Source organism: Dasypus novemcinctus, chromosome 18 (genome assembly GCF_030445035.2).
Source record: "Dasypus novemcinctus isolate mDasNov1 chromosome 18, mDasNov1.1.hap2, whole genome shotgun sequence".
Lineage (NCBI taxonomy): Eukaryota > Metazoa > Chordata > Mammalia > Cingulata > Dasypodidae > Dasypus > Dasypus novemcinctus.
In genome coordinates, this window is record NC_080690.1 from 50,846,067 (window position 1) to 50,980,916 (window position 134,850).

Sequence of the window (134,850 nt, forward strand, 5' to 3'; positions counted from 1 at the left end):
TTGCTTTTTGCCTGTGATTTTTTCTCTTCTTTGTTTCCTTTTTGTTTGTTTGTTTGTTTTTCCTCCTTAGTTTCTTTATTTCTTTTCTTTCTTTCATTTTCCCCCTCCGTTGCTTTTCTCTCATTCCACCTTCTCTTGTTTGGTCATTTTTTTTTCTCCTTCCTCTTATCTTTCCAGTCTTTCATTTTACTCTATTTACTTTTCCTGTTTCATTTTTTAAATTCCACCTTTTAAATTCTTATTCCTTTGTATTTTTTATAACTTTTTACTCTTACTACTTTTTTTCTGGCTCTTTTATGGTTCCTTTTCTATCTTTTTTATCATTACTATTATTCTTTTCCTCTTTTTCGCTCTTTCCCTTACTATGGTCTTAATATTTTTTCAAGGGAACACAGACAACCACAAGGATATAGCATAAGTGGAACCAAGTGTCAAAGAGGAAACTTAACACAAAGCAAAACAAAACCCTAGAGTAGAAAGAGAAGCTAACCATCTGAATAAGCCCATCAAGATAAACATATACCTAGACACCAATAAAAAATTACAACCCATACTAAGAAACAGTAAGACATGGCCCAGTCTAATGAACAAACTAAAAAACCAGAGATGCAGAATGTGGAACATCTAATCAAGGATGTCCAAACAGGGAAGCGGACTTGGCCCAGTGGTTAGGGCATCCGTCTACCACATGGGAGGTCCATGGTTCAAACCCCGGGCCTCCTTGATCCGTGTGGAGCTGGCCCATGCACAGTGCTGATGCGTGCAAGGAGTGCCCTGCCATGCAGGGTTGTCCCCCACGTAGGGGAGCCCCACGCACAAGGAGTGCGCCCCGAAAGGAGAGCCACCCAGTGTGAAAGAAAGTGCAGCCTGCCCAAGAATGGCGCCGCACACACGGAGAGTTGACACAACAAGATGACACAACAAAAAGAAACACAGATTCCTGTGCCGCTGACAACAACCAAAGCGAACAAAGAAGAAGATGCTGCAAATAGACACAGAGAACAGACAACTGGGGTGGGGGGGGGAAGGGGAGAGAAATAAATAAATAAATAAATAAATAAATAAATAAATAAATAAATAAATAAATCTTAAAAAAAAAAAAGGATGTCCAAACAAATATCATGAATCAACTTAAGGAAGTGAAGGAAGAGATGAAAGATATTAAGAAGACACTGGGGGAACATACTGAAGAAATCCTAAACATACATAAAAAGATAATGGATCTGATGGTGATGAGTGGCACAATACAAGAAATTAAAAATATGCTGGAAGCACATAAGAGCATATTTGAACAGGCAGAAGAAAGAATTAGTGACGTCAAACATAGTATATCTGAAATCAGACAGATAGATAAAAAGAGAGAAAAAATTCAGCAGGGACCCAGGGAGTTGAATGACAACACAACATACACAAACATATGCATTATAGGCATCCCAAAGAGAGAAGAGAAGGTAAAGGAGGCAGAAGGTGTGTTGGAAGAAATAATAGCTGAAAATTTCCCAACTCTTTCAAGGGACATGGATGCATATGTCCAGGAAGTGCAGCACACTCCAAACAGTATAAATCCTAACAGGCCTTCCCCAAGACATGTATTTATCAACTTGTGAAACACTCAAGACAAAGAGAGAATATTGAAAGCAGCAAGAGAAAAGAGATCCATCATATACAAGGGATAAAATTAAATGCTGATTTCTCATTTGAAACCATGGAGGCAAGAAGGCAGTGGTATGAAATAGTTAAGGTGCTAAAAGGAAAAAATTGTCAACCAAGAATTCTGTACCCAGAAAAACTGTCATTTAAAAATGAGGGAGAGTTCAAAATATTCACAGATAAACAGAAATTAAGAGAGTTTGTCAACAAGAAACCTACCCTTCAGGAAATACTAAGGGGAGTTCTACAGGTTGAAAAGAAAAGAAAAAAACAGGAAAGAGAGGGTTAGAGGATAGTGTAGGAAGGAAAATTATTAGTAGGAATAACTAAAGATAAAAAAGAAAATTGAAAACAAAATATGACATATATAAATCTAAAGAAAAAATTACTAATGTAAGTACTACCCTGTCAGTAATTACATTGAATGTTAATGGATTCAATTCTCCAATCAAAAGACACAGATTGACAGAATGGATAAGAAAATATGACCCATCTATTTGCAGTCTACAAGAAACTCATCTTAGACCCACAGATGCAAGGAGGTTGCAAGTGAATCATTGGAAAGCGATTTTACAGGCAAACAATAGTCAAAAAAGTGTGGGAGTAGCTATACTAATATGAGACAAAATAGATTTTAAATGCAAAACCATTGTAAGATACAAAGAAGGACACACTATATTAATAAAAAGGGTAATCCATCAAGAAGAAAGAACAATCATAAACATTGATGCACCTAATGAGAGTACTCCAAAACACATGAGGCAAACATTGGAAAAACTAAATGGAGAAATAGATGCTCTACAATTACAGTGGGGGACATTAATACACCATTATCATCATTAGACAGAACATCTAGTCAGAGGGTCAATAAAGAAAGCGACCTAGAATAATACATTAGAGGATCTAGACCTAACAGACATATACAGAACATTACACCCATATACAGCAGAATATACATTCTTCTCACATGCACATGGATCATTCTCCAGGATAGGCCACATGCTAAGTTGCAGAAAAACTCTCAAGTAGTTCAGAAACATTGAAATTATATGAAGTAATTTCTCTGACCACAATGGAATAAAGCTGGAAATTAATAAGGGGCAGAGAAACAGAAGAAGCACAAATATATAGAAGTTAATAACACACTCTTAGACAATCAGAGGGACAAGGAGGAACTTGCTAAAGAAACCAGCAACTATCGTGAAATGAATGAAAATGAGAACAGAACATATCAAAACCTGTGGGATGCAGCAAAAGCAGTGCTGAGAGGGAAATTTACAGCCATAAATACCTATACATAAAAAAGAAGGAAGAGCTAAAATGAAAGACCTAACTACATACCTGGAGGAACTAGAAAAATAACAGCAAACTAATCCCAAAGCAAGCAGAAAGAAGGAAATAAATATTAGAGCAGAGCTAAATGAACTTGAGAATTTTAAAAAAACTTTTTAAAAAATTAAGACGAAAAGCTGGTTCTTTGAGAAGATTAATAAAATTCACAAACCCTTGGCTAGGCTGACAAAGAAAAAAAGAGAGAAGATGCAAATACAGAAAATAAAAACAAACAAGGGAAGGAATATCACCACTGATGCCACAGAAATAAAGAGTATAATAAGAGGATACTTACTGTATGCCAAAAGATGGATAACTTAGATGAAATAGACAAATTTCTAGAAACACACAAGCAGGCTACATTGATGAAAGAAGAAACTGATGAACTTAACAGACCAATCACAAGTAACAAGATTTAATTACTCATCAAAAATCTCCCAACTGAGAAGAACCCAGGACCAGAGGATTTCACAGGTGACTTCTACAAATCATTCCAGAAACAACTAACACCAATCTTGTTGAAACACTTTAAAAAAATATAAGTGAAGGGAACATTGCCTAACTCATTCTATGATGCCAACATCACCCTAAAACCAAAGCCACATAAAGACTCAACAAGAGAAGAAAACTACAGACCAATCTCTCTAATGAACCTAGGTGCTAAAGTCCTCAACAAAATATTTGCTAACTGTATTCAACAACACATCAAACAAATTATACACCATGACCAAGTGGGCTTCATCCCTGGTATGCAAGGATGGTTCAACATAAGAAAATCAATCAATTTAATACACCACATTAACAGATCAAAAGGAAAAAAATCACATAATCACTTCTATTGATGCAGAAAAAGCATTTGACAAAATACAGTATCCCTTCTTGATAAAAACACTTCAAAAGATAGGAATAGAAGGAAACTTCCTCAACATGATAAAGGGTGTGTATGAAAAATCTACAGCTAACATCATATTCAATGGTGAAATGCTATAAGGCTTTCCCTCCAAGATCTGGAACAAGACAAGGATGCCCACTGTCACTGGTCTTATTTAACACTGTATTAGAAGTACTTGCTAAGAATTTAGGCAACAAAAAGATATAAAAGGCCTTCAAATTGAAAAGGAAGATGTAAAACTTTCACTATTTGCAGATGACATGATCTTATACAGAGAAAGTCCTGAGAAATCTACAACAAAGCCTCTAGAGCTAAGAAACAAGTTCAATAAAGTGGCAGAATTTAAGATCAATACCCCAAAACTGGTAGCATTTCTGTATACCAATAATGAGCAATCTGAGGAGGAAATCTTTTAAAAATCCATTTACAATAGGAACTAAAAGAATCAAATAGCTAGGAAAAAACTTAACTAAAAATGTAAAGAACTTGTACACAGAAACCTATGTAACATTGTTAAAGGAAATCAAAGACCTAAATAAATGGAAGAATATTCCTTGTTCATGGTTTGGAAGACTAAACATCATTAAGATGTCTGTCCTACCCAAATTGACTTACAGATTTAATGCAATCCCAATAAAAATTTACAACAGCATTTTTTAACTGAGTTGGAAAAGCTAATTATAAAATTTATTGGGAAGGGCAAGAGGCCCCAAATAGCCAGAACATATTGAAAAAGAAAAATGAATTTGGAGGAATCATGCTACCTGACTTTAAAGCATACTACAAAGCTACAGTAGTCACAACTGTATGGTATGGCATAAGGATAGACATATTGACCAATGGAACTAAATTGAGAATTCTGATATAGATCCTCGTATTTATGATCAACTGATATTCAACAAGCCCACCAAGCCCACTCAACTGGGACAGACTAGCCTCTTCAACATAAAGTGCTTGGAGAAACAGATATCCATATCCAAAAGAATGAAAGAGGATCACCATCTCACACCCTATACAAAAATTAACTCAAGATGGCTCAAAGACCTAAATATAAGAGCCAACACCATAAAGCTCCTAGAAGTTAATGTAGGGAAGCATCTGTGAGATCTTGTGGTAGGAAATGTTTCATAAACTTTACACCCAAGCTCAAGCAATGAAAGAAAAAATAGATGAATGGGACCTACTCAATTTTTAAAAACTTTTGCACTTCAAAGGAGTTTGCCAAGAAAGTGAAAAGTCACGCTACTCAATGGGAGAAAATATTTGGAAACATTCATCCAATAAGAGCCTAATATTCAGCATATATTTTCAAAATCCTACATCTCAAAAATAAAAAGACAAATAACCCATTTTTAAAATGGGCAAGAGATTTGAATAGATACTTCTCCAAAGAAGAAATACAAATGGCTAAAAAGCACATGAAAAGATCCTCAACATCACTAGTTATTAGGGAAATGCAAATCAAAACTATAATGAGATATCATACCTAGAAGACTGGCAGTTATTAAAAAAGAAAGAATTACAAGTGTTGGAAAGGATATGGAGGAAAAGGAACACTCATCCAATGTTGGTGCAAATGTAGAATGGTACAGCCATTATGGAGGACAGTTTGGCGGTTCCTCAGGAAGGTAATTATAAAACTGTCATATGATCCAGCAATCCCACTGCTGAGTATATACCCAGAAGAACTGAAAGCAGGGACATGAACAGATATATTCACACCAATATTCATAGTGGTATTACTCACTATTGCCAAAAGTTGGAAGCAATCCAAGTGTCCATCAACAGATGAATGGATAAGCAAAATGTGGTATTTACATACACAGGAATATTATTCAGAGTAAGAAGGAATGTAGTATTAACACATGGGACAACATGGATGAATCTTGATGACCTTATGTTGAGTGAAGTTAGCCAGTCACTGGTGGACAAATATTACATGACATCACTGATATGACTTAAGCAAATTGAGACCCACAGAGTCTGTAAGATAGGTTATCAGGAGACAGGGAGCAGAGTGTGATGAGTCAATGCTCAATATGAGCAAAACCTATGATAAGGTAAAAAAGGGTGGTTGGGCAGTGGATGGCAATGATAGTGATGCCATGACGTGATTGGCTGGAATGTGAGGGGGAGCAGGGTGGGAGGCTGGGGTTGGACTATCTATGGATCTTGAAGGAGGGATTGAGGAAGGAACAGGTGAATTTAGGGGATTCGTAGGTCTGTGGTTCAAACTACAATAGTGGGAATGTTCTTTTGGCAAATATGGCAGGGGACAGTTACTGGTGCAGGGTGTTGGGAGCGGTGGGATATGCGGGATAGGGCACACCTGGGAAGCCTTCTGTGGAATATGAACATGTTCATTTTGTCATAGTGCATTATCTCGGTGGGTAGAGACCCATAAAATAAACAAGAAAATATTAAACTCCCATCTTTAGGAGTCCTGCTATGTTCTCAATTAGAGGGGCAAGAATCTCTTGGGAACATAGGCAGTGCCAACATGTCAAGCCCTCAATACTATTGCATGTAACTATGAACCTTATTCTTCAAAAATTGAAACTCAGTGTTTATCATAGGTTCAGAAGGGAGAGGGAGGGAAGAAGAAAATAGATGGAATATAGTGCATTTTTTGGGCATTAGAATTGTTCTGCATGATCTTGCAATGATGGATCCAGGCCATTTTTAATTTTGTGAAAACCTATATAAATGTATGGTGCAAAATGTAAAACCATAATGTAAACCACTGACCATGGTTAGTAGTGATGCTTCAATATTTGTACATCAACTGTAACAAATGTACCATACTCACGTAAGATGTTATTAAAAGGAGAGAGTGGGAGGGGTTGCGTATATGGAAATACCGTGTATTTTCTATGTGACTTTTCTGTAACCTAAAGCTTCTTTGAAAATAAAGCAAAGAAAAAAATAAAAAGACATTGGGGAAATATACAGAAGAAATTGTCAATGTACACAAAAGATAATAGATCTTATGGTGATGAAAGCCACAATGAAAAAGATTTATATATATATATATATTTTTTTTTAATTAGTTTTCATTTTATTTTCTTATTATTTTTATTTATTTATTTTTGCCTTTTTAGGGGAGAGGTTTTGTATTGCAGAAGAGTCACAACTGTGGCAGGGGAGGATCTCTGGTGCAGGATGTCAGTGATGGGGAAATGTTTGGGGAGGGATCCACCTGGGGCATGCCTCTATGACATATGAATATGTTCAAGTGGTCATGGGGTGTTATCTTAGTGGGTGGAAACCCACACAATAACAGAACAAATATTGAATTCCCATCTTGGGAAGTCCTGCTACATTCTCTCATAGAGTGGCAAGAATATCCTGAGTACATGGGCAGTGCCTAGCAAATAAGGACAGATTATTACACAAGGCCTTTAATATTGATGGTTGTACTTAATGAACCTTGTTCTTGTGAAATTGAAACTTAGTCTAATATTATATATTGCCTAAGAGTTACTTCCTGAAATCCTCCTTGTTGGTCAAATGTGGCCTCTCTTTAGGCCAAACTCAGCATATAAACTTACCACCTCCCCTCACCCCCAGCATGGGACATGACTCCCAGGGATGAACCTCCCTGGAACCAAGGGATTATTACCAAGCCCAACTAGCGATGCATTTGGAAAAAGACTTTGACCAAAAGGGGGAAATATTAAATACAAAGGAGTTGTTTCTTTTGTGTGTGTGTGTGATACTGGGCCCAAGGATTGAAGCTGGAACCTTGTATATGGGAAACCAGTGCTCAACTGAGCCACATCAGCTCCCCTGAGTTGGTTTTTTCATTTGTTTGTTTGCTGTTTGGGTTTTTTGTTTGTGTGTTTTGTTGTTGTTGTTGTTGTTGTTGTTTTTTAATTTTTTAATATTTATTTATTATTATTATTATTTTTTAATTACATTAAAAAAAATATATGAGGTCCCATTCAACCCCACCGCCCCCGCCCCCCACTCCCCCCACAGCAACACTCTCTCCCATCATCGTGATACATCCATTGCACCTGGTAAGTTCATCTCTGAACATCACTGCACCCCATAGTCAATGGTCCACATCATAGCCCAGACTCTCTCACGTTCCATCCAGTGGGCCCTGGGGGGATCTACAGTGTCCCGTAATTGTCCGTGAAGCACTATCCAGGACAACTCCACGTCCCGAAAACGCCTCCACATCTCATCTCTTCCTCCCGTTCCCCACACCCAGCAGCCCCCATGGCTACCGTTCCCACACCCATTCCACATTTTCTCTGTGGACATTGGATTGGTTGTGTCCATTGCACACCTATGTCAAGTGAGGGCTTAGATTCCACATGGGTACTGGATGCACTCTTCCTGCTTCTAGTTGTAGACACTCTAGGCTCCATGTTGTGGTGGTTGACCTTCTTCAACTCCATGTTAGCTGAGTGGAGTAAGTCCAATAAGTCAAAGTGTAGGAGCTGAAGTCTGTTGAGGCTCTGGGCCTGGGTGTCATATTATTGTTTGTGTGTTTTTAAGGAGGCACTGAAAACCAAACCCAGGACTTCCCGTGTGGGAAGCTGGTGTTCAACTGCTTGAACCACATCTGCTCCCACAAATGAGTTTTTTATGGCTAAGAGATTTCAAAGTGAATTATGAGGTCATTCCAGAGGTTATGCTTATGCATGTCTCAGCAGGATCTCACTGACTGCCGCAGTTAACAGTGCCTCAAACAGGAGGGCTCCTGAGGGCTCTAGAGACATCTAGACATTATAGGCAGGGCAATCTCAGGAATTCAGGACCCTGTTAGTGGGACTTACTTGGAATATATGCTCCCCAATATAACAGAGTTGGACTCATTTATAATTTCCCAACACATGGCTCTTCTGCACCTTTGATTTGAACCTATGATTAGCACTATACTCATCAAATATATGTCCCAGAAGCTTAAACCTTAGGTCTGTTATATGCCAGTTGAGTCCTGAATCTCAGCAGAGTTGCAATACCCACTCTCCAGTTCACTGGACTTACCCAGGACAACTAAAAAAAGGATGATGATGGACAACACCCATGCCAAAATACAAAGAGTATCTGCCACTACAAGCAAGACAACTCCATCCATCTGCCCCCATGGGATCTAAGCCCCTTCTCAATTAGAAACAGAGTGGGCATCACCATCCCAAAATCCTCAAGTTTGAGGAATGAACAAACACAAGGGAAGAATGCAAATAAGTACTAAAGTAGACATTATTATTCTAGCAATTAAAGAACTTTTATCATTGATATAAAGGCAGTGGCCACCAGAGGTTCTGAGGGGAGAGAGAGGGAAGAATAGATGTAACATGGGGCATTTTGGAGACATTGGAATTGTCCTGCATGACATTGCAATGACGGATACAGGCCATTATACATTTTGTCAAAACCTATAATATTGTGTGGTGCAAAGTGTAAAATAAACTATAATGTAAACTATAAACCATGGTTAGTAGCAATGCTTCAATAAGTGTTCATCAACTGTAACAAAAAAAAGTACCACACTAATAATGAAAGATGCTGTTAATGTAGAAAAGTATGGGAGGAGGAGGGGTGGGATATATGGGAATCCCTTATATTTTCGATGTAATTTATGTAATCTAAAGCTTCTTTCAAAATAAAACAAAACAAAATAAAATAAGAACAAATTTAAATGAGGCCCAAACTAGGTGGTTTTATGAGAGAGTCCTTTCTGCTTTAAATATTCATATATCCTCACAAATATTTTCTATTAGGTTTTTTATTTTGATAACATATGCATAACATAAACTTTCCCACTTTAACCACTTCCATGTGTACAATTCATTGAAATCAATCACATCCCCAATATGGTGCCATCATTACCACCACCCGTTACCAAAACTTTTCCATCACCCCAAAAAGAAACCCAATATATGTTAGGCAGTAACTCTCTAGCCCCACCCCTAGCCTCTGTTAACCTATAATCTACCTTCTGTCTCTATGAATTTGCTTATTCTAGTTATTTCAAATAAGAGAAATCATATAATATTTGTCCTTTTGCATCTGGCTTATTTCACTTAACATGTGTCTTCAAGGTTCCAGGCCCCTTTGTTGAAAATAAATTGGCCAGAGACGTGGGTTTATTTCTGGACTCTCAGTTTTATTCCAGTGACCTATCTGTCTGTCCTTGTGCCAACACCATACTGTTTTAGTACTGTGGCTTTGTAGTAAATTTTTGAAATTGGGAAGTATGAATCCTCCAACTTTGTTCTTCTTTTTCAGGATGCTTCTGGCTATCTGGGATCCCTTGCCATTCCATATGAATTTGATGACTGCAAAAAAGGCTGCTGTAATTTTGTTCAGAATTTGTTGAATCTGTAGATCACTTTGGGTAGCAATGCCATTTAACAATATTAAGTCTTCCAATCCATGAACTCGGATTGGATGTTTCAGTGTGGATGTTTAAGAGTTTCTAGTAGTTTTGTGATTTGTGCTTTTAAACCTTTAAATATTTGATCCATTGGGACCATATTTTGATTTAAGAAATGAGGTGACGATCCCTATCCTTGCCAGTCCAAGATTTTTCATTTCTTCGTGAGGGTGGGACTCAAGTACCATCCCAAACAGTACTGCATCTTCCTGACCCAAGACTGATTTTTGTGAATGGAAGTCACACCTGCCATCACAACACCCATTCCACTGACTTCCACAAAAGGTCTCAATTGTAACACCCCCAAAATCGATGTAAAGACTCCAGACTCCCATTTTGGGGTCTCCCCAAGGCAAATAATTGCCTGTTTAAAAAAACACAGTTACTGTTCAAAAACCTTATATTCAAAACACACGGATTCCTGCCTGAGTTACTTTAAGGAGCTAAACATCCCCCTACACACATACACACACACACACCTGCACGCATAAACGCACACAAACACACACGCATACATTCCACTGTCTCCACTCCAAAGACCGCAGGTGAAAGGTGTGTGTGTATGCGTGTGTCCCACAAGGTAGTTCACACAGCCACAGCCGCCCACCCCAACAGCCCTGCTCCAACATCCTCCGAAGAAAGGTCCCTTGTGTGCGTGAGTGGGGCAGGAGTGTCAGGGCGTTTACACCCTCTACCCCTCGCCCGCCCCCGTTTCCGTCCCAACCTTGGAGGAAAGGCCCTTCAGTGCCTCGAAGTTTGCTTTAACTTAACTACTTAATGGCAGAGTGACTTTTAGAGAGTCTCTTCGCCTTTCTCCCCCACTCCCCCACCTTTTAAAAATCCATTTTAAGTGTGCAATTCAATGGAATGCTTTTTAATAAATTTAGGTTTTAGAACTTTTCCATCATCCCGCTTAGACTTATTGGAGCCGGGGTTCCTCATCCGTACGTGGAGATGGTATGAGCCTAGCACATGATAAGCACCAATAAATGTTACCTATTATCATTACGCTTGTTGCTGCTGAAGACAAATTTTTAGATTATCAGGCCGCGTGCACACAAGCAGAGTGGCCGACCCCGGGATGAGGACGTGCGGGGGCCCATGCGCGCGGCGGGAGTATCTCCGCAGGCTCTGCGGTGCTTTTTTGCTCACCGCGGCTGGACACCATCCCGCCGACCCCCTGCGATCGGGCAATCGGGCCTCTCCCGGGCTCCCTGGCTGCTACCGGCGACGCAGCTCGGGGCTGGATTGGTGACGCCTGGGCGCTGCGGGCGCCTGCGCAGAGGCGAGGGCCGTACTCGCGCGTAGGGTCCACAGGAGTTCCCTCCGAGTGGGCTCCAGAGCGGCTGCGGCTGTTCTAGCCCGGACGACCTCGCCATGGCGGAAGAGGAGCTAGAGGCGCTGAGGAAGCAGAGGCTGGCGGAGCTGCAGGCGAAGCATGGGGTGAGCACGCCCGCCGAGTCCGTCCCCTGCGGGGCGCCGCCCTCGAGGGCGCGGCCCTAGGCGGAGGCTCTCGGCGCCGTGGTCGTCGCTTGCCGAAGGGCCGGGGGCTGCGCCGCTGCCCATGGGGCGGCGAGGCCGTCCTCCGCCCTTTCTGCCGTCGCGAGGGGGCTCGGGAGGCCAAGAGGTGGGTGCCGGCCACGTGCGGCGCCGGGTACGGTTGTCCCAGGGCCTGTCCCCGGAAGGGGTAGGGGGTTTGCTTCTTCCAGGGTCGTCCTCGCCTGGGTGGGGCATTGAAATGTGGTCCTTCACGAGCTGGTGTCCGAAGCGGAATGACCAGCCTTCGCGTTTCTTCGACCCTTAGCTTTTGGATCTAGCCTGCTTCTACTACTATTCCAGCCGACGGGCAAAGCGGATTTTTTTTTCTATAAATCAGTTGTTCTGACCCAAGTGGTCAAACATTTTTCGCGGGTCGGTTTTGTGCTCGCTGCTTGAGGGTACCTCGGGGAACAGACCAGTATCCTCCCTTGTCTAGGGGAGGAACTAGACCCTAAGCACAAATCACATCTGTAAGATGCTCAAATTAGTCACTTGCTATATAGAAAGGGAGAATAATCTATCAAGGGTGAAGGGGAACGGTCTCGAGGGAAGGGCCATTTAAATCATGCCAGTTCCTATACCGAGGTATCTTTTATTTTCCAGAAATTATTCTTACCACGTAAAATATGGTATCATAATACAGGGGTGTCCCTCCCTAATGGCTGGCTGTATCCTAAAACACTACTACTAATTTGTGACTTGAGAAGCTTATCAAAATATTTTAGTAGGTGCAAGCTATCACATTGACCATCTACCACTGTATGATCCTATTCTGATTCAGAAAAAGTTTTTTTCCTGTGAAATTATTTTATCTTGCAGGATCCTAGTGATGCAGCACAACAGGAAGCAAAGCACAGGTATGGACTGGAGCTCTGAACTTTTTGAAGGTTGATTTCACCAAATGGTCTTTTTCCTTTAGTTAAATAGGTGTGTCTTTAGTTTTTCCTGGCACAGGATTTTCCATAAATCATCATCATCAGGGTGTCTTCTTTATTAGTTAATTAAATTAATAAGAATGGAGCCTCAGCACACACTACATTGTATTGCAATTACTTGTTGATGTTTGTATCTCTTCTAAACTGTGATTACTCTTTTATTGAGCATAATAATATACTATCGTATAGGGATGTTGTGAGGATTACATGAGTACAGTGTCTCACTTAGGAAGTGCTCAATAAATATTAACTGTTAAACTATTCTTTTCTGTTTTGTCCCAGCACATGGCCAAGCATCTCACACATGGCAGCTTTTTGAATGACTATCCGATTACCCCATCATGATACCTTTTTAGCACATTCATTCGGCAGATACTTATTGAGCACTTGCTCTGGATCAGACACTGTGCTGGATCTACAGAAATAGGCAAGGCAGAGAAGGTCTCAGCCCTCATGTGATTTAACAGTAGTGAGAGAATACCAATGGTAAGCCCTTGGGATAAAGTGCTAAATACCATAAAGAAAGTAAAAAACTACATGGACTTCATTGATTCTGAGATGTACATTTTTTCATTTTTTTCATCTTTTAATGTCTTGAAATTGAGATACATCTCTCCCTCAATCTTGTTCTGAATTCTTCCAGGACTGACTTTGGCTTCTGTCATCATTTGTGGACATTTCTAACCTGAGACCTTTTTTTTTTTTTCAATTTTTTTTTTTTAAATCCCGCCCCCCCCCCCCCAGTTGTCTGCCCTCTGTCCATTCTCTGTATGTTCTTCTGCGACCCCTTCTATCCTTATCAGCGGCACTGGGAATCTGTGTTTCTTTTTGTTGCGTCATCTTGCTGTGTCAGCTCTCCGTGTATGCAGCGCCATTCTTAAGCAGCCTGCACTTTCGCGCTGGGCGGCTCTCCTTATGGGGCACACTCCTTGCACGTGGGGCTTCCCTACACGGGGGACACCCCTGTGTGGCACGTCACTCCTTGCGCGCATCAGCACTGCACATGGGCCAGCTCCACACCGGTCAAGGAGGCCTGGGGTTTGAACCGCGGACCTCCCATGTGGTAGGCAGACACCCTAACCATTGGGCCAAGTCCGCTTGCCTGAGACCTCTTTAAATTATCTGATCAAGGTTCCCTCTCTTGCCACCCTAGTAGTGTGAATTCACACAGCAAACGTAGAAGACTCAAGCTTGTAGTCCACATTCTCAGAGGAACTTTTTTCTTCTTTTTCTCCTCCTCCGGGGCCAAGGTTGATGCACGCTGACTCTTTCCTTGGTGTCCCTTTCAAATTGGCAGGTTTATTTCCTGTTTTCCTTGTATTGAGAATGCGGTCTTTATCTCCTGAGATACCTCATCTAGAGTCCTTTTCCTTTGCAGATACATGAAATTATAGTGCATTTTACAGTCAGTGGCATCTTAGAATCTGGGAAATACAGTAATAGTAGTTCATGGCAGGAAGTACTCAGGAGAAAGAAGGAAATGGCCTAGGGAAGTGGTCTTCAAGCCATGTTTGAGGAGCCCAAGGGCCCCTCAGAGACCATTAGTGAGCACACCCAGCCCCAGCTCTGCCTCTAATTCAGCCAAAGCAGCCCAGCTTTTTGTCTGTCTTGTGTATGACATTTCTTGCAAGACTAAATTTGAGGGGAAAGAAAAGTTTGAAAACCACTGTCCTACAAGCATGAACTCCTTCTTGCTTTTCTTGGATAAGTAGGTACAAGGATAGTTGTCGAATAATTTCACTCCTTCTCCCCCACTCCACCCCAAATATATACTAATAGGACTGAGATTCTTGAAACAGGAGATTTGCTTCTAACTTGCCATAGTATTTATGTCTCTTTAACATAGCTTTCCTGGGTTGCAGCTTCTTCATATCTAATTATACGACTAATCTCTTGTTCACTCTAATCGCCTGAAATCCTACTACAAAGTTCCAGGTACTTAGTGTTAGTAATGGTGGTTAACTGAATTTTGAAAATTTTATGTTTTCCCTTCCAACCTGGTTGGCTAACACTCCTGTAATATAAAACTGATCTTCTGAAGGCATTTTCTACATTGATGTAGCTGCTATTACCTGCACAGCACCTACCGTACTGCAGCCTGTATGTGTAGTTAGTTGTGGGTTTTTTTGTTGTTGCTGTTGTTTTTGTATGTTCAATAGGGACACTGACAGCTTAGTTCTAATTTATTTTGCTTTTTCTTATAGGGAGGCAGAAATGAGAAACAGTATACTAGCCCAAGTTCTGGATCAGTCAGCCCGGGCCAGGTGTAAGCATCTTTGGTTTCCTTTTGGGATCAGTTGGATGGGGAGATAATACATGGAATTATTTCTGTCTCTTGATTAAGTATTTATTTAACCTAAAAACATTTTAAATAGTTTATTTGTAAGAAGTATAAAGATTATCAGCCTAGAGAAACATAATATTTTTTAAAAGTTATAGCTAATTATTATTATTCTAGGAATGGAAGAACTTGTAATATTGATATAAAGGCAGTGGCCACTAGATTCTGAGGGGAAGAAGAGGAAAGAATATGTATAACATGGGGCATTTGGGGGACATTGCAATGAAGGATACAAGTCATTAAACACTTTGTCAAAGCCTATAAAATTGTACAGTGCAAAGTGTAAACCATAATGTAAACTATAGACCATGGTTAGTAGCAATACTTTAATATGTGTTTATCAGTATTAACAAATGTACCACACTAGTGAAAGATGTTGTTAATGGGGAAAAGCATGGGAAGGGGAGGGAGTGGAGTATATGGGAATCCCTATATTTTCAACGTAACTTATAATCTAAAGCTTCTTTAAAAATAATATTTTAAAAATTAATTTTTAAAAAAGTTACAGCTCAGTTCTCTCTTACGGAAGAGATGTTCTCTAAGTGCATACTGGGTAAAAGTTGTAAGAAACAGTTAACTCCCAAATTAAGTCAATCACAAAATATGGCTGGTTGTTGATATGGGTAGATAGAGCTTGGGGATTTACTGTGTTTGAAATTTTTCATAATAAAACCCAAAAAGAAAATCATGAATAAAAATAAAATGAGTCAATCAATATTAACTGGTATCTTCTGTATTATATCTTGGAGCCCAGTTTGAATTTAGAAGAGGCAGCATTAGATAAATCACCACCATTAAATACCTTTAGCAAAAGGTTTTGGTACTTTAAGTTTGATTAATTATCAGATGAGCTGCAAAGTGTGTTTTATTTACATGGGACTATTCGTTGAAATCAGGGTTGGTATAGTAAATACTAATGTTAATATTAAAGATGGACCAGACTATTTTAATATGCATAGGAATTAATAATTATCTTCAAAGAGCAGCTGTTTATTTTTACAAGAAACAAAAAGTCAAGGGGCTTAGATTCTGAGGGCCCAAATTTAATCTTGGCTCTACCAGTACCTCTGTGTGATAAGACTGACATGACTGAACTTCGGTTTCCTCATTTTTGAGAGGGGCAACCCTACCTACTTGTCTGGTCATGAGACTTAAAACAACATAATGGATTTGAAGGGCTTTGGAAATGTCAGTGCATAGTTTTAAGATATAAATACAAGTGCATTTAGTTTTGACACTTTTTGTATTTTTCATTTTAGTAAGTAATTTAGCACTCGTGAAGCCTGAAAAAACTAAAGCAGTAGAGAATTACCTTATACAGATGGCAAGATATGGACAACTAAGTGGGAAGGTAAGCTTGGACTGCTTTGAGGTAACTTCACCCTTTGTTACCTACTTTATCAAAGCTTGTCTTCAAAAGGACAATCTCATCTTCATCTGGTGACAGAGTTCTTGTTGATTATTTCTACGGAGAAATTTTTAAAGGAAAGAATAGTTGTACAACCATAAATCCTAAAAGATAACTATAACAAACTGCCCTTCTGACATCCTCTGCTTCAAAGTCACCTGGCTTAATTGCTTCTGCCCTGGAAACAAGGTTTGCCTATAATACCAATTAAAATACTGCCAAAGGTAGACTTGTTTTACAAATACGGAGGTACTAAACTTCCTTTGTCATTATGTGTGCTGCTGTATCGACTTGATGGGTATATTCTGGCAAGCCTGACCTTCCTTTTAAGACCAGAGCCTCTCCTGCACTGAGAAGCCCTCTGCTGCTGTCACAGCCTGTGGGTTCATTCGCCCTTCGCCTCCTTTCCCTGAGAACCACTGGCAATGTGGAAGGGACAGTGACTGGCTAGTGTTTCTATGAGCATGACTATCTCCCTCAAGGAGGTGTTTAAAGTTTCTTAAGGACAAAGGCATTGTGTCTATGGCCCTTATGCTGAAAACAGTGTCTGGTGTAGTTGGTTTTAATTGTTTCTTAGTGGTGATAACGGTATTTAAATACCTTTCACTTTGAATTTTTCTGAGGGAGCTATATGATGGATACTTGTCTCCTCTCCACAAATGAGGAACAACAAAGCAAATTTTATTTGGAACTAAACTGTAGTTAAAACCAGCAGTTTCAACCTCCTGTCCCACCACTCCTTTTCTGTTGACTTCTGCTCCCACATCCCAGAAAGACAACATGATTAAATCATTGAGATAAATTCTTTGTTTAAAAAGGTACTCTTTTTTTCTATCTGGTTACCCAGGTATCAGAACAAGGTTTAATAGAAATACTTGAAAAAGTAAGCCAACAAACAGAAAAGAAAACAACAGTTAAAGTAAGTTTTCCAAAATGCATATGACTTGTATAGAAAAATTGGTATTTTAAAGGTTAGGTACTGAATATGCATCTGCCATATCATATCAAAACATGTCCTGGCCCATAGTTGTTTTCATTTCATAACACATGGAAGTTTGGGGAGAAAGGCTGAATATATTGAGGGGTTCTTAACATTAGAAAATATCCCCATCCCTCACTCCCTTAGATCATAAGTTGTTTTAAAGACACAAAAATGTCTTGCTAAAGTAGGTAGAAAGTTTTCTTCTCAAAATCTGAGGTATAATTTATTAAACATGTTATGACACTCTTCTGATTTCCCCCCTAGTTCAACAGAAGAAAAGTAATGGACTCTGATGAAGATGATGATTATTGAAATAAAAATGTTTAGAGACTGAAATCTATTGGAACAATTCTAGGACAGATAATGCCTTGCAGAAGATAAGATCTGATTAAATGTTCACTTTGTTTATTGTCTATATGCCTTTAAAAAAATAAACTCGTTTTGCAAAATTAAATAATTTGGGCAAAGCTGTTTTTGTGCCAAGTTGAATGACAAGAAGATCTGCATTTTGAATTTTCCCTTTCCTACCAAAAGTTTTTAAACATGTGTAGCAACATGAATATATCCTTTGCAATTGTGAAATTAGGATTAGGTAGGGAAAATGGCCTTAGCAAAAACAGAAGCTACTAAAGCACTCATCAGTGAGAAGAAAATAACAGCAACAGCAGCCAGCAACATTTTGAGAATTAAAGCCTTGGATTTAAGCTTAATAAACTTTAACTCCTGAGCACATCCAGTATTTCTGAGACAGGATCTGAAAGTAGTAAGCTGTTTCTCTTCTTGCACATAGTCTGAAATCCTGCCATTTAATGTAAAAAAAAAAAAATTTCCTACATTTGGCTTTATTTATAATACGCTTTTGGAAAGCACTGAGATTGAATTATCTAACAAATAACATCCCCTGGCAAAACAACCTAACTGGAGTGATACTTCCATTGGAAAAAAATTATCAAAATAATTAGCACATTCTGGTAATAATACATCAATAAAATAAACATATTTGTGAGAGAAATGACTTCTAAGGATTAATATCCAGTTGAGACAGTTCAGCAGTTAAACTTTAGGTATAAATATTCTAGGCTCTTCACCAATAAAGTTGCAGGTGATAAGCCAAAATGGCACCTCATATTGTACTTCTAGATTATGAAAGATTTTTAACTTTGCTCATAAATCTGAATCAAAAACATAACTGCCAGTGGAGCTATTTGGTATAACCTTTTAAGCACCTTATTAGTCTTAACAGTCCTAGTCCAGGAAGGAAGTAAACTTTTGTTTAGTAAGATGAATAGGATTAGTAGCAGAAAATGTCTTTTACAATCCTCCCAGTCTATGCTTTAGCAAGCATACTGCTAATAGATGTTTAGCTATATTTGAGACTTGAAATTTGTAACTGTAGTCAACCAAGTATTGAAATGTGTCTGACGTTCCTGAATGAGGAAAGGAATTAGTAGAACCATGAAGAACATCAGAATTTTTTTCAAGGAACAGAATTATAAATAGCCAGTAGTAAAATTTGGTCAGGTATTTTTTCTAGGGAAAAAAGGTACATTTTTGCTTTAGGCCTCATTTACATAAAAATGGTGGAGGAAAACGACAATTTTCAGCAAGTTTTGGTACATGCTCTCTTGCATAGTAACCCCTGCCCTAATGTCAACTACTGATGTGAATTTGTTTAAACATTGCCAGATTCCTTTAAACTTAAGAGACTTATGTGGTTCTGTATACAAGCATAGAGGATCCTTCTTAAAAGCAATAAGGGGGAAGTTTTGTCTGGGGAGTGGAAGCAGAGAAAAACAGGTGTTTTTAAAAATAATTGAGATAATCACTTAAGATGGCTTACATTACTGATTACTAAAATAGCTCAAAAGAGTAAACTTTTGCCCTAAGACTAAAAGATCCATTCACAGCACTTATATCTCCAGACAGTGGGCACACCAAGCTGGAAGCTTTGACCCTGGCTCTGAGATCTCGAGTGAATCAGCCCCTTTCTTTCTCGGAACCTATTTCCTCATTTGACAATTACATTAGTTCTGTTAGAAATAAGGTAGGGGTATATGAGGAGCCAGTGTAGCTCAGGGGTTCAGCACCGGCTTCCCACATAAAAAGTCCCGGGTTCAATCCCCGGCCCCAGTACCTCCAAAAAAAATAAAGAGGGTTGTACACAAAAAGTTTTCAAAATTAGGGAAATGGACTTGGCTCAGTGGTTAGGGCGTCCGTCTACCACATGGGAGGTCCGCGGTTCAAACCCCAGGCCTCCTTGACCCGTGTGGAGCTGGCCCATGCGCAGTGCTGATGCGCGCAAGGAGTGCCGTGCCACGCAAGGGTGTCCCCCGCGTAGGGGAGCCCCACGCACAAGGAGTGCGCCCATGAGGAGAGCCGCCCAGCGTGAAAAGAAAGTGCAGCCTGCCCAGGAATGGCGCCGCCCACACTTCCCGTGCCACTGATGACAACAGAAGCAGACAAAGAAACAAGATGCAGCAAATAGACACCGAGAACAGACAACCAACCGGGGGAGGGGGGAAAATTAAATAAATAAATCTTAAAAAAAAAAAAAGTTTTCAAAATTATAGTGTACCACCCCAAAAATTAGGTGGTATCGAATGTATTTGCAGTTTGAAATGGCTATGCCGAAAAACTATAGGATATATAAAGTTGTCTAATTAGGGCAGTATAGAACCACAGCAATTTGTCAATAAGGTTGTCTTATTCAAAAGTGGGGAGAAGAAAAATAGAACAAAGAAATTGGCAAAGCAACAATGCCTATTTCCTGTTTGGACTAGGAAGCTGTCATATTCATTTTTGTCTTTCTGATTTTAAAAGAAAGAAAACACTTCTGGGGACTTCAGGCAGTGGTGATGAAGTTGGCAATAGGTGGACTCTGATCAAGTTTACATGTTTCAATTACACATCTGTAACTGAAAATAAAAATGTACATCTATCCAGTGAAGAAACATTTTTCCACATGCAAAGAACATGTTTATAGCAGAGAGGTTGAGAAACAATCTCCATAGCAAAACAAAAAACTAAAAATGCGTATCATGGCACTCTCAAGAATCAAAGTTTACTGTTTCTTTTCCATCATTTGGCACATATCAAGGCACATTAGAATTAGAAATCATAAATTACTTTATAGAAAAATAACGAGCCCCTCCCTTCTATACATAGACAAGTATTTCCAAGAACATGCATAAAACCTTTTTCCTATTACAAAGTTATTTGAAAATGTACTCAAGGAAAACCCAAGTTTGTTGCTCTAGACCAGTTAACATAAAAAAATAACAGTATAATCTATAGAAATTTATAAAAAGGAATAAATGGTGATAAAGTCTAACTTAAAGTAATTTTAACCTGGTTTGTGCTGTTATTTTAAAATTTGAATCAAAAGACTAACAAAGATGTGCCAAATCTACCCACTACTTCAGTAACCATCCTTCAGGAATGACATTTACGAGAGGTTCTTAGCAGAAAGGGCTTCTAGACACACTGCTACAGGTAACATGGGTGCAATGACAAAAAATATCTACTTAGGTTGTTGGAAGAAAAATTATACCCAACTTTTCCCATATAAATGGATAATACATGTCTAATAAGTTCATTTCACCAAAGTGAACATCAAAGTGGCATTTAACCATCTTTGGGTTCTTGTGTTGTTTTGCAAAGGAACAATTTTCCAGGATCCAAGATGAGACTTTTCAGCCTGGCTGGCCTCCACAGTCCCATGAAATTTAGGATTGCTTCTCTTCAGCTTATCCCAGATGGAGGAATTCTTTTAGCTTGCGGTTTGCTGATTTATACAAATCACAGAGGTTTAGCACCTTTAAGGAGGTCAGAATCTGGTGATAAAATCTCACTGAACCAAGGAATTCTATACTTAAAAAGAAATGTGCACCCCGGACTTAAGGATCTGGACACTGTTGGAACTTTTGGCATTCTTTTTCAAGTGCATTTGTTAGCTTTGAAAAAGAAAGCAGTGATCATTTTTTTGTTGCACTCTTTCCCTTAGCCACTGTCCTAGAGAAAAGCTTTCAGGAACTTTCTGCTGATGACTTATTCTCTCAAGCCAGTTATTTGAAGGTACGTTTAGTTCTAAGCTGTATTCATGCTTGGCATCTTCTTGTTGAGTACTTACTTCTTGGCAGCAAATCGAACAATTTATTACTGTTAAGACTGGGGAATATTCGACTCTTGGGGAGTGGTTAGGTTGCCAGGAGTCTCCAGGCCCTTGGCTCCAAGGGCCTCGTTTACTGTGTGTCTGCGGAGCAGTCGCCTGTTCCCAGGAACAGTTTGTTTCAGTGCCGGCCTTTCGGGCTGAGCGCTGCTTCCTTCGTCAGCAGTGTGAGATCTGCTCTGGTCTTGCAGGTTATTCTGCTTTACTGTGCCCCTCTGCCTCCTTGACTAAAGAAAAGGTACAGTTCAAACAGTTTATGTTTGTACAGTACTTTAGCCACAATAGTAAGTACCTTTAAGCAGCGTGCTGAGTGAGTACTTTTCAGGCATAATTTCAATCCTAACATCTCTGGTGATAATTATATTTGTGGACTACATGTGTCAAACACATAGTAAATGTTTTCCATGTTTTCACATTGAATCTTTACAACTCTAAAAAGTATTTAGTAATATTGTTACCGTCATTTTACAGCTAAGGAAACAGGATTAGCAAATTAAGCAATCTGCCTATAATCCCACATAGCTACAAGGGAAAAAAGCTAGCACTTGATTGAATCCAGGCAGATTGCAGTTTGTGGCTTTCCCTCTAAGCAGGACTTCTAATAGCAAAGCCATGGAAGAGGGTTAAATATGAAATCAAAAGTAGACATGTTAACAAGTATCACTTTAATTCTCTAAAAGATTTAGAACTTTTGTGTATTTGTTACAACAAGCCTATGCCACACTTGCTAATAAATTCTATTTCTCATTCTCAAAAGTTCTATATTGGCAAACTGCAATAAGAAAAGTCATGTTTCTGAGAAGAGTCATCTTATAGTACTAGTTATTCAAGTAGCTGCTTATAATTGAGTGATTAAATAGTGCTGTAGGAAGATGGCCACATTCAGAATTGTTTATATGAGCAACTTTTTCCCTATCTGGGGAAATTTTTTATCCATCTATATGTAAACTGGTTTCCTACTACATTACTGATTGAAATATTAATAAATTTGCTTAGTGACAGTTTAGATATTTCATCTACTAATGCATACCATAAATCCCAATTTCCCATGGATACAACCATTTTCCACTTTTCTCATTCCCTTTTTCAGCTCAAAAATGTACTTTTAAATATAACAATAAATGAAGTCTGTACTCTTGACCATATCATTTAAGAATACTAGTTTTAATTGTTAATTCTTACACTGAGGGAAAAATGAAATGATGACTATCAAGAAGAAATGGTGTTACCATGCTTACTTTGGGAAAAGTCAGGTTTTAAAGGGTATCATTATAAGCTAGTGTTTAATACCTCACCTGATGCAAAGAGTCTTCAGTAAAATTAGGGACACTTCTATCTCTCGTCATAATCTCCCTGGAAGGCCTTCCCCTGAAATCCGAAATAAAGTTGGGATATTAGTGTGAAATGTTCTGGCAGGCCACAAGGTGGCAGCATTTGATGACTGCAGATTTCTCTAGACCCACTAAAGCTGCACAGTTGTGAGTCAACTGTTGTGAGTCAACTGTAAATAGGTCAAAAATACAGACATCAACTCAAGTTTTATACTCACTTAAAATGACCAAATGAGTGGACAAAATAAAACTGTCGTGTAAAAGGTTCATCTGGGAGATCATACATTTTTGAGTTCCCTGCAGATAGAAGGATAAACATCTGAATATTTCAGAACAGGTGAATAATTTTTTAAAAATTAGAGTACATTTTTAAAAACTAGAGCATGAATGCAATCTTTTCATTTTCTTAGCTTCAAAAACTAGCACTGAATTTGCTTAACTATATTAGCAGATACCTACTTACTACTGAGTGAATGCCTGCAAATCAGATAAGATAAATCCTTAATACACTGATGATCCCCACCAATCATGAGACAGTCACAGGATTATCCAGATATGTGAGTGGGTTTGTTCACATTATTACATTGCAAATCCACATTGTAATTAAAAACAACAACAACAGTAGAACACGGACTCTTCTAAAACTGTAACTGTAAAAAGAAGACTTAATCCTACCTCTGGATGACAACCGCTGCTCTTATTGCTATCAACTTCTGTACACTTGCAGCTTTTTTAAAAAACATCTTTAAAAGCAGCATTTACTCCAGTCATCCCCCTTCCCTCCAAAAAAAAATTGCTCAGAAAAACACCTGGCTTTGGAAATGAGGCATAAAGAAACTGCCAGAGGTGTCCCTCCCTCTTCAGTCAGTAAGTAGATGCCTGAACCTTCAACAGTGCTGAGAGTTTCTATATTATTTCCTCAGGAAGCACCATTACAATCAATTAGAAAACCAGAATCAGAAAAAGGTTACCTCTTGTCTGACATATTAGCACATAACCCACCCCAGGCACATGTATAATTACATTCTTTGTTTACAATTTACAATTGAATGAAAACCAGCAACTATCTGTTAATTTACAAATAAACCTAAGTTGAGAATTATAGAAAGAATGTAAGTTCTTACATTTTTTCCTGATCTTAACATTAATGTACTCCGTGTGGTCTGTTTCACCAATATCATCTAATGTGGCAACACAACTTGGTACGACCTGAAGTAATTCCATTATTTTTGAATTCTACAAGTTGAAAGGGAAAAGGTAACAGCTATTTTTAAAAAGTTTCTTAGCAGGTTGCTTATTTCAATCTATATACATCAATATATAGGTGTGGCTGGGCAGGAGAGCTTGGAAGCGTCTATAGACAAAACAGACGTAAAGCCGAGTGGTAAAGAGCAGCCCTGCTATCTAACTGCTCTGTGCAGCGTGGATGACAGTAACAGGGCCTGTTAAGGTATGGGTATTGTGAGGCCTGAGTGAGTTATAGCAAATAAAATACTTAAAACAGGGCTTTTATTGAGTGCTAAGGCACACAGTAAGTTCTCAAAGTCATTCGTAAGCATCATCATTTGAGAAAGTACTAAATTGCAAGTTTAAAATATTTCAATTCTGTTAAGAAATGTCACTGAAAATTGAAAATTAATATAATAAGCCTATGAATAAGTTGGACTTAGGGTGACCTTAACATGTCAAATGTGTCATTTCAACCTTATATGTCCCAAGTAGAAAATCGGATAAAAACAGGAACAGAGAAGAGCTACTTTCTTCACTGCAAACTTCTACAGCACTAGAGCATGATAAATTAGTAATCACAATTCTCTTTACAGAACTTGAGAAGCATTAAATCCACAAACTAAACAAATGTTCTCCCTCTTGCTGCCAAGGCATCAGATGTATTCACACTACAGGGATGGTGAAACCAAACAATGTCTTCACTTGCTAATTCCTATGAGACCGAACTCCCATCCCTCAAGTACTCGAGTGGTGTGTGAAAGGGGTGTCAGGCCAGGGCGCCTTCACTCAGGCCTTTGAGAGCTACCCCAACGGAATGAGTCCTGGCGCCCTGAGCAGGCCACCCCGGATTAGGTGGCCAAGGACCAGATTCCTGGCCACCCTGCCAACTCGGCCCAGTGCAGAAAATTCAGACCTGACTTAGGCACCAGGAATCAAAGGGAGCTGCAAGGGAGCCCTCTCCTCTCACCTGTTCTGCACAGTCTATGGCTTTGCACTGCCTCTTGTTCAAGACATGAACTGATGCCCCGTGAAGCAGAAGCAGCTCGACCACAAAGACGTGCTTCTCTATCACAGCCTCGTGCAGCGCCGTGTTGCCCTTATTGTTGGAAACATTGACAGCGGCCCCATGCTGGAAAGAAACACCACAATCACGAGAGATCCCCAGCAGCGTGAAGGGCAGGATCTCACTGTGGGTGAGAGGTGGTCACTAGAAAATGCCTTCAACATTTTTTCAAGTCTGAAAATTTTTAGAATAAAATGTTGGGGGTAGAAGAAATACTGGGAAAAATGATGTACAAATACTTTCCTTACCACATTTATCATCATAGAAAAAATAAAACTTATCTAAATGTACAGAGCAGAAATGGTTAGAAAACAAACTAGGGTACATCCACAGTTATGTGACCATTAAAAATCAAGATTTTAATAAACACTTTTCTGTGTTAAATGAAAAAAAGCAAGACAGAAAACAATACTGATCTAAACTATACACATTTTTTAAAAGTCCACTAAAATAAGCTCTGAGTAGGCGGGTTCTGGGCAAGATGTTTTTTTCCCCTGCTTTATTATATTTTTCTCTTCTACAATTAACACGTATAACCTTTATCACAAGAAGAAAAAGAATAGCAGTGACCTAGAAGGTAACAATGCAATGCTCCTGTCCATGCTAAATGAGGCAAGAGCCACACCTTCACCAAAAGCGCGTCTGAGACTCGTCCCTCTGCATCCCTGACTCGGCACAGACCCTGAGACCGTTTCAGGCAGAAGTGTGGGGGCAAAGCTCCTCCCCCCAGAGAACTGTGACTGATGGGAGGCCTGCTGGCAGCCAAGGCGACAATGGCCGAGGTGACTCTCCTAGAGTAATCCAGAGCACATAGCAGCGCGACCTGCAGCAGGGCATGGAATGCCCCGCACTTCTCCCAGGCAGCGCCTGCGCTCTGAGGAGCCCTACCTGGAGCAGCAGAGCAGCAATTTCATGGTGGCCGCTGGAACAGGCGTAGATGAGGGGAGTATTCCCACTTAGATCCTTTTTGTTGGGTTTTGCATTAAAATCTAATAGATACTTCACCACCTAGCCCAGAGAAGAAAAATGTGTAGCCTTAATTAAAATGTGCAGGGAAAAATCCTCTAATTTGATATTCTTTAGACTTTTCCCCTAATTTTATTTAGAAGGCTCCTCAGATACACATCTCACCCTCGAGAGAAAAGAGACCAACTCAAGGGGGGTAACATTAGCTGGGGACCTACCATGAGTGGGCAGTGCACTAGGCAATGGATTTCGTATGTGGTCTTTTTGTCCACTCTTAGGAGAGAAGGAATTATTACTCCAATTTTACAGATTAGGAAACTTATGCTGGAAGCACTATGCCAGGTGCTATGGGAGAAATGAAACACCTGAAATACGGTCCCTGTCTTTTAAAAGCTTGCAGGAAAATTGGAAAAGGAAAAGGAAAAATAAAAAAAAGAGAGATAATTTTCAAAAAATAAAACAGGACTTTAAACAAGGCAGTGAACAAGCAAAAAAAAAAAAAAAGTCAAGTCTTCCCACAGGTGCCCCTTCGACCCCTCCTAGAGGGTGGTACTAAACTGGCACGAGCAAGGGCTATGGGAATGTACAGATGGTCAGGGGACCGTGGGTGGAGCCCTCGATGGCCAGCACCCAGCACCAGGGACAGCTGTTGCTGGGGTCAGAGCCGGAGCACCAGCCTCGAAGCCACCTAGACTAGCTGGGGATGGAGAAGAGCCCCATAGAGCTGTGTGCCTCTGCCAAGTGGTTCTGCCATGTATGATCCGGATAATGGGAAGGAAATTGACCAGACCTCCAAGCTAGCCACCAAACCCACGGTTCTACAGTACTCCCGCTAAGTGATATTTTAACCAAAACCAAGCACCCGACTACACTCTGCCCAGGAGACAAAACCCGTACCTGGAAGTGGCCCTTCTGGCAAGCCAGGTGCAGCGGGACGGCTTGGTTTGCGTTTCTGGCCCCTGCACTGGCGCCGTGCTTCAGTAGGAGAGGAATGAGGTCGGCTCGACCGTGCAGCGCAGCAACATGTAGTGGGGAGGAGCCATCCTGGCTGGTCACGTTCACTCCAAGCCCACTGGCTGGGATCTTGGCCAGCCTCTAGGAAGTGCAGAAGATGGCAAGGGAAATGTCCTTACTGTTTAAGCACATCAGGCTGAGGGCACCGAAGCCATCTGAACCCCATATCCCTTGTGCAGAACATGGGACCACAACTGGATCGAGAATCAGATTACCCACTGGTGAATTCTTACAGCTTTAGGAGGAAGGTATGATATGGCAGAAGATTGACTTCCTTGATCAACATTTAGAATTCCATTTTTAATAAAGCAAGTCCCCTAAAATGATATCCTATTATGCTAACTGAATGGGGAAAGGGAAGACTGTTCAACCAACGGTGCTGGAACAAGTGGGCATCTATATATTTTTTAAATGGCACATCAACTCATCCCACACTAAATACATTAATCAAAATGCATCAGTGACCTAATCAAAAAAGGTATAACTATGAAACTTCTAGAAGGAAATATAATATTGGAGTAAACACATGTTTCTTAGAAAACATACAAAAGCACAAACCACAAAGGCAAAAACTGATAAACTGGACTTAATGAAAATTTAAAATGTCTGCTCTTTGAAAGACACAGTTAAGAAAATGAAAAAAGCAGCCATAAAATCAGAGAAGTATTTCAATATGTTTTTAAAACCAAACTGAAACTCTTTTACAACTCAGTAATAAGATAGTCACATTTAAAAAAAAAAAAAAGATTTAAACAGACTTGTCAGAAAAGACGGACAGGTAGATTGTACATAAGCACATAAAAAGATGCTCAACATCACTGTGATCAGAGAAATGAAAATCAAAACCAGAAATGGCCATACCAAAGGGACAGAAAACAGATGAATGGTTGCCAAGTGCTGGGGAATTAGGAGAAGGGATTTAATACAAAGGGGTAGGCAGGAATATTTTTGAGTAATGGAGGTATTTTTCTATCTTGACTGTGGTGGTGGTTACATGACTATGCAATTGTCAAAACTCATCAAACTGGGCACCAAATTAAAAGGTAAATTTATATATTTTTAGAGAAGTGTGGATTTACAGAAAAATCATGCATAAAATACAGGATTCCCATATACTACTGTATTATTAACACCTTGCATTGGTGTGGTATATTTGTTACAATTGATGAAAGTACATTTTTATACTTGTACTATTTTTTTTTTTTAAGATTTTATTTATTTCTCTCCCCTTCCACCCCCCCCCAGCCCCCGCCCCCGCCCCAGTTGTCTGTTCTCTGTGTCCATTTGCTGCGTGTTCTTCTTTTGATCCACTTCTGTTGTTGTCAGCAGCACGGGAATCTGTGTTTCTTTTTGTTGCATCATCTTGTTGTATCAGCTCTCCATGTGTGTGGCACCATTCCTGGGCAGGCTGCACTTTATTTCGCACTAGGTGGCTCTCCTTACGGGGCACACTCCTTGTGCGTGCGGCTCCCCTATACGGGGACACCCCTGCGTGGCACGGCACTCCTTGCACGCATCAGCACTGTGCGTGGGTCAGTTCCACACGGATCAAGGAGGCCCGGGGTTTGAACCGCAGACCTCCCATGTGGTAGACGGACACCCTATCCACTGACTGGGCCGAGTCCGCTTCCCTGCATGATTTAACTTAGAGTTCACTGTGCTCTAGAGTTCCTTATATTTTTCCTTTTCTTTTTAAAATTTTTATTCTAGTAACGTATATACAGCCTAATATTTCCCCTAAAAGGTGAATTTTACTGCAAGTATTATATTTCAAAAAAAACACAAACCCACAAAAACAAAAAACAAATAAAGAAGAAAGAAAAACACACAATGAAATAACACTGCACAATAACTGGAATGGCTAAAATTTGAAAGTCAAAATTCCAAGTGGTGACAAGGATATGGAACAAGTAAAACTCTCATATGCTGCTGGTGGGAACATAAAATGGTACAAACACTTTGAAAAACTAGCAGTTTCTGTATAAAGCTAAATCAATACTTAGTGTATAAACAAGGAGTTACATCCTTGGTATTTACCCAAGAAAATGTACTCATACAAAGACTTGTACACAAATGATCACAGTAGCTTTGTCCACAAAGCCAAAAACTGGAAACTAACTCAAAGGTCCAGTAATATGTGAATGAATGATGTGTCTACACTATGAAAAACTAGTCAGCAATAAAATGCACAAGCTACTGATGTAAACAGAGATCTTCAAAACATGCTGAGTGAAAGCCAGAAACAAAAGAATATGTACTGGATTATTCCATTTACATAAAATTCTAGAAAATGTAAACTAATCTATAATGACAGAAAGCTGATCACTGGTTGCCCAGGAGAGGGGCTGGAAGGAGGCATGGACAACAGTGGTTTACACATCTGTCAAAACTAACCAAAACAGGAACAGAAGTGGCTCAAATGGTTGAGTGCCTGCTTCCCACATGGGAGGTTCCAGGTTTGGTTCCCGATGCCTCCTAAAAACAAAACAAAACAAAAAAACAGACAGCAAGCAAACAAATGAAAAAACCAACTTAGGGGAGCTGATGTGGCTCAGTGGTCCCAGGTTCAATACCCAGCCCCAGGACCTAAAACAAAAAACAAAACGAAAAAAAACCACAAAAAACACAAGCACAGTTGACAGTGTGTTAATTATACATCAATAAACTTATTTTAAAAAACTAATCTCTAGACACACCACTGGGCCTGAAGAGAATGGGCTGAGTGTGGGGGAGTGCTCATTTAATTGGGATAAATGGCCAAGAAGCATTTAGTTTTTGTGTCTTTTCAAGAAATTATAAAAATGTAAAAGTTAGGTGCTTTAAAGAGATCAGGGAGCATAAGACTTTATCCAATAAATTCAACAGATATTTTAATATGTAATTTAATTTTTTGTTACAACCAGTGAATGGTGAGGTAGACAAGTAAAGAGAGTAGGAATCAACAAAAAGATCAAAAACAGATGCACAGGAACCATCTCTAGCCGAGCAGTCACTGACTTGCCTTGGGGGCCTCTGCTACTTCACAGCATGCTCCTCTGAGACATCATTTGCCTTTGGCATCTCTATTTTCCTAGCAGCCCACCTAGGGATAAGCATTTTTTGGACTACAGGCATCCACCAGCACTGGGACAGAACAAGAGTTGCACATTCCCAATGTAAATATTACTCTTGCAGCTGAAAGGCTACATGTGAATGCAAAACGTAGTCAATTTCCATACCCTTGGATTAGAGTAAGCCATGGTGAACCTTTTTAAACTAAGGTACTACCAGAGTATATTAAGTTACAAGACTACTAATAAAAGTTGTTCACAATTCCTATAATTAATAGATTTTAATAAATATACTGATTTGAATAAAAAATAAATAAAATGTTTTATTTTAAAAATAATGTGGTAACATCTTGCAATACAAAGAAAGCCCGTGTTTTGTATTGTCAAATTAATTCTTAGTGTGGTATATGCCCATCTCTAATTAGCTAACAAATTAGTTATACTTTTACCTATTATTATTACAATTATTAACCGCCACATGAAATATCCCCCAATTTTTAGATTAGAAAACTGAGGCATGGAGATATAATTTGCCCAAGGTTCCAGAGCTAACAAGTGGTAAGGATGGAATGTAACCCAGACAAACAGTTCAGCTCCAGGCAAGTGTCCCCCATTGTGGAACACTAGGAAATTTTTCTATAGATAATGGGTCAGAGATTACTAATCTGTATAGTATGGTGCCATTTTGGTAAAAAAAGTGGATAAACAGATTAGATTAAAATTTTTAAATTATGCATATTTAATAGCCTAATATATAATATATAATAAATTTGTACATAGAAGAACATTTTTGTTTGTCTCTAGAAAACATCTATACATACATATGCCAGTTAACATGTATGTATAGTGTTTGTAAACAAACACTTTCTTCTTCAAGAAAGAGTCACCTGGAGTGACTTCCCAACCTGCAGTGCTTGGGGCAGCTCTGAGCACCTCAGAAATGGCCATCACAGACCACTGAGCGGATGCAGAAGACTGTCAGTGCCAGTACATCAGAGTAATGCCCTTATGACCAAAAATAAGTATCTAAAAAACCATTACCTTCATCACCCACTTCTATCATTAAATTTGGGCTCCAGCTATTTCCTATCATCAAATCAGAAGAACTTAAAAACAATGTATAAAAAGAATTATATGCCCTGACCAAATCTCACACCTTGTATAAAATTAACTAAAATGGATCACAGACTTAACTGTATAACGTACAGCTATAAAACTTTTAGTAGTAAGAAACATATGAGATATCTTCAGAATCTAGGGCTAGGCAGAGTCCTTAGACCTATACCAAAAGCACAATCCATCAAAGGAAAAACTGATAAAATGGACTTCATCAAAATTTTGAACTTCTGCTCCTAGAAAGCCCATATGAGGAGGATGAAAAGAAAGCCACAGACTGAAAGAAAATATTTGCAATAATACTTGTTGGAAAAGTCTAAGAACTAGTATCTAGAATATATAAAGAACTCTCAAAACTCAAAAGTAAAGAAACAAATCAGAAAATGGAAAAAGATGAACAGATATTTCACTGAAGAGTATATACAAAGAAGCATGTGAAAAGATAATATCATGCAATTAGGGAATTGCAAATTGAAACAAAGAGATAGCACTATACAACTATTAGAATGGCTTTTTTTTTTTTTTAATCACAATACCAAATGCTCAGAAGTATGTGGAGCAAGAGGAACTTTTACACATTGGTGATGGAAATGCAAAATGGTATGGCCACTTTGGAAGGCAGTGTGGCACTTGCTTACAAAGCTAAACATAATCTTAGTTAACATATTCCAGCAATCATGCTCGTGGGTATTTATCCAAATGAGATGAAAACCTATGTCCACACAAATACATGCACACAATTATTTACAGCAGCTATATCCATAATTCATAATTGCCCAAAACTGGAAGCTATTAAGATATCCTTCAAAGGTAAGTGACTAAACAAACTGTGGTACATACATACAATGGAATATTATTCAGCAATAAAAAGAAATGCACTATCAAGCTACACACAAACACACACACACAAACATGGAGAAACCTGAAGCACAGATTGCAAAGTGAAAGAAACCAGTCTAGGGGGGAGGAGGCAAGATGGCGGCTGAGTGAACTTCCCGGTTACTAGCTCCTGGAGGGAATCGGCTGGGAGGCTTCGGAGACTCTTTGGGACCGGGCTGTTTCGGGACTTTTCCTGGTCCCAAGGTGTTTGGACATCGATTTGGAGGGAAGGTAACAGAGAGGATCCATCTGTGAAATATACACTGAGATCCCAGCTACGTGTGGGGGATTCCCTCCTTGGGTAGGCAGAGCCAAGGCAGCTAGCACCGGGCCGAGCCCCGGCGGGCGGCGGCCAGGGAAGCCGAGCCCAGCCGGGCCCAGCCGAGCCCAGCCGAGCTGCGGCGGGCGAGGGAGCCGAGCCCAGACGAGCTTGGCCGAGCCCAGCCGCGCCGCGCCAGGCGGGAGAGCCGAGCCGAGCTGCGCCGCGGCGGGCGGGAAAGCCGAGCCCAGCCGAGCCGCGACGGGCAGGGGAGCCGAGCCCAGCCGAGCCTAGCCAAGCCCAGCCGAGCCGCGGAGGGCGGGGGACCGGAGCCCAGCTGAGCCCAGCCGAGCCCAGCCGAGCCTGGCAGCGGGGTTTCTGTTCTTTGTTTTTTGTTTTTTTTTTGTTTTTTTTAAATTTTATTTTATTTTTTGTTGTTGTTTTTTAATCCTCTCTTTCCTGTCCCCATTATTCTTCTTATACTATTTTATCTTACAGTACAATAGGTCCTACAGGAAATACCTCACATTTGCTGGGTTTCCTCACCCTCCACTGCCTCATTTCTCTGTGAATAGATTTAACCTATCTACACTATCCCCTTTCCCCTACAACTTGATATCCTCCACCATCTTCTATCTCTCCTATATTCCATCTCCCTTTCTTTGATCCACAAACTGTCTAACTCTTAATTTCTAATACCTTTGTTTAGTTTTCCATCTGGTATTCGTCCCTGAAACTATTACCTTTCTTTTCTCTTTCCCTCTCTCACGAAAACAATAGCCTCTTAGTACGTACCACATTCCTCCCATATTCAGTCGTCTACCTCATTATAGGTACTTTCCTACTACTATAACTCTACACAATTTACATGATCTAACCTCCATCCTCCCAGAACTCATATTGTTGCTTTGTTAACATATATCACCAATACTACTTCACACTTTTTCCTCCCTTACACAATTGCCTTTCCCCAGCACTAATACTTTCCTTTAAAGTGAGCTTAACTAGCAATAAGAAATTGGAATAAGAAGAACAAAGTGACAAAGAGAAGATATAACACTTACGCAAAAACAACAGCTAATTAATCTTCAAGACTAGACAAAGAAGCTAAGGAACTGATTAAACCCATCAAGAAAAAATGTTGAAAAGACAGCAACAAAAATCTACAAACCAAACCAGTAATCAGGAAAACATGGCTGAATCCAATCAGGAAGGGGGGCAGGACTTCGCACAAGCAATGAAAGATCTCAGAACATTTATCACCGACAAATTTGATGAAGTAATGAAAGAGGTTAACAGCATGAAGACAACAATTGGAGGGGAAATTGCAGACATGCGCAAAAAAATAACAGATATGATGGAAATGAACACCACAATTCAAGAAATAAAAAATACACTTGTAGCAAATATCAGCAGACTAGAAGAGGCAGAGCAGAGAATTAGTGATGTGGAAGACAGTGCATTGGAAATCAAACAGATAGTAGAAGTGGTCAATAAAAAGGTAGGAAAAATCCAGATAGGACTTAGGGACCTGAATGATAACGCAAAACGCTCAAACATACGTATTATAGGCATTCCAGAAGGAGAAGAGAAGGGAAAGGGGTCAGAAGGACTGTTGCAGGAAATAATGAATGAAAACTTCCCAAATCTACTGAAAGAGACAGATGTACAAATCCAAGAAGCACAGCGCACTCCACTGGTCATAAACCCCAACAGGTCCACCCCAAGACATATACTTGTCAAATTATCCAATGCTCAAGACAAAGAAAAAATTCTAAAAGCAGCAAGAGAAAAGAAAACCATCACATACAAGGGAAACTCCATAAGATTAAGTGCTGATTTCTCATCTGAAACGATGGAGGCAAGAAGACAGTGGTATGATATAGTCAAGGTACTAAAGGAAAAAAATTTCCAACCAAGAATACTCTATCCAGCTAAACTAGCATTCAAAAATGATGCAGAGTTCAAAATATTCACAGATAAACAGAAACTGAAAGAGTATATCAACAAGAAACCTCCCCTTCAAGAAATTCTTAAGGGAGTTCTGTAGGAAGAAAGGAAAAAACAGGACAGTCAGAGATGGAGGAGAGTGTAAAAGCAACAAGAAAGACAAAGATAGAAGGGGAAAATAAAATAATACAAACAAAATATAACAAACACAAATCCAACCAAAATATGGCTACCATAAATAACTCTCTACACATAATAACACTGAATGTCAACGGACTAAACTCACCTATCAAAAGATTCAGACTGGGACACTGGATAAGGAAATACGACCCATCTATATGCTGCCTACAAGAGACACATCTTAGACCCAGAGACTCACGGAGGTTGAAAGTGAATGGCTGGAAAACAATCATACAAGCAAACAACAACCAAAAAAAGGCAGGAGTAGCTATATTAATATCAGACAAAATAGACTTTAAATGCGAAACAATTGTGAGAGACAAAGAAGGATACTATATTTTAGTGAAAGGGACAATCTGTCAAGAAGATTGAACAATCATAAATATTTATGCTCCTAACAAGGGCGCCTCTAAATATGTGAGGCAAACGCTGGAAAAACTAAGTGAAAGAATAGATGCATCTACAATTATAGTGGGGGATTTTAATACACCACTATCAACTCTGGACAGAACATCTCAAAAGAGAATCACTAAAGAAACAAAACATTTGAACAGTATATTAGAAGAGCTGGATCTAATAGACATATATAGATCATTACACCCAAACACAGCAGGATATACGTTTTTCTCAAGCGCACATGGAACATTCTCCAAGACTGACCATATGCTAGGCCACAAAGAAAGGCTTAATGAATTCAGAAAGATCGAAATCATACAAAACAATATCTCTGACCACAGTGGAGTGAAGCTGGAAATTTGCAAGGGACAGAGACCCAGACTCCACACGACAATTTGGAAATTAAACAGCACACTCTTAGAAAAACAGTGGGTCAAAGAGGAAATCTCAAAAGAAATCAATGACTACCTTGAAACAAATGATAATGATAACACAACATACCAAAATTTATGGGATGCAGCAAAAGCGGTACTGAGAGGGAAATTTATAGCCATAAATTCATATATCAAAAAAGAAGAGCAAAAATTGGAGAACTAACTGCACTTTTGACGGAATTAGAAAAACAACAACAAAGTAACCCAACAGGAAGAAGAAGGAAGGAAATAACAAAGATAAGAGCAGAACTAAATGAAATAGAAAATAAGAAAGCACTTGAAAAAATAAACAAGACCAAGAGCTGGTTTTTTGAGAAGATCAACAAAATTGACAAACCTTTAGCGAGACTAACAAAGAAAAAAAGAGAAAAGATGCAAATACACAAAAAAAGAAATGAGAAAGGTGATATCACCACTGACCCCACAGAAATAAAGACTATCATAAGAGGATACTTTGAAAAACTATATTCCAACAAAAATGACAATTTAGAGGAAATGGACAAATTCCTAGAAACTCATAAGCAGCCCATACTGACGAAAGAAGAAATTGATGATCTTAACAAACCAATCACAAGCAAAGAGATAGAATCAGTCATTAAAAATCTCCCAACTAAGAAGAGCCCAGGGCCAGACGGCTTCACAGGTGAATTCTACAAAACATTCCGGAAAGAACTAACACCAATCCTGTTGAAACTATTCCAAAAAATCGAAACAGAAGGAACACTGCCTAATTCCTTCTATGATGCCAACATTACCCTAGTACCAAAGCCAAACAAAGACACCACAAGAAAGGAAAATTGCAGACCAATTTCTCTAATGAACCTAGACGCAAAAATACTTAACAAAATACTTGCTAATTGTATTCAACAACACATTAAACGAATTATACACCATGACCAAGTGGGATTTATTCCAGGTATGCAAGGATGGTTCAACATAAGAAAATCAATCAATGTAGTAGACCATATAAACAGATTGAGAGAAAAAAACCACATGATTATATCTATAGATGCAGAAAAGGCATTTGACAAAATACAGCACCCCTTCCTGATAAAAACACTCCAAAAGATCAGAATACAAGGAAACTTTCTGAACATGATAAAGAGTATATATGAAAAACCGAAAGCCAACATTGTTTACAATGGCAAAATCCTGAAATCCTTCCCTCTAAATTCAGGAACAAGACAAGGATGCCCATTGTCTCCGCTCCTATTTAACATTGTCTTGGAAGTACTTGTTCGAGCACTGAGACAAGAACCAGATATAAAAGGCATTCAGATTGGAAGGGAAGAAGTCAAAATTTCATTATTTGCAGATGACATGATCCTATATATAGAAAACCCTGAGAGATCTACAACAAAGCTCCTAGAACTCATAAATGAGTTTAGCAAAGTCGCAGGTTATAAGATCAATGCGCAAAATTCAGTAGCATTTCTGTACACCAATAATGAGCAAGATCAGGAGGAAATCAAGAAACAAATACCATTCACAATAGTAAATAAAAAAATCAAATACTTAGGAATAAATTTAAAGAGGTAAAAAACTTATACATCGAGAACTATACAAGATTGTTCAAGGAAATCAAAGAAGACCTAAATAAATGGAAGAATATTCCCTGTTCATGGATAGGAAGACGGAATATTATTAAGATGTCTATCCTACCAAAACTGATCTACACATTCAATGCAATCCCAATAAAAATCAACACAGCATTCTTTAAGGAACTAGAAAAACTAACTATGAAATTTATTTGGAATAGAAAGAGACCCCGAATAGACAAAGACATATTGAAAAAGAAAAACGAAATAGGAGGAATCACACTTCCTGACTTCAAAACATACTACAAAGCTACAGTAGTGAAAACAGCATGGTACTGGCATAAGGAGAGACACACAGACCAATGGAATCGAATTGAAAGTTCAGATATAGAACCTCATGTATATAGCCATATAATATTCGATAAAGCCACCAAACCCTCTCAACTGGGAGAGAATGGCCTATTCAACAAATGGTGCCTGGAGAACTGGATAGCCATATGTAGAAGAATGAAAGAGGATTACCATCTCACACCTTATACAAATTTCAACTCAAGATGGATCAAAGACCTAAATATAAGAGCCAAGACCATAAAGACCTTAGAAAGCAGTGTAGGGAAACATCTACAGGACCTTGTAATAGGAAATGGCTTCATGAATATCACACCAAAAGCACGAGCAGCGAAAGAACAAATAGATAAATGGGACTACCTCAGAATTAAAGCCTTCTGCACCTCAAAGGAGTTTGTCAAGAAAGTAAAAAGGTAACCCACACAATGGGAGAAAATATTTGGCAACCATATATCTGATAAGAGACTTATAACTTGCATATATAAAGAACTCATATATCTTGAAAACAAAAAGATAAACAACCCATTTAAAAAATGGGAAAAAGACTTAAACAGACACTTCTCCAAAGAAGAAATACAAATGGCTAAAAAGCACATGAAAAAATGCTCCAAATCTCTAGCTATCAGGGAAATGCAAATCAAAACCACAATGAGATACCATCTTATTCCCATAAGATTGGCAGCCATGAAAAAAACAGTAGAATACAAATGCTGGAGAGGATGTGAAGAAAGGGGAACACTCATCCATTGCTGGTGGGAATGCAGAAGGATCCAACCATTCTGGAGGACAGTTTGGCGGTTTCTCAAAAAATTATCCATAGATTTGCCATAAGACCCAGCAATACCACTGCTGGGTATATACCCATCAGATCTGAAAACAAGGACACAAACCGATATATGTACACCAATGTTCATAGCAGCATTGTTCACCATCGCCAAAAGTTGGAATCAATCCAAAAGTCCATCAACAGATGAGTGGATCAAGAAAATGTGGTATATACACACAATGGAATACTACTCAGCTGTAAGAACCAATACACTACAATCGCACGTGATAACATGGATGAACCTTGAGAATCTTATGTTGAGTGAAGCAACCCAGGCATTGAAGGACAAATACTATATGACCTCAATGATATGAAATAAGTTAACTGCCTCAGAGAGCTAGAGTCTGGAAAAGTGGCTTACAGGAAATCGGGGGGTGGAGGAAGGATGTGAGTTAATGTCTGCAGGGGTGGAATCTGTGATGAGCTGGCGCTAAGTATGAGCACAAAGAAGGGACAAAATGGGGGCAAGGGGTTACCTTCGGGTGGGGTTTTCTGGGTTTGAGGGGGGCTGGGGATGGGAAGAGGGGTAATATTGTCCAAGAAATAGGTGGGAGGGAGGGGCAACATATGAATATGGGAGAGTGTCAGAAGTTCGTTGAGAACTAAATGTTGAGTAAAACTTATCAAAGTATAAGTAGGAGGGTTACCTGGTTAGGACGCTCAGGGGGTATGGTCTGATGCGTGACGGACTCCGGAGGGAATAGCTGAAGGCTCATTTTGCCAAGGTGGGTTCTACCATTGGGTGGGGTGGACCCATATCCTGGGGAAGACTAATGCCGTCGAATAGAGAGAACTGTATCTCTCGTGAGAAAGGACGGCTCCCAGGGTATTAGATTGGCAGGCGTTGTGGGCCCTAAGGGGAGGGGAAAATGGATGTGGAATGGATGGAACAAAGGTAAATAAGGGGGCAAAAGAGGAGTTATGTGAGAGTACACGAGGATGAATATAAAACAGCTAATATTACACCAAAAACATATAGGGGACAACAGACTAATAATGAAAACCATAAGACAAAACATAGGATAACTAACAAATTTAGAAAACTGTACAGCCTAAAATATGGACCACATAGTAAGCACAAATGTCACCTTGTTTGAAAACTATAGTGTTGGAATCTGTACATCAGTTTCAGGAAATATGATATGAATAAGTTAAAAGATTATTGCTGTGCAAGGGAAAAGGTTTTATGGTGGATCTGGGGAAATACTGTATATTGTATATATGAATTTCAGTGATCTAAGACTCTTCTGAAGCTGACATTATGTTGGGATTCACTTTACAGGAAGTTTTGGATCACAGAGTGGTTCAACAATGGCAGCGTAGGAATACTGATATGGGATATTATTGACAGGATATATATGGTTGACAGGGAGTTATACAGGGCATATGCCCAGGGTATATGGTAATGTCTATATATACTCATAGTGGAAACAAAAACAACAGCTGGGGGGTACTGGGCTCCTGGCCGGGGGGTCACTGTTGTGGGCCCTGGGAGAGCAGCGGCAATCCTCCAGGTGCAACGGCAAGAACCAGGAAGGAAGGAGGGCCCAACAGTGGGCTCTTGATACTAATGGCTACACTTTTGAGCCTATGCACCTGCAATAAGAACAAGGCCTAGAGTAGCATTGTGCCTGGGGGTTTCCTCCTGACAGCCTGCATGTTACTCAAATGTGGCCACTCTCACAGCCAAACTCAGCGTGTAGATGCGATGCATTCCCCCCAGTGTGGGACATGACACCCGGGGATGAGCCTCCCTGGCACCGAGGGATCACTACCACATACCAGCTGAAGAAGCAACTAGAAAATGACCTTGAATTAAAGATTCAATGCGGAACAGCAGAATATACCTGTCTACATATAATAACATGACTTCAGGAAGCTGTTTGACCTACTGTAAGGGGGAAATGGAAAGGAGAAATGAGATAAGGCTGTGAGTCTCTAAAAAAGAGTCTGGAGGTTGTCAGAAGGAACACCCCTATGTACAACTGAACAGAGTCTAAGAGACAGATAAGGTAGATACAACCCCAGGTATTGGTTCTTTTGAGGGATAAAGAGACCCACGGGTTCTATGGTCATGGCAGAAGGGGTTCACTGCCATGACAGATAGCCCTTCTTTGGACCTGGTGTTTCTGCGTGATGGAATTGGACTCAGAGGGGATCTCTTTTCACAAGACTTGCATGCTACTTTATTGGAATTGTAGTTGGTGCTGGGTTTAAGATATATGTAGGGGATTTGAATCTCTGGACTGATAATATGACACCCAGGCCCAGAGCCTCAACAGACTTCAGCTCCTACACTTTGATTTATTGGACTTACTCCACTCAGCTAACATGGAGTTGAAGAAGGTCAACCACCACAACATGGAGCCTAGAGTGTCTACAACTGGAAGCGGGAGGAGTGCATCCAGTACCCATATGGAATCTAAGCCCTCACTTGACATAGATGTGCAATGGACACAACCAATCCAATGTCCACAGAGAAAATGTGGAATGGGTGTGGGAACGGTAGCCATGGTGGCTGCTGGGTGTGGGGAACGGGAGGAAGAGATGAGATGTGGAGGCGTTTTCGGGACGTGGAGTTGTCCTGGATAGTGCTTCACGGACAATTATGGGACATTATAGATCCCCCCAGGGCCCACTGGATGGAACGTGAGAGAGTCTGGGCTATGATGTGGACCATTGACTATGGGGTGCAGTGATGCTCAGAGATGAACTTACCAGGTGCAATGGATGTGTCATGATGATGGGAGAGAGTGTTGCTGTGGGGGGAGTGGGGGGCGGGGGCGGTGGGGTTGAACGGGACCTCATATTTTTCATAATGTAATTTAAAAAAAAATAATAATAATTAAAAATAAAAATAAAAAAAAATTAAAAAAATAAAAAATAAAAATAAAAATAAAAAATAAAATAAAAAAGAAACCAGTCTAAAAACACTACATACTTGGGAAGCAGACATGGCTCAACAGGTAGAGCTTCCACCTACCATATAGGAGGTCCAGGGTTCAATACCCAGGGCCTCCTGGCCTGTGTGGTGAGCTGGCCAATGTGGAATGCTGCCACACACAAGGGGTATCACCCCAGGGCTGCCGCCTGCATAAAAAGTGGCCCCCTTTCAAGGAGAGCAGCCCCACACAGGAAGACAGACCACACAGGAGTTGTGCAGCCCATACAGAGAGCTGATACAGCAAGATTACACAACAAAAAAGAGACACAGAGAAGAGATAATATGAGACACAGTAAACCAGGGAGCTGAGGTGGAGCAAGAGAATGATCACCTCTCTCCCACTCCAGAAGGTTCCATGGGTTCCCAGAGCTGCCTAATGAGAATACAACAGACACAGAAGAACACACAGTGAATGGACACAGAGCAGACAATGGGGGTGGGGGTGGGGGATAAGAAAAATAAAAAATAATTTTAAAAACACTACATACTGTATGATTCCAAGTATATGACATTCTGAAATAGGCAAAATTATAGAGACAGTGTGGCAGCTTGGTATTGTTTATGAATTCCAAAAATAGATACTGGACTGTGTTTGCAAACTGGTCTGTTCCTCTGGGTATATTAGATTGTATTAGACTCAGAGGTTTCACTTTTACTTTATTAAATCAAGATTAGAGCTTTTATTTTTTTTTTTTATTTTTTTTTTTTTTTAAAGATTTATTTATTTATTTAATTTCCCCCCCTCCCCTGGTTGTCTGTTCTTGGTGTCTATTTGCTGCGTCTTGTTTCTTTGTCCGCTTCTGTTGTCGTCAGCGGCACGGGAAGTGTGGGCGGCGCCATTCCTGGGCAGGCTGCTCTTTCTTTTCAAGCTGGGCGGCTTTCCTCACGGGCGCACTCCTTGCGCGTGGGGCTCCCCCACGCGGGGGACACCCTTGCGTGGCACGGCACTCCTTGCGCGCATCAGCACTGCGCATGGCCAGCTCCACACGGGTCAAGGAGGCCCGGGGTTTGAACCGCGGACCTCCCATATGGTAGACGGACGCCCTAACCACTGGGCCAAAGTCCGTTTCCCTAGAGCTTTTATTTGACCACATCATAAGAGTGACTTGGTTTGAGTTCCCACCTACAGCTAGCCTACAGGTGTAGACTAAATAAATGGAGGCTCAATCAAGGACATGGACGTAGACACACAGAGAAGACACACAGAGGATCCTGCAGCCCCGGGAAGAGAGATGAGCCTGATGGCCTACAGGTGAAAACAGAGCAGCTGAGCCCAGAAAGAAATGAGCCCCGGGAAGATGAGCCCTATGCCAGCCTACAGCTGAGATCGGAAGAAGCTGGAAGCACGGAGCCTTAGGAGGAAGAGGAAGGCTGAACCCTCGCAGAGACCGGTAGCCATCTTGCTCCAAAACATGGCAACAGATTTTGGTGAGGGAAGTAACTTATGCTTTATGGCCTTGTGACTGTAAGCTTCTATACCAAATAAATACCCTTCATAAAAACCAACAGATTTCTGGTACTTTGCATCAGCACCCCTTTGGCTGACTCATTCAGAGAGTAAAAAAATCACTGGTCATCAGGGATTAAGGGAAAAGGGAAGGGATGAATAGGTGGGGCACAGGACATTTTTAGGACAGTGATACTATTCTGTATGATACACTATAATGGTGGATACATGACATTATACATTTATCAAAACCCAAAGATCATAGGACATAGAGTGAATCCTAGTGTAAACTATGGACATTGGTTATAACGTACCGGGAAGCAGACTTGGCCCAGTGGATAGGGCGTTGGTCTATCACATGGGAGGTTTGCAGTTCAAACCCCGGGCCTCCTTGACTGGTGTGGAGCTGGCCCATGTGCAGTGCTGAGGCACGTGCCATGCAGGGGTGTCCCCTGCATAGGGAAGCCCCACGCACAAGGAGTGCGCCCCGTAAGGAGAGCCGCCGAAAGAAAGTGCAGCCTGCCCAGGAATGGTGCCGCCCACACGGAGAGCTGACACAGCAAGATGACGCAACAACAGAAAAAAGAAACACAGATTCCCATGCCACTGACAACAACAGAAGCAGAAAAAAAGAAGAATACATGGCAAATGGACACAGAGAACAGACAACTGGGTGTGTGGGGGGGAATAAATTTAAAAAAAATAAATCTATAAGGTACCAATATTGTTCATCAATTCTAACAAATGTACCACAAGAGTTAATAATAGAGGAAACTATGTGCAGGGTAGTGGGGGGTATATGGGAACTCTCTGTATTTTCTGTGCAACTTTTCTGTGAACCCAAAACTGCTCTAAAAAATAAAGTCTATTTTTTAAAAATAGTGACAACACCAACCACTAGTGAGGATGCTGAGAAATAGATTGCTCATACATTGCTAGGAGAGGTGTAAAATGGTGAAACCACTCTGGAAAACAGTTTGGAAGTTTCTTGTAAACTAAACATGCAATTACCATAAGATACAGCAATTGCACTCTTGGACATTTATCCTTAAGAAATGGAAACATATGTTCTTACAAAAATCTGTTCACAGATGTTCACTGTGGTTTTATTCAGAATATCTCCAAACCACAAACCACCTCACATGTCCTTCAACAGGTGAATGGTTAAACTGTGGTATATCCATACCAAAGAAGACTACTTAGCAATACAAAGGAACTACTGATTACATGCAACAACCTGGAATCATGCCAGGTGAACAAAGTCAATCCCAAAAGGTTATATACTGTATGGTTACATTTATATAACATTTTTGAAATGGCAAAATTACAGAAAGATAACAGATAAGTGATAGCCATGAGTTAGGGAGACAAGGACATGGTTATTATAAAAGGGCAATGAGAGTGATTCTTAATTTTAGTGGTGATATAACTGTTCTGTATCTTGAATGTGGTGATGGATACACAAACCTCACATGATGAAACTGTATACAACTAAATATACACACACACAAAATGAGTACAAGTAAAGCTGGGGAAATATGACTTAGATATATGGATTATACCAATATCAACATCTGGTTGTGATACTATACTACAGTTGTGCAAGATGAAGCCACTGGAGGAAGCGGGACAAAGGGTGCAAGGGCTCTCCCTGTACTTGGAGGGAGGTCCTCTTGCAGAGGAGCGCATCCTTGGGTGGGTCTATTCATAAGCTCCTGCCAGGTAACGTGGAGCCCAGACAGCGGCCAAGGAGCACGACAGCCTGCCCATTCAGAGAGCAAGCAGGCCAAGCCTGATCTCTCACTAGAGGTAGCTTCTGCCACCCTGAGCTAGTGCCTCCCCCCATATCTCAGGGGATGCCTACTACTGGCCACTCAGTAATTATCTGGCTGAGAAGCAGAGAACTTTCCTAAGGGGAAAGAAAAGAATTTGCTCTCTCTCCCTGACCCCAACAGAAGCAGAGCCAAACCTTTTGAGCTGGAGCACATTTTGGACACTGGCACAAGGGATGACAGAATTCAAGATCCACTGTGCTGACAACATCCTCCACTTCATCCAGGTCCTCCTCTGTCCACTCCAAAAGGTAACGTACCTGGTGACCGTAAGGAGAAATCGGAACTTGAAGCACAGCCTCAGCTCCTTTATAAGTACAGTATCTTACAAACATACATACACACACACACACACATACACAAGTCAGGACCTACACGTCCTCAACCACCAAAATCATTTGTAAATGACTTCTGCTCCTTCATGAAGAGCCCAGGGTGCACCTGTGCCCAAGCCTTTCTAAAGTCTTTTATTTTTTTAAAAAAGGTTTATTTATTTAGTTCTCCCCACTCCCTCACTGTATCTGTTCGTTGTGTGCTCCTCTTCCTTGTAGGAGGCACCAGGAACTGAACCCGTGTGGGAGAGAGGCACCTAATCATCTAAACCCTTTTAATGCTGAGAGGTTAGGCTAACCTTTCTGCAGCTTGTTGGAGACTCTTTTCTTCTATTTTAAAAGGGGGCAGACTGATGCTGCTTCAGGATGCCTGCCCTAAAACCCTGCTCCTGAAAATACAAATACAAAAACACCTGCTCCTGGGGCACCTACTGAGTACTTTCTCCTACATTATGACTAATTGTGTGCTTTCAATCCCCAGGAAGGCAGCTCCAGACCCCTCCATGCTTACCTACATATGCAATTACCATATGACATACCAATTGCACTTTTGGACATTTATCCTAAAGAAATGAAAGCAGATGTTCTCACAGAGATCAACCACTTGTTCTAGGCAAAACAACTCAAAAGTGGTCAACAGAACTGAAATGCAGGCTGCCTCTCTCGTGCCATTGTTCTTCCCACTAGAATGCACTGGCCCAGAGGTGAGAGCGTTTATTAATAAAAGAATTTATTTACATACGTTCTAGGAAGGTGATTTTCTAGAATATTAAATTTGCAAAAAGGAAACAAGGTAAATCTACTTCAGGCCTGGCTCTGAGTATATGAAGTAGGTACACACCTGGAAGGAGTGATGAGGGCTCCAGGAAGAACCCCCACCTCCATCTCTCTTCCCCAGGTCCTGGCCACACCTGGACAATCCAGCCCTCAGTGCGTAAACACCAAAGGCCAAGACTCAGCCCCCCAGCCCCGCCTCCCGGTAGCTGTGACAGGCTAAAGGCAGCTCCTCATGAGGAGAACAGGCTGGGGGCTGTGCCCTGGAGGCGGGGGTGACTGCCACGTATGTGGGTAGAGGAGTCTGGTTGGCGACCCCAGGGCCCTGGGCAGTTTGTCTCTGTTCACCTTCTGCAGGAGTGGCCTCAGCCCCCTCCTTGCCCCCAGCAGGAAGATGAGCAGGTATTCAGGACATTTTCCACACAGACTATTCAATGGGTCACCACTGGCTCTGAAGAAGTGGTGCCTAAAGAAGCCCCGTTCTTTCCGCCAGCACGCTGGGTCTGCCTAGGGCTGCCTCAGGAACAAAGCAACAGCAACCAAACGCAGGCACCCCTTTCCCCAGGAGTAACCGCTGCCATTCTGCTGGGTAAACAGTGGCCTCTGGGCAGAGGCTGATACACGGATAACTGCATCTGGATTCTTAATATCCCGGAGGCTGTTAACAGATCCAGTGGTTTCTAACCACCACTTCAAACGCAACCATCAGTGAAAAGCACCCTTGAAACACACATCACTGTAAAGCTCCCTCATAATAGGATTTATTCGGAGCTCCTAATTCCTCCTTCTTTAAAAGTGGCTCATAGAGGCAGCCAAAGACAGGCCAGAAGAGCCTGCCGGTGGGAATCTGACGCAGGCTGTCTGTGCTGTCCAATGACCTCATTGGGAGAGAGGCCTCTCACCCGAAAGCTTCAGGCCAGAACTTTCTCCTCAGAGGTCAGCCCAGAGCAGCCCGCCCTCTCCCCCAGCATCTGCTCGTTACACCTCGCAGCCTCGCCCTCCCCCCGGCTCAGGTGGCACAGCTCTCCACTACCTCAGCAGAGGCCCCTTCTCCCACCCTGTGCTTCCTTAAAACCGGGCTTCTTGCCTTGTGCCCTGGCTGGTGCCAGACTCCAAGCACACACTCTGAGCCCCGGACAGGGGCTTTTCTGCCTGCCCAGGTCTCAGCCTCCTCCTGGGGTGAGTGGCTAGAAGGAAGGGGCCAGGCTCATTGCAGGGCCTCATGTCCACCGTCCTTATAACTTAGGGGAACACTGCCATTATCAATATTCACTAAATGTAACACCTCATTATGAGACTGAAAACAGAACCCACGCAGCTCACAACTGAATGGGCGACGAGAAAAACAGGAGTAGAGATTTTAAACTGAGAGCAAGCCATTTAAAAATGCACTTCTGAAAACTTACCATTTCTAGATCTCCATCAGCAACAGCTCTTAGAAGTTTTTCTACCTTAATAAAAGGAAAAAAGATGTTAGGAAAATTATTTTAATAATAATAAAATGCAAATAGTAAACGTAACATTCAGAAAACCTAGTAGCGTTCATTTGTCTCTTGATTTCTGGACTGTTGACATCTCACTTACTACCTAACCAACATTTTCCTAAAACTGCACAGATATCCTAGGAAGTTGATAGTGTGCACAGAATCCATTACTATGTAAGGTCTATAAAATGGTCCCTGGAGGCACATGTGCCCCCTGAGTGGTCACCACCCCTATGACTGAGAACTACACACACTCAGCTCACAGCATCCACGTGTTGGGGGAGTTTCAAGGGTGGACATGCCCTCCCAAGAAAGATTCCAGGTCTCTGTTAAGACTTTGGAGCCCGTCCCTTAGCTTTTTTTACTATGGTTGTGCCTCAAGCTAAGCTTTTTAGGCCCTCCAAGCACAGGTCACAGTTTAGGGGTAGTTGGGAAGAGGGACACTAGGCAGGTAGGGGAGGGTTCAGGGGAACAACCCAATGAGTCTTGCTACATCACAATGGTCTACTCTTCAAGTAAAGAAAGAGGTTTATCTACATGTGCTGACACTGAACAAGCTCCAACAGAAGTGAGAAGAAAAAAAAAACAAGATCTAAATCAGCTTTACAAAATGCAATGTGTGTGCATATAAACATCTACATACCTTTGTGAGAAGGAAGAATGATACACACCAAGTTGTCAACAGCAGGCACTTATGGATGGGGTGGGAGGTGAAGGACAGAGAACTCCTTAATTCATAAAATAATCTTAAATCAGACAACCAACAAGATGGCAACAGAGTAAGTTGCTCCTAGAGTCAGCTCATGCTACAGGGCAGTTACAATCACCCAGAGCTATCTAAAGCACCTGTTTGGGGGCTCCAGGAGACCAGAAGAGCTTAATACAATACATTTGAAAGAATGGAAAGAGACCACCCATCTGCCAAGGAGATTCGTAAATAAAGCACTCACCGCCACGGAGGCCAGTGACCATCCTCCACTGGCACAAAAGTTACCTTGGGAGTTATTCTGCGGCTGGAATTGGAAGCTCCATTTCCCAGAAGCAGGGGAGGAAGAGAGAGTTGGGCACCAACTTCAGCTACTGATGAGTAAATTCAGCGGGCTAAAATAATCCTAACAACACCTAAAGTTTCAATCTGTCCAAGTCGGAAAGAAGCCAGTAGCCACCATTTTAACTCTGCTCCTGGCACGAGGGGAAGCCAGGCTGACAGAAACACAGAGTCCTGGTACAAATCAGCTTCTTTCAATCCAGCTCAGATTGCAGCTGGAACCTAAGCCCCAGCCCCACCTCTGGCACGGAGGAAACTTGGGGGACCTGTGCCAGCCTCTCCAGCAAACTACAGGCCACACAGTGGAGGATGGTGATCATCCTACTTGGGTGGTGCGAGCCACTCAGGAACTATTCTGTGGCTGGAGCTGGAAGTTCCATTTCCCAAAAACAGGGGAGGAATATATCATTGGCCACCGAATTCAGCTACTGATCAGTCAATACTGCTGACTAAAGTACAACCTGAGGAACGACTAAAGTTTGAACCTGTCCAAGTAGGAAAGAGGCCGGTAGCTGCCATTTTGACTCCACCCCTGGCATGAGTGGAATATTGACTGAAAATCACAGTGCTGATAGGGACCAGCTAATTTCACCCAGATCGGCCTGCAGCCCTAGCCTAGGCTTCAGCCCCACCTCTAGGAGGGAGGAAGCTGGTGAGCCCTGCACCATCTTCTCAGAGTAACTGCAGGTACATTCAGCAGGCACAGACTGAATAGTCAGAAGTCTACTGAGGCAACTGTGGTCATTTTGGACTGGCATGGCATAAACTACTGCCCACACCTGCAGCTCTATCACTGCCCCAGGTAGGGGGAAAGGGAGGTGAAGCATCATCAGTCTCTCTGGGTAACTACAGTCTAGGCCTGCACGACTTAGATTATTATACACAGCTGTGGCTCTGTCCCTACCCCAGGCAAAGGAGAAAGTTGGGAGAAGCTTAATCAGTCCCTGGGGCAAAGAGGGTAGCTTGAGCATCCACAGCTTGCAGCACCTACTACATCCTTGGCTTCTACTATACAACCAGCAAGAGAGAAAGGGCAAGAGAGCCCTAAATTAAAGAGAGAAATTGCACCCAGAGAATAAATAATCTAGTAAACCAGATGCCAAGACACCAACAAAAAATTACAGTCCACACCAAGAAACAGGAAGATATGGCCCAGTTAAAGGAGCAAGATAAGCCTCCAAAATGACATAAAAGAGTTGAGACAACTAATCATAGATGTTCATGCAAATCTCCTTAATAAATTCAATGAGATGGCTAGAGAGATTAAGGGTATTAAGAAGACACTGGATGAGCACAAAGAAGAATCTGAAAGCATACACAGAAAAATAGCAGATCTGACAAGAATAAAAGGTGCAATAAATGAAATGAAAAATACACTAGGGGAAGCAGATTTGGCTCAATTGATAGAGCATCTGCCTACCACAGAGAAGGTCCAGGGTTCAAACCCAGGGCCTTCTGACCCATGAAGTAAGCTGGCCCATGCACAGTGCTAATGCACGCAATGAGTGTCATACCACACAGGTGTCCCCCACCTAGGAGAGCCCCGTGCACAAGGAGTGCGCCCCTCAAGGAGAGCCGCCCCATGCGATAAAAGTGCAGCCTGCCCAGGAGTGGCACCGCACACACGGAGAGCTGACGCAGTAAGATACGCAACAAAAAGAGACACAGATTCCTAATGCTGCTGACAAGAATGCAAGTGGACAAAGAAGTACACATAGTGAATGGACACAGAGAGCAGACCTCAGGGTGGAGGGGAAGGGGAAAGAAATTAAAAAAAAAAATACACTGAAATCATAAAATAGCAGATTTGAGGAGGCAGAATTGGTTAGCTTGAAGAAATGCAAATATACAAAAGAAGGGTTAAAGAAAAGAATGAAAAAATTGAACAAGTTCCCAGGGAAATAAACGAAAGCAAAAGATGTACAAATATACATGTCCCAAAGGAGAAGAGAAGGGAAAAGGGGCAGAAGGAATATTTGAAAAAAGAATGGTAGAAAATTTCCCAACCTTATTGAAGGACATAGATATCTTATGTCCAAGAAGCACAATGTACTCCCTTCCAAATAAATCAGAATAGACCAACTGCGAGACACATACTAATCAGAATGTCAAACGCTAAAGACAAAGAGAGACTTCTGAGACCAGCAAGAGAAAAGCAATACATAACATATAAAGGATACCCAATAAGATTAAGTGCCAATTTCTCATCAGAAACCATGGAGGCAAGAAGACATATTGTATGACATATTTAAGATACTACAAGAGAAAAACTTTCAGCCAAGAATGTTATATCCAGCAAGTTTGTTTTTCAAAAATGAGGGTGAATTTAGAATATTTACAGATAAACAGAAACTGAAAGAGTTTGTAACAGAGACTGGCTTTACAGGAAATACTAACGGGTGTGCTACAATCTGAAAAGATAGGAGAGAGAGGCTTTGAAGAGTCTAGAAATGAAAATTACATCATAAAAGTAACTGAAAGTGTCAAAAGAGTGGTGAAAATAAAAATATGACAGATAAAACCAAAATATTTTGGAATAAACTTAACCAATGATGTAAAGCACTTGTATTCAGATAACTACAAGTCATTGTTAAAAGAAATTTAAAGACCTAATAATTGGAAGAGCATTCCATGCTCACAGATTGGAAGGCTAAATATCATTAAGGTGTCAAATTCTATTCAAATTGATAAACAGATTCAATGCAATCCTCATAAAAATTCCACCAGCATTTTTTAAATAAATGGAAAATACAATTACCCAATTTATTTGGAAGGGGAAAGGGTCCTGAATAGCCAGAAATATCTTAAAAAGGAAAAGCGAAGCTGGAGGACTCTCACTTCCAGACTTTAAATCATTATTACCTAGCTACAGTTGCAAAAGCAGCATGGTACTGGCATAAAGACAGACACATAGAGCAATGGAACTGAACTGATGGTTCAGAAATAGATCTTCACATCTATGGTCAAGTGATTTTTGACAAACCTGTCAAACCCACCCAGCTTGGGCAAAACAGTCCACTCAACAAATCACACTGAGAGAACTGGACATCCAAAGTCAAAAGAAGGAAAAAGGACCCCTATCTTCACACTTTATACAAAAATTAACTCAAAATAGATCAAAAACCTATATATAAAAGCAAGAATCATAAAGCTTCTAGAAGAAAATGTAAGAAAATATCTAAAAACCTGGTGGTAGGTGGTGGATTCTTAAAGGAAATAAGAGGAGGACTGAGACTGACTACTGATGTTTAATGTATATAGACGTTTTAATTAACTTTACTGTAAAAGTGTGGAAATGTAGAGCTGATGGTAACACATTAGAGTGAGAAACAGCTGGTTTATAAATGGGAATGTGACTGAAAAGGGTTGTCTAGCAATGTAATGCCAACTGAAAGAAAGCTAGACAATAATCTAGGGACTGAATAACACAGTAAACCCAGGGGTGGATGAGAATTGTAGTTGATGGTAAAGATGCAAGAGTGTCCTTTGTGAGCTAGAGCAGATGTACATCACTATTGCAGGGTGGTGGTAATGTGGAGAAGCATGAGAAAAATACAACTGGAGTGACCTCTGGACTGTGGTTAACAGTAATAATACAATATTCATGCATCTATGCCAAAGATGTATTGTGTTGGTAATGGGGGAGGTATGGAAAAAGTGTGCCAAATGTACGCTATGAACCTGGCAATAGTCTGATGATATTATCTCATAACCTGTAACAAATATTCCACCACAGTGTGGTGTGTTGATAGAGGAGTGTTGTTTGGGAATTCTGCACTTGTGCATGACTGTTTTATAAGTTTACAACTTCTGTCATAGAAGTATATTTAACAAATAATAATAGGGTAGGGTTGGGGGAAAAATACACCAAATGTAAGATAAGGACTATAGTTAGTAGTAAGATTTTGATAATATTCTTTCATAATTTGTAACAAATATCTCACATCAATGCAAGGTGTTGGTGGTGGGTTGATGTATGGGATCCCTGTATGATGTTATGCATGTTTGCTTCACAAGCTTTTACTATACACTTATTGTTTATGTATGTTCATGTATGAATGATATAATAGAATAATAATAATAATAATAATAGGCTAGTTTAGTGAAAAAATACACCAAATGTAAGATACTTTGGTTAGTAGTAATATTTTGAGGATGATCCTTAATATTGGTTAAAAATGTTTCACAACAATGCAAGATATTGGTGGTAGAGTGAGGTATGAGAGCCCTGTATGATATCATGTATGTTTGTTTTGTAAGTTCACAACTGTTACTGTACAGTTATTGTTTGTATATTTATTTATGAGTGATATACTTCAATAAATTTTTTTAAATAAAAACATTTAAATACATACACTGAAAAAAAAGATCTTAAATCAGTGGACCTGGAGGTAACTTTACTTGTACTTTTCTTAAAGTATTCTTTCTCTCTCTCACCCTCCACTTGCACACACACTGTATTCACACAGCAAAGGACTGCTCAGGGAGTGGACCAGGGAGGGCAAGCAGGAGTGGACAGCAGTGTGAGTGCCATTCAAGGCCATTAGGAGGGCGTCAACCATCCTGGACGCAGAGATGTGCCTGTCCTGGTAACGGGCAGCTCCCCACAAGCCATGTGGCTCCCTGACCAGCTGCCCTAATGCCAGGGCCCCCAAGGCCTCATCTGTGCTGCCACTGGGAAGGCTCACCTCTCTGTAGTCCCTCTTGGTCTCTCCTCGTCTGGAGCTCCCAGACATGGAGGAGAAGCTGGAGGTGGAGGACGCCCGGCTGAGGGAATCCACAGAGCGCTGAGGGGACTGAGCAGGAACCTGCAGGAAGGGACATGGGCCACAAGGACACTTGAGGGCCAGGGAAAAGGCCCTTGGTCTCAAACATCCAAGCAGCACAGCACTGTTCATTTACCTCGGAAGACTTAGGCCTCTTTTCCAAGGACAGATGACTGGCTTCCAACACAGAAAGAATCTAGGAAGACAAAGGGGATGGTAAAACTGCCAAGTGAAATGGGCTGTGACAAGGTCTCATCACCCCATGGTACCCCACTGCCTGCCTGTCTCCTTGTAATGCCAACACAGCGAGGGCCGCAGACCACACAGCCTGGCCACACCATCAGACACAGACCACAGCCTGGAGCTGTGGGGCCTTATTCAAGATGACATGGAACCAAGTCTGGGAACCACCCCCTCAACCCGGCTTCCTCTTGTCCTAATGGGGAGAGGTATTCCCCCACGGATGGACTCAGAGAAGAAGAGGCCTCGGCATGGAAAGGGCCTCAAAGCTCACTTTCTGGCCTCCAGGCCTCTTTGTCCCTCCGCACAGAGGGTGGCCTTTCCACTGGCATCTGCAGGTCTCAAGCAGGAGTGGTTCAGAGCTGAGCCAAGGAGGCAGCCTGCTCTTTCCCTGTGGAAGGGGCCTATGATAGAAACTACAGAGGCAGAGGAACCTTCACCACCATCTCCCTGCCCCAGGGCCTCTCAGGCCAAGGGCAATGCTATTCAGTCCCAGTTAGCTGGGGCTGCTCCAAAGCCAAGGTCTTGTGAGTGTACAGATAACACAGTTGCCATCACCCTGGGGGGAGGAGCAGAGATTTATGCCTTCAAACCCTCTGCTACTCCCTGAATAAGACAGGAACAAACAAAAACCTCCTTAGAATAGAGTTAGAAATTATAAAAAAGGAGCTGGTAAAATAAGAGGAGGCTGAAAGCAGGGTCTGTGCAAAGGGCAGCAACTGGAGACTTGTGAGCTGCAGGTGGCTGCTATTCTGGAGGGCTGTCTGATAGCCACCCAGCCCACTCCTGCCTCTGACTGGTCATTGACGCACTGCTCTTAAAACACCCCTCCCAGCAGAGCTGCTCCTGGGAGACAAGGGCACAAAGAATTGCTCACTGCACCCACCTCTAAAAGGTAGCACTTTCTCTATAGGTTGCCAAAACTCACAGGTTCCCAGAAATCACTACCAGGAAGGGTATAAAATGAAACAGTTCAAAACTGCCTGAATTAGAATAAACTTTCTAGGAACTGAAGATAAACAGAACTCCAACACTCCAATGGGGCAGAATGCCTGCCCCATTCCTGTCTCTGCCTTTTGCATTCAGAGCCTTTGTCCCATTTTCACCCACTATAATTGCTGATAAATCAATAGCACTCAGAGGCCAGGTTAAACCATGCTGGCAGCAGCTCTTGGAATAACACTGAGAAAAAAAATACTAGTAAAACTGAAAATAATATAAATAAGACCCATCAACAACCAGGTCCCAAATGCAGCAGGGAGTGTGCAGGCCAATTCCATCCTCAGCCACAAATGCACAACCAGTCCTGCAAGGCAAAGACCTAATCTATGGACATTCATTTTTTTTTAAGTCACATGCTGCTCAGAGATGAAAAAGGCTACCTTTGAGTTTAATGCACAGTTGAGTGGTGTTTCTTTCAGTCTGTTCTGGATCTCTGTGGATGCTCCATTTTGTAGCAATGTCTCTATGATGCCCTGATAACCCCAACGTGCAGCTATGTGCAGGGGAGTGTCTCCTTTCTCGTTGCCAATATCCAGTCTGCAGGTGTGCACATCATAGTATACCAGAGCCTTCACACACTGCCAAGGAATGAAGAAATGGCACTAATAACTAACATGCCAGTGTTGGCAGTCCAGTCCTTTTCTCCATCACCAATTGTGCAGCAACAGAGTTAGACCTCCAGGGTTCCATGTTACCTAATCAGCACACATTGTTTTTTTCAAAAGAACTCAACTGCCAATCAATAAGAAATGGCTGGATAAAACTATGATGTATCGATGTGCAGAATAGAGTAACCAGCCACAGCGGGCCAAGACTGCCAGCCCTAGAAAGGCCTGCTCGTAAGGGTGGCCCTTGGCTGGCATCTGGGACTTGGATTTCGGGAGTATTCCCATAGTTGCCTAAGTGAGAAGGGTGGCTGACTATGCCCGAACTGTTTTTACAACAATGTGGTTTATGCTGAGCACCTGCTTTCCTTCTGGGAGTCGGGAGTTCTGGTACGTGCCAGGCAGAGGGTACCTAAATTCCCAATAAAAATCTCGGACATTGAGTCTCTTATAAGCTGCCCTAGTAGACAACTTTTCTCACATGTTGTCACAACTCATTGCTGGAGGAATTATGCATGTTCTATGTGACTCCATGGGCAGGGACTCTTGGAAGCTTACGCCTGGTCTCCTCTGGACTTCACCCCATGTGCCCTTTCCCTTGGCTGATTCTGCTGTGTGTCCTTTCACTGTAATAAATTAGAGCCATGAGTATGACAACATGTGGAGTCCTGTGAAGTCCTGCTAGTGAATCACTGTACCTGGGGGTATTCCTGGGGACCCTGACACAATCCATAGGATAAATTACTGTGCAGCTATTAAATAATAGGTTAGATCTATATTTATTGACCTAGAAAATTCCCATGATATAATACTAAATAAGGAAGTAAGTTGCAAAAAATGTATAGGGGGAAGCGGATGTGGCTCAAGCAGTTGGGCCCCGCCTACCACAAGGGAGGACAGGTTTGGTTTCCGGTTCCTCCTAAAGAAAACGAGAAAAGTGAACTGAAGCAATGGGCTGGCACAGTGAGCTTAGACAGCAAGGTGATGCAGTGAGATGACATGAAGAGACACAACGAGGAAACTCATTGAGACGCAAGTGGGAGCAGAGGTGGCTCAAGCCATTGGGTGCCTCCCTCCCACATGGGAGGTCCCAGGTTTGGTTCCCAGTGCCTCCTAAAAAGAAGACGAGCACACAACGAACAGACACAGAGAGCAGATAGTGAGTGTAAACAACAAAGGGGGGGTGGAGAAATAAATAAAATAAATCTTAAAAAATATATATATATAGGCTATGGTCCAATTTTTGTGCCTCAACCAGCCTAAACCCATGTACATAAAAATCTATCAGTATATCAGTATGGGAAGAAGCAGGAGCAGTGGTTAGGAAAATATAACACACAGACAGTAAAATAATCAGACAATGGAAAATATAAAAGTCCGTGATATTACTATAAAAATAGAATATGTAAAAACTGAATATTAACAAAGTTAAGAACCAGATGTTAGTTGAGATGAATGAAAATTATTTAATTTCAGAATGAGATAATAGGCAATCAAGTTTTGGATTTCTATTATTTCAATACAGCATCTGCAGCAATGCTCACCAAATGTTCTGATACTTATCAACACAAAATACTAAGTTAAAGTAATTATAAATGCTTGTTTTTCCTTGAGTGGAAAAGGTAGGAACAAATGCTTTCACGACAGCAAGAACCACTTACATCTTCGTGCCCATACGTGCAGGCCAGGTGGAGGGGAGTATTGCCATTGTTATCCTGCACTTCGGCACTGGCTTTGTAGTGCAGCAGCAGCAGCTTCCAGAGGAGAGAGGAAGAGATGAGCACCAGCTAAACAGGCAGTGCAGCCACAGAAAGTGCAGCCTTGAGTCTTATAAGGGTGAGCTCACCTGTCCCCATTTTAAATCTTATTTACTTATATCACTATTAAATGATATCGTCACTCCCATCCTTCTTAACAAACCTTTAGAGATTAAAGGAAAAAGTCTATAGCCATACCCTTTCTTCCCCCTTATTATCATGAGTTTCAAACCTAAGCCTAACAGTCTTGTCCAGGGATCCTGCTCCCCCAGAGTGGTGCCTCAGACTCGCAGCCCTGAGCGTAGGGCTATGGAAGAGCCAGTGTGGGACAGCAGAGGCCCTCTGGAGATGCGTACACAGCATGGCCAGCATAGCCGCAGAATCCGCAGGAAGAGCCATGCCCACACAAGCTGTACTCACAGCCGGGTGGATGCTCACCGTCACGCTCTGGCAGCCCTTCTGGCATGCGAGATGCAGTGGTGTCGACCCATGGTAGTCAGTGGCGTTCACCACGGCGCCTTTGGAAACGAGGAGGTCAATGAGGGAGGCCTGCCCTGTAGGACAGAGGAACATCACAACTGAGGAGGAAAGGGGAGAGGCCTACCAAGCCCTGAATATAAAACAACAACATGATTTTACCCTCAGATTACCAGGCATGAGACACGCCAGGAGATAGTTTTCTACTTGAGACTTCCAGTAAGACTCTGCAGTCTCAGAACACTTTGGGGCATCCCTCAGAGAAAACCCAACTCAAATCCACATCCCAGCAACAAAAGTTAAAGGAAAAGAGCCTTAGACATCCCAAGGAGAGTCCATGGTTCATCAAGTCATAAGATGGATTATTACACAGCCATTAAAAAACATGTTGGGGGAAGTGGATGTGGCTCAACTGATAGAGCTGCCGCCTACCATATGGGAGGACGTAGGTTGGATTCCTGGGGCTTCCTGGTGAAAAAAAAGAGAAAGCATGCCTGTGTGACAAGTCAGTGCCCACGCGAGTGCCCACATGATGAGCCGGTGAGCGCGAGTGCCTGCGTGGTGAGCTCAAGTGCCTGCGTGGTGAGCCAGCGCCCGTGCAAGTGAGTCATGCAGCAAGATGATGACGCAACCAAAGAGAGACAAGGGGAGAGTCAAGGTGAAAAGCAACAGAAACCAGGAACTGAGGTGGCGCAATTGACAGGAACCTCTCTCCACATTAGAGTCTCCAGGATTGAATCCTGGTGAATCCTAGAGGAGAGAAAATGAGAAGACAACACAGACAGCAAAAACAGCAGGGTGGGCGGAGAAGGGGGGAAAATAAATAAATAAATCTTAAAAAAAAAAAAAACATATTGGGGAAGTGGATGTGGCTCAAGTGATTGGGTTTCCATCTACCACATGGGAGATCCCTGATTTGGTTCCTGGTGCCTCTTAAAGAAGACAAACAACAAGCAAACTTTGGGCAAAAACAACGAGCAAGACAAGAGCAAACAATGGGCAGACAATGAGTGAAAACAAATGAGCAGGGAGCAGATGTGGCTCAAGCAGTTGAGCACCCACCTCCCACATGGGAGGTCCTGGGTTCAGTTCCCAGTACCTCCTAAAGAAAAAACAGACAACTAGCAGACAACAAGCAAAAACAACAAGCAAACGATGAATGTAAACAACAAACAAAACAACAAGCAGACAGACAAGGGAGCCATCTTGGGTGGGGGGACACATATTTCCAAGGAGAAATGTCTTTATGCATTGCCAAGAGACAAAGGTACAGCACAGAACAGTAGGAGCTCTACATGATCATATCTTTTATATATACCATCACAAAAGCATGCAGAAATTCCAGATGATCATAAATCAAAACGATCTCTGGAGGACAGTAAAGTGGCAGGTGATACTGGGGGAGGTGTGTTTTCTACCTTGAGTGTACACTTCAAAATACAATAAAATTTCTTAAAAGCAGGACTACCAGATTCCCACTGACAATTCTGAGACCATTCTCATAGCTCAGAGACAACAGTGAGCACTATATGCACATGCTCTTCCAGCTAGGGAGGTGACACGGTGGCCCAAGGCCTACAGAACAGTCACTGCTCTCCTCCTCCCAGGGTAGCCCTAGGGGGCTGGGCCCATGATGCAGCTGCTTCCACCAACCACCATCACACCATTCAGCCTTGCCCCTGCTGGGCCAGCCTTGGCACTATCCCTCTGCCAGCCCAAGACCACATACCACAGAGAGCAGCCACATGCAGTGGTGTATGACCCCTGTCATCCCTGGAGAATGGAGTGACAACTGAAGGGTCATTCAGCCTCCTACAAGAGAGAAGATACAGAAAATACACCATGGGAATGGCATGGCAACGCCTCTCCACGAAAAGGTTGGAACTGCCAGGGTCCTGCGACTAGAGACAGGTCACAAGATGAGGTCCAAGTTGTGTCTCTTCTACAATGGTTGGGGACCACCCAGCCCCTGCTCCATCTCCTCCAGGGGGTAACCTAAAGCATCTAGCTCCAGTGTGCCCACCCCTCTAGGTCTCTACATCCCGCAAAAAAAACCGACAAGGGTAATGGGAAACCAGAAATGCTTTGTGAGAGAAGCTGACATTCCTTCCATCCTAAAACCCATTTTCTGCACACCCTTCTGAATGCTACCCTGGCATCCAGCAGTGTGCCAATATCTTTACAACCTTTGTTCCATCTGATTCTCCAAAGAGGTAAGCAAGGAAGATGTTACTGTCCCCAATTTAGAGCTGAAAAAGCTAAGGTATAGAGAAGATAAGTTCCTTATTCACAGTTGTATGGCAAGTACATAGAAATGCTCACAGCCCAGGTCATATCTCCTTATTCCCAGTGTACCCACCCAAGAGGACCCTCTTACCCAGAGACGAGTTTCTCACAGTCATCACAGAAACACAGAGGGTGACACATCTTTTGGATGGCATCTTTATCATGGTCTTCTTGACTCAGAAGTCTTTCTACTTCTTTCTGGTTACCTGATGCAATGTGCTAAAAAGTAACATCAAAAATACTATCAGGGAAGTGGATTTGGCTCAATGGATAGAGCATTCGCCTACGAGATGGGAGGTCCAAGGTTCAAACCCAGGGCCTCCTGATCCATGCGGTAAGCTGGCCCACGTGCAGTGCTGATGCATGCAAGGAGTGCCATGCCGCGCAGGGGTATCCCCCACGTAGGGGAGCCCCACGCACAAGGAGTGAACCCCATAAGGAGAGCCACCCAGCATGAAAAAAGTGTAGCCTGTCCAGGAGTGGTGCCGCACACACAGAGAGCTGACACAGCAAGATGACACAACAAAAAGAGACACAGATTCCTGGTGCCACTGACAAGAATACAAGCAGACACAGAAGAACACACAGCGAATGGACAGAGAGAGCAGACAACTGGGGGGGAGGTCAGGGAAGGGAGGAGAAATAAATAAAAAATTAAATCTTTAAAAAAAATACTTATCAATATTGAGGAATATTTATTTTCTAAGATGCCAACTTTTTTAGAGTCCATATCTAATTATGCATGAATGACAGGAATTGCTCTCTGGAATTGGCTTCAAGATAATCTGGGTGGATAGGGAAGGTGGGAGGGGTAGAGATGAAACAAGACTGGCACTATGGTAGTTACTGCTGAAGCTGGGTGAGGGCTCAATTACTTAATTATACTACTCTACTTTTGTAAAATTTCCATAATTTAAGTTTTCATAATTAAAACAACATGACAAAAACCACAAGGCAAGAGCAGGAGGGGCCAGCACACCTCTGGGCCTCAGTGTGGACTTTATCACCTCCCTAGGAAAGGTAGCCACCAGGCAATCAGTAGGAGACCCCATCAACAAAAGGACTCACAGGGCTCTCCACAGACTCTTCCGGCCCTGTCTTCCCCAGCGTGCCACGATGACCCACCAAACCAGTGCCCGGCGCATACACATGCACACGCAGACAGCAGCCTGCTGAGAGAGGAGGGGTCCCGACCAGGCAGGGGGCTCCTGTGCAGCACCATTGTGCTGGTCCAGCAGATGCAGCACAGCATGGTGGAGAAGAGGCGGGAGACCTGCTGCTCCAACTCTAGAACCTCAGTATTCCCTTCACCGGCTCTACTTGGAGGCCACTCAGACGGCTTTCACAGAGATGCTTTCATAGATATACTAGAGGCGTGGAGCCAGTGCAGTCCTCTCTCGCCTTTGCCCAGGAAGACTTCTTGGTGTCTCACCTGGAATAAGCAGTCAATGGGAGTTGATGTCATCTGAGAAAGTAAGCTCATTCTTTGCTTAAGGAACAGTCGGTCGCCAAAGCCCTCAGATTCCTGCAGGAAAACCAAACAACCTATTTATTCCCACATCAGGTGCTTTCCATGCAGATCATTCAGAAAACAGGCCCAGAGAGCAGAACAGGACCCAGAGTGCTTCCCTCTCCCTCCCACACCTGCACCAGCCCACTGGGACAGAGCAGACCCTGGTGGGGTTGACTCTTCAGGAAGTGGCAGCTCTAACAATAGTTTCCTGCAATCACCCCCAGAAGGGAACCTGGGATTGTCCTGACGTCCTCCCCTTAAAAACATCTGTCCTAATGCCTGTGGAGCCCAATCCCCCACTGCTTTAGGCAGGGGCTAGAGCAGTAGGCCCATTTGGTAAGCTGTTCTGTATTTCCTAGTGCCAACCAGCAAGAGAGAGAGGGATCTTAATTTTTAGCATACTTATTAAAAAGAGTGGACAGGATAGCCACCAGCCCAAAGTCCATCAGGACCCTGGAGGAGTTCCTGACATGGGCAGAGATTCTCTAATCCCAGATCAGTTTGGCATTCAAGGATCCACCCCTGTTAATAAATTCAGATCTTCATAAAGGTTTACCTCGATTAAAAAATCTAAAAATTTATAGTTATTTATGAAATAATTTCCAGCAAGATACTTCGTTGGTCAATTGAACACCTGCATCTAAATTGTCTGATCACAAATTAGCTTCCCGAAAAAAGAATTTTAACAGCAAGTAAAGAGGACTTTTTCCCCAGGCCAGCTGCTGCCAGAAAAATTCACCAAATGCTGACAATATTGTAGGATATGGCTTTCCCTTTACAGTCTTCAAAGTTCTGACTTGAGAGTCCAGCCAAAGATAGAGCCAACAGCACTTCTAGGGATGGACCATTTCCAGGGTCTTCTGTCAAGGCAGGGTCCCTCATGCTAGTCCCCTAAGAGGGCCAATTCAGAAAATGAACATGAACACCTCAGAATTAAAACTATTTTTGCTCCCAGCTGCTATTACTACACTAACAACCTGCCTTATACTGGGATTTATATAGCCAAGCAGCTCATGTTGTAATATAAATATACAACATTTATATTGTATATGCTTCTACAACTGAAAAGGAAAAAAGCAACTAAAAAGATAATGACAATTAAATTCAATACATGATCCTGGACTGGATCTAATAACAGAGGAGAAAGGTTCCCAAAAGGACGTTATTGGGACATAAGGGAAAAAATGGGATATAGAATGAAAGCTTTATGTCAATGTTAAAGGTCTTGAACATGATAACTATACTTAACATGGTTACATAAGTGAATATCCTTGTTCTTAGGAAATGTACATGGAAGTATTATGTGTTCAAGGAGCATGATGCGGGAAGCGGACTTGACCCAGTGGTTAGGGCATCCATCTACCACATGGGAGGTCCATGGTTCAAACCCCGGGCCTCCTTGACCTGTGTGCAGCTGGCCCATGTGCAGTGCTGATGCGCACAATGCCACGCAAGCGTATCCCCCACGTAGGGGAGCCCCACACGCAAGGAGTGCGCCCCGTAAGCAGAGCCGCCCAGGGCGAAAGAAAGTTCAGCCTGCCCAGGAATGGTGCCGCACACATGGAGAGCTGACACAACAAGATGACACAACAAAAAGAGACACAGATTCCCATGCCGCTGACAACAACAGAAGCAGACAAAGAACACACAGCAAATAGACACAGAGAACAGACAACTGGGGCGGGGGGAGGGGAAGGGGAGAGAAATAAATAAATCTTTAGAAAAAAAAAAGGAGCATGATGCATACAACCTACACTCAAATGTTCAGAAAAGAGAGAGAGATAAATAGCTAGGAAGGTAGGTAGGTAGATACAGACAGACAGACTGATGGATACATAGATGCATAGATAGATGATACAGCAAATGTGGCCAAATGTTAAAACTGGTAGATCTGGGTATCAGGGATATGGTAGAGTTCTCTGTATGGGTTTTGTATTATTTTTGCAATTTTACTGTTAAGTATAAAATTATTTAAAAATAAAATGTTTACCAGCGGGAAAAAAAAGAGGTATGTTTTAACAGCCATCTTACAATCTGGCCAAAGGTGTTAAAGTCCTGGCCTTCTACCTGAGCACCACAGAAAGTAAGAAAGCAGGAAGCCCTCCTGTATGGGGCAACAAGGAATCAGGAGCACTTTCCAGACATGGACGCCTCCAGCTGACAAAACACCCTTGGCTCCAGGTGGCAACATCAGGCCAGGTTCCCTTGCAGGCTGACAGGACCAGGAGGGGAGCAGCTTCCTAGACCAATGAGAGGGAAAGGACTGGAAGGGCAGGGTGCGCAGCACGGGAACCACACTAGCACCATGAGGGCACCACACATTCCAGAGTCTCACAGAAGATGGCTCACACAAAGAAATCTGACTCCGCACTATGAAAACAAATGGCAATTCTAATTCTGCACACGTGTGCTTGTAGAGGCATGCAGGCACATACGTGTGTTCAGGAATTTCAGTGATTTCCCCTTAAATACAGAAACAAAGCATGGTAGAAGCAAACACCTGTTCAGCCAGTCATATCTGAGCTTGGAATGGACAGCTTCTAATTTCACCAGCAGGGGATCAAACGTCAGCAGGGGATCAAACCAGAGCCCAGCCAAAAGCAGAAATTAATTCATCAAACATCATAACGCTGTCAGGTTACACACCGAGCAAGTACAGCATTATTTCGAATTTTGTTTAAAAATAACATTGTATATACACAGAAAAAGGATATATACCAAAATGTTAAAAATCATCCCTGGCTAATGAGGTTTATAAGAGGCTACTGTTTTCACTGTAACTTTATATATTGCAAATATTATTTACAAACAAATATTAGTCATGTAATCAGAAAAAAATGTATTCTTTTGGGGGGAAAAAGACGATAGTCCAATGCTATATATAATACCATCTTAATTATGTACAATACACATGATAGGAAAAGACTGAAAAATACATTAAAATGTTAATAATTAATTCAGTACTTTTACCCAAGTGCATCTGTCTGGACAGTCCTGTATTCTTTCCCAGATGTTTTAACTTATTACTTTAGGAAATTCTGAAATCAGTAAAAAATTGAGATCACATCAATATTCAATCCTCAGGACTCTTGGTTTGTAATATAGAAATCTCTTGTGGCTTCTGTGCATACTGTCACATTTTACTGGTTAGTATGAAATGAAATAGGCCGGCCTCCTCAAGACTCACAGTCCCCCAACAGCTGAGGCCCCATTCTTGGAGAATGCCCCTACCTGCACAAACCCCCCAACGTCACCAAATGTGCAGGATACCCACAAAGAAAGGTCAAGGCAGGAGTGAGATCTTACGGGTGGTTTCATGGAGAGGCTTCCTTGCCGAATGTATTCAATTGCAGCCTCAACTGAGGTCAGGCAGTATCCCAATTCATCTTTTGCCGAGCTGCTAAATCTGAAGTTTTTGATATAACTCAAATTTGCCATCCTAACAAAAGGAGGAAAGAAGTTTTATCGTTGTGTACCACATGAGCACGGCTGCAAACACATGCTGCTGGCTTGCACGACTCATCGAATGCCTAAAGCAAGCCCGTAAGGACTCTGTCTCCAGGGAGCTAGGGCCACTGTCCCTGAGCTGACCAGTGCTAGGCCCAGCAGTGCTGACTGTGAAGCTGACCTGCACAGGAGCAGCTGAAGGGCACAACTGCACTTACAACGACTAAAAAATATTTTTCCAAACTCACCAATAAATGAAGATGCACAACACAGAGCCCTCCCAAATAATAGCTTATATTCACGTACTTCCTATGTAAGTATGAAAGAGGATATTTTCTATTTAGAGTGTGTGCAATCAGGGAAATAAAGTGAAAACACTTGTTACTTTTCCCTGTATAGTCTAATTTTCAGAAAGATGAATATTGTAAAGTAAGCTGCGGGGTCCAACAGAACTGGGGTCAGCTTCCCATGTAGCCAGTGACCAGCTGTGTGTTCCAGAACGAGAAATGTAAGCTCTCTGGGTCTCAGAGTCCCCATCTGTAAACGGACGGCTCATAGGGATTATTCACTTAAATCAAAGTGGCTCTTCCTAGAGTTACACTAAAAATTACCATGATATAATATTGTCATTTTTTATAAAGGATTTTAACAAAAAGTGTTACCAGTTAGGAATCTCTGTTTTCACAAGCAAATATAACAGGACTGACAGAAGATCATCAGCACACATGGTTTCCAAGTTGACTAAAAAGGGGAAAAAACGTGTTCAAAGACCATCATGAGACTCAAATGGACCAACAAACATATCAACTCCCCACCACCATCCAACCCACAAAACCACAATCCAGTAAGATTACAATTAGCTTTACAGCAACCTGCCTAGAGATCAGATACAGGAGGGAAAAAGAAAGCAAAGCACTTTCAGAACACGCTCAAAAGAAGGTAACTCTAAGAAGACTAGCCCTCATCACCTCCCTAGATCATTAGGGACAGTGACATCAGTGATAGTGGAAACAAAGCAAAGATGTGGCCAAAGACCCTTCCTTCCTGAGGTCATTTCTGTTTTAAGCACTGTGGAATCTGTGCCAACCTGGAGCTTGACTTTTTTTTTATTTTGAAATTTTAAGTAAATCATTACATGTTTAAAAGTTCAAACCGTGCATAACAGCAAATTATGAATGTCCCTCCCATCCCTTTCCCAGAGGCTACTCCTGCTGCTTCCTGTGTATTTTTCCATAAACAGTCCATGAATGCACCTATGGCTCGATACACCCGCTCCCCTTTCTTTAATGCTGTTGGAAGTGTGACATATATATATATACACACACACATATACTCTTGTTATTTCACTATTAAGATATATTAATGCCTTGAAGATTGCCCCCTTTCTATGCACATAAATCTGCCTCCTCCTTGGTACTTTTTCCTTGGCTTATTTTGTTTACTTTTTTCCTTAAAATTTTTATTTTGAAATAGTTTCAAGCTTATAGGACAGTTGAAAAATAATACAAAACCCATATAGAGAACTCCAACATAAGAGACCCACCAGTTTTTAACATTTTGCCACATATGCCATATCATTCTATTTATCTACCTATCTCCATCCACCCATCCACTTATCTATTTATTTTCTAAACACTTGGGAATAGGTTGTATACATTATCTCCTTGAACACATAATACTTCCTTGTACATTTCCTGAGAACAAGAATATTCACTTATGAATGTCTGGTTTACCTTTTAATGGAAAATTTCAAACATATATGAAATTAGGGAGAAGTATATGATGTAAACCATAATGACCATGTGCCAACCTTGTACCCACCACCAGACTGGCTCATTTTTAAAACTGCTGCTTCCTTGCCACTGTTTTCTTACCCAAACTGTGCCAAACCTACCCACCCATTGCCAGGCTCCCTAGCAATCAGAAGAGACTGCAGTGCACTCATACAGAAATGCACTGGCCAAACATCAGCTCCATTTGTGTGATCCTTTAAGGCAGTACTGCCCCTCCAGAAGCCTTTCAACAGGTTATACGCGTCCATTCCACTGCCAGGGCCCTCCCCAAGCACAAACCTCTCTGGCTAGGAGACTGTGTAATTAGCTGCACCACCTTTCGCAAACAAACCAGCTTCTGTTGTGGGGAAGTACATTTGTTCAGTTGACCCAGTTCTCTCTTTGCACGAGGTATGTTGAAGCTGTAAAATAATTTAGCAAGTGACAACTTAAGACCACAGGAAGACCCTTTCTTCCTTAATCTAATAATATACCTTCAAGTTATAAATTTCTTACAAGAAACCATAAGCAATGAAAAGTAAAAGTAGAAACAGAAGTATTCTGACTCAAGTCAGGGTAAAACACAACAGATTTAAATGTCCTGTTCAGGCTACCAGGTGATATAATTGCATCAGAAATTGGGAGAAGAGCCCAAGGGGAAAAAAAAGTTTAAACCTAGACATTTCAGACATTTTTGCACCTAGTGAACATAAATCAACTGCCAAGAGTCAAGGTTCCCTGACACAGGCAGGTGAGGTGTCTGCAAGCAGGACCCACCCAGGCAAGCTGTGTGCCCACCTAGAGGTGAGATGGACACAGCCCTTTAGCTAGGTACATAACCCTGTCCCCTTCAGCTCCCATCTAGCCTGCAGGTTGGCATGCAGGTGCGGGAGGTGACAGCTATGAAACGGTCATCCGTCAACATCAACCCTTTATGTTTGGTAACAAATAACTCCAATGCTCTTCAGTACTAACAAAGTCAAAGCAACAAGCTGTCACTGCTGCCAATGAGCCCTGCTTCAGGAAGAGAAGCAGCATCACAGCTCCAAAGACCCTGAGCAGGTGCAGCACAAACGCTTACCTGAACTCGGGTTTCACGCCAATATCTTTCTGCTGAAGGTCTTGAAGGCTTCTTGTGATTTTGTTAAAGGCAGCATCCTAACAACAGATTTTAACAAAGCTTCACATTTCTTAAAAAGCAAAGTACAAAGCTTCTATCTCAGAAGAAGATGATTTAGAACCTACCTCGCTTGCCTCCATGGTCCCCACATATTTAAAGATCAGATTGTAAATATCATGCTGCACATACATCTGTGAAATCAATGGGCCCCAATTCAAGGCATGGATCGGGCAACAAGGAGAGTCTCCCAGCCCCTACAGCTTTTCTCCCCTCACTGCCTTGGCCTCTTACCTCTACTGCCTGCTTCATCAGGTTCATCTGGGCCTCCTGTTTGGCAAGCATTTTCTAGAGGATGAGAAAAGTACCATTAAAGTACCTGGCTTTGCATGTGAGCAAACTGCAAATTCTCTCTTTGGAGTGCCCTGCTACTCACCAGGTGAGAGTCCCTCAGCAGCTGCTGGAGGCACTTGGTATAGAGAGCATTCACCGAGTCCTGTGCAACACAGACCAGAGAGAGGCAGGTCACCTTCACAATAAGAGGCCCTAACACCAAAATGAGAACATGGAATGCATCCTGGCATGAGGGGAACACTTCACAAACTTTAACTCCTGGATGGTAAGCTTAAAGCAACAATGCAAGTTTATCAAATTAAGTTCATGATTTTTCCTCAACTTTCTTTTAGAGAGTAGGAACACATTCCTCTTGGGGTTAGCAAAGATAATCATAATATTTATCTTTATACTCTCCATGATGCTCTAGTTTTCTACAGTGGCTTTTATCACTTTGATAATTAGAAAAAAAAAAATTAAATAAAACTTCCAACAGTGGAGAAAGCACCCAACAAAGTTTTAGAGTAAACAGAGAGGGCTCCTGGTGCCCTGAGACAGGGAAAAACGCAGCTACTGACTATGTGATGACGAAGGCTCTTTCTTTCACATTCTCTGAATGTTCGGTGGAAAGAGGCAATGTTCTTGTCAAATTTCTCTGTGTGTCTTCCCAAAAATTCTCTCACATCCTCAATGGTTTTCAGGGAAAAGGGATCTGAGGGTGTTGAAGGCTCTTCTGAAAAAGAAGCAGAGCATCAGGCTGACTGAAAATTTTTAAAAGTTTACTGTTTCCTGATGAGGGAAGTACATCCTTTGCCCTGCTTGCATAGGCTCTGGGGTCCCACCTTCTAGGGGAGGAGGGGGTAAATGTCCTCATTTCAAAATACTGCCCAAGAGTGGCCCAGTCAGAGGACCAAGCCAGTGTCCAGAGAGCCTGGACTCTGGAGCAAAACTGTGAACATGACCTCTGAGGCTGAGATGTAGGAGCCCAGATTCCTGGCAATAAGGCTTACCAAAGAGCCTCAGGGGTATTTAGCACATCAATGACTATCTCAGTTTTCTGGGGTGACCAAAGAATTTTTATTCATTAAAAAAGGCACAACAGTGGAGCTGGGTGGTTGATGCTCTAAGAACAACCCTAAAGCTGAGGCCCAGAGACAAAGCCAGGACTACAACCATGTACACCTCCAAGGGGTGCACCCACATCATGGTCCATCTCAGGTACCCAAGGGCTGCATGAGTGGTGCCTCCTGGATTCGTACAGCATCCAGCTTTTGCAACCCTATGCAATAGCCCCAACCCACATCCCTTTTGGTCAAGCTGACTTTTTAAGTTCTAGGGGGAATTATTCAAAACAGGCACTGAAAAGTGGGCTCTTGAATGTTTTATGGGATGTTTAACCTTGTAACAACTACATCTGGGGGAATTCAACAAAAAATTTTTGAAAGGGATTTTCTCCCAAAATACCTGAACTTTCTCTCTTTTCCAAAGGATGGGCTATACACAATATGCTGAAACTTTCTTCTTTTTCATTGTAGAAAGTTTCTTCGAAGAGAATGGGCACTGAGAGAAGACAGGCAAAACCGGCTCCTAATTTAATCCTGTTTCCTTGGATAAAGACATCCTAGAACAAGAAAGCCGTCACTCCGTCAGTAGTAGCCTGTCACTCCTCTTTGCCCAGCCCCCAACCACTCAACCAGATCCTGTCCCGCCTCCACTGCTATGTGGGTTTGTGGGGGCACAAACACTCTTCCATTTTACTCTTTTTGATCCTAAAGTGTTTTCTTTCCTCTTTGTTCACCTTTTGTTCGTCTTCTGTTCTCTATGTAGCAGTGGCTACATAGTAATCTGGCCCTTGTTAAATGATGTAAGAGAAAGCATTATTGCTCCTTGGAGTAGAGGAAAAAGTAAAAACGTTCTCCTATCTGAATAAGAGATCAAAATGATCCTGCATTGCAAAGTGGATGAGGCTTGCTCAGTCCTTTTCACTCAGATATAGCCACAGTGGGTGCCCAGAGCAGAGCAGCCTTGATAAGCCTGATTCCTTCCGCTCTCTTTGCAAATTTAGATACCCAAAAAAGAACAAATAAACTAGCAAGCCATAGACAGTCGTGGCAAGCAGATCTAGAGCAGGAAGAGAGCCGATGTGCCTACCGAGCCAGGCTGGTGCCCTGGGCCCACACTTGGGTAACCCCACACTTCCCTCACCCCTCGCTGCAATGCCAGGAGCTGCTGAGTCCCTGGGGCAAGCCACAACATCAGTACCAGTGACAAGGGTAGTGCGGCCTCGCTCTCCTGTTGGTAGGGAGGGGGATAGGCCAGCTCTGATTAGGAATGAAACATTACCTTCTCAGAACCTTCCTGTCTCCATTTTCCTAGAGATGGCATTCCCCAAAGTTAACATGAACATGATGAGATAAACTGACATCATGTGCCACCTGACATGACAGGCTGAGAAAGATAAAACACCCATTCTGTGACATTCCTACCCAAATGCATAACTATAATCTAATCATGGGGAAACATCACACAGACCTGCTGAGAGTCTTACTATAAAACAAGACAAAAATTTCAATGTCTCAAAAGATGAAATATTCAAGATACATTCCAGATTAAAGGAAACTAAAAAGACTAACAACCAAATACATTGTGTGATCATGGATCTAAAAAGGAAAAAAAATTGCTATAAAAGAAGATTATTACTGTAATTAGCAATATGTCTATAAGGACTATTTGCCGGGTAGCAGCATTCCATCAGTGTTAAATTTCCTGAATGAAATGTACACTGTAGTTACATAAGAGAATGCCTATTCTTGGGAAATACACACAGAATTATTCGAGGGTAAAGTAACACAATGTCTGCAACTTACTCTTAAAAGGATCAGAAATACCAATAAAGTATGTGTATATAGAGAGAGTGATAAAACAAATGTGGCAAAGATATTAATAGCTGGCCAATCTTGGGGAAGTGTATATGGGAGTTCTTAATACTTTATCACAACTTTCTGTAGGTGTGAAATTATTTCAAAATGAAAAGTATTTCAAAATTCAAAATTCATCCCATATATCCAATTTGTGGCCTAAAAAAACTGACTAGCTTTCAAGGGCACTGTTATAAAATAAGTTACTCTGCCATGGGCATCACTGAGGAGGACATTCCTGTGACTCACTGTGAAGCCTGAGAAGCCCCACAGTGAAATGAATACCTTGCCATTGAAGGTCTGAAAATGTTCTTCCACTGGTATCAAGATGTAGGACTCAAACTGACAAGTAGACTGAATATTGCTTGACAGGCTTCCTTTGCAGGGTACTAAGACCTGAAAAAAACAATTACGGAGAACACTAGAGAGAGGTGTCGTGGACAACTTCAGCAAGACAGGATATATTCAGACACTCCAGCTGGAAGTGCCTGGGGTTGCCTGCCAAAATGGCAGGAGGCACCTCCAGCCGGGTCAAGGTGGTGGTGCTGTGATGGAGGCTGACGTTCCCCACCCCCAGCCAGCTGGAGGGTGGCACAAGTCCCTTTCCATCTGCAGGCGCAGAGACGGGTGGACTGTTCCCACCCTCGCTGGGCCCTCCCCACTGCTAACCCCAGGCACCAGTTACAAGTGTGACTCCAGATGAAGAGGGCATAGTCTGGAAACGAAAGAAAAGTGAAATGAAAAACTGACAATTTCACCATCCAAAAGCTAAACACTTGACACTGCACACTGTTTCCTTCCAATCTTTCTTGATCCTTTTTTTCTTTCATCTACTTATGCTCAGTTTGGCAAAGTAGTAGTGAAAACCATAGAAATGCAGTTTCCTATCATGGGCTGACCCTCCCCCTGGAGATGCCTCTGATCCCCAGGCTCTCTGGGGCTGTCTCAATCTAAAATATAGACCTGGGTTCTGGCCACATTGTGGGCACCACGTCTCAGGCGGATCGCTGCTTGGCCCAGAAGTCACAGCTTAAGAGGAACTGCTCTGACTCAAGTGTACCCAAAAGGAAAACAACCAAGCAGGCGAAGACCTGCAGAGCCCCGTCTCCCAAAGCTGCCCAGTACAGAGCTCGGGCAGATGGCCGGTCTCCCCTCTTGGTTTCACATGCCCAGGCCGTGCTCTCGGCATGGGGCCACCCCTCTCTATGTCAGCCCCTGCATGTGTAAGGTGGGGAGGTGAGAGGGCCCTGGGACAGTGGGGAGGATGAAGATCACACTAAGTGGGGCACTCAGCCCTGTGCCGGGCACTGTGCATGTCATGACTGGAGATGGTCCTCTTCCTCCTGATCTCACCAAATTCGGACAGCACTCCACAGGTCCCTGTGGTTTATGTAAAGGTACACAGAGAGCCAAGGGCTGTCATGGGAAGAGGAACAAAAGCTCTCTGCCTTGGCCATGTTCACTCCAGCGCTATATGACCACCAGTTAGGACAAGTGACAGCTGATTCCAGCAAATGTAAGAAACTGCCTCTTCCAAACCTAAGAGCTAATGATTTCAAAGGATAATATTACAAATTAAGTGTCTGAAATCAGTAATGCTTCCTTCAGATGCAATTCTTCCCATTCTTGAAATGCCTTGAAATCAGCATTGTCAGAGGTTGAACTATTTCTCAAAATCTCTGTATCCATGAATGGGTTAATATACAAATTCTCTAATGTACAACAGGGTTTTGGTTGCAGGAGGAAGAGGAAATGTTTTATAAGGAAGAACAGTCCTACCTGTCTCCAAAGCTGAACTTTCAGCTCCCCTAATTCATGGATTTTTCAACTTTATTGCAAAAATATTCAAATATTCAGGAAAGTGGAATAATGATGCAGTGACTACCCATATACCCACAACCAAGCTTAACAACCGTTAACAGTTTGTCATATTCTTGCATTCTTCAAATATAAGAGGAGAGGTTTGTTAAACAATGTCATCTTAAGCAACCTTCTGTAATACTGAGCAAGGACTACCTTTTGTGGAGCAGTACTATGTGCTGGGCACTGTGCCAAGGGTTTATATAACTAATACCTTGGTAAATGTCTCTGCAGAGTGTTTTCACACTATACCCATTTTACAGGTAAAGAACCTGAGGTTCTGAGGTGTTAAGCAACTGTCCTGGGGTTACAGAGCCAGTCAGTGGCAGAGCTATGATTAGAATCCCAGCTGCCTTCTGACTACTGTTCTCTCCTGCCCTCTGGAGGCCAGCACCCAGAAGCAGGGCCCAGGGTCTGGAAACAGATTCCAGGGTCTGGAAGCAGGGCCCAGTTCCTGGATGGAAAGCCCAGGGCTGGACGTAGAGACCAGTACCAAGAAGAAGCAGCTAGCACCTGGAAGCAGAGCCCAGAGCCTAGAAGAAAAGCCCAGTGACTGCAGGGAGAACCCAGTCCCTGGAAGAGGAGTCTAGGGCCTGGAAGCAGGGCCCAACACCTGGAGGGAGAGCCCAGGGATGGAAGCAGAGCCCAAAGTCTGGAAGAAAGGTCCAGAGCTTGGAAGAAAAGCCCAGAGCCCAGAAGCCCAGCCCAGTGCATGGGAGGATGGCACAGTGCCTGGAAGCTACAGGACACAGAGTGTGGTGCCAGGGACCATGAGGAAACATTGTTTCCAACAGGAATAAAGTATTTGGGTCAGTATAAATGGGGGAATTCCTAAGGCCATTAGTGCATGCCCAAGACAAGAGGCATGTGTGGAAAAGACCAGGGAGGACCTGATGGCTTTGGCCTTGGACTAATCTCTAAACTCATTATTAGGATGGCTAAATGCTGAAGGAGAGCACTCAGGACATCTGCAATGCCTGGGAAAGGTGTTCCTCAACATGATAAAGGGCAGTTTGAGATTATTTACGAATTCCAAAAAGAGAAAGATTATATTTGTAAACTGTGTCTGTTTCTCTGGGTGTGATACCCTTTGACTGTATTAAATTCAAAGGTTTCAAGTTTACTTAATAAATTCGATTTAGGACATTTGATTTGAACATGTCAGTAAGGCATGACTCAAGGTTGAGTCTCCACCCTCTTGGTGAGCCTATATAAATGGACACTCACTCAAGAAGACACACAGGGAGAGAGAGAGCTCCAAAGACACAGCAGGGGCAAGAACTTTGATCCTGCAGCCCTGGGAAAAGAGATGAGCCATTTGCCTGATAGTTTGCAGCTGAGCAGCTGAGAAAGCCCAGAAAGAAATAAGCCCTATGCCAGCCTGTAGCTGAGAGAGAAGGCTGAACTCCTGCAGAGATCAGCAACCATCCTGCTTCAACATATGGCAACTGACACTGGTAAGAAAGGAACATTGAGGTGGACTCTTAATAGGACCTTGTAACTGTAAGCTTTTACCCCCAAATAAATTCCCTTTATAAAAGCCAACAGATTTCTGGTACTTTGCATCAGCACCCCTTTGGGTGACTAATACAGGCATATATGAAAAACCCACAGCTAACATCATACTCAATGGTGGAAAACTGAAAGCTGTTTCTCTAAGATCTGGAACAAGGCAAATATATCCACTGTTACCACTCTTACTCAACATTGTACTGTAAATTCTAGCCAGAGCAACTAGGCAGGATAAAGAAATAAAAATCATCCGAACTGGAAAGGAAGAAGTAAAACTTTCACTATTTGCAGATTACATGATCTTATATATACAAAGTCCTGAAAAATCAACAACAATGCTATTAGAGCTAACGAACAAAGTCAGTAAAGTAGTGGTATACAAGATCAACACAGAAAAATCAGTAACTTTATATATACTAGTAATGAGCAATCTGAGGAGGAAATCAAGAAAACAATTCCATTTCTATAGCAATGAAAAGAATAAAATATCTAGGAATAAATTTAACCAAGGATGTAAAGGACTTACACAGGAAACAACAAAGCATTGTTAAAAGAAAGCAAAGAAGAACTAAATAAAAGGAAGGCAAGCCTTTCATGCTACTTTACTGGAATTGTAGTTGGTGCTGGGGCTTAAGATATCTCTAGGGGATTTGAATCTCTGGACTGACAATATGATAGGCAGGCCCTGAGCCTCAACAGACTTCAGCTCCTACACTCTGATTTATTGGACTTATCCCACTCAGCTAACAAGGAGTTGCCTACAACTGAAAGCAGGAGGATGGCATCTAATATCCATGTGGAATCTAAACCCCCTCTTGACATAGATGTGGAATGGACACAACCAAGCCAAGGTCCACAGGAAGGAGGAATACAGTAAGGATCAGAGAGGACTTAATGATACCCTATTCATAAACTGTTGTGGTTAATAATCAAGAAAATGTGGCATTAGTGTGGAAAAAGTGGCCATGGTGGCTGCTGGGTGTGGGGAATGGGAGGAAGAAATGAGATGTAGAGGCATTCTCGGGACTTGGAGTTGTCCTGGGTGGTGCTGCAGGGACAATTGCCGGACATAGTATGTCCTCCCATGGCCCACTGGGTGGAACGTGGGAGAGTGTGGGCTATGGTGTGGAACACGGGACATGGGGTGCAACGATGCCCAGAGATGTACTCACCAGATGCAATGGATGTGTCATGATGATGGGGGAGTGTTACTGTGGGGGGAGTGGTGGGGTGGGGGTAATGGGGGTGAATGGGGACCTCATATTTTTTTTAATGTAATATCTTTTTAAAAATGAATAAATTGAGTAGAATTTGAGAAAAAAAATAAAAATAAAAATAAAATAAAATTTTAAATAAATAAATAAATAAAAGGAAGGATATTCCGTATTTATGAACTGGGAGAATAAATATCATTAAGATGTCAATTCTACACAAAATGATTTACAAATTTGATGTGATCTCTACAAAATTCCAACAGACTACTCTGCAGAAATGAAAGAGCCAATTATCAAATTTACTTGGAAGGCTGAGGGACCCTGAATAGATGAAACCATCTTGAAAAAGAAGAACAGTGAAGCAGATCTGGCTCAAGCACCTGAGTTCCCGCCTACCACAAGGGAGGTCCCAGGTTTGTTTCCTGTTGCTTCCTGAAGAAGACAAGCAAGACAGCAAGCCGATGCGATGGGTAGGCACAGCAAGCTGATGTAACAAGATGATGCAACAAGAGACAAGGAAAACATAATGAGAGACTCAATAAAGCAGGGAGTAGAGATGGCTCAAGTGATTAAGTGCCTCCCTCCCACATCAGAGGTCCTGGGATCAGTTCCCAGTGCCTCCTAAAAAGAAGACCAGCATACAACAGATACAACAACAGATACAACAAGTGCAAACATGGAGGGAATGGGGAGAGATAAATAAAATATGTCTTAAAAAAAAAAAAAAAAGAACAACAAAGTTGGAGGATTCACACTTCCTGACTTTAAAGCATATTACAAAGCAATAGTGGTCAAATCAGCACGGTACTGATATATGGATCGCTATCTTGATCAATGGAATCGAACTGAGAGATCAGAAATAGACTCACATGGCTATAGCCAATTGATTTTTTTCCAATTTTTTAAATTATTATTTTTCTTTTTGTTTGGCCAATTGATTTTTATATTATTTTATTTATTTCCTTTTTTTTTTTTTTTTTTTAGGTACCAGGGATTGAACCTGGGACCTTGCATTCGGGAGACAGACACTTAACCACTGAGCTACATCCACTCCCACCAACTGATTTTTGATAAGGCTGCCAAGTTCACTCAATTGGCAATAGTCTCTTCAACAAATGGTGCTGAGAGAACTGGATATCCATATCCGAAAGAATGATCTCACACCATATAAAAAAATTAACTCAAAATGGATCAAAGACCTAAACATAAGAACCAGGACTATGAAACTCCAAGAAGAAAATTTAGGAAAGCATCTTCAGAATCTTATGTTAGGCAATGGTTTCTTAGACTTTAGACCCAAAGCACAAGCAATGCAATTAAAAATAGGTAAGTGGAATCTCCTCAAAATTAAAAACTTTTTATTTTCTTCCCCTCCCCCTTCCCCTCCTCTGCCCTGCTGGTTTTGCTGTCTGTGTCCATTCGCTGTGTGAACTTTGTATTTATTTTTCTTTTTGTCTTCTCTTCTCGTCTTTCTCTTCTAGGATTCCACGTCTGATGTGAAGAGAGGTTCCCAGTCAGACGCCTCCCTTCTGCACTTCACCTTGACCTCTCCCTTCGTCCCTCTTTTGTTATGTCATCATCTTGCTGTGTGACTCACTTTCGTGGGCACTGACTCACCGTATGGGCACTCAGTTTACTGCAAGGGCACTCAGCTCACCCTGCAGGCACTAGCTTCCCGCACAGCACTGGCTCACCATGCAGGCACTCATGCAGGAACTTGGCTCGCTGCGCAGGCACTTGGCTCACTGCACAGGCACTGGCTCGCCACGGGCACAGGCTTACCACGCAGGCACTCACACGGGCACTCAGCTCACCGCACGGGTACTCAGCTCACCAGGTGGGCACTCGGCTCACCAGGTGGGCACTCAGCTCACCGCAGGCACTTGCACAGGCACCTGGCTCACCAGGCGGGCACTGGCTCGCCACGCAGGCAGGCTTTCTCTTCTTCTTTTTCACCAGGAGGCCCCAGGGATTGAACCCAGGTCCTCCCATATGGTAGGTGGAGGCCTTATCACTTGAGCCACATCTGCTTCCCAAAATTAAAAACCGTTGTGCATCAAGGGACTTTATCACAGAAGTGAAAAGACAACCTACTCAATGGGAGACAATATTTGGAAACCACATATCTGATAAGGGTTTAATATCCAGAATATGTAAATAAACCCTACAGCTCAAGAACAAAAAGATAAACAACCCAAATAAAACAGGAGCAAAAGACTTCAATAGACATTTCTCCAAAGTGGATATACAAATGGCCAAGAAGCACACGAGAAGATGTTCAACATCACTAGCTAGTAAGGAAATGCAAATCAAAACCACAATAAGAGATCATTTCTCACCCACTAGAATGGCAACTACTTAAAAACAGAAGATTACAAGTGTAGGAGAGGATGTACAGAAATACGAACACTCATTCTTTGCTGGTAGGAATGTAAAATGTTGCAGCCACTGTGGAACAGTTTGGTGGTTCCTCAAGAAACTAAATACAGAATTACTATAAAACCCAGTGATTTCCCTACTAGGTATATATACAGAAAAACTGAAAAAAGGACAATCAGATATTTGTACACCAATGTTCACAGTGGCATTATTCACAATTTCCAAAAGATGGAAGCAATCCAAGTGTCCATCAAACAATCAATAAACAAAATGTAGTGTATATATACGACACAATATTATTTAGCCATAAAAAGGAATGAAGTCCTGATGCATACAACAACACAGATAAACTCTGAGGACATTTACTGAGTAAAATAAGTCAGACACAAAAGGACAAATATTGTATGGTCTCACTGATATGAGCTAAATATAATAAGCAAGCTCACAGAGTTAGAATCTAGAATATAGGTTACCAGGGAATAGACTGGGGATAGAGAATGGGGAGCTGATGATTAATTTTCACAGAATTTCTATTTAGGTTAATTATAAAGGTTTGGAAACGGATGGTGGAGATGGTAGCACATTATTATGAATGTGAAAAGTACTAAATTATGTATGTGAATGTTGTTGAAAGTAAAGTTTTGGGTCATGTATATAACTAGAATAAAAGTTAAAACATAAACATGGGACTGTATAACACAGCAAACTCTGTCTTAGATGATGGACTGGGGTTTATAGTACAAGTATAATAATGTTCTTTCATGAATTATAACAAATATATGACACTAATACAAGGTGCTAATAAAAGGGTGGCATATGGGAAAAACACACTTAATGTAAACGATGGACTAGAGTTAATAGGGCTATTTTAACATCCTTTCATCAATTTTAACAGATAAACCATGGTAATACAACATGTCAACAATAGGAACACTGTTATTTTTTTATATAACTTTTCTATAAACTTAAAACTTCTCTAATAGGAAAATAAAATTTAAAAAGAATGCCTACAATTCAATAACAAAATGACAAAACACCCAATGAAAAAATGAGCCAAGTACTAGAGCAGACATCTCTCCAAAGAAGATATACAAATGGTCAGCAGCACATGAAGAGATGTTCCTTATCACTAGCCATTAGGGAAATGCAAATCAAACAACAAGATACCACCTCACACCTACTAAGATGGTTATTATTAAAAAACAGAAAATAACAAGTGCTGGCTAGGATGTAGAGAAATATCGACATTAGTACGTTATTGGTGGGAACGTAAAATGATGCAGCCCTTGTGAAACAGTTTGGTGGATCCTCAAAAATTTAAATGTAGAATTGCCATTTGACTCAGCAATCCCACTTACCAATAAAGACATAAAAGAACAGAAAGCAGGGACTGGAGCAGATATTTGTACACCAACATTCATATTGGCATCATACACATAGCCAAAAGGTAGAAGTAACCAAAATGTCCATCAGTAGATGAGTGTATAACAAAATGTGATATATATATATAATGGAATTTGACTCAGCCTTAAAAAGGAATAAAATTCTGGTACATGCAACAACATGGATGAACCCTGAAGACACCACGTTGAGTGAAATAATTCAGATGCAAAGGGACAGATATTATATGATTCCACTTATATAAAATAGCTATTCATATGAAATATGAATAGAATATGCAAATTCAGAGAGACAGAAAATAGAGTACAGACTGCCGGGGGTGGGGTGGAAGGGGAATGGAGAGTTTACACATAACGGGTGCAGAGTTTCTGTTTAAGGAGATGGGAAAGTTCTGGTAATGGATGGTGGTAATATGGGTAATGCAACATTGTGAATGTGATTAATCCCACCAAATGATATGCTTGGGAGTGGGTGAGATGGGAAGTTTAAGTTGTGTGTATGTTTCTACATAATAATCAATTTTTTAAAAAGGCAACTAAAGAGACAACAGCAACTAAATGTAATACATGGGGGAAGTGGACTTGGCCCAATGGACAGGGCGTCTGCCTACCACATGGGAGGTCCGCAGTTCAAACCCCGGGCCTCCTTGACCTGTGCCTGTGTGGAACTGGCCTATGTGCAGTGCTGATGCACACAAGGAGTGCCGTGCCACGCAGGGGTGTCCCCCACACGCAAGGAGTGCGCCCCGTAAGGAGAGCCGCCCAGCGCGAAAGAAGTACAGCCTGCCCAAGGATGGCGCCGCACTCACGGAGAGGTGACACAACAAGATGACACAATGAAAAGAAACACAGATTCCCAGTGCCACTGATAAGGACAGAAGCAGCCACAGAAGAACGCATAGCGAATGGACACAGAGAGCAGACAACTAGGGGGGAGGGGAAATGGGGAAAGAAATAAATTTAAAAAATAAAAAAAAATGTAATACATGGGGAAGAGGATTTGGCTCAACAGATAAAGTGCCCACCTACCACATGGGAGGTCCAGGGTTCAAACCCAGGACCACCTGTGTGATGAGCTGGCCCACATGCAGTGCTGCTGCGTGCAAGGAATGCTGTCCTATGCAGGGGTGTCCCCTGCACGGAGTGAGCCCTGTAAGAAGAGCTGCCCAGCACGAAAAAAGTACAGCCTGCCCATGAGTGGCACCGCACACACAGAGAGCTGACACAGCAAGATGATGCAACAAATAGAGACACAGATTCCTGGTGCCGCTGACAAGAATGTAAGCGGACACAGAAGAATATACAGTAAAGTGAATGGACACAGAGAACAGACAACTGGGGGAGGAGAGCGGGGAAGGGGAAAGAAATAAAAAATAAAATAAAATAAAATCTTAAAAAAAAAAAAAAATACATGATGCTGGATTGGATCTAACAATGGAGGAGAAAAGGTCCCAAAATTTGGGGGACATGAAAAAACTGGAATATAGACTATAAGTTTTACATCAATGTTAAATTTCTTGAACTTGATTAACTGTATACTAAAGGTAGTTAACATAAGTGAACATTCTTATTCTTAGGAAATATACATGGAAGTATTAAGTTTTCAAGGAACATATATATAACCTATACTCAAATGTTTAAAATTAGAGAGACAGATAGATAAATGGATAGATAAATAGTCAGACTAATACAACCAATGTGACAAAATGTTATAAGTTTGTGGATCTAACAAAAAAATAAATAAATTTTAAAAATAAATAAAGTTTGTGGATCTGGGTATCTGGGTGGGAGGTATGTTGGAGTTCTCTGCATGGATTTAGTATATTTTTGCAACTGTCCTGTACAATGAAATTATTTTATATAGTTTTTTAAAGTGAGAAACAACCTCAAGGCTTACAGGTGACCTCTTTATTTATTTACATACACCTGCTTCTCTCCCCAGCTTGAATAAACAATCCTGGAGGAATCATATCCCCCACAAAGGCATGTTTGGATCCCAAACCCTGGTCCTGTGAATGGGAACCTGTTTGTTAAAAGGTCCTTTGAAGATGTTAGTAGTTAAGGTGTGCCCAAACTGAAAGGGAGTGAGCCTTAATCCAATATAGCTGAAGACCTTATTATAAGCAAAGGAAATTGGATACAGAAGGAGAAGCCACAGAAACAGCCAGAAGCTGGAAGGCAACAAACCTGGAAGAGAAAGGAGATGATGTCACCATGTGTATTATCACGTGACAGAAAAGCCAAGGACCAAGGATCGCAGGCAGCCAGCCCCAGAACGCCACGTCTTTGGGGAGAAAGCATTGCCTGGCTGATGCCTCAATTTTGGACTTCTAGCCTCAAAACCAAACTGAGCCAATAAATTCCCACTGTACAGTATTTGTTTTGGCAGATAGGAAACTCCAATTTTAAGGACTCCTGGCTTTAGGCAGACACAAAAAGGGACTCTACTCCCCGCCCCCTTCCAAGGGAGATATCAGCCCATGCCACCTAGAGCATGTCACTGCAAGGAGAAGCCAGCGAGCAGGCGCCCCGTGTTGGGAGAGGGGTGGAGCAATCAGAAGGTTCTTACAGAGGTGGGCTCAACCTCCTTAAGGGCTCTCCCAAGAGGGAATTCCAAGCTATTTCTGGAGTAGACGTCTTGGAGTTTCAACAGCCTATATGGAGCATACAAAGTCTATTTAGAATTACCATGCAGACCATAAAGTGGAGGCCCATTCATTTCAAAGTTTAACGATAAAATTTTATTTTAGAACCTCTCTAAAGAATTGTTTAAAAAAAAGAAACAATAAAGAAAAAAGAGAATTAGCATTAGTGACACCTATTCCAAGGTGACCTCCTGACTCCCTAGGCACCCGCCACCTCCCCACCCCGGAATCCATGCCAACTTCTGTCCTAACACTTGCTCCTCTGTCCAGCCTGTTCCTGAATTCCTTGAAGGCAAGCCCCACTCATCTATGTCAACCTGGTAGCCCAGGACAGTGCCTGGCATGCAGCAGATGCTCAATAAAGGTTTGTAGGCTGAATCTATACTAAATGAATCCTGAGAACTGAAATGTGGACCTTGGTGCCTTGTCTGGGTTGTGTAAGTACTTGACTTGAAATTCAGTTCTCCATAACATGAAAGACATGCTGCCATGCATAGTGATTAGGCTCCAAGGATAGCCCAGAAAAGGACCAAATAATCTCCTTTTGTAAATTTTTCTTTTCTCATAGGCAGATGGACTCATCCCATAGTTTACCTGGGAAATTATGTTAACTTTCCCTCCATAGTCTCATGGGCAAGAGTCCCAGGGATGCAGGCCTGCCCATCCCACCCTGAAGAAGCAACGAATGCAAAATTAACCACATGGTTGTAAGAACCACAGTGACTATCAGAAGTAGTGGGAAGCGGACTTGGTCCAGTGGTTAGGGAATCCATCTACCACATGAGAGGTCCACAGTTCAAACCCCGGGCCTCCCTGACCTGTGTGGAGCTGGCCCACACGCGGTGCTTATGCATGCAAGGAGTGCCGTGCCTCACAGGGGTGTCCGCTGCATAGGGGAGCCCCATGCGCAAGGAGTGCACCCCGTAAGGAGAGCCGCCAAACGTGAAAGAAAGTGCAGCCTGCTCAGGAATGGCACCGCATACACAGAGAGCTAACACAACAAGATGATGCAACAAAAAGAAACACAGATTCCCATGCCACTGATAACAACAGAATCGGACAAAGAAGAGCACGTAGCAAATGGACACAAGAGAACAGACAACTGGGGCAGGGGGTAGGGGAGAGAAATAAATAGAAATAAATAAATCTTTTAAAAAATAGTATGGGAATGTCATGAAGACTCTGTGATTGGAATTTGAAGGAACATAGGAAGAAAGTGCATCTGCTGTCCAGTCAGAGAACAGCTGATGGCCAGAAGGAAAAGCATGCCTGAGTGTGGAGACAGCCTTATTAAAGGAGGCTCAGGAAGTAAGCCTGGCAGGGTGCAAGGGGCCATCAAGTGGCACCCTCAGCTGCCACACATACCTCTGCTGGAGATCACCCAAAGATAAGACACTCCACACACCTCTTGGCTGTGGGGAGAAGTGTGAGGGTACTCAATACTGGGGAACGCACACTTTAAAAAGTGGTGACCTCACATTTTTTTAAAGCCCAATAAGGACTCTGGTATCCAGGGCAAAGTCAAGGGTGGCATGTGGTTCCAATGGTCAAATTGCATGGACAAAAACTGGGCAAGAACTGAGCTGCTGAGAACATGAAGCAGGGAAAGAAAGGACACCTGCTCCTCTAGAACCAATGGGGATAGTCTATAGTTTTTATTCAACCAACATGGATGGAGCATTAATACAGGCTGAACAGGGATGAACCAGTGGCTGGCTCACACCCCCTTCCCCATCCCATGGACAACAGTGGGCAGGAGCTAGCCATAAACACCTACCAGGTCAAGCGCATGGTGGGAACAGCTAGCTCCTTCCCACTGCTGACTTCTGCTGAGAAGCTGACTTTACTGATTCTTGAGTCAACAAGCAGCATGGTCTGACTGAGCAAGACCAAAGAAGATCAGAAATTCAGTATTGTCAAATGTGGGCCCAAAGCAGTTCCTCATGGACCTGTGGCTCTCTGGAGGGTCTGGAGTAAGGGCCTGGAGTACTGTCAGGAACTCAGGATGGTATCCTTTAAGAAAATGCCTTCTTTCTTGAGTGAACTCAAAAGGAAGGTGGCCAAGATGGCAAAGTTCTTATATAAAATTTGCTAAAGTGAGCTCCAGTGAAATTCCATTGCTGCAGCATAAAAAGCAACTACTGGGAGGAGCAGATGTAGTTCAAGTGGTTGAGTACATGCTTCCCATATACAAGGTTCCAGGTTCAATCCCTGGTACCTCTCAAAACCATCCAACCAACCAAACAAAACAAACAAAAAAAGCAACTCTCACTGGGGAGCAGATGTAGCTTAGTGGTTGAGCACCTGCTTCCTATGTATGAGGTCCTGAGTTCAATCTTCAGTACAAAAAATAAATAAAATAAAATAAAGCAACTACTACGTGACAGGAACCATGGATGCGAAATGCTGACAATGCAGTGGTGAGCAAGGCAGAGAGGGGCCCCTGGAGCTTACTGGGAAGTAATAGCATTCTATAGCATGACATTTTTAAAATGCAAGATAAAATTACATACAGTATACTCTTATCTAGACAGTATTTTTTTTTTAATATCATAGAACAAAGAAGGGAAGAAGTATTCCCTAAATTAGGTGAGGTCCCACCTGCTACACGATTTACTTTGTATCCTGCACTTTTTCTATATGACACTTATCTTGACTGTGACTAAAAGCTATTTGCCCAAGTGTGTAACCATCTCTCCTACCAAATCTTAAGCAACTTGAGGGTAAAGGTGGTATCTGTTCATATTTTCTGCAGAATCCCTGGCACCTTGACCCATACCATGCACACAGCAGAATTTAATAACTAGCTGTGAAATGAATAGCTGACAATACCTTTGGTGAGTTTTAGGAGACTGCTATTTTCTTTTCTGGAAATAGCTATCTTTAATTTTTTTATAATGCAATTTATGATTTCTAAAATCCAAAGAAGAAAACATCTGGTAAAAATTTATGTCAGAAAACAAATCATTAAAACCAGAAGGGGGGAGCAGATGTGGCTCAAGCAATTGGGTTCCAGTCTACCATATGGGAGATCCCAGGTTTAGTTCCCGGGGCCTCCTGGAGAAGGCAAGCTGGGCCACGCAGCAAAGTTGGCCTGCATGAAGAGCTGACACAACAATATGATGCAACAAAAAAAAAAAAGAGACACAGAGGAAAAGACAATGAGAGACACAACAAACAAGGGAGGTGAGGTGGCTCAAGCAACTGAGTGCCTTTCTCCCACAGCAGAAGATCCCAGGATGGGTTCCCATTGCCTCCTAAAGAGAAGATGAGAAGACAAGCAGACACAGAAGTACACACAATGAATGGACATAGAGAGCAGACAGCGAGTGCAAGCAGCAAGGGTGGGTGGGGGGGAATAAATTAAAAAAATAAATCTTAGAAAAAAAAAAAGACCAGAAGGGGCATAGCAGGTGTAACTCTGTGGTTTGAGTACCGGCTGCCCATGAATGAGGTTCTAGATTCAATCAAAAAGAAGGCAGACTGCACCCCACAGTGTTGTCTAAGAAGCCCGGCAAGCTCAGCAACCTGAAAACTGGGAGGATCCACGGCATAGCCCACTTCCCTCATGGCAGCAGATGCCCGCTCTGGCGGGACTACGGTTTCTCTTGTATGTCACCTGGCTGCTCCTGTACGCTCTATTTTAAAAGTTCTTTCACCACAGTTCTTTCCCTTTAGGAAATGCCTATTAAAACTGTGTGTAGACATGCTCACATGTTCCTTTAGTCTGTGGCAGTGAGGACCCACCTCACCGATGAGAACTTGTGAGGTCCTGAAGAAGCCTATGATTTGGGGCCATTGCCCTTAAGAGGCCCCAGAGTCAACAGGGAAACGAGAGCCAGAGGTAAATGCCACGAGAGCACAGTGCCATGTGGGGCATTCCATGAAAGGGCTGGGAGTTCAGAGAAGGGATCACACCTGGGCTGGTGCAGGCCAGGAGGCTTCCTGGAGGCAGGAGCTCATGGCAGGCAGCCCCTCTCAGCTCACTCATACACTGAGCTCGGTCTGGAGCTTGTTAAACTGAGCAGGGTTGTAAGGGACTTCCTCTAAACTCAATATCAGTCTGCCATATTTCTGGTCTCCTTGGAGCTGTTTGGTCAATGCCTAAGGGAGAACCACCACCATCGGGATGGACACACTTACAATCCCGTGGGTCTGGGCCACCTTGCTGCACAAGTCAGGACGCCACTTCTTGAGAGCCAGATAGAAAGGATTTTTCAGGAGATCTTCATCATAGAGAGCCATATGGACTTCAGATGGGCCAAAGTGAATTTCCTGAGAAGAGGGAGGAAATATCAGTAAATGACCACGTCCAGATTTATATAACACACAGAAGTCTTGATTGGGCAATTTTTAAAAGCTTTGCTGGGAAGGAGATATGGCTCAAGTGACCAGGCTTCTGTCTGCCATATGGGAGGACCCAGGTTTAATCCCCAGAGCTCCTGGTAAAAATGTGGCCGGTGAGCCAGGCTGCACGGTGAGCGAAGCAGTAAGATAGTGACACAACAAAAGAGAGACGCAGGGGAGGGTCAAGGCGACACGCAACAGAAACCAAGAACTGAGGTGGCACAAGAGACAGGAAACCTGTCTCCTACATTGGAGGTCCCCGGGATCAAATCCCAGTGAAGCCTAGAGGAGAAAAAATGAGAAAAGAAGACAAAAAGAAACAGATACAGGAGATCACACAGCAAAAGGACACAGACAGTAAAACAGCAGGGAGGGGGAGGAAAAAAAAAAGCATTGCTGATATGTATTTCTTTACCCAACAGACTTAACAGCCCTTTAGAAAATATCAAATATATCCCACCAATTCCATTTATTTGTTAAATGTAATACATTATGGTCAAAAAAATCTTGTTAAGCTCCAAATCTTGCAAACATACACACAGCTATTTTGGGGGGCATTTAATGTGGCTAAAATCATGACATTTTAAAGATAAAATATTTTAAGCATACAGAGAAGTTCACAGTAATATCACACTCAAATACTTATCACCCAAAATTACCAAATCTTACCTTGCCATATTTGCCTCAGGTTTTCTTTAAAGAAATAAAGTCCATCAGAGTTGTTAGATTCCTGCCATGTGCCCCTCCCTGATCCCATTTTTTCCTTCCCTTTCAGAGGCAATCCTATCCTGAAGTTGGTGGGTATCCTCCCTGCTGTGTTTCTATTCCTTTAATACTTGGGTATTTATAAACAATATAAAATATTGTTTAGTGGACTTGAAATTTACATAAATGGCATCATACTATAAGTATGCTTTTCACTTAAGTTCTTTCCAGCCTAATCCATACAGCTCTTGTTCATTCGCAAATTTCTGCTGTACAGTATTGCTTTAAATGAATATGCTACCATTTATTTATCTAATAGCCAATATTTAAGTTGCTTCCCCCTCTGTAGTATTACAAACAACACTGCAGTGAACACCCTTACACATAGTTCTGGGGCACTCATACAGTAGTGTCCCTAAAGAGGCACCACTGGGTGCATACACCTGTACCTTCACCAGAAGCTGGTAACCCTGGACCACTTTCTACTTCTGCGAAAGGTGTATGAACATCTTCATTCCTCATGTCACATCCTAACCAACAGCTCTTGGTATCATCAGATTATTTAAATTAAGCCAATCTTGGAATATGAAATAGTATCTTACTGCTTTAATTTTCAGTTCCCTGACTTATGAAGTTGAATATCTTTTCCTAAAGATATGTTATGTGAATTATTTGACCACGTCTTGTGCCCATTTTCCTACTGGGTTGTTGGCCTTTTTCCTTCTGATTTAAGGTTCTTTATTTACACATTGCAATTATCTTTTCCCAATCTGTGGCTTATACTTTCATTTTTCCAAAAAGGTCCTTTCAGGAATAGAAGTTTTTTATTTTAATGAGTCAAATTTGTCATTATGTGCTTTTGGGATGCTAAAAAAAATCTGCTGTGGACATGTCCCCCTTCACAGAGGGACTTTGCCACTTCTCCTACCAGAAAGTGGAGTCTATTTCTTGAATCCTCGAATCTGAGTCAGCCCTGTGACCTGCTCTAACTAAAAAAAATGAGATGGGAGTGGCACTGTGATATCTGAGTGTTGGCCTCAAGAAGCCTGGCAGATTCCACTCCCTTCTCTTGGAACCTCTGCACCATGCTGCAGAGAAGCACATGTGATGAGAGACCATGGCAGGGAGAGGCCCAGGAAGTCCAGTAAGCACAGAGGACACCCCCACACACCCCCGACTGAATGCAGTCACGTGAGGGAACCCAGGTGAGGCCAGCAGGGCCATCCGACCATCTCAAAGAATAGCATGGTTGTTTTAGGTCATTAGGCTTTGGGCTGTTTTGTTATCCAGCAAAGGCAATAAGAAACAGCATCCTTTCCAACTCCAAAGTCATAAAGATAGTCCTATATATTCTTCTCTAAGAATCTTAAAACTTTGATTTTTCATTTTTAGGTCTTTAACTCATCCAAATTTTATTTTTGTATATGCTATAAATCAGATATCCAAATTTATTTCTTTCACGAGGTAAGCCATCTGTCTCATCATCTTTTTTAAAAATTAGAACAGTTGTAGGTTTACAGAAACATCATCCAGGAATTACATAGTTCTCATATACCCTCCTCTCACACACAGTTTTCCCTCTATTAACGTTTTGCATTAGACAGTTCCTTTGTTACAATGCATGAAACATTATTATTATAATTATGCTATCAATTTTAGTGTATGTGTATCAGCCAAAGGGATGCTGATGAAAAGTACCAAAAATCTGTTGGCTTTTATAAAGGGTATTTATTTGGGGTAGAAACTTACAGTTACAGAGTTCTAAAGAGTCCAACCCAAGGTACCATAAGAGGTACTTCCTCACCCTCCCTGTTACCACATGTTGAAGCAAGATGGCTGCCAATATCTGCAAGGATTCAGCTTTCCTTTATCCTCTTAAGGGTGTAGCTTCTTCTGATCTCAGTTGCTGGCTGGAGGCTCGTTTCTTTTTGGGCCTTCTTAGCTGCTCAGAGCTCTGGATCTTCAGCTGCAAACTATCAGGCAAATGGCTCATCTCTCTCTGAGGTCCCAGGATCAAGTTCTCTCCTCTGCCGTGCCTATGGAGCTCTCTCTATTCCCATGTATCTTCTTCTGTGTATCTACTTCTGTGTTCTGCTTGAGTGGGTGTCTGTTTGTATAGCCCACCAAGGGAGCAGGGACTCAACCCTGCATACCCTAATGATGTGATTGAATGGAAGCCCTAATCTTAACATAATCAAGTAAAGTTAAACCCTTGAATTTAATACAATCAAAAGTTATCACGCCCAGAGGCACAGATCAGCTTATAAAAATAATCAATATCTCTTTTTGGAATTTTGGAATTCATAAGTAATATCAAACTGCCACAGTACAATTTATGTTGTGTTGTACAGCTGTGTGTATATATGTATTTGGTAATTTATATGCAACCTAAAATCACCCTTTTTTCTTTTGAATATACGATTCAGTGATGTTAATTACATCTGCAAATGGGTGTCCCCTGCGTAGGAGAGCCTCACATGCAAGGAGTACACCCCACATGGAGAGCCATCACGTGCAAAAAAAGCACAGCCTGCCCAGGAGTGGCACCGCACACACAGAGAGCTGACACAGCAAGATGACACAACAAAAAGAGACACAGATTCCCGGTGCCACTGACATAAATGCAAGCAGACACAGAACACACATTGAATGGACACAGAGAGCAGACCGGGGGGGGGGGGGGGGGGAAATAAATTTAAAAAATAAATCTAAAAAAAAATTTTTTTAATTATATATGCAAAGTCCATTCCCATCATCCACTGCCAAAACTTTTCCATCACCCCAACAGAAACTCCAAGCCAACTAAACCTTAACTCCCCAATCCCCTCTCCAACCTGGCCCGTGTAACCTGTATTCTAATTTCTGACTTCATGAACATGCTTATTCTATTTCCTATAAGGGAGATCATACAGTATTTGCCCCTTATTTCTCTCAAGATGATGTCTTCAAGGTTCATCCATGTTATATCATGCATCATAGCTCCATTCTATTGTATGTACATACCACATTTTGTTTATCTCCCATTATTTTTTCATTAGTCTATCCCTTTAACACTGTTGATAATCCTACTTTTGTCACATTCCAAGTTCCCATTTACATTAGGTTTTTTTCTGGGCCCCATTTTCCTTCAATGGTCTAGACTAGCACTGTCCAATAAATATATAATGTACAAAATAAAATTTTAAATTATACATGTAAATTTTCTAGTACACATTTATTTAAAACAAGCTGAAATTAGTTTTTATAACCTATTTTATTTTTCCTAATATTTTCAACATATTATTTCAACATGTACTCAATACAAAATATTAATGAGATTTTATGTTTTTACTACATTTTCAACATCTGGTATGTTATTTTATTTACATTTACAGCAATTCTAGATTAATACTAGCCATATATCAATAGATATATGTGGCTAGTGGTAACAGTATTGGACAGCATGGGTCTCAACCATATCACTTTAAAGGACTATGGTTTCAAATAAACCTTGATATCACACAGACAAAAGCTTCCCCTCCTTTTTCTCTGAAAGTGTCTATTTATTCCTAGGTCTTTACAATTAGAATCAGCTTGTCAATTCTGTTGGGTTTTTATTAAAACTGCACTAAATTTATGGACTAGAGTCAACATCTTTATTATAATGAATCTCATCATCCATGCCTTCTTCTAGGTCCTCCAATTAAATTTTCTCCATAATGATCCCACCCAATTTTTATTAGACTTATTATGTATATATCACATATAGGTTTTGTCACTGTCGAGAACAGGGTTTTTTAGTATAAATTGGTGATTGTAGGTAAAGGTTTAAAGGCAAAATTCAAATGGGTTTACCTCAGAGTCATACTGTACAGACAAAATAAGAAATCAGTGTGGAACACACCTAAAACTACCACCAGAACTGTATCTTAAGAAACCAACCAGTCTGTCCTGGTGTGATTTATGGCTGAGGACTATGAACAGCTCAAAGAATGCTACAGGTCAATCTTTAACTCACTGTAGGGAACACACTGTTTTAAGGATGTTACTGTCTGCAAACTCCTATATGCTACAAATGACAGATGAAAACCAAGGCCATTAAAATAAACAGGTGTGTTTTAACTTCCTGGGCTGCTCAAGCACATACCATGAAGTGGGTTGGGTTAAACAATGGGAATTTATTTGCTTACAGTTCTGAAGTTAGGTCAAAGTCCAAATTCAAGGCAACGCTTTCTCCTCTAAGACTGCGGCATTCTGGGCTGGCTGTTGGTACTCTTTGGTCCCTGGCTTGCACATGGCAAGGCACATGATGGCATCTCTCCCCTCTCTTCCAGGTTCCACTGATGTTCAACTCTTTGCTTCCTGTGTCTGTCTTTCTTTCTGAATTTCACTCAACTTATAAAGGACTCAGTAATAGGATTAAGATCTATTAATCCTGGGTTACATCTTAACTGAAGTAACCTCATCAAAGAGTCCTACTTAAAACAGGTTCACTCCCACAGGAATGGATTAGATTTAAAAACATGTTTTTCTAAGGCACATACAGCTTCAAATCACCAAAAGTGTGGTGGCACACTTGAAGCACACTGAAACTCATCCTCCATCGCTCCTGGCCTTCTCTCCTTACTACACACCAGTGTGGTTTTACCCAACTATCAGAGAGGAAGTCTGCAAAATGTGCACAGGAAAAGATTACTGAGAGTTCCAGCCATGTTGTTCCAGCCCTCTAAGCCTCCATCACAGTCTGTGCAATGGAGAACACTAATACCTGCCCTTACAGGATTCCTATGAGGATCACTTACTTGCATGCCAGGTATAACTGGTTACTGTTAGCCCATGTGGCACCTCTGTGAAAATTAAAAAGGCTCCCGACTTTCCAACAGATGCAGCCGTGTGCCCTGGCACACAGCTAGACATCAGCCCCCATATGCCACCCCTCTGGCCAGGTACCGCTGTGCAATGAATAACCTGCACAATTCCACACAAAGGCCCTGCTGTTAGTGTTTGGCATTTTCCTTTAAATGCCTACTCCCTTTTAAAATCTATTTTTTATTTTAAAGAAAACTCTTTACTTCCTTAAATGGAAAGACAGTATCACTTTTCATAAAGAGGAGACTGTTTAAAATTAAAAATTATAAAAACAATTAGGTTATTTAAAACCTAGTTAGATACTATCACCTGCCAATGGTTCTGAGGCTGAGCCTGAGGCCTCTTCATTAAAAAGTGACAATTAGGGAAGTGGACTTGGCCCAATGGATAGGGCATCCATCTACACATGGGAGGTCTGCGATTTAAACCCCAGGCCTCTTTGACCTGTGTGGAGCTGGCCCATGCGCAGTGCTGATGCGCTCAAGGGGTGCACTGCCACGCAGGGGTGTCCCCCACGTAGGGGAGCCCCACATGCAAGGAGTGCGCCCCATAAGGAGAGCCGCCCAGTGCAAAAGAAAGTTCAGCCTGCCCAGGAATGGTGCCGCACACACGGAGAGCTGACGCAGCAAGATGACGCAACAAAAAGAAACACACATTCCTGCGCCACTGACAAAGAAGAACACGCAGCAAATGGACACAGAACAGAAAATGGGGGGGAGGGGGACAGAGGGGGGAACAGGAGAGAAATAAATAAAAATAAATCTTAAAAAAAAAAGTGAAAATTAGCAAATACTAAAGTGCACCTAGCAAACCTCCTTGATACAATCAGATGGATGAAAAGTGAATGAAGAGCTGCTTTACTTTACTATGTAACAATGTTCCAACATGCCTCCTTGGGAAAACCCACCAAACTGTGTCAGGGTTCTCCAGAGAAACAAAACCAACAAGATCTCCTTCTCTCTATATATCTCTCTCTATCTCTATCTATCTATATATTAAGAGATTTATTTTAAGAAATTGGCTCACATGACTGTGGGGACTAGTAAGTCTGGAATTTGTCAAGCAGGGCAGCAGGCTGGCAATTTTGTAAGAGCTGATGGTGCAGTCTTGACTCCAGAATCTAGAAGGCAGCCTGAGAGGCTGGAAGCTCAGACAGGGGTTGTAGTCTTGAGGCAGAATTTCTTCTTGGGAAACCCCAGTTTTTTGCTCTTACCACCTTCAACTGATGGGATGAAACCCATCCACAATATGTAGGGTAGTCTCCTTTACTTAAAGTCAACTGATTATAGATGCTAATCCCATCTAAAAAATGTGAAAGTGCAGTATCAATTCTATGCCCTGACAGCTAATGACTAAAAAGGCTACCATTTGGGAGCATCCTTGCTCTGAGCACTGTGATAATAACTGATAAACATCCTCATCCCACTTTAACGCTCACAATAACTATGTTCATATAGGTATCATTAGCCAATTGTTACAGATAAGGAAACTGAGGTTCAAAGGGGTTAAATGGTTAATGTGAGGATACAAAGAAGTCAGAATTTATTCCAAAACCCATCTCTTTAACCACAACCACTATCATGTAAAATTAAAATGCATGGAAAATGGGTAATTTCATGAGCCCTGGATGGACAGGAGCCATGCTTATATCCCCCAGTGGAAAAGTCTCCCTGACAATAAGCCACACAGGCCCCATACTGAATTCTCTCCGCCCAAGCCAGTGCTGTCTTGTCTCAGGACTTCCTGGGGATTGCCTGAAGGAGCCCCTGAGCTTCCTTCTAATCCTCTTAGGGAGAAGGGCCTAGCAAGAAAGTGGCGGCATATAATCCCTTCCTGGGCCCCAGGGATATCTCCGCAACAATTCAGGTATTCAAATTGTTGAATTCAATTATTACTGGAACCCAAATAATCCTTTTATAAGTCCCCACCAGAACAACTAGATAATGTGATTTACATGGCAAGGAGCAAAAGACTCAGCTAAAACCACATGAAAGCCAGGATGTGATATGGTCAGACTGAAGCTGGGAAAAGACACTCCTCTGGCCGCCCTGAGTGGATGCTGGCAAAGTAGAGATGACAAGAGTGGGCTTGGATGGAGGACCTAACAACCTAGCCAGGAAGCAACGAATGTGTACCAGAGAAGTAAAAACAAACCTAGAGAGTCTCAGGTTAGAGGAGATAAAGACCAGGTAGTGAGGGAGCAGCAGGGAAGGGAGCCAAGGACAAATACCCAGCAGGAACGAGAGCAGGGGCAAAGGCTTCAGCAGGCAGGAAGACGATCTGTGTGGACACAGAGGTCCCAAGGGTACACTTTTTTGAGTGGATGAGATAAGTCCAGGGAAGTAATAAGAACACAAGTGAAAAAAAAAAGAACCCAAGCAGAGTAGGTCAGAGGGACAGAACATCCAGGGACATCAGCAAGAACATCTGATGACGCTGCATCCAACATTCAGCTCAAGTACACAAACTGTATAGACACAAAAGACTCCTATCATGCACTGCTGGTGACCAGAACAGGGATTTTTGTCATCTAGTCCCAAGTCATTTCCTTTTTCTTGAGCATCAGTCCTCGATCGCTAAGAACTGAAACCTCTGTCAAGGAGGGAAAGATTCAAAGAGTTCTGTCCTGCATTATTCTCAACCTTTCTGACCCAGGATTAAAAACATGTAATAACTGCATACAACCCAGTCCTTAACACCAGTGTTGAATTCTGATACAGAGTAAATGCTTAAAATAATTCAGTACCCTGACAAGTTTACTTGCAGAATTAATCTTACATTTTAAAGTAACAAGCAAAGTAAGCTGACTTTTCCTGAGAGAAATGGAAAGATAAGAGAATCCTTTTATAAAACACCTTAAAAAAAAGAAGACTGAAGGAAAGAAGGGAGGGAGGGAGGAAGGAAGGGAAGGAGGAAAAGAGTCCATCCCTGCCTCAGTTCAAATGATAGGAAAACTCACAAAAAATCCAGTGGAGTATAACAAATACCCCTGAACACGTGTTATCTCAAGTTACTACATGCATAGAGGAGCTATGTGAGGCCTCAAACTAAGTATCATTTATAAGGCAGTGTACACACTCGTGGTTTTGTGGTCTTCAACCACCCTGATGAGTCTGATGGTCCGGAAGCATCTGGTGACAGCATGCAACCTGGCTCAGCAGAGTCCAGCATGGTGAAGCCTGGGCCTCCAGAGAAGCCCTCTGGCCGAATCTCACCCACTGTGGCTGCTCCTGTCCTTCCAGGACTCTGACCAGGGGTACTGACCAGTGATAAACCAGGCAGTTTTTCAACTGGTAAGCAATATTCTCCAATTGGTTTAATTTGTGACTCAAGGAAAAGGAGAAAGAGGGAAACTTTCTATCCATCTGTGTTTAATACCAAATGGGAGCAAGTTGATGATGTAGTATATGGTATTGGAGTCACCTGTGTCCTTCTGGTCTGTAATGTCTGTCAGAGGATGGATCTTGTCCATATCTTCTTGTCCATATCTTGTCGATGCACCCAACCCTGTGCCTGGCTCACTGTAGACCAGAGGTTCTTAACCTTTTTTGTTCCACGGACCCCTTTGCCAGTTAGGTGAAAATCACGGACCTGTTACTAAGTCCATACTATACTATGTATTATTTAATAAATATATCACACCCGCATCAACACGTCCCCACAACAATGTTTTTTTTAATTCCAATTCAAGCTCACAAACCCCTTGATAAGAACTCCTGCTGTAGACATTCAGTAACTGCTTGCCCTTGAACAAAATGAGAGTGGGGTATTAGAAGAAACTCAAGTGCCCAGTGAGAAGGCTGGGAATCCACTGTCGATAACCAGAGTGGGGAGAAGGGCTGGCCCAAGGCAGTGGCCAAGCAGGCACAAAGATGAAGATACCATAACAAACTGGGGAGCAGGAGTGAGTGTCCAGAGCTGGCAGAAACCCAGTGAGAGCTGAAATGTGGAGGGGCAAAGAGGGACAGAGGGCCCCAGTGCCAGAAGGGGAATATGAGTACTAAGGGAGGAGGTAAGTTCGGAAGTACACAATTGTCCCTCTGAATGCCATTCCAGCAACCTGCTCCTGAAGCCGGCAGGTACAGCCACTATGCACTGACCTCCCTGCCATCATCTTGGGCAGAAGAGCAGGGGCTCCAAGGGTCACATCCCAGTGTCTCCTAGAAGACACCTCAGGACAAATCAAGTCAGTCTTCCCGTCTAGATCCTTTCTAGGTTCAGTGTCTTATCATCACGTGGACTCTGATGTTCATTCCTCTGCTTCTCTTAGAGAGGATGAGGTTACTGGATATCAATCAAACTGATAAACCACAGGGAGAACCACTTCAGGGCAGATGCCTCAGAAACTAAACAGCCAAGAGACACGTCAATAACAAACACCCAGCAGCGGAATTTCTGAGGACAACACAGACCGAAGAAGGGACCAACAAGACCTTGACCCCAGGCCCTCTGCAGACACTACTCCTCACTCTAGTAGTAGTGCCAGGCGGGATTATTTCAGGTGGTAAACTGAGGTCCAGAGAGGTTCACCCAAGGTATCTGTTGGGAACCTAGGTTTACCAATTTCAGAGGCCCAGTTGCTTTCCTGAGGCCTGTGAGGTGAAGTGTTTGCACCTCACCCTCTGAGGCCTAGGGATTCTGCCTCCTGGAACTCACTCAAACCTGTCCACCCACAAACACTAAAATCTGTGCAGTATTCTTTTATGGCTTCCCCACCAGTCCCTCCTAGATGAACTGTAAACTCCTCAGCTTGGAGTTGGGGGCCTCTCTCCACCTTTGTAGCCTCATCTACCTGGGTTGACCCCCAAACTCCCAAAAGAGATAGGTTCTCCCTCCTTCCACCCATCTTTGTCCGCCAAAATCATATTTTGTCAAACCCCAGTGTGGGTCTTCAGGGATAGGGAGCAGGTGGGGGCTGTGACACTGCTCTGTAGACAGTGTCCACCACAGTCCAGAGCACCCGAGTGCCCGTCCATTAAGCAGTGACCTGCAGGCTCCGCTGGGCTGATCTCCAAACGCTAATATCCACTGCTCTCCTCTGGGGCTGGAGGGGAAAGGGGTAGTTCCTTCATCAAAAATGGGAGTCCCTCTCCATGACACCTGTAAATTGACACTCTCTGCTTGCATGCAATTTAGTAGTCCCTCATGGGCCCTTCATTCTCGGAATGTCCTAAATCCTTAATAGAGACGCACCACTTGCTGCCGCGACCAATGCGGGCCACGAGCACCCACGTCTCCTGCACCTCGAGGGGCAGCCAAGGGGTCATCGCCTGGCTCGTGCGCCTCTAAGCCGTCCATTTTCAACGAAAAGGACTAGAGACCCTGAATCAGGAGGACCCCTTGGTACTTAAGAGTATTTTTCCTAGAGTAATCGTTACCCAGATGGATAAAAGGAGGGTTCGCGTGGGTTCCGACCCGCTCAGAAAGCACGTCCGTTCAGAGGCAGTCGGGGTCCCCCCTCCCCCACAACGCAACACCCCCATCCCACGGTCCCCCGCACGCCGCCGCCACGCAGCCGGTTAACCTCGGAGGCGACCCCGCCCAGGAGCGACGGCCCCGCCCACTGCCCCCAGTCCGCGCTCCCGGGACCCGCCCGTGCGGTCCAGGAGCCGCGGGGGCCTGAGTGCACATTCCTCGCGCCCCCGCTCCCCGGGTACGAGGGGACAGCCTCAGCAGAGCGCGCTCGGCTCCGGGCTGGACCTGAAGCGGGGCAGCCCCCCTGGCGAGGGGCCGGGGCCTTCGGGCACCGGCCGGGACCCCCAGCCCAGGCTTGGAGGCGGCGCGGACGCCTTCGGGCGCCCGCTGAGGGGAGGAAGGAGTCCCGGGGCGCGCCTGTCCGGAGGGAGGGGAGGGGTGGCTGAGACAGACGCGTGGACACTTACTTAGAATGGCTACATAGTTTCACTCCCTGCCCATCTCCGAGCAGCGTCGGCACCTCCCAGTCCCCCACTCGGACCTCGGTGCCTACCAACCCTGCGCGGCAGCTCCGCGCCGCGTCCCGCCCCCTTCCTCCGCCGTTGGGCGGACTCTTGCGGGCCTCCGGTCGGCCCAATGAGTGGCCGCTGCTCCTCAGAGTGACGGGCGCGCAGAGCAATCATGGAGTCCGGTGCAGCCGGGGGTGCGCTCAGGCGGCGCACCCGGCTTCCTGCTCCGGCGGCCCAGCCCAGAGCCGCAGAGTGCGCGTGCCCGGAACGCGAGGGGGCGGGGCCGGGGGCACCTCTGACGCCAGGCACGCGGTCCCGGCTGGATCGCTGGAGAGGGGGCTGGGTTCGGGTGGGGAAGGGCAGCTGGACCCTGGAGCCACCGGGCCCCGCGGCTCGCCTTTCACCGCCCACTTAGGAGACGGAGGTGCCCAGTCACACCACTCCCTGTCGCCGGCAGGTCTGAGAGTCAGGGTCCCTCACATCTAGTCCGCGCGTGGTCTAGGGCCCATTTATCCCGCGCCTCAATCTCTCCATCCGTACAGTAGCGGAAAGTTTGATCCGAGGAGCGCTACCATTTCAGAACTGTAACGGGGCGCGGGGGAGACGGACCTGGGGGATCCTCGTGTGACCGCCCCTCGCGGGACCCCGCCTACCCCTGGTCCGGGGGGTGGAAGCGCCCGGCGCGGATGGGCGGGAATGGACGGCTCCAGGAAAGTCCGACCCGGCCGCCCTTGGCAGAGGCTAAGGCGGAGCGCGAGCCTCGGCGGCCGGCTGCGCCTAACGTCGGCGAGGGAGAAAATGGGGGCCGCGCCCCGAGCTTTTCTCCGGGCCACCGTGGAGGCGGGGGACATGCGGGGACGCGCAGTGTGACTCGGAGCACGCCTCAGGAAGATGGACGAGCGCACAAGAACCAGCTAACGCGCCCAGCCCGCGGAAGCGCACGTCGCGGGGCCGGGCCAACTCCGCGGACCTCAGGCCGCAGCGTCGAGCGGCTCTCGGGCCACGAGGAGCGCGCGGGCCGCCGGGCCTGGAGCCAGCGTCGGGGCTCGCTGCGTCCCGCCTCGCTGAGGGCTTGAGACCGAGAGGCGCACGGACTCCGGTTCCGGCGAGCGTCCCGCCATGGCGAGGGAGGAGTGCCAGGCGCTGCTGGACGCGCTCCATGAGGCGACGGCCTGCTACCACCACCTGGTTCTGCCCGTCGGCAGTGTGGCTGACTCGCAGAACCTGCGGGAAGAGCTGCAGAAGACACGCCAAAAGGCGCAGGAGCTGGCGGGGGCCACCTGCGCCGCGCTGACGGCCGCGCTCCGCCACCGAGGCTTGCGCGCCGAGGAGCGCGCGGAGTTCGAGCGCCTCTGGGTGGCTTTCTCCGGCTGCCTGGACCTGCTGGAGGCCGACATGCGACGCGCGCTGGCGCTGGGGACCGCATTCCCTCTGCGCGAGGCCGACGGCTGCTTCAACGAGGCCGACCTGCACGATTTGGAGCGCGAGCTCCTTCAGGTGGGCGAGATGATCCACGACATGGAGATGAAGGTCACAGTGCCCCGCTGGACCGTGCAGGCCCGGCAGGCCCCGGGCGCCGAGCTCCTGTCCCGCACCAGCACCCGCGCTTCCTCGGTCGGCGGCCTGTCAGTGGAGGAACCCACCGGACCCTGCGACCCAAGCAAGGCTCTGGCCGCCACCGTTTTCAGCGCTGTGCTGTTGGCGGCTGTGGCCCTGGCTGTATGCGTGGCAAAGCTGAGCTGATCGACACCCGATGGCCGCCTGTCACCACCGCCCTCTTCCCCGGGTCAACGCTCCTCGAACGAGCCCAGCCGCCGAAACTCCGGATGGCTGAGGGGTCTGGCAGGTTTAAGGGGAGCTGTTCTCAAACCCCGTGTGTGTGTGTGCGCGCGCGCACCTGTGTGTACATTACTCATTCCAAGCACACGTCTGCTTGTGCAGGACATGGTTTCCTCTTAGTGGCTCAAAAAGAGTTAACTTTGCCCTGGCTCTCACGGCATTACCGCTAATATCTGCTGGAGCTTTATTCCCTATTAATAGAAGACTGTTTACAGTGACCCCTGATCCCTCCCAGTTGATGGGTTACCCTGTGTGCCACTGGGTGTGTTTACACCAGGTCTGAGCTTGGTGCCCCCACCCCTGATGGCGACTCCCGCTCCCACACGCAGTTTGGAAGGGAATTATTGAGGTGGAATAAATTGTGAAGGGGGGTGTTGTTTTCTTCCTGGATAAGAAACAAACTGCAATAAGATGTAAGAATTTTTTTATTACTTTAATCCTTTGGGGCCTAAGTTTAGGAGATGTGCAAATAGAAGTTCATGCAAAGTGCTTTCTCTGTGGTGTACAATTGTGCTTCTTGACACACTATCCATTGCTCAAAAGAGCAGCTAGAAGAGAACAGGGCTCTGCAGAATCTGACTTTACTTAGGAAACCAGAGAAGGTCCACTGAAACTGTTTTCAAGTGCTGGGATCCACTACCCACACTTGCCTGCTGAAAAGGGTTTCCCAGACAGCCCATAGCAGGGCAGCTTTGGGAAAGTACACATGCATTTACAAGGGCACTTTCTCCTGCACTGGGACTTATTTTTGTTCCAGAACTAGACCAGATGTTTGATCCTCTTTGGGGTGGGCTGGGAAATCCTCTTTGGAGGCTTTAATCCTGTCCATCACCTGGAATTTGCTTGCTGACCAGTAGGAGCGCTGGCTTAGGAGGGACTTGTACAATTCAGTGTCCGCCACCCTCCCCTTATGGAAGGTAGATGGTATCAGGCCCACTGAGGTTTTGAGCCAAGCAGCTCTGAGAGTGGGCTAAATGGTAACAGCTTTAACTTCAAATTTAAAAAGGCTTTTTAAAAAATAGTAATCATTTGAGAGAAAACTCACATATCCACATCATTTAACCTCAAAGCTGTTTTTTTGTTTTTTGTTTTGTTTTTAGTAAAGGGACATTTGGCCATAAATTCTTATGTGCCTATACATCAAACAGAGTGGTCTTTACATATATATATATATATATATATATATATATAACTAAATTTACACCTGCATCTATTTTTTAAAATCTTTCTTCTTGAAGGTCATAGTGAAACTGCTGGAACCACAGGTGTAGGTAGAAGGTCTTTGGTCTCTTGGTCAGTAAATAAGGAAATGCGGGAAACACCCTGGGTCTGAAGCTTGCCTGATGGTGCTGCCATCTCCAACCTGTGGTTTGCTGGGAAAGAGAGCCCTGTTGGGGTCTTGGGGAAGTGAGGCTGAGAAACAGAGACTTTAGTTTGGCTGGAAACTGACAAGATTTTTTGTTGTTGTTTTTAATTCCCAGAAGGGTCAAAGGGGGACAGAATGAAAGAATTGGCAGTTTTTTGCAAGGGAGCTTGGCCCCCTTAGCTCAGAGGGCCAAAGGACAAAAGTGAACAGCAGCAAGAGTGCAGTCTAGGGGCCCTATTCTATAAATCCAGGTCACTTTCCTCACCTTCCACTCTCCTACCCCAGCCCACTCCCACTCCTCCTCCTTAGCAGACAGCTTCCAGTACCTCCGGTAGAGAAAACAGGGAATCTTTTGTGCATCTTTGTGATAATGTTTTTAAAAGACCCACAAGATTTTAAACTGATTAAAGTTTTATGACAATTACTAACAAAAGGTACCTCCTTCCCTCTCCTCCATTATTTACAGGGGTCATTTCCAATACTTTTGCATCTGCCTGCCAGTGGACCTTTAGAGAAGATAGAAAGTTTTTAACCCTCCTCTTCCTCCTGCTCCTCCACACATAATGAACACAACAGCATGGAGTCTGTCACCCTCCCCAGTCTCATGTTTCTCAGGTGAGAAGAAACTGAAGACTTTTGTGACCCAGAGTTATAAAATATCCCTGAAATCAAGTCCTAAAGGTATTCTGCTGTTTTCTAAGATGGTGACCCTCTATTCTTATTAAGGAGCTTTGGTTTATGAGAAATGTTGAGCAGAACCTATTAAAAAAAACAACCCATGAGATGTGTAATCAATTGAGAGCAATTGGGACAAACGAGTTTCTTTGCTGTCATTCTTTCTATCACTCAGCAGGTTCCTCACATATCCACATCATTTACCCTCAAAGCTGTTTTTTGTAAAATGGGGGGTCCTAATTGATAAACTCAAAAATCTCTTTATTGGTTAAAAATTTTAACAATGCAGTTAAACAAGAAAAGTTTTATTTGGTTTGTTGGGGGTTTTGTTTTGGTGCATATTGGAATAGACTCTTACAGTTTGGTGGTTATTGTCTGAAAATAGTCTGCTGGTAAAATTCCATATTAATTGTAAAGATGAAAATGGACTAAGCTTGCTGTGATTTTATTCCGCATCAGAATTAGTGGACAGACTTAAAAGCAAATTTGGGTAAATGGTATTTGTTTTCAGTACTTACATTAGGAATTTGAATTCCAAGAAACTTTATGTATGAGTCCTTGTATTTATTAAAAAGCACAGTATTAAAATAGTGTTTTACCCAGCAGTCAGGTCACCTAAACTAATTGATTCTGAGAAATTACAGGTACAATACTGTCCTTTGTCATGGAGGCTGTGAGAAGTGTATTTTAAGTAACTTGTTGGCCTCAGAACTATAACTGCATTAGTTGCCTGATATCAGGGGCCTTGACACAGCTAGGAATGTTTTGTATTTGGCATCAGAACCAAGATGGAATTAAAGGCTTCATGTCTACTCTTCAAATGCTGCTTCTATCCAAATTTAAAGATAATATGCAACAATTATAACTTTGTGGGAAAAGGCATCCTCAAGTGATTTGGCCATTAACTACTGTGATTTTCAAAAAAATAATTTTACTTCTTTATGGACATTTCAACGGAAGTGAATGTCTTGATCAACACATTTACCTTTCACAGAATTTCATTACATACAGAGATGTTCAGCAATGTTCCAGGATTACAAATCTCCAAATGCTTTTCTACAAGAAGACTCATCTTTTAATGAAGGATGGAATCCTGGAAAAATAGGTCTCCACATGAAGAATCTTTGGCCGTGGTCAGCACACATCAAAGTCATATTTTAAATAGTTTCTTCTGCTTCTCAGGAACTGACCAAGGTAGATGCTGCAGACCTGACAAGATGATTTCTGGAATAGACTCCCTCTTTCATTTACTTGTTTCCTACCACATTCCACAAAGGATTCTGGATGTTTGTATTGCAGTACTATGAAGATCTTGGGTATTCTTGTCTTTTGGTTTTAAGTTTGAGAATTTTAAAATCTTAAGACTTATATACCAATGTAAATAAGCCAAATGAGAGCTTGAGATGGCAGAATGATTTTTAAAAGTCCTTTTAATATGCTGTTGCCAGAAAGCAAAGTCGATTGTGACTTGCTTTCATGAATGTGTTATGCATCTGGAGAAGATCTACAAGGAAATACTTCAAAATGAAAATATTTAAGACAGTAGGCTTATGATATTTAAAAAATATTTTTATGTTGTATTGTTTTTACAATAAAATTTTGAATGTTCTTGTCATCTAGAAAGTGTCATTAAAATGTAAACTTTAATAGAGACTCAGTAGTAAGAAATACTGGAAATAATAAATTAGAAATAATTTCAGGCGGTGGACTTGGCTCAGTGGTTAGGGCATCCGTCTACCACATGGGAAGTCCGCCATTCAAACCCCAGGCCTCCTTGACCCATGTGCAGCTGGCCCATGCGCAGTGCTGATGCGCACAAGGAGTGCTGTGCCACACAGGGGTGTCCCCTGTGTAGGGGAGCCCCACACGCAAGGAGTGTGCCCTGTGAGGAGAGCCACCCAGTGCGAAGGAAAGTGCAGCCTGTCCAGGAATGGTGCGGCCAACACGGAGAGCTGACACAACAAGATGACGCAACAAAAAGAAACACAGATTTCAGTGCCACTGACAACAACAGAAGCGGACAAAGATGATGCAGCAAAAAGACACAGAGAACAGACAACCTGACAACCGGGGTGGGGGGGGGAGGGGAGAGAAATAAATAAAGATTCATTAAAAAAATAATTTCAGAACGTTCCCAAAAAAAGCAAAGCAGAACACTTTTGGAATCCTAACTTGGGATCAAAAGTACACAGTATCAAGACAGAATAGCATACAGATTAAGAACCGGCAATATGGAATCAGGTACATATGGATTCAGATCATATCTCATTGAAGAATTTCCTTAATTTTTACTACTTTAATCGTTATGTGTACATTAGGAGTAATAATAGCCTATACTTCGTGGAGATTATTGAGATAATATTTTTTTCCTGGCACAGGGCCCAACATGGTAACTACCACTCCTGTTAATATTTTTAAAATTATTTTTTATTCTTGTTGTTAATAGTTATTACACTATTTTAGAAGTCTCAGAAACTGGATAGTTGGGCAAGAGAAATATATGAGAACATTTAACTTTCTAAGAGAACGTATATAATAAAAAGTCCTGGGTTAAGGAGGGAAATTCACATTGACCTAGATATTGGCATCCATATATCTTTAAAGCCAAAGTTATTGAATCTAATTTAAATACAATAAAATTCACCTTTTAAGTGTACAGTTTTGAGTTCTGACAAATACATAGAATCATGTAATGGCCACCACGATCAAGATAGAAAATATTTCTATCACCCTCCAAAAGTTCTCCACACCATTAGTCCATCCTTTCCTTCCACCCCAAACTCTGACAACCACTGATTTGATTTCTGTCCCTCTGGTTTTCTTCTTCTGCAAAAAGTCATATAAATGGAATGCGTACATTTTGAGAGAATTTCGTGAACATTTTCAAAATGAACTTTGAGAAGTAATTTTTCTATGGTCATTTTTGTGTTACTGGTCACTTAAGCGTGAATTTTGTTTAACCTGTTCTTATAGTGCTTAGACCGTTTCTTCCTTTTTTTTCTTTAATCACTGACCACCGGTGATCCCTACTTCCTCTTATTTTCACCTTCCCACGCTGACTACAGTGCCCAGAATCCCACCGCCTTAACAAATATGTTCATTTCTAAATATTTCCTCATAGAGCTCCACATGGTTAACACATTCCTGGGGACAGAATTTACGAAGACCCGTTCACATTCAGTGGGAAATTTATGATTTGGCATCCACTTTTCCAATCAGTTTCTCATTGGCAGGGTTCGCGTGGGCCTGCAAAACTTGCCAGACCACTGCGCGTTAAACCTATTTTTATCAGGGAAGGTCAGGTGCCCAGGAAGCACTCGGGTTCCTGGTCCGGGGTCCCCGGAGAGTACGACGCGGCCCTCTACCCCCTCACCCCACCCTCCGCCGCAGTGACTGCCTGGTCCCATGAAGAGTTAGCAGGCGGACCCCGGACATTCCAGGCGTTGCCGGATCTCACAGGCGTCCCGCACTTCCTCCAGGCGGGTGACTGTGAAGTTCGAACAAGCCGGCTTCGCTGAGTCAGTCCGGAGTTAGTCCAGTGAAATTCCGGGGTCCGTCCTCAAGTCTGGGAAGGCGGTCCGGGAGCTCCGTCGCGCCAAAACCAGGAGCCCGGGAGCCTCCGCCATGAGCAACCCCTTGCGGCCCGGCTCCAGCAGCTGGCGGCGGGCGGCCACCCTGGTGCTGGCTGCCGGCGGGATGCGCCCAGGCCTCGTCGCCGGGTCGCCGCCTGCTGCGGGCTTTCGGCTGCTGCTACTGAGGCGCTCCCCGCGCCAGGGCTTCTTGCCCGGCGCCTACGTCTTCCCGGGCGGCGTGCTGGACGCGGCCGACAGTTCGGCCGACTGGCGATCCGTGTTCGAGCCGCACTACCGGACACCACGCTTCGGCCTGGGCCCTGCGCCGCCCCCGCGCGCCGTTTTCCCGGCGCTGCCGCTCCCCAGCCCCGACGCCGCCGATGGGGACCCCGAGGCGCTGCCCGATGACGTAGCCTTCCGTATCTGCGCCATCCGCGAGGCCTTCGAGGAGGCGGGAGTACTGCTGCTGCGGCCCCGCGGACCCCCGCTGGCACCAGGGTCCCGACCGGAGCCCAGCCGCGCCCTCGAACCGCCGCCGGGTCTGGACATCTGGCGCGACCGCGTCCGCCGCGACCCTCGTCACTTCCTGAACCTGTGCATGCACCTGGATTGCACGCCCGACATCTGGGCGCTGCATGACTGGAGCGCCTGGCTCACGCCCTTCATGCGACGCGGCGGCCGCCGCTTCGACACGGCTTTCTTCCTGTGCTGCCTGCTGGAGGCACCGTCCGCCTGCCCGGACTTGACCGAGGTGGTGGACTGCCAGGTAGGGCATCCTAGAATGAGACTGAAGTACCGGGGCGGGCCGAGCCCAGAAAGGTTGATTAACTTCCCCGGGGCTGTACCAGCCAGTTCGTGACTTGGGTGGGGTTGGGACCCCGGCGGTCCGGCCCTCACCCTGAAGGCCAAAGTCATGCCTCAGTAAAGGAAGGGCTCGCCTGATTTCCCTCGCTTCACAGTCATCAAGGTCTCGACCCTTCTCCCCACGCGGCTGCCCTGGCGGGGGTCTGGCGGTAAAGCCAACCTCCCAGCAGTGCAGAACCTTCACCGGGCACCAAGCTCTTTCCTAGCACTTTACGTGTTTTAACTCATTTAATCTTCACAGCAGCTTTATGAGGTAGATATTGTTCTTAGACATCTGGCCAGAGGTTTATCAATTTATTGAGTTTTTCCCCCCCAAAGAGCCAGCTTTCCCTTCCATGGATTTTTCTCTGTTCTTTGTTCTTTTTGTATATCCTTTGTTGTTATTTTAATTTTTTTTTTTTCTGTTTACTGTGGATTTTATTTTCTCTTCATTCTTTGGTTTCTTAAAGTAGAAACATTATTCAAGACCTTCTTTTCTAGTATATGTTAGAGGTTTCTCCTTTACAAGGTTTATAACGATTAACTGATTACGAGGTTTGCATTGGTCAAGAAACAGTGACTTGCATTCCGGTGACATAGAACATCCCCCCATCCAGAGCCTACCTGTTCAGATACGGTTCATTTCCTCACAAGAATAAACAAAAAAGCCACATGATGACACCAACCCTTCCCACATCCCTAGAATTCACTACCACTAGCCCACCACCCCCTAGCCATCCCTATTGGCCCTTGGGTCTTACCCAAGCCCCAACCCACTCCCACTAAGCATGTTCCCACCTACAGATGTATAAATTCATAACTGCCTTTGCCAGAGGTGGGCTGAAGTCTCTCTTCAGACCCCCTCCAGTTGGGAGAGCTTCCCAATAAACTTCCTGCCTGCAATCATGTCAGTTTCCATGTTCCATGAGCTCATTTTTTTCTCTAACATTATAAGCATTTAATGCTATAAATTTTCCTCTAAGTCCTGCTTGAGCGTCATCCCACAAATTTTAATACGTTGTGTTTTCATTTAGTTAAAAATATTTTCTGATGTCCCTTGTGATTTTCTCTTTGGCCCATGGGTTATTTAGAAGTGTGTTTAATTTCTAAATCTATGGAAAGTTTCCAAATATCTGTCTGGTAATGATTCCTAGTTTAATTCTATTTCATCAAAGAACACTTTCTCAGATTTCAGTCTTTTAAAATTATTGAGACTTCTTCTGTGGCCAAGAATATTGTCTATCTTGGTGAATATACCCTGTGCACCTGTAAAGAATATGTATTCTGCTGTAGTGATGGAATGTTCTGAAAAATGTTGATTTGAATTGTTTGACGTTATTCAAAGCTTCCTTGTCATTTACTTTTTCCACCAAATACTAAGAGAGAAATGTTGACATCTTCAGCTAATACTTGTAGATTTGTCTCTTTCCCTTTATTTCTATCAGGTATTTTGAAGCTCCCTTGTAAAGTGCTGCATACATATTTTAGCACTGTTAAAACTTGATGGATCGACCTCTCAAGTATTATAAAATATCTTTTTTCCCTGGTAATATTCCTTATTCTAATATCTAAAGTTTACTCTGATATTAATACACCAACTTGGGCTTTTTTTTTTTTTAGCAAATTTTATTGATACATATTAATAGAGCATAAAAATCCATCCAAAGTGCAGTCAGTGGTATTCAGTGTAATCACATAGTTGTGCATTCATCATTTCAATCATTCTTATAGCACTTTCATTATTCCAGTAATAATACTAATAAACAAAAAAAACTCATCACCCCTCAATCCGTTTTCCCTGCTGTACATAGCTGCTATTCTTTTTCCTTTTCTGTAGTCTATTTGTATTTATATTTTGTAAGAACAGTCTTATATATGCAATATCACCCATACTCGTGTTTTTACGTGTTTTACTATCTTATACAGTCCCATGCATTTTTTAGTTTTCCTTCTCGTAATACACATGACCTTAGATTTTCCCTTTCAACCAGTCATAATATCCATATAATAGTTCTGCTAGTTACAAACATCATGATGTGCTTTCACCATTTCTATTCATTTCCAAAGATTTACAAACAATTTTTCAGCCAATTCTGCACAGATTAACCCTCAGCTTTCCATTGTCTACCCTCCTATTTTCTGGGGACCTATATTCTAATTATTTTATTTTATTTTTTTAAGATTTATTTATTTATTTATTTCCCCTTCCTTCCCCCCCCACCCAGTTGTCTGTTCTCTGTGTCTGTTTGCTGTGTGTTCTTCTTTGTCCGTTCTGTTGTTGTCAGCGGCACAGGAATCTGTGTTTCTTTTTGTTGCGTCATTTTGTTGTGTCAGCTTTCCATGTGTGCGGTGCCATTCTTGGTCAGGCTGCACTTTCTTTCACGCTGGGTGACTCTCCTTAGGGGGCGCACTCCTTGTGCGTGGGGCTCCCCTATGAGGGGACACCCCTGCGTGGCACAGCACTCCTTGCGCGCATCAGCACTGCGCATGGGCCAGCTCCACACGGGTCAAGGAGACCCCGGATTTGAACCGCAGACCTCCATGGGCAGATGCCCTATCCATTGGGCCAAGTCTGCTTCCCAACTATTGATTTATTAACTATACCACTTTATAGTTGACTTAGGGTTTGAGTATGCATCTTTCACTTCATGTATGGTGTTAGAACCTTATAACAATATACTTGTATTTCTCTTATCATTTATGCTGTTGTGGTCACACATTTGACTTTTATTTCAGTTATAAGCTCCAAAATGCCCTCATTGTTTTTACTTTAGGCAGTCAATCGTTTAATAAATTGGGAAGTTTTCAGCCACTATTTCTTTGAATATTTTTTCTGCTCCTTTCTCCTCTCCTAGTACTCCCATCATATGTATGTTGGTATACTTAATGGTCTCACATTTCTCTGAGGTTCTGTTCATTTTTCTTCATTTTTATTCCCTCTGTTCTTTGGTTTACATAATTTCATTGGTCTTTTTTCAAGTTTTCCAATTCCTTCTTCTGTAATCAACCCCTCTAGTGAATTTTTCATATCAGGTATTGTAATTTTCAATTCCAGAATTTTCATTTTTTAAATAATTTCTTTCTTTGTTAGTATTATCTATTTGGTGTGACGTTGTCATTACACCTTCCTTTACTTCTTTAGTCAGGGTTTCTGCTAGTTCTTTGGACATGTATATATATTTTAATTAAAGTTAATAGATCACAAGGAATGTTACATTAAAAAACATAGAAAAACAAAAAACATGAGGTTCCCATATAACCCACTCCCACCCCCCACCACATCATTTTTTGTAAATTGTATTTTTTTAAAGATATATACATCACACAAAAAATGTTACACTAAAAAATATGAGAGGTTCCTGTATACCCCACCCCACACCCCACTCCTCCCACACCGACAGCCTCCCTCATTATTGCAGCATACTCATCGCACTCGGTGGACACATTTTGGGGCACTGCTGTACTACACAGATTATAGTTTACCCTGTATTTTGCACTCTCCCCCAGTACATTCAGTGGGTTATGGCAGGATATATAAAGTCCAACATCTGACCCTGCAATATCATTAAGGACAACTCAAAATCCCAAAAATGCCCCCATATTTAGGACATATTTTTGAAGTCTTTTTCTTTTAAATCTGGTTTCTGGTTTCTTTCACAGGCAGTGCGTGTTGCCTCCCTCCCCCTCTCCACCCCAGGTTGTATGGGTTATACCTTCCTTTCTTTGTATGTCACCTAGTTTTTGTTAAAACCTGGACATCTTAGAAAATATGTTTAGTAATTGGGTGTCATTCCCTCACTTCAGGGATTCTTGTTATTTGGCTGGATTATTTGGATGGCATCTTTGCACAGCCACCCTCGCGTCCCACCCCACGGTGTTGTTCCTCCAGGAGCTGCAGCTTTGGGTACGCCCATGGTCACCCTGGGGTGACAGTGGTGTTGGCAGGGTTCTCGTCCCCCTTTCTCTGACTATACCCAGCTGTTAAACTCCGCTTGTTGCAACCTACTGTTTTCAACATTTCTCTGAGACATAAACTGCTCTACAGACTAAACCAATCAAATTTATGCTCCATGGAAGCTGTGGTTCTGACTCCAGGAGGACTCCTCGCAGTGGTCTCTTTCCCCAGTTCTCTCCTGCAGATTAGCCTACCAACTGAATCTGTGAACCTCCTCCCAGTTACCTTTCACTACAGCCTCCAGTGTTTTTGTCTGAGATCTGTTGCAATCTCTTTGGAAAGAGATTAGGAGCTATTGTCTTTATGGCCTACTTCTCCCCCCAGGCAAAATCTCCAAAGGAGTCTGGAGATGGAGGTGGGGACAATGACATGCTTCTGTCCAAATGACACCCCTGTTTTCGGAGCTGAATACTCAGTGGAGAGGGAGCCTGAGGATCTTGGCTTTCCTCGCCTGTTGTGGAGCCTTATAAGCCACGGCAGGGGTGATCAGGGCCCTAGTGTTCTCGGTAGTGTCATAGCCAAGGTAGAACCTCAGTTCCATGAGTGGGGGCTGAGCCTCACCTCATAACTACGCTTATCCAGAACAGCGTCAGCAACCAGTATCTGGGGGCAGGATGAGAAATGCTGACATCCTAATCTTCCCAGAAAGCCTATAGGTTTGAGGGAAAAGAAACCCTGTTTTTGGTGACACCAATCTGGAGGGAGTTTCCATCTTGCTTTGCTTGCAGTGGGGAAAGGAGGGTGCAGTCTTGGTTCATACCACAGATTCTTACTTTCCTTAGAATTTTCAGAGATTTTTCTTTAGTAGATGGTTATTCATTTTCTGTGTGCCCTTAGGACCATTTCCAAGGGCTTTAAATATGTGTATTTTTTTTTTAATAATTTACACTGGTTTTACACTGGTCATACTGTCATGCCAGAAGTTACTCCCTAGTCAGTCAACCTTACATAATTACTACATAATTTCACTTACATAATTACTACTCTTAGTACTCTCCATTCTGTTGTGTAGATCTAAATCTACATTTGGTATTTGTTAAGGACTGAATCACGAAAGGCATGTTTATGTCCCAATCCCCAGTCCTGTGGATGTGAATGATTATAAATAAGATCTCTTCAAGAGTTACTTCAACTGAATCAGGTTGGCCTTTAATCCAAATTACTGGAAGAATAAACATAGAGAGTCAAGCTGCATAAACAGAGAAAAAGTTAAAATGGAGAGAGAAGCCACAAGGGGCAGCCATAAGTCACAAGTCAGCTGAACCCAGAGGAGAAAGAAGACATCTCTATGTGCATTGCCATGGGACAGAAAAGCCAAGGACCAGCAATTGCTGGCAGGCAGCCCCAGAACTCCACAGTCTTCTGGAAGAATGTATTGCCTTACTAACACCCTGCTATTGGACTTTTCCTAAGCGCAACACTGTGAGCCAATAAATTCCCATTGTTTAAGTCAACCCATTATCTGTTACTTGTTTAGCAGCTAAGAAACTATAACAGTTCTGCCTAAAGAACTTCCTCTAACATGTCTCATAGTGCAGGTCTTCTGGAAATGAATCCTGTCGATTTATTTGTCTTTAAAACGATATAATTTTACCTTTGTTTTTGGAAGATATTTTGGCTTAGTATAAAATGCTAGGTTGACAGGGTTTATTTTTTCTCCTTTCAGTACTTAAAGATGTTGCTCCATGAACTGGCTTCCATATTTTCTGATGAGAAGTTTATTTTAACTTTTATCTTTGTTCTTTTGTAAATAATGTGTTTTATTTTTGTGGCTGCTTTGAAGATTTTCTTTTAATCTTTCATTTTCAGCAATTTGATTGTGATGTGCACTACTTTTCTTTTGTTTATTATTTCTTTCTTCAAATATTTTTTCTGGGTCACTACTTATACCTATGTTGGACCACTTGATAATGTTCCATAAATCACTGATGTCCTGTTCTTTTTCAGTATATTTTTTCTCTTTGTGCTTCATTTTGAATAGATTCTATTACTGTGCCTTCAAGTTCACCTTCTTTTTTTTTATGTAGTTTTAATCTCTTGTAAATACCATCCAGTGTATTTTTCATTTAAGATCTTTTCCATTGCTAGATGTTCCATTTAGTTTGTTTTTTCTTTCTCATGTTCATATTTTCCTTTATATCTGTGACATATTTATAGCTGTGGTTTTAGTGTCCTTTTCTGCTAAATTCATCATCTTGTCAATTCTAGATCTGTTAGTATTGGCTGACTGTTCTCTCACTTATGGTTCACATTTTCCTGCTTTGTCGTATATGTAGCAGTTTTCGATTGGATATTGTTGATTGCTGGATTTTGTCATTGTCCTTTAAAGAGGTTGGACTTTTCCTGGCAGGCAGTTAAGTTACTGCAAATTAACTTGATTGTTTTGACTATGTTTTTAATTTCTTTTAGAGCATGTCTACTTTACTTTCTGACTAATTTAGCTCCATTTCTAACATGTGTCCTTTCTGAGGGCTACCTCATATGCTTTACATTCTACAGTGACTCTTCACTGTGGTTGAAGAGAACTAAAAAAAAAAAAAATTCCTGGCCCTAGGTGAGCTCTGGGAATTGTTAGTCTTAGAGCTCCCAAGTAATTGTTCTTTTCTCAGAAATTATTCTTCCCAGCCTCTTGTGATTTCACCTTGTGCATGTACAGATAAGTGTTTATCAAAGACTCAAAGGACATTATACAGATCTCTGGAGCTTTTCTTTTATGGAGCCTTCCTTTCTGTTATGCTGCTTTCCAGGTTCTAGCCTGTGTTGTCCTTCCTAAACTCCAGTCTGTTTCTTCAACTCATTCAGAATCCTAGACTGATTAGGTTCTTCTTCCCTGTGCTTCAGCCAGGGAATTTATCTCTAGGCAAAAAGCCTAGGCAATGGTAGGACTCATCTCATTTGCTTTTCTTTTCTCAGAGATAACAATTCTGCAATGTCCAATGTCTGAAAATGGTTATTTTGTAGTTTCTGTCTTATTCTTTATTGGTGGCAGTGTTGGTGGTAGAGATGGTGTGGTTCTAGCTTTCATGGCTGGAAGAGGAAGCTCCAAGAAGCAGGTCTTAACCTGGTCTAGACCAGTGCTTCTCAACCAGGAGTTGACTCCCTCTCAGGGGACATATGGCAATGTCTGAAGACATTATTGGTCATCACAACCAGGGGATTGCTACTGTCATCTAGTGGGTAAAAGCCAAGAATGTTGCTAAACATCCTGCAGTGGATAGGATGACCTCCCACAATGAAGCCTAAAGTATGGATAATGCTAAGATTGTGAAATCTAATGGAAACAGTGGTATTTGAAGCCAGATTTCCCCTCTGCAGCAGTTTGATATAATTGATGAATTCCAAAAAGAAATATTGGATTATGTTTGTAATCTGATCTGTACCTGGGCATGATTGAGTTATGATTAGGGCATTGCGTCCCCACCCCTTGGTGGGTGGGGACTCACAGATAAAAGGCATGGCGATGAACGGAGTTGAGGGCTTTTAATGTTGGAGTTTTGATTTTGGAGTTTGATGCTGAGGCCTTAAACCGGAGCCCTGGGAAGTCAGTACTCAGAGGAAAGAGACGCCAGCCCCTGGAAGGAAGGAACCTTGAAGCCAGAGTAAAGCAAGCCCCAGGAACATAGGAACCCAGGAAGCCTGAACTCTCGCAGATGTCGGCAACCATCTTGCTCCAAAGAGACTTTGGTGAAGGAAGTAACTTATGCTTTATGGCCTGGTGTCTGTAAGTTCCTACCCCAAATAAATACCCTTTATAAAAACCAACCAATTTCTGTTATTTTGCATCAGCACCCCTTTGGCTGACTACTACACCCTCCCTCCAGGATTTAAAGCCCAGGTTTTATAGTTAGAGGAGCTGCCTGATTTTCCTTAACTGTAAAATGGGAGAATGCAGGGTTAAAGCATAAAACCTTATAGGGGAAAGAAAAAAGGAGAAAACCTTATAGGGGGACGCAGATGTGTCTCAAGTGATTGAGCTCCTGCCTACCACATGCCCTGGTTTAGTTCCCGGTGCCTCCTAAAGAAGATAGCAAGCTGGTGTGATGGGCAGGTGTGGTGCGCTGACACAACAAGATGATACAACAAGAGACACAAGAAGAAAAACATAATGAGAGACAGAGCAAAGCAGGAAGTGGAGGTTTCCGGTGACTCCTAAAGAAGAAGAGCAAGACGGCAAGCTGACGTGCTGGGCAGGCACAGCAAGCTGACGCAACAAGAGGCACAAGAAGAAACATTATGAGAGAGACAACAAAGCTGGAACAGAGGTGACTCAAGTGATTAGGTACCTCCCTCCCACATCACAGGTCCAGGGTTCAGTTCCCCATGACTCCTAAAGAAACAAGGAAGAGGAACAGATATAGCAAGTGCAAACACCAGGGAGGTAGGAGAAATAAATAAATAAAACCTTTAAAAAACAAAAACCTTATATGAAGCATTTTGGGTAGTGCTTTACTAGTAACAAATGACCAATAAGTGATAACTTACTGTAACCTACAGTAGTACTAACCTGAACAGATTGGGTTAAGTGGGTTAAGTGATTCTTACAGTTTAACTCTTCATGTTGATCACCACCTAACTCTTATGGAACAGAGAAAGCAAAACATCCTGGGAGATAATTTGTAGGGATTGTGTGGCCCTTTGAGGCCCAGAACTTTTTCAAAATGTAGCCTTGACCAATTTTAGAATGATTTGGAATGCTTGTTAAAATTCATAGATTGCTGGGCCCCATACCAAAGATTTAGGAATATAAAGATTTAATAGGAGATGTTTAAGCTCATACAAGCTTGCAAACCATTGACCTAGAGTCATCCAAGGCAGAAATCGTCAAATTTCACCTCCCCAGGTTTGGGGATGGGAATCAGTTTCCCCCAATATGAGTGGATATTTAGTAAACCAATTAAAGAAGGACCCTTTGGAGTTAGTCTGTATTCATCGAATCAGCTCTTTTCTAAGTGTCTTTGGGAGGAAGGCCTGAGAAGGGCGATTGCACCAATGAGGCCACTTGAATGAAATGGGCAAACTCTTTCTGGTGGATTCCTTTCAAAATTACCATACCCCCAGGACTGTAGACTGGGCCACGCCTCTTGACCTTCCTGAGACCTCCCTTAGCTTCAGATTATTCACTGTCATTGTAACATGTGGTACATATCCTGCTGCATTTTTGTTGCTAGAGGCCTCACAGGGCCTGACAGAGCCTTGTATTGCCCACTACCTCATATCCCCAGAGCCGAGCAAAGGCAGCCACCCATTTGTGGGGGGAACAAAAGAGCACCCCATTCTCAACCTCTTCTCAGGAATTTACCCTTCATAGTCTTTCTTCCTTCAGGAGTAACCAGAACCACCTTGCCCTCTTGGTGACACTTATCTCTTACGTTGGGCAGCTCTCAGGTTAACCCTTTGGTTATTTTCTTGGTTTTCCAGTTAGAAGAATTGGTTCCCAATAATCAACCACTTCACAGGATCAACCTAGCTATCTTCGTAGGATCTTGTCATGTTGTTTCAAAGGGATCTTTGGTTAGATCTTAAGTACTGAATCTAACAATTTCAATTTCTTACTTTGTCTATGGAAAAAACAAACTCAGGATACTCTACCTCTGTCTTTTACAGTGGTCATCTCCATCAGAGGCAACTGAAAATTTCATGTCAAAGGAAATTTGGCTGGCACCACCACAGTTTTATGAAATAAGAAGACTTGAAAACTTTGCCTCTCTCTCTGACTTGCACAAATTTTGTTTGGATCATGCAAAAGAAGGGAGGGAAAGATGGCTGCCGATTACATTATTAACTGCTGATGGGGTACTCCAGCTTTTTCCAGGTAAATCAGTAAAGCATTAGTGCTTCTATTAGTCTTCACATGTAACACACTGACCATATAGCCGATTTCCCAGCACAAAACATGAATTTCAGCTTGTGTTTAATACCCTACAGGGGTAAAGTATATAACCATAGTACTTTTTATAATCAGGAATTCTAAATAGTGTATTTAGTATATTTCGTAACCACTGACAGTTTGTTTCCCACACATTTTCTCTTTTTTACATTTTAATTTTGAACTAATGAGAACTTATGTTGTAAGCTTACTTGAATTTTGGGGAGTTTGTTGGTGGTCAGTTGGGCAAGCATGGGATGGGGTTTTTGTGACAGTATAGAGAGGAGCCTTGTGACCTGTCATACTTCGTGGCTACCTCTCTCAGTTCCTCAGAATAGTAATAATTTGCTACTCAACTTCCTTGGGGACACGTAGCAATTTTGATATGTAAGTGATAATTTCTGTAATTCAAACTTAAAATTATCAGAGCGGCCCACAGCAAAACACCAGAAGTATATTGACATCAATATTGAATAGGATAGATTCACGAACAAGTTTAAAAGTTATAGTTGACAATGAGAACATGTGAGTTATAAGTGTTTATGGACCCAAAGAAAATACTTGGCTGAGAAGGGGGTGGGAGGAGGAAAACATTAAAAACAAAAGGAGTCAAGATAAGCTCATAAAATTAGACTTATTTAAATTATTTCAATTCTAAACACATGAAATAGATAAATATAAATTCTGATTTATATGTTACTAATATCTTGGAATGTTTTATAAAGCAGTGTTTTATGGGATCAAAATTTTATTATTTTTTAGGTGATGAGCTGTATTTGGAAGATTTAGATTATTTAGAAAAACATTTATCCACTGAAAAAAAGACTGAAGAAATCATGAAAGGCAAGAAATTTCATCGCCTAGTGATACACAACAGCCATCATTATAGTCTTTATGTGACTGTTCAGTCAAAGACTAAACAGGTTTATCCTAAGTCATATGTCATAGGTAAGAGCCATCTGTAGAGGGCTGCTTTTTTGCAAGCTGCCCTATTTGAAGTGGTCCTGATGAATAAGGAGAGTTAATCAGACTTGTTTGAAACTGGAGAACTTCATGCCTGTGAAAGTTATAGCACAGCCTTTATTTCAGGTGCATTATTGAGCTCTTGCCTGTTTTATTCTTTAAACTTAAAGTATGTCATCAGTAAAAGTATTAATGCTGTTGTTACATGAGAAAAAAATTCTCGTCTTCCCATTTCTATATTGTTTTATTACCTCAAAAGTTCAAATAAGATGTCCTACTCTCTTTGTTTTTCTAATACTCCAGTGTATTAACACTTTCCTGATGTGCTTAGCAGGTTGATGTATGATTTCCTTAGACTTACTACCAGAATTGATTTAAAAGTGTCATGATTAGGTGTGTAAAAATAAACTTGAGACAACCTTCAAGTGTTCATGTCATTTTCTTGCTGTTTTTACCTTCGATGATTAAAATACAATTTTGTTTAAAACCAAATGGCATTAACTAAAATATATTTTAGTTAATATTTTAAAGAAACATGAAGCTACTTATCAATTTAACAAAAGCTATAATTATTTTTACTGTGGAGTGCTAATTAAAAATGCAAAGAAGTTAGAGAGATGTAGAGCTAGTCATCATTTAATGGTGCTTAATGATGTTTATTTTCAGTATGTCTAATGTAATATGGGTGATTTCATTTCTCTTAAAGAGGAATAATGTTTGTTGATTAAAGGTGGGAAATGATGGGTAAGACACCTTCTAATTCAAGATCTTTTAACTATAGTGTATATTGTACAATGAATTTCATTTCAATGAAATGTCTTAGTTTTCTTATATAATAAATAGTAATAATGATACAGTTCACTCGTATTATTTAATCCTGCTTAGAGGAATACATCTAAAGCAGTGGTTCTCAACCTGAGGCAGTTGCATCCTTCAGGAGATATGTAGCAATGCTACATCTAGTTGTCACATGGGGGGTTGGCTAATGCTATCTAGTGGTCAGAGGCCAGGGATGTGGTTAAACATCCTACAATATACAGGATGACCCCCCCCCCAAAAAAAAGAAATATCCAGCCAAGGTTGAGGAACCCTGATGTAGAGTAAAATCTATACCAGAAACCTACCAGTTATTCAAGCTAGAAATCTTGAGTCATTCTTGATTCCTCTCTTTCCTAGCTTTGGAGCTATTTTCTCCATTTTCATTCTTCCCTTCCCTGTGCATTCTCCCATTGAGCTGGAAAAGTGGTCTTGAAATGCAAGCCATATCCTGTCACTCCCCTGATTAAAATCCCTCAATGGCTTTTCTTATCCCTTAGAATAAAAATCTAAACTTAGCCTGGCACACAAGACCCTGTCTCTCTATCTGACCTCATCATGTATCACTCTCCCTCTTTTCCTGGACCCCCAACAAAAGGATCTTCTTTCACTTCTTTGACTACTCAAAGCTCTTACCCACTTCAGAACCTTTGCATATGCTATTGCCTTGAGACAAACCTGGATCATTAAACTACTTTTGGTTTTGGATCTCTTGTGTACAGCAGCCTAAGAAAGATGGATATAAAAGATAGGGAATATAAATACAATATGTAGAATGGGAAGTGGGTTTGACTCAACTGAGAGAGCATCCATCTACCATATGGGAGGTCCAGGGTTCAAACCCAGAGCCTCCTGACCTATGTGGTGAAGCTGGCCCACGCGCAGTGCTGATGCATGCAAGGCATGCCATGCCACGCAGGGGTGTCCCCTGTGTAAGGGAACCCCACACACAAGGAGTATGCCCTGCAAACGAGAGCTGCCCATGCAAAAAAGTGCAGACTGCCCGGGAGTGGCACCACACACTCAGAGCTGACACAGCAAGATGATGCAACAAAAAAGAGACACAGATTACAGATTCCTGGTGCCACTGACAAGAATACAAGCGGACACAGAACACACAGCAAATGGACACAGAAAGCAGACAATGGGAGAGAGGGGAGAGAAATAAATAAATAAATCTAAAAAAAAAAAAGTATGTTATTGGCATGTTTAAAAATTCCAGAACAAATAGAAGCAATATTTAGAGAAGAGAATAACATTTGCTCAAGCTCAAGAAAAATTTTAATCTTCAGATGAACAGGCTCTGCCTGTGTAGTCAAAGCAAAATTAGCAAAAATTGTCTAATACCTGGATCTAAACGGCTCACATTTTGAATTTCAAAGATAAGGAATGCTACGACTTTTCAGGAAGCAAAAGAAAAATTCCACAAAGGTACTCTGACACTTCCTGAGTGTCACAGAGTAAGAGGACATACAGCAGGGCAGCATATGTAATATATTTTGTAGGGGGAAAGGCTTTGTGTGACTCAATAAGTCTCTAAAAAGTCATGTGAAAGCCACAGAAATAATTCTCATGTAAGTATGGGCTCTGAAGAGTCTACCTCTTTTTGTAAAGATTAATCAAAGTAAAAACTTTTGAAGTATATGTGTACGGTTAAAGTTCTCATGGTTAGTGTGACAATCAAATATAGAAAGTAAGTCTAAGTAATTACTGTAAAGGTGATTAAAAACCACTGCACCTTATTAAAAAATCAACCCAAAATGAGTTAAAGACCTAAATATAAGAGCCGGAACTATCAAACTCCTAGAAGAAAACGTAGGGAAGTGTCTTCCAGAGCTTGTCTTAGAAAATGGTTTGTTTTTCTTTTTTGTCTTTATTTATTTTAATATTACATTAAAAAAATATTAGGTCCCCATATACCCGTACCCCGTTCACCCCACTCCTCCCCCATAGCAACAATCTCCTCTATCACCATGAGACATTCATTGGATTTGGTGAATACATCTCAGAGCACCGCTGCACCTCATGGTCAGTGGTCCACATCATAGCCCACACTCTCCCACATTCCATCCAGTGGGCCATGGGAGGACATACAATGTCCGGTGACTGTCCCTGCAGCACCACCCAGGACAACTCCAAGTCTCGAAAACGCCTCCACATCTCATCTCTTCCTCCCATTCCCCACACCCAGCAGCCACCATGGCCACTTTCTCCACACCAATGCCACATTTTCTTTGATTACTAATCACAATAGTTCATGAATAGAATATCAGAAAGCCCACTCTCGGGAAACGGACTTGGCCCAGTGGTTAGGGTGTCTGTCTACCACATGGGAGGTCCGCGGTTCAAACCCCGGGCCTCCTTGACCCGTGTGGAGCTGGCCCATGCGCAGTGCTGATGCGCGCAAGGAGTGCCCTGCCACTTGGGTGACCCCCGCGTAGGGGAGCCCCACGCGCAAGGAGTGCGCCCCGTAAGGAGAGCCGCCCAGCGCGAAAGAAAGTGCAGCCTGCCCAGGAATGGCGCCGCCCATACTTCCCGTGCCGCTGATGACAACAGAAGCGGACAAAGAAACAAGATGCAGCAAATAGACACAGAGAACAGACAACTGGGGAAGGGGGGGATTAAATAAAATAAATAAATCTTCAAAAAAAAAAAAAAAGTCCACTCTCATCCATATTCTATTCCTCCATCCTGTGGACCTTGGAATGGTTGTGTCCACTCCACATCTATATCAAGAGGGGGCTTAAATTCCACATGATGCTGGATGCAATCCTCTTGGCTCCATGGTGTGGTGAGAAAATGGTTTCTTAGACTTTACACCCAAAGCACAAGTAACAAAAGAAAAAATCGATAAATAGCACCTCATCAAAATAAAAAACTTTTGCCTCAAAGGATGTTATCATGAAAATTAAGGGGAGCAGACGTGGCTCAGGCCATTGGACATTCACCTCCCATATGGGAGATCCCAGGTTCGGTTCCTGGTGCCCCTTAGAGAAGGCAAGCAAACAATGAGCAAACAGATGAGAGATCCATCTGGTGGAGGGGGGATAAGTAAGGAAAAATTAAATAAATCTTAGAAAAAAGTGGGGGGAGGGGAGGCGAGGAGGATGTGGCCCAAGCAATTGGGCTCCTATCTACCATATGGGAGGTCCAGGGTTCCAATCTTGGGGCCTCTTGGGGAAGGCAACCTGGCCTGCATGGCAGGCTGGCCTGAGCAGAGAGCTGGACCATGCAGAGTGCTGACCACCTTGGCATGCTGGCCTGCACAGAAATGCTGGCCCATGCAGGAGTGCTGGCCTGTGCAGAGAGCTGGTGCAGCAAGATTACACAACAAAAAGAAACTCAGAGAAGAGACAATGAGGGATACAACAGACTAGGGAGCTGGAGTCGCACAAGAGACTGGGTGCCTCTCTCCCACTCCAGAAGGTCCCAGGATCAGTTCCCAGGACTGTCTAGGGAGAGGACAAGCAGACACAGGAACACACAGCGAATGAACACAGAAGGTAGACAGTGAGCCCAAAACCAACAGGGTTGGAGGGGAATAAAATAAATACATCTAAAAAAAGTAAAATGACAACTTAAACAATGGGAGACAATATTTGGAAACCACATATCCAACAAAGGTTTACTACTAAGAATATATAAAGAAATCCTTCAACTTAACAACAAAAAGACAACCCAATGAAAAAAATGGGTAAAAGACTTGAACAGACTTTTTTTTGAAGAGGAAATACAAATGACTAAAAAACTCATTAAAAGATGCTTCACATCACTAGCTATTAGGGAAATGCAAATCAGAACTACAGTGAGATATAATTTCATACCTACTAGACTGGCTGTTGTTTCAAAAAAACCAGGACTTACAGGAAGATGGCATCCTAGTAGGCAGGCAGGGTTCAATTCTCATAAAAACAACAAAGAAAGGGCACAAGCTTGACTGACCGATACTACTGTGCCTTGTGTTGCCTGGAGCCCAAAAGAGCTAGGAGAATGCAAAGTTTTCAAGCTCTGAAGAAGCTGATGTTCACCAGCATGTTGTGAGAAAACCCATGAACAAAGAAGGTAGGAAACCCAGGACCACAGCATCTAAGATTCAGCACCTTGTTACTTGCCCCAACCCCATTTGTCCTCCAACACAAACATCAACGTATTGCTCTGAAGAAAAAACATACTAAGAAAAACAAGGAAGAGGCCGCAGAATATGCTAAACTTTGGGCCAAGAGAATGATGGCGGCCAAAGAAAAACATCAGGAACGGACTGCCAAGAGACAGAGCCCAATCTCCCTGAGAACTACCTCTGAGTCTAGTCAAAAATAAGATTTTCTAGGACCAACAAATAAGATCAGATGTTAAACTGAAAAAAAAAAAAAAAAAAAAAGGCACTGCAAATGTTAAAAATAACTCAATTTTTAATCTATTTTAAGAAAAATCTTTTTAAAGAAAAGTAATTTGGCTCAATCATCCTGAAGTCAGGGGTTGCCGGATTCCTCTAGGTTCTTGGCTATGTTACATAAAAGAACTGAAGACACTCTAGTTTAGTTAAGCCAGTAAAAAGTTAATGAGAAATGGGAGAAAAGAATGGAAGCACACACTGGGGATGTGAATGTGGATGCCTCCAGACAGAGAGCATTTGGGATTGGGGGGCTACCTTTAGTAAAACCATTATTCACTCCTCCCCTTTCCTAATTTTGGGGGAGGAACCTCAGCTGTTTGTTGTTCGCATTGGTTACCCCACCTGTTAGCTCTAGGGTCCAATGATGAGGCCTTTGGTTTGGGAATATCTGAGATCAAAGGGGGCCTATTTGGAGTTATCCCAGGTCTCCCCCTGGCCAGGGAAAGAGTTCCAAGTGGGAGCTCATGGCCAGGGTCTCGGTGGAATCTTTCCAGGTTTGTTCTTAGTAGCAGCCTTTCCTGGCAGGGTCTCATGGTCATTTTCTCTGCCAGGTCCCAGCTGCGACTCAAGTCTTCCTCTTTCCTATGCTAACCTGCATCAATCCCAGCTTATGTTATCAGAAACAGGAAATGACTACAGGAGGAAAAAATAGGAGGGGGTCAACAACTGCACTTTTATTTGTGATGATAATAAGGATATACTTCTTCAAGTATTTTTTTCTTAGAATTTTTTTTAAGGATTTGTTTATTTACTTTTTTTTTTAACCCTTCCCCTCCCCAGATGGTTCTCGCCTCTGTCTGTTCACTGTTTACTCACCTTCTCCAGGTGGCACCAGGAACCAAACCTGGGACCTCCTATATGGGAGGCGAGTGCCCAGTGGCCTGAGCCACATCCTCTCCCCACAGGCTGCAGCATCTGCTGGCTTGTGGCATCTGCTTGTCTACTTTAGGAGGCACCAGGACCCAAACCCGGAATCTCCCATGTGGTACACAGATGCCCAACTAGTTGAGCCACATCCATTTCCCTCTTTGATTTTTAATTAGAAAAGTTACAGGTTTACCAAAAAAAAATCATGCATAAAATACAGAATTCCTATATGCTCCTCACATGCAGTTTTCCCTATTCAGTTACACTTTCCATTAGTGTAGTACCTTTGTTATAATCGATGAAACAGTATTATCATAATTTTACTATTAACTATAGTCCACAGTTTACATTAAGTTTCATGGTTTGGGTTGTACTGTTTATGGTTTTTAAAAAATTGTCCAGGGTGCTGAGTGGCTCAGTGGTTGAGTTTCGGCTTCCCACATTTGAGGTCCCAGGTTCAGTCCCCTGCCCTGATACCTTAAAAAAAAAAAAATTGTCCAAGTATTTTTTAATGCAACAGCACCTAGTAGAATTAAAAACAGAATGGTCATTTTCCACACCAGTCAATAACAAAAGCAAACATCTGAAACAAAAGATAGAAAACAATGGAAATGGCATAAAAAGCAAAAAGCTTAGAATAAAGTGATTGAAGTAGGAATAAGTATGGACCAAAACCATACAAAAATGGGCTAAGTTTATTAAAAGAATAAGAATCTCAGGTTAAATATTTAAAATGTAATTATGATTCTGCAGGAAAGCTAAAAGTAAATAGATTAGGCAAATATAAATGGGGAAACAAAGCTAGAAGAGTTTAGAGAGTATTAATAAGGTGGAGAATTCAAGATATAAAACAATAAATGATTATCTTTAGTTTATAGTGTACAATTCAAAATGAAGACGAGACTCCTGTAGTGACTAACAACACAGATATGAAAACATACATTAGAAACATTATCTGACAGATGTATAAAATTAGTGAGAATCATGAACAAGGCTTCCTCTGATGGCCAGACCAAGACCATAAAAGATAATTGAGGTATCTGGGAAAAACTCTGGGCAGGCACCAGGCTTTTATATTCAGGTTGAATGCCATATACATAGTGTCCATTCCTCTAATTGATGCAAAATATATAAGAAATAAAGTTCTCTTAAAAATCAACTGAACTGTGGAGCAGATGTTGCTCAAATGGTTGAGCACTTCACTTGCTTCTCAATTATGAGGTCCCAGGTTTGATCCATGGTATCTCCTAAAAACAAAAAAATGAAAAAAACAACTCTCATTGGGGAGCAGATACAGCTCAGTGGTTGAGTACCTGCTTCCCCTGTACAAGAGCCTAGGTTCACTCCCCAGTACCTCCTTAAAAAAAAAAAAAAATCAGCTGAATGAAATAGTCAAGCCAGCTATTAAGCCAAACTTGTTGTGTTTTTTTTTTTTTCTCTCCTTTTTGTAAAAATGGTGACAAATTTTAACACTGGAGGACAGACTGCCTTTGAGAATTGATGCCTCAAAGGCAAGAAAATGTAGTGTACGTTCAGGGGAGGAAGGATCTGAAGGGTAATGTTTTTCTTAGAGCCCATTTCTAGGAATTATTCCAGCTCTGTAAAAATTTAGATCCTTTCTACTCTTTCCCACCCTACCCTAATCATGAGCACAATGGCACAAGAGACTTGGTCTCAGCTTGACTGCAGTTTCCGCTGTCCCATTATCTCACTATTCCTAATGCTTTGCCTTCACTCCCTTTCCCCCTTTCTTGGGGGCTTGAAAGTTACTTTGGGATGAAAAGGAAAAAAATATAAGGACAGAATATTCTCTTCGCAGGCTCCTTGTAGAATCAGAATTATCATTCCAATGGTGGGAGGGACTAATTGTCCTAATGGCATCTGGTCACCCCATTCACCTAGAAGAGCCGGTCTATTCATGGCAGCTTTAGAAAGAGTTGTTAGTTGCTTGCTCTGCCATAACCTGGCCAAATTTATGATTGACAGTATTAAAACTTTCTTGCATTACCAGAATGAGTCTTACAGACTACTGGGCCATGGCTTAGCATTTTAAAAATATGTCCTGGATTTTACTTGGTGGCATTTTATTTGGGATTGCAGCACCTATATTGGTAAGTGAAATAAATCTGTAGTTCTTTGTATTTTCATTGTCAAGTTTGGGAACCAGGATTTAACTCCTTATACAAATGCATTGGAGGCCCTGCCCAACCAAGATGGTGGAGGGAGACATTCCAGGACCTCCGACTTCTCATGGAAACTTTAAGCAGCCTGCAAGAACTGACTGAAATATCTTTCTCAAAGCTCTGGAAAATAGTTAAAAGATTGCAGTAACAGGGTGAGTGCTCAATCAAGAAAAAGGCAATTTGAAAATGATAATGGGGGAAGCAGATGTGGCTCAAGTGATAGAGCTTCTGCCTACCATATGGGAGGACATGGGTTCAATCCCTGGGGCCTCCTGGTGAAAAAGAAAAAGAGAAAGCATGCCTGCACAGCAAGCCAGTGCCCATGCGGGTGCGTGCATGGTGAGTGTAAGTGCTTGCATGGTGAGCCAGTGCCTGCATGAGTGCCCATGTGGTGAGCCAGTGCCCACACAAGTGAGTCACACAGCAAGATGATGATGCATCAAAAGAGAGACAAGGGTAGAGTCAAAGTGAAGCAGAGCAGAAACCAGGAACTGAGGTGGCACAATTAACAGGGAACCTCTCTCTACATCAGGGGTCTGCAGGATCAAACCCCGGTGAATCCTAGAGGAGAGAAAATGAGAAGAGAATACAACACAGACAGCAAAAACATAAGGGTAAGAGGAGGGGAAGGGGGAGAAGTAAGTAAATAAAATAAATCTCAAAAAATAAATGGTAATAGGGAGACTTCTGGGAAGATGGTGGACTAGAAAGACACAGGACTCTCTTCTCCTCCAAAAAAGTGGCTAGAGGACAGGATGAAACAGCCTAGAAAAAGATCTTCTACGGTGTAGAACACCAGGCGAAGGCTGGACACCACCCAGAGGAGAGAGGGACAAAGGAGGGGAATCATGAAGACAGAAGTGTGGGTTGAAACCAGCAGTTACTGCTGCCAGCACCATCCCCCACACTAAAGGCACTTTAGAATTCTCAGGCCTCTGGGCTTGTGACTATAGACAAAAGGGGCTCCAGGAATCTACCACCCCTGGAGAGGGGAGAGAGAAGGACACAGCCTAAGGTTGACTCAATTTCTGACCCACAATTTGGTCTGCTGTGTTCTACAAACCCTTCCAAGCCAGGTTTGCCCGGGGGCTGGGGAAGGACTGGAGAAATCCACCCTTCACAACCTCCCTGTCTCATAGCTGGGACTAATTGTTGAGGACACCCCAGGAAAGGGGAGAGAGAGGGACAAGCCTAAGGCTGACTCAGCTTTTGACTCACAAATTTGGTCTCCTGTGTCCCTGGAGCTCTTCTAGGCCAGGTGGGGCTGTGCCATTGTGTGCTTTGGAGCCAGAAAGGGGATAAAGATATACCACCCTCCCAATCTCCTCCTCTACTAACAGGGACTGACTGTTGAGGACTCAGAGGAGAGTGGAAATATTTCTGACCCTGGAAGAGGGAAGGGGCTGCCAAAGAAGTGTGGAGAACTGTCTCAGACAAAGTTTGAATTTTCAGGCTCATAGCTTCCAGACAGGGAGCTCTATCACATTGATCCAGTCTGTGTTGCCACAAATACACAGAAGTTTGCCCGGCATCGAAGAGAAAGCTGAAAGAGCACCATCTACTGGCAGACCCAGAAACTACATGCAAGAAAATAAAAATAAGTAGGAGAGGCTTTTTCCAGCATCTATAGTCTCACTCCCCAAAGCCCTAGGAAGTGACTCTACAACCAATTACAATACCCAGTTTTGAGCAACCAGCAGGACAATCCTAACAATCCAGGTCAAGCCAAGCATCAAAGAGCATTGGTAACACACAGCCTCCTGCCACTAAATCCCTATGAAAGAGAAAGAAACTGAGGATCTGAGTAAACTACATCCTAATTAGATGCCTACATATCAGCAAAAAATTATAAGCCATGCTAAGAAAAGAGAAGACATGGCCTAAGAAAAGGAATATATCAAAGCCCCAGAAGAGATACAGAATTTGAGAGAACTAATCAGCAAGACACACACAAATTTCCAAAATCAAATTAATGAGTTGAAAGAGAATATGGTCAAAGAGATAAATGACATTAAGAAGACATTGAGCCAGTGCAAAGAAGAATTTGAAATCCTAAGTGGAAAAGTAACAGAGCTCATTGGAATGAAAGACACAATAGGTGAGATCAAAAACACATTTGGGGCATACAACAGCAGACTCAAAGTGAGAGAAGAAAGAATAAGTGATATCAAAGACAGAACAGCTAAAATTGAAGAGAGAAAAGAGTGGAAAAAACTGAACAGGGCCTCAGAGAGTAGAATGACAACACAAAACACAACAACATATATGTTATGGGATTTCCAAAAGGAGAAAAGGGAAAAGGGGCAGAAAGAGTATCTGAGGAAAGCATAGCTGAAAATTTCCCAAATGTCACAAAAGAAAGGAACATACATGTCCAAGAAGCATACTGTACCTCCAATCAGAATAAATCCAAATAGACCTACTCCAAGACACATAATACTTAGAATGTTAACTGTCAAAGATAGAGAAAATTCTCAGAGCAGCAAGGGAGAAGCAATCCATTTTGTACAAGGGACGTCCAGCAAGACTTAGTGCAGATTTCTCTTCAGAAACCATGGAGGTGAGAAGACAGTGGTATGATATAATTAAAATACTGAAAGAGAAAAACTGCTAGCCAGGAATTCTTTATCCAGCAAAACTGTCCTTCACATATGAAGGTGAGTATAAAATAGTCACAAACAAACAGAAAACTAAGAGAGTTTATAAAAAAGAAGCTACCTTTGCAGGAAATACTAAAATAAGCCTTAGTATCTGAAAGAAAAAGACAGGAGAGACAGGCTTGGAGGAGATTCAAAAAGAAAGAATAGCAGAAAGGATAACCAAGAGTGAAAAGACAGACAAAAATAAGATATGATATATGAAAACCAAAGAATAAAATAGAGGAAATAAATAGTGTATTCTCAGTAATATCATTGAATGTGAGTGATATTAAACTCTCCAATCAAAAGATACAGGCTGACAAAAAGGATTAAAAAAACCCACAGTCATTCATATGCTGCTTACAAGAAACTCACCTTAGACCCAGGGATACAAACCAGTTGAATGTGAAAGGCTGGAAAAAGATACTCCATGCAAATAGTAACCAGAAAAGAGCAGGGGTAGCAAAACTAATATCAGACAAACTTTAAATGCAAAAAAAGTTATAAGAGATAGAGAAGAACATTATATGTTAATAAAAGGAACAATCCACCAGAAAGGTATAACAGTCATAAATATCTAACCAGGGTGCCCCAAAATACATTAGACAAACTCTGGGAAAACTGAAGAGAGAAACAGGCATCTTTACAATAATCATTGGAGACTTTAACACCCCAGTCACATCATTAGATAGAACAATCAGACAGGAGATGAACAAGAAAACAGAGAACTTGAACAATATGATAAGTTAGACTTTATACAGAACACTGCACCCAAACTCAGCAGGTTATACATTCTTTCCAAGTGCCCATGAATCTTTCTCCAGAATAGACCACAGCTCTTAATAAATATAAAAAATACTTAAATTATACAAAACAACTTCTCAGATCATAATGAAATGAAACTAGAAATCAATAACAGACAGGAAAAAAGTAAATTTGCAAATGTATGGAGGCTGAACAACACATTCCTAAATAATCAGTGGGTCAAAGAAGAAATTGCAAGTGAAATCAGTAAATATGAGACAAATGAAAACGAGAACACAATGTATCAAAAGTTACGGGATACAGCGAAGGCAGTCTTGACAGGGAAATTTATAGCTCTAAATGCCTATATTAAAAAAGAAGACAGAGCTCAATCAAAGATTTAACTGAACAACTAGAGAAACTAGAAAAAGAACAGCAAACCAACCCCAAAGCAAGCAGAAGGAAAGAAATAAAAGTTAGAGCAGAAATAAATGAAATTGAGAACAAAAAACTATAGAAAAAATCAACAATATCAAAAGCTGGTTCTTTGAGAAGACCAACAAAATTGACAAGCCCCTAGCACAAATAAAAGAAAAAAAGAGAGAAGATGCAAATATATACAATCAGAAATGAAAGGGGGGGAGTTACAACTGACCTCACAGAAAAAGAATCATAAGAGAATAGAATGAGAAACTGTATGCGAACAAACTAGACCACCTAGATGAAATGGACAAATCCCTAGAAATTCACAATCAACCTACAATGACTCTGCAAGAAATACAAGAACTTCACAAACCAATCACATTTAAGGAGATTAAATCCATCATTAAAAATCTCCCAACAAAGAAAAGTCCAGAACCAGATGGATTCACAAGTGAATTCTACCAAGCATTTTGAAAAGAATTAACACTAATTCTGTTTAAACTCCTCCAAAAAATTGAAGAGGAGGGAAAATTGCCCAACTCATTTTATGAAGCCAACATCACCCTAATACCAAAGCCAGATAAAGGTACTACAAGAAAAGAAAATTTTAGAACAAGCTCTCTAATGAACACAAATGCAAAATTTCTCAACAAAATACTTGCAAATCGACTCTAACAGCATATTAAAAGATTTATACATCACAACCAAGTGGGATTTATTCCTGGTATGCAATGCTGGTTCAACATAAGAAAATCAATCAACATAATACACCAGATTAACAAATTGAAGGGAAAAAAAATGCGTGAAAACCTCAGTCAACGCAGAAAAGGTATCTGACAAAATCCAGCATCCTTTTTTGATATAAACACTTCAAAAGATAGGAATACAAGGAAACTTCCTCAATATAATAAAAGGCATATATGAAAAACCCACAGCCAACATCATACTCAATGGGAAAGATTGAAAGCTTTCCCTGTAAGAGTGGAAACAAGACAAGGATGCCCACTGTCACCATTGTTATTCAATATTGTTGTTCTAGCTAGGGCAATTAGAGAAGAAAAAAAATTAAAGGCATCCAAATATGAAAAAAGGAAGTAAAACTCTCACTGTTTGCAGATGACATCATCCTTTACTTAGAAAATCTTGAAGTATCCATGACAAAGCTACTTGAGCTAATAAACAAGTTCAGCAAAGTGGCAGGATACAAGATTAACATGCAAAAATCAGTAATGTTTTTGTACACTAGTACTGAACAAGCTGAGGAGGAAATCAGGGGGGAAATTCCATTTTCAATAGTAACGAAAAGACTCAAATACCTAGTGTAGAAGTTTGATATAGTTATGAATTACAAAAATAGATATTGGATTATGTTTGTAATCTGGTCTGCACCTGGGCATGATAAAGTTATGATTAGGGTTTGATTGGGCCACCGTCATTAGGGTGTTGAGTCCCCACTCATTGGTAGGTGGGGACCCACAGATAAAAAAGGCATGGCTAAGGACTAAGGCATGGCTAAGAGTTGAAGCTTTTTGATGCTGGGGGCGGTTTCAATGTTGGAGTTTTGATGTTGGAGTTTGATTCTGAAGCCTTAAGCTGGAGACCTGGGAAGTAAGCTCACAGAGGAATGAGAAGCCAGTCCCAGGAAGACAGGAACTCTAAGCCTAGGAAGAAGCAAGGTTCCTGGGAAGAAAGGAACCTTGAACCCAGAGAGAAGCAAGACCCTGGAAGGGAGGAAACCAGGAAGCTTGAACCCTCGCAGCTGTTGTCAGCCATCTTGCTCCAACACGTGAAAATAAACTTTGGTGAAGGAAATAACTTATGCTTTACGGCCTGGTATCTGTAAGCTCCTACCCTAAATAAATACCCTTTATAAAAAACAACCAATTTCTTGTATTTTGCATCAGCACCCCTTTGGCTGACTAATACACCTAGGAATTAATGTAACCAAAGAAGTGCAGGACCTATTTGTAGAAAACTAAAAAACAATGCTAAAAGAAATGTATGTTTTTATTCAACTGTGTTTTCTTTTTAATTTTTAATTGTTTATATTTTCAATTATTAAATGTAAAGAATAAAGTTTAAAAAAATGGTAGGGGGAAGTGGATGTGGCTCAAGCAATTGGGTTGCCATCTACCATATGGGAGGTCCTAATTTTGATTCCCGGGGCCTCCTGGTGGAGGCAAAGCAGGCCTGTGCAGCAAGCTGGCCCACATGGAGAGCTGACCCAACAAGATGACGCAACGAAAAAAAGACACAGAGGAAAAGACAATGAGAGACACAACACACCAGGGAGCTGAGGTGACTCAAGTGAATTAGTGCCTCTCTCCCACATTGGACGGTCCCAGAATCAGTTCCCAGTGCCTCCTAAAGAAAAGATGAGAAGACAAGCAGACACAAAAGAACATGCAGCGAATGGACACAGAGAGCAGAGGGCAAGTTCAAACGGAGGGGTTGGGGATAAATAAATAAATAAATCTTAAAAAAAACACCAAAAGGTAGGAAAACCTCCCTGGCTGGCCTTGCTTCCATCCTCTCACAGGCTTCTTGTGTGGGTCCCTGGTCCCAGTTCTAGAGGGAACAGAGTAACCCTCATGCATATACAGGGCTCATGTATGTCTGTGCCAGTCTGGGGGCAGGCTGAAGGACTGAACCAGGACATAAGTTGCATGCTTGCCATCCCAGAACTTGCTCTGTGCCTCAAAGTGGCTCACACAGTTCTACAGAATGCTATGGGACAAGAGTCAAATTGCAGCTGCCTAGGACAAACGATTACCAGCTCTGGGACATACAGGTTAGTGCCTGAACAATGAGGAAACACTGTTTCCTAGGAGAAAAGAGACATTTGGATTTGTGTAAATGAGGAAATTCCTAGGGCCACATGCTTATTCCCAGGATAATACATGTGTGCAGAAAAGACCAGTTTTGAGCTGTTCTCTAAACTTAATGTTAGAGGAGCTATGCTTGAAATATCAAAATGTTCATGTTGCAACAAAAGATTACAGGAAGGAAGGAGATGTGGCTCAAGTAATTGGGTTCTTGTTTATCATATGGGAGGTCCTCAGTTTGGTGAAGGTGACCTGGCACACGCAGCAAGTTGGCCTGCATGGCAAGTTGGTGTAACAAAAAAGAGACACAGAAGAAAGACAATGAGAGACACAATAAACCAGGAGCTGAGGTGGCTCAAGCAATTGAGTGTCACTCGCCCATGTCAGAAGGTCCCAGGAATGATTCCTGGTGCTCCCTAAAGAAAAGACGAGAAGAGAAGAGAAGACAAGCAGACACAGAAGAATGTGCAGCGAATGGACACAGAGAGCAGAGAGCAAGTGCGAGCACTGGGGGTGGGGTGGGGATAAATAAATAAAATCTTTAAGAAAAAAAGATCACAGGAAGGGAATGGATGTGGCTCAAACACTTGCATACATACCTCCCATGTGGGAGGTTTGGGTCCTGGTGCCTCCTGAAAAAAACAAAAAACAAGCAACAAGCAAAACAAATGAAAAAACAAACTCAGGGAAGCCGATGGGGCTCAGTAGTTGAGCACTGACTTCCCATACACATGAGGGCCTGGGTTCAATTCCTCGCTGGACCCTGGTACCTAAAAAAAAAAAAAAAAAAAAAAAATTACAGGAAGCTACGGCCCATGCCAAGAAAAAGATGAAAGCATTAAAGACCATCAAGGAGGAGAACTAGACCTGGGACATACAAGGCAAAGCCTTTTTAAAAATGGTCTTAATATGCTTAAAGAGCTAAAGGAAAACATAGACGAAAAACTAAAGGACATCAGGAAAACAATAGACTAATACAAAGAAAATATCTATAGAGAAAGGGGTATAGCTCAGTGGTTGAGTGCCTGCTTCCCATGTACAAGATCCCAGGTCCAATCCCCAGTTCCTCCTCAAAAAAAAAAAAAAAAAGAAATCATGAAAAGGAACCAAAGAGAGTTGAAGACCACAGTAAGAGAAATTTAAAAAGTGACCAGAGCCTGAGAGATCCCTTATTCACTATCAAGCATACCAATATACAAATGATGGGAGTTCCTGAGAGGAAAGAGAGGGACAGAGAGCTAATAATGGCTGAAAACTTCCCAAATTTAACTGAAGGCATAAATACACACTTCCAAGATGCTCAATGAACTTCAACCAGGATAAACCCAAATAGACACACAGCAAGTCATATTATAATGGAACTGTTGAATGCCAAAAACGAAGAGAAAACTCTGAAAGTGTTGAGAAATAAAAAGCCTAAATATCTTGCAAAAATATCTAATGAACCACTCCTGCCCCGCTTCTGTAATCAGGCCATGAGAACATGACCTTGCAGGAGAATATAAACAAATGACTCCTACCCTCTGCTTCTGCAATCTAACAAACCACTCCTGTCCCCGCTTCTGTAAATCAGCCCATGACCTTACACCTGCCTTCTGCTTCTGTAACCCTGCTTGCAAAATTTCACCTAGCAACATGTTAGCCCATGAGTAAAAGTCATGCTGATCCCACATAAAATCCTACATAAACCTATGGAAACAGAAAAAAAGGGGCTCAGAATTTGGAGATTGACTCCCTCTGGGCCCACGTGTAATAAATCTGTTCCTCCACCTCTCTGAGTGCTGGTTTGGGTTTCTCTGCTGTTCAGAACTCCTGGCTTTGCTGCAAAAGAGCATGAAGAGAGAAGCAACCTGTCATATACAAGGGAGCCTCTATAAGAGTAAATTCCTATTTTAATAGGAAGCCATGGAGACAAGAAGACAGTGGGATGACATATTTCAAGTGCTGAAAGTAAAAAATTACCAACCAGAATTCTATATCTGGCAAAACTATCAAAAATGAGGGAGAGATAAGACATTCCCAGATAAACAAAAGCTGAGAGAGTTTGTCACCATTAGACCAGCCTTATAAGAAATGCTAAAAAGAGTTGTGAAGGGCGGCGGACTTGGCCCAGTGGTTAGGGCGTCCGTCTACCACATGAGAGGTCCACGATTCAAACCCCGGGCCTCCTTGACCCATGTGGAGCTGGCCCATGGGCAGTGCTGATATGCACAAGGAGTGCCCTGCCATGCAGGGGTGTCCCCCACGTAGGGGAGCCCCACGCGCAAGGAGTGTGCCCCATAAGGAGAGCTGCCCAGCGCAAAAGAAAGTGCAGCCTGCCCAGGAATGGCGCCACACACACGGAGAGCTGACACAACAAGATGACGCAACAAAAAGAAACAGATTATTTTTGTGCTGCTCACAATAACAGAAGTGGACAAAGAAGACACAGCAAATAGACACAGAGACACAGCAAACAGACACAGAGTACAGACAACTGGACACAGAGAACAGACAACCGGGGTGGGGGTGGGGGAAGGGGAGAAAAATTGATTAATTAATTAATTTTAAAAAAAGTTGTGCAGGTTGAAAGGAGAGGATACAGGGAAGCGGACTTGGCCCAATGGATAGGGCGTCCGCCTACCACATGTGAAGTCCATGGTTCAAACCCTGGGCCTCCTTGACCCGTGTGGAGCTGGCCCACGTGCAGTGCTGATGTGCGCTAGGAGTGCCGTGCCACACAGGGGTGTCCCCCATGTAGGGGAGCCCCACGTGCAAGGAGTGCACCCCGTAAGGAGAGCCGCCCAGCACAAAAGAAAGTGCAGCCTGCCCAAGAATGGCACCGTACACACAGAGAGCTGACTCAACAAGATGATGCAACAAAAAGAAACACAGATTCCTGGTGCCGCTGATAAGGATAGAAGCAGTCACAGAAGAACACACAGCAAATGGATACAGAGAGCAGACAACTGGGGGGTGGGGGGGGATGGGGAGAGAAATAAATAAAAATAAATCTTTAAAAAAGAAAGGAGAGGATACAAACAACAGATTAAAACTGCATGAAGAGGGAAACGGACTTTGGCCCAGTGGTTAGGGTGTCCGTCTACCATATGGGAGGTCCGCGGTTCAAACCCCAGGCCTCCTTGACCCGTGTGGAGCTGGCCATGCGCAGTGCTGATGCGCGCAAGGAGTGCCGTGCCACGCGAGGGTGTCCCCCGCGTGGGGGAGCCCCACGCGCAAGGAGTGCACCCGTGAGAAAAGCCGCCCAGCGTGAAAAGAAAGTGCAGCCTGCCCAGGAATGGCGCCGCCCACACTTCCTGTGCCGCTGACGACAACAGAAGCGGACAAAGAAACAAGACGCAGCAAATAGACACCAAGAACAGACAACCAAGGGAGGGGGGGAATTAAATAAATAAATAAATCTTTAAAAAAAAAAAAACTGCATGAAGAAATGGAGGTATCTGGTAAAGATAAAGACATGGCTAAATATAAATGCTAGTATTGTATTTTTGTTTGTTATTCCTTTTTTTTTTACTTCCTACAGTATCTAAAAGGCAAATGTACAAAAATTTATGATAAATCAATGATTTTAGACTTATAAAAAGCATAAACATGTAATTTGTGGCAAGAGCTTCATAAAGGTGGGTGGACAGAGGGATACAGGAATAGAGTTTTTGTGTCCTAAAGAAGTTAAGTTGGTATCAAAGCAAATGAGATTGTAGATTCAAGATATTAACCATAACGGGTACGGGT

General features: G+C 42.4%; 4 protein-coding genes across 7 annotated transcripts; 3 read left to right on the plus strand and 1 right to left on the minus strand.

Annotated features, from left to right (window-relative positions):
- Positions 1–11,532: 11,532 nt before the first annotated feature.
- PDCD5 (programmed cell death 5) lies at positions 11,533–17,930 on the plus strand. The gene is made up of 6 exons (XM_004475105.4): positions 11,533–11,711; positions 12,627–12,664; positions 14,947–15,008; positions 16,343–16,434; positions 17,339–17,410; positions 17,738–17,930. The coding sequence occupies exons 1-6, from the start codon at positions 11,646–11,648 to the stop codon at positions 17,783–17,785; spliced, it is 378 nt and encodes a 125-aa protein (XP_004475162.1). The 5' UTR covers positions 11,533–11,645; the 3' UTR covers positions 17,786–17,930.
- A 2,579-nt stretch (positions 17,931–20,509) lies between these two features.
- ANKRD27 (ankyrin repeat domain 27) lies at positions 20,510–97,255 on the minus strand. Of its 4 annotated transcripts, XM_058280111.2 has the most exons (29): positions 97,108–97,254; positions 85,469–85,600; positions 70,601–70,711; positions 68,862–69,018; positions 67,976–68,130; positions 67,501–67,560; positions 67,359–67,412; positions 67,193–67,258; positions 67,029–67,105; positions 66,248–66,369; positions 64,838–64,916; positions 64,035–64,167; positions 60,648–60,740; positions 59,307–59,434; positions 58,659–58,741; positions 56,891–57,006; positions 56,357–56,449; positions 54,471–54,668; positions 52,985–53,044; positions 52,771–52,890; positions 46,957–47,001; positions 44,582–44,704; positions 27,129–27,326; positions 26,154–26,273; positions 25,170–25,331; positions 24,097–24,208; positions 23,191–23,269; positions 22,937–23,009; positions 20,510–21,868 (listed from the first exon to the last, which is right to left on the minus strand). In XM_058280111.2, the coding sequence occupies exons 2-29, from the start codon at positions 85,568–85,570 to the stop codon at positions 21,635–21,637; spliced, it is 3,153 nt and encodes a 1,050-aa protein (XP_058136094.1). In that variant the 5' UTR covers positions 85,571–85,600; positions 97,108–97,254; the 3' UTR covers positions 20,510–21,634. The 4 variants fall into 4 exon arrangements, with proteins under 4 accessions (XP_058136094.1, XP_058136096.1, XP_058136095.1 ...); XM_058280113.2 differs by lacking the exon at positions 54,471–54,668 and having other exon boundaries at positions 97,108–97,255; XM_058280112.2 differs by lacking the exon at positions 56,357–56,449 and having other exon boundaries at positions 97,108–97,232.
- Positions 97,256–98,145: 890 nt separating this feature from the next.
- RGS9BP (regulator of G protein signaling 9 binding protein) lies at positions 98,146–98,999 on the plus strand. Its single transcript, XM_004475107.5, has one exon. It carries the CDS (start codon positions 98,269–98,271, stop codon positions 98,890–98,892), a length of 624 nt encoding a protein of 207 aa, XP_004475164.1. The 5' UTR covers positions 98,146–98,268; the 3' UTR covers positions 98,893–98,999.
- A 2,950-nt stretch (positions 99,000–101,949) lies between these two features.
- NUDT19 (nudix hydrolase 19) lies at positions 101,950–117,084 on the plus strand. The gene is made up of 3 exons (XM_004475108.5): positions 101,950–105,367; positions 115,004–115,211; positions 116,028–117,084. The coding sequence occupies exons 1-3, from the start codon at positions 104,654–104,656 to the stop codon at positions 116,228–116,230; spliced, it is 1,125 nt and encodes a 374-aa protein (XP_004475165.1). The 5' UTR covers positions 101,950–104,653; the 3' UTR covers positions 116,231–117,084.
- The last annotated feature ends 17,766 nt before the right edge of the window (positions 117,085–134,850 follow it).

Coding starts and splice junctions, on each gene's coding strand:
- PDCD5 (XM_004475105.4), top strand. CDS start 11,646: ATGGCGGAAGAGGAGCTAGAGGCGCTGAGGAAGCAGAGGCTGGCGGAG. Junction 11,712..12,626: donor AGCTGCAGGCGAAGCATGGG/GTGAGCACGCCC, acceptor TTTATCTTGCAG/GATCCTAGTGATGCAGCACA. Junction 12,665..14,946: donor CAACAGGAAGCAAAGCACAG/GTATGGACTGGA, acceptor TTTTTCTTATAG/GGAGGCAGAAATGAGAAACA.
- ANKRD27 (XM_058280111.2), bottom strand. CDS start 85,570: ATGGCTCTCTATGATGAAGATCTCCTGAAAAATCCTTTCTATCTGGCT. Junction 47,002..52,770: donor CCAAGAGGGACTACAGAGAG/GTGAGCCTTCCC, acceptor CCTTTTATTAAG/GTAGAAAAACTTCTAAGAGC. Junction 44,705..46,956: donor CTGATGGAGATCTAGAAATG/GTAAGTTTTCAG, acceptor TACGGTCACCAG/GTACGTTACCTTTTGGAGTG.
- RGS9BP (XM_004475107.5), top strand. CDS start 98,269: ATGGCGAGGGAGGAGTGCCAGGCGCTGCTGGACGCGCTCCATGAGGCG.
- NUDT19 (XM_004475108.5), top strand. CDS start 104,654: ATGAGCAACCCCTTGCGGCCCGGCTCCAGCAGCTGGCGGCGGGCGGCC. Junction 105,368..115,003: donor CCGAGGTGGTGGACTGCCAG/GTAGGGCATCCT, acceptor TGTCTTTTACAG/TGGTCATCTCCATCAGAGGC. Junction 115,212..116,027: donor GGTACTCCAGCTTTTTCCAG/GTAAATCAGTAA, acceptor ATTATTTTTTAG/GTGATGAGCTGTATTTGGAA.